The sequence below is a fragment of the Phoenix dactylifera genome, chromosome 3, assembly GCF_009389715.1.
Source record: "Phoenix dactylifera cultivar Barhee BC4 chromosome 3, palm_55x_up_171113_PBpolish2nd_filt_p, whole genome shotgun sequence".
Taxonomy (NCBI): Eukaryota; Viridiplantae; Streptophyta; class Magnoliopsida; order Arecales; family Arecaceae; genus Phoenix; species Phoenix dactylifera.
Window position 1 is genome coordinate 14,838,758 of NC_052394.1, and position 110,994 is coordinate 14,949,751.

At 39.2% G+C, this 110,994-nt stretch overlaps 7 protein-coding genes across 20 annotated transcripts; 3 read left to right on the forward strand and 4 right to left on the reverse strand.

Annotated features, from left to right (window-relative positions):
* Positions 1-5,156: 5,156 nt before the first annotated feature.
* LOC103719227 (protein transport protein SEC31 homolog B-like) lies at positions 5,157-29,995 on the reverse strand. 8 transcript variants are annotated; one of them, XM_039124708.1, is made up of 22 exons: positions 29,472-29,995; positions 28,928-28,982; positions 28,710-28,832; positions 26,579-26,675; positions 26,406-26,442; positions 26,176-26,281; positions 26,009-26,066; positions 25,051-25,148; positions 24,769-24,888; positions 22,462-22,507; positions 19,608-19,729; positions 19,405-19,532; positions 18,767-19,301; positions 18,523-18,615; positions 13,916-14,101; positions 13,622-13,832; positions 11,104-11,219; positions 10,484-10,687; positions 8,280-8,405; positions 7,915-8,185; positions 6,758-6,996; positions 5,157-5,779 (listed from the first exon to the last, which is right to left on the reverse strand). In XM_039124708.1, the coding sequence occupies exons 1-22, from the start codon at positions 29,786-29,788 to the stop codon at positions 5,684-5,686; spliced, it is 3,384 nt and encodes a 1,127-aa protein (XP_038980636.1). In that variant the 5' UTR covers positions 29,789-29,995; the 3' UTR covers positions 5,157-5,683. The 8 variants fall into 8 exon arrangements, with proteins under 8 accessions (XP_038980636.1, XP_038980630.1, XP_038980635.1 ...); XM_039124702.1 differs by having other exon boundaries at positions 13,586-13,832; XM_039124707.1 differs by having other exon boundaries at positions 11,104-11,216; positions 29,454-29,995.
* A 1,971-nt stretch (positions 29,996-31,966) lies between these two features.
* LOC103719214 (beta-1,2-xylosyltransferase XYXT1-like) lies at positions 31,967-34,112 on the reverse strand. Its single transcript, XM_008808340.4, has 2 exons — positions 33,581-34,112; positions 31,967-33,484 (listed from the first exon to the last, which is right to left on the reverse strand). Exons 1-2 carry the CDS (start codon positions 33,798-33,800, stop codon positions 32,148-32,150), a joined length of 1,557 nt encoding a protein of 518 aa, XP_008806562.1. The 5' UTR covers positions 33,801-34,112; the 3' UTR covers positions 31,967-32,147.
* An 11,921-nt stretch (positions 34,113-46,033) lies between these two features.
* Positions 46,034-56,664, forward strand: LOC103719215 (structure-specific endonuclease subunit SLX1 homolog). 2 transcript variants are annotated; one of them, XM_039124711.1, is made up of 6 exons: positions 46,034-46,387; positions 48,745-48,851; positions 51,119-51,897; positions 52,456-52,638; positions 52,742-52,863; positions 56,152-56,664. In XM_039124711.1, exons 1-3 carry the CDS (start codon positions 46,149-46,151, stop codon positions 51,289-51,291), a joined length of 519 nt encoding a protein of 172 aa, XP_038980639.1. In that variant the 5' UTR covers positions 46,034-46,148; the 3' UTR covers positions 51,292-51,897; positions 52,456-52,638; positions 52,742-52,863; positions 56,152-56,664. The 2 variants fall into 2 exon arrangements, with proteins under 2 accessions (XP_038980639.1, XP_038980638.1); XM_039124710.1 differs by having other exon boundaries at positions 51,119-52,638.
* LOC103719229 (RNA polymerase sigma factor sigD, chloroplastic) lies at positions 53,134-57,482 on the reverse strand. The gene is made up of 5 exons (XM_008808369.4): positions 56,842-57,482; positions 56,309-56,533; positions 55,478-55,618; positions 53,651-53,848; positions 53,134-53,554 (listed from the first exon to the last, which is right to left on the reverse strand). Exons 1-5 carry the CDS (start codon positions 57,343-57,345, stop codon positions 53,273-53,275), a joined length of 1,350 nt encoding a protein of 449 aa, XP_008806591.1. The 5' UTR covers positions 57,346-57,482; the 3' UTR covers positions 53,134-53,272.
* Positions 57,483-58,119: 637 nt separating this feature from the next.
* LOC103719216 (protein TRAUCO-like) lies at positions 58,120-64,247 on the reverse strand. Its single transcript, XM_008808344.4, has 2 exons — positions 63,061-64,247; positions 58,120-58,550 (listed from the first exon to the last, which is right to left on the reverse strand). Exons 1-2 carry the CDS (start codon positions 64,073-64,075, stop codon positions 58,276-58,278), a joined length of 1,290 nt encoding a protein of 429 aa, XP_008806566.1. The 5' UTR covers positions 64,076-64,247; the 3' UTR covers positions 58,120-58,275.
* A 2,081-nt stretch (positions 64,248-66,328) lies between these two features.
* Positions 66,329-77,570, forward strand: LOC103719217. 6 transcript variants are annotated; one of them, XR_003387904.2, is made up of 8 exons: positions 66,329-66,492; positions 67,534-67,909; positions 69,212-69,662; positions 69,797-69,802; positions 70,056-70,354; positions 75,604-75,945; positions 76,227-76,273; positions 76,349-76,612. XR_003387904.2 is itself a non-coding variant. In XM_026809298.2 (7 exons), exons 2-6 carry the CDS (start codon positions 67,595-67,597, stop codon positions 75,925-75,927), a joined length of 1,395 nt encoding a protein of 464 aa, XP_026665099.1. In that variant the 5' UTR covers positions 66,345-66,492; positions 67,568-67,594; the 3' UTR covers positions 75,928-75,945; positions 76,227-76,612. The 6 variants fall into 6 exon arrangements, 1 of the variants encoding a protein (XP_026665099.1); XR_003387906.1 differs by lacking the exon at positions 76,349-76,612 and adding an exon at positions 76,669-77,570 and having other exon boundaries at positions 66,345-66,492; positions 67,568-67,909; XR_003387905.1 differs by lacking the exon at positions 76,349-76,612 and adding an exon at positions 76,792-77,570 and having other exon boundaries at positions 66,345-66,492; positions 67,568-67,909.
* A 3,286-nt stretch (positions 77,571-80,856) lies between these two features.
* Positions 80,857-110,225, forward strand: LOC103719218 (magnesium-chelatase subunit ChlD, chloroplastic). Its single transcript, XM_008808350.3, has 15 exons — positions 80,857-81,144; positions 82,212-82,390; positions 84,204-84,288; positions 84,377-84,693; positions 84,914-85,037; positions 88,818-88,910; positions 89,661-89,756; positions 93,029-93,166; positions 93,346-93,546; positions 93,862-94,017; positions 94,309-94,416; positions 106,823-106,957; positions 107,047-107,208; positions 109,479-109,599; positions 109,669-110,225. Exons 1-15 carry the CDS (start codon positions 80,884-80,886, stop codon positions 109,752-109,754), a joined length of 2,262 nt encoding a protein of 753 aa, XP_008806572.1. The 5' UTR covers positions 80,857-80,883; the 3' UTR covers positions 109,755-110,225.
* Positions 110,226-110,994: the final 769 nt, after the last annotated feature.

The following is a 110,994-nucleotide window of genomic DNA, read 5'->3' on the forward strand; positions in this document are numbered from 1 at the left end:
ACAAGTTCCCTTTAAATAGGGCCCAAATACACAACTTGCATAAACCCCCCTTACACAGAAATAAATCCTAATGAACCCACAAATAACACAAATAAGCCCTAAAATGCAACTAAGCCCAGAAATAAAATAAACCACAAATAAACCCTAGAATGCAAATAAGCCCAAAAATAAAATAATAAAATAAATATGCAAATAAACGAGTCTGGCTCAATCCGGGGGCTCAGGATCATCTGGATGAAGGGCTTTGATGTCCCCATCAACTCCTCCCGGGTGGGAAAAACTCGACCCCGTCGAGTACAGGTCTGGCCGGCTGTCGTACTGCTCCAGAAGATCGGGGTCAATGCGCTGCAACTGTGCTTTGGAAATCCACGTCACATCAGACTTTGGTCGACCTTTCCACCGAACAAGGTAACGTTGGTAACCACCGTTCCTGCTTGAAATAACCTGCTCATCCAATATATGTTCTATTTGTTCTCTGCGTGCATGAAATTTGGGAGGTGGTGGCTCAACAGCAGGTAATAGGGCAGGGTATCCAACATAGGCAGGTATATCAATAAAGGGGTCAGAAGGCAGGAATATTATCTTGTTGTATGGGACTAAATCTTCAATATTAAATGTTGCACTAATCCCATAGTCATCAGGAAGATCCACAACATATGCATTCGAACTGATTTTCTTTAAGATGTTGAACGGTTCTGCACTACAAGTTTGCAATTTCTTAAACGTATCTGAAGAAAATCGTTCAAGCCTAATTCTTATCATGACGTAATCTTTTTCACTTAACTCTTTATAACGTCCGTGTAAATCAGCAAGGAATTTATATTTTAAATTATTAAAGTGACTACAGTTGCTGATTTCTCGATGCAATGAATGTGGATGTGATACAATTGATTGTGCAGACTCAAAGACTCTATACTGATGAGACATGAAAAATAGGTCTATGGGTTGCCTAAGTTTGTAATCATGCACTACTTCGAATGGACTCAAACCTATGGACTTGTTAACCGAACTATTACATGCAAACTCAACTGTCGGTAACATTAAATTCCAGGTCCTAGCATATGCATTCGGTCTGAGCCTATGATGTAGAAGGTTGGGCAGAGATGCTCCGGAAACTAGATCGATTGCGCGTTGGATATCATGCATTGGAGAAAGTGCATCCGGAAGATCATCAGGGAGTGCATCAGGAAACTCCTCTAGAAGGGAAACTACTACCGGGGAATGTTCAAGGTTGGACTCCGCATGGGTAACTTTAGCTACAAGTGCCAATTCAGATGATTGGCTCTCAATATCTGTCACTACCTCTTCCACAGTCGTGATGTGAAGTGGCTTGGTTGTACTTAGATCACTAGTCTCCCCTTGGGAATCATTTTGGACAAAGTCTAACTCTGTAGGTTCGTCTTCAAAGTCTTCTTCATAGTCTTCTATATTTGGTTCATAGACTTCTTCGACATATTCGGCCTCTTGGTTCCTAACTTCTGGTTCAGTAATCGGGTAGGTCTTAGTGGAACATTGGGGCGCTATATAGCCGAATTGTTGACACCTAGAGTATTGGGTTTGGTGCCTAGGAGAGTGGGGAAGGATTACAGGTGGTGCGACCAAACCGATTTTAGGTTGGGCTGTAACAGAGGTTGGCGATTTAGGGGTCCTAGAATGTTGCACGAGCTCACGGATCTCTTGTCTGAATTCTTTGTATCCAGCCCGTATGGCAACGATCTGTTCTAAGACAGACCTCAAAATGTCGGAATCCATGGTAGCTACAGGGGTTTTAGGTTGATTGAAATAGTAATCCATATCACTACAGGTTGGCATGCAATGATGACACTGGGTGAAGATGTGACATGCAGTGTCACTAATGAAACCCTAATAAATATGAAGCAAGATCAAATTTGATGCAGGACAACCTACTAATGCAATCTATTATGATTTCAGAAATCAGCAAGTCTTCACAATAATAACTTAAAATTTAAATGTTGCTGATTTTTTACTTCGGTTATTCAGAATTAAGGATTAAGATTATTCAATTTAAGAAATTAGATTGCAATCAAGTAGTACAGTTGTTCTGATCCTAAAGTAATCTGATCGAAGAATGCCGAGAAATGTCCAGATGCTAGGGTGTGCTAATTTAATATCTAGATTTTCAAAGGCGAATAGGATGGGTTTGAAAGTAGGGGCTAAATTTTGACAACAAAAGTAAGTTTTCAGAACGTGGCTATCATGCAAGAGAACTAGAACATAATTAAATGAACAAGCTCAAGAAAAAGTGGAAACCTATCACCTGTGGCGGATGCAGTCAACCGGAAGCGTCCGTTGTGGAGTCTCGAACACGAAGTTGGCGCCGGGCAGAGCTAGCTGGAACTGTGGATCCGGATCTGCAGCCAAAAGGGTTCTTGGGCTCCTGGAATGGACTGACGAAGGTGCTGGATCAGGCCTGAGATAGGGCCTGTGGCCGCTTGGGCCTGGGCCGCGCTCAAGGAGTAAAATGGGCTTTGGCCCGCAGCGGAGAGAAGTGTTGGCGGCCTATGGAGTGTGATCGGGCCTGAAGAACCTGCAGAAAACAATGGGCTGGGCGCGTGGGCGTGGGTCGGATGAAGCCCACAGTGGAATGGGAGACTTCAGAGGAGGGTTTGGTTTTTTTTTTTTTTTTTTTTTCCTTTGGTGGGTGGGTGAACGAAGATGATGAAGGGAGGGTGGTACACGGCGGAGGGAAGGGCGGGCTGCCGGCGAAGAAACGTCGGAGCACAGCGGAGACAGGGGAGGAGAGGTGGTGGGGCGCTCGGGTGGCGCGGGGTGCGGCGGAAGGGAGATGGGGGGCGGACTACCGGCGAAGAGACGTCGGAGCTCGGGTGGCGGGACGATGGCGGCCACAGAAGGAGGTGAAGCGGCACCGCGGGGAGACGAAGGGGCACCGCGGACTCGGCGACGGCGTAGCAGCGCAGGCGGCACGGCGGACACTATCAATTCGGAAACGGGGAAGAAGATGGTGGCGGCTTGGCTGCGACGGCTTCGACAAGGGCAGCGACGGCTAGGCGACGACGACGGCAGCGGCGGCGGGCGCCAGCAGCAGCGGCGGCGCAGCGACAGATCGTGGTGACGGCGGCGAAGACGGTGACGATGGCGGCGGCGGAAACCCTTTGGATTTCCTCTTGGCAGGACAGAGGTAAGTTTTTTTTTTTTTTTTTTTTTACTTTTTTTTTAACTCGGATCCGTTAGGATCCGGGTTATCGGGTTTGACCCGACCCTATACCCGTTATGGGTTTGTCACGTGAAATCACGTGTTTTTTTTTTTTTTCCTCCGGAACGGATCCGGGCTAGTGGGGCGGGCTAACGGGTCTGAGACTTACCCGTGGCCCTAACCTTCTTCAACCTCCCGATGGATTCGGGAGGGCGTCGATCTTCACGGCGGCGGCTGCGGGCCAAGGCAGGGATCACGACGGCGGCTCCGCGACCTGCGGCGGCGGCGAGATCACAGCCACAACTTCGTGGCCTGCGGCGAAGGTCTGCGGCAGTCCCCTCTATGGACCCGACGCCGTCGGTTGGTGGCAGACGCGAAGCACTCGGGGCGTCGGCGCTCTCGTGGGGACGCGACGATCTCCGGTGGCGAGTCGGTGGCGCTGCGAGGTGGAACGGCAGTTGGCGCAGACACGGTGATGGACAGAAGGGGAAATCTCTGGCGGGGCCCTTCCTTTGTTCTTTGTGACAACCCAGAGGGAGGATGGGGACCTGACCTCACTTCGAGGTGGTGACCGCAGGTGGCCTGCGGCGGCGAGCGGGAGTGATGGTGGTCGCGGGTGTGTCGGGCGGTGGAGGATCTCGCTGCAGGGGTTTCTTTTTTTTTTTTTTTTCTCTGGTGAAAACCGACAGAGGGGAGGGGGGGAGGGGTAGGGGCTGGTGAACACCGAGAGAGAAAGGAAGAGAGGAAACACTGGACCGTGGCTTTGGCAGCAGGGGCAAAATCAGCCTTGCTCTGATACCAAGTTGATGCCGGACCAATTTTAAAATGAAAGCAGGAGAAGAGGAGAGGAGAAGGAGGAAGAAGAAGAGGAGAAGGAGAAGGAAGGAGAAGAGAAGAAGAGGGAAACGTGGGGAAAGAAATTCTTTAATTCTGCATTAAAACCCTAATCAGCTTACAAGTTCCCTTTAAATAGGGCCCAAATACACAACTTGCATAAACCCCCCTTACACAGAAATAAATCCTAATGAACCCACAAATAACACAAATAAGCCCTAAAATGCAACTAAGCCCAGAAATAAAATAAACCACAAATAAACCCTAGAATGCAAATAAGTCCAAAAATAAAATAATAAAATAAATATGCAAATAAACGAGTCTGGCTCAATCCGGGGGCTCAGGATCATCTGGATGAAGGGCTTTGATGTCCCCATCATTATCTTATCTATATTCTAATATTATATTTGTAATCATGTTTTTATATAGCATTCATAAACTTTTAAAAAAATAAATGACCATCTTAATATACTATTGATTTAATTTATTTTCTATTCAATGATATACTCGATTTTATAGTCACGAAGTTTAACTAACTTATATTCAAATTTTCAATATCGTATTTGTCTTAAATAAATATGTATATGAATTTTGCATCCGATGCATCCACATCCATATTCCACCTGATGGATGGATGTGGATAACTAATATCTCTATATTCAATCCATTCCTCTCAGGCCCAGTGGCATAGCCATAAAAAACAAATCACTGAAACCTTTCATCCAAATCCGTTTATTTCATGTGGACTGGTGGCTGTCGATTAGAATTAGCACCCTTAATCTATATGACACTGAGAATGTGATTACTCTGAATTTATTAAGAAAGCACCTGTTAAATAATAATAAAACAATGGAACTAGAACCTGTCAACGTGTCAGCTTTCTTTGAAAAACAGAGATGGGGTCACAAATGTGTTTAGAAGTTTGAACAACGTCCATATCATAATCTTTAACCAAGACCAACCGAGATGACGACCAAATAGGATCAGGCCGAGTCACCAATTACAATCCATATGCAGCTGCATGAGATATGGTGATTAATGCATTTGCAAGATCCTTGAGGAGTCTTTTTTGAAGACGCTCTCTCTCTCTCTCTCTCTCTGCTACAAGGCCACCCAACGCAAACAAGACATCAGACATTGGAAGCTAGCCCATTGAATGTCTCATAGTAAAATTGTCTGAAAAGAAAGGAATAGAAAAACAAAGCCATCAGCATGCAATCTCAACCTTAGTGTTTTGGTGGATGACAGAAATAGCTGATTTGCAACAGGGTGCAAATGCAATTACAACCCCAACATTAGATGCTTACAATAAGCTCATAAGAATAAAACAGGATCAACTTGTTCTGTCAAGAATGCCAAACAAACCCAAGATCCGTAAATGACCTATATAATTTGCAGTAACTGCAGCTATAATGTTAAAATAGCGACTGTAGAACTCCTTAAGCTGGAGGAAATCTGGTGAAAGAGAACAAACATAAGTGAGAACCCAAGCCTATGACAATGGAATACGCCTATGTTCAATCAAATATGCCTGTTGTATCCAGAGTTGTTTGAGAAGCATGTGCGACAGATTATCAGGGATCTAAACACAAGATCCTCTTAGGAATATGTGCAGAATATGATGCATACACGAAAATGGATCAGCCCCAATGATGGTGTTGCAATCGGGTTTCTTTATTTCAATCTCACAGCCTGCCGAGTCTTGATCATTCTCTTTACCGATCCAAGCCAGAAGTTGCACTCTTCCCAATCACTTGTTGTTAATTGCACCTGCCACCATCAAAATTAGCATACAAGACTGAAAATTATACTTGCATCTAAGTGTGCAGACATGATCCATGGAGTTAAGCAGGAACCGTTGTTACCAAGCAGCAATAGACTTCAGGCTGCCGGTACCAGTAATACTGGACTTGGTCTACAATATAAACATTTTTTTCAAGAGAACTGAACCCATAAAAGAGCAATCTTGCTCTTAAATTTAACAAAATACTGGAAAAAAGACTTTCTAAAGTATTCTCAAGTACACATTAAGGCAAAAATCGTAATTAGATTCAGACATCAAAACAGAGTTCTCTTCAATATTTGAAACCACTGGCTTTTATTCATACCGAAAATTCTCGATAATAAAGACAGCTTTCTAGAGGCAAATTAAGTTGGAAAAGTTTAAAATCTAGAATCCAATATGCTAATAAGCTAATACCTGGCAGTAGGCAACTAATAGGAAGTTAATATCTTATATTTTATTTACAAATAAAGTGATTCTTCATTTTTCATCTTTACTAATATTATGAGGCAAACTCCAGATTGGACATCCTACCACTACACACCTTTTCAAGGGCATTTTTGTAAAATATCATTTTTTTTTCTTATACGCATCCGTATCAGGCTAGCACTCTCACGTCTTTGTTGAAGAGGAAAATAAGTTTAGCAACCAAAAAATGCAAGCCCATATATCAAGGTAAAAAGTTCTTGAATCCTGAGTTCACAGCCATCCATCCTATTACTCACATGCGTTGCATGTGCCACAGGAAGGCTGGTAGCATTTGGCAACATATTGAAGCTTGCATTTTTCAATAAGACACTGGAACTCCCATTTCTCTATGAAAAACATCAGTAAACCAACCAAACATATGTGAAGAAGAACACCACTTTGCAGCAAATAATTAATCTGAACACCTGATAAATCATATATTTTGCTTTCCTACTCCAATAAGTTTTGAAATAGTAATTCAGCAATTTAAAGCTCACCTGGATTTGCAAGGCCCCAACAAAGTCCCCAGAATCCAAAGCCTGGCAGAGCTGACGAAGCTTTGATGCAACATTAGGAGATAAATCTCCAGAATTAAGTTTCGCAAACAGAGACCCAATTTTCCTTGAATTATCCTCAATCTCCCGTTTTTTAGATGGATTTGCACGTGAACCTCCAAGAGCTTCTGATGTTTCATTGAATAGTCTTGTCAATGTTGTGACAACAGGTCTCAGCTCAGCTGCAGGTAAACAACCATGATGTGATAAAATGTAAGTTAACTTTACACTTATACAATCTATTTTTGTTATAAAAAGATGCCTTCATAAACAAGGTTCTCAGAAAGGCACCATGGATGGATAGTCAACCATCAAAACATCTGCATGAATTTTGTACAAATAGTGATGTTTGTATAAATATACATAATTGCATTGCCAATTAAAGATATAATGGAATTATCAGACATCATGGATAGTAATTTGAGGCTCTTGATTTCAATGAACTAACTATTGGTGACAAGAAATTGCCACAAATAACCCAACAAATGATTAGATTTTGGATACCAGGAATCATTTAGTAATTCTTCAACTACCTGATTGTTTAATATTTTCCATAGCAGAATTTTCAAAAAGATTTCTACATTCCATGCTACCTTCCTCCTACATCATTTACTTCTTCAACATGGTTTGTGGAATCACTAAGAGTATAGAGGATTATCATGAGCATTTAAGACACTAAATTCTACATAGATCATGTGGGCCATCTCCAGCCAGGCATTTTAGACTACTGAAGTAAGCAAATTTTAGGAGTTTTACATCTGAAACAACAAGCTAATATCAAGCTTGCCATGCTCTTCTGGGCCACACTTCCCAAGTAGGACAAGTCTCAAAAAGTAGTTTGGTTGATCATTTTTAATATTGGGGCTAACATGAGTTTGTACTTTGTACAAAAGGTCATGTCCCACGTTTGCAGCACCTTTTGAAAGAACTAAGCTGCTAGATAATTTTCCATTGCAGGCTGGGACTTGGACAGACCAGGTCTTCTGCAAGCCCTTCTGATGATCAGGCAGAATCTAATGTTTCTTCAGATAGTCATCATAATTGGTCACTCTAGTGCGACACTGATTAAAAATAAAACATAAAATGAAAAGGAAATTTACCGGTTACATTTGAAGTATCAACAGTTTGCACTGTAGGTGGAGGAGCTGGAGGCGCAGCAGCTGGTTGTACTTGTGATGGTTGGGCTGGACTTGAAGGTTGGACAGGACTCGCACTAGGCCTTGGAACAAAACCTGGAGTAGTAACTGGCATAAAACTCCCGGGCGCTGGGTTAGGTGCCATAACTTGAGCAAACTTGTTGCCAGGAAAATTGGCTGCTTGAGATGAACCAGGTTCTGGTGGTACAGATTGATATGCAAGGGAAGCAACTCCCTATAACAAACATGAAAAAAGAAAAAAAAAATCCAGTTAATGCAATATACCATAATTAATAGAAAGTGGAATTTGACATCAGAGTTATACAGACCGAGTATAGCTGAGCACCTAAGGTGGGTTGCTGATATTGTTCCACGTTTCTCATAGGTAGGGGGGCTGCAGGAACAAAGGGCTTCACTGCAGGCTGTGTACTGACAGGGGGAGGGGCCAAACTTGGCTGAAAATCATAACAAAGTCATTGGATAATTTAACGCAATATGCATAAAGCAAAAGTGTAGCACAACTTTAAAATAAAATAATCCCTGCTATTCTTAAAAATGATAATCCTGTGCCAACAATTTGTCAGATCCCATTTAGTTCTAATAAATATCAAAATTGTACTCTTTAGAATCAAACTAGTGAAGAAAGATAATCCTTGAAGATGTATAACCATGTGTTACATAAAAACAGGGCTGTTCACAGGCCACATCCATGTTAACTAGTTACTTAAGCTAAACTAGAAGTTGGATAGCAGAACCTACCAACAGCAACAAGCAAGAGGGGAGAAATATGCATAAATTATTAGAAGACCACTTTTTTCACGCTTTATATATGTTGTAGTACGAAATGCGACCAAGTCCAATCTCAAAGAACTTGTTCTGAGAGGGTTTAATCAACTGAGACCTTCACCTGACATGTCTAAGAAGATTGGTGTTGCTCCCAACAGGTCAGTATCCCTTTTGAGTCTCATTGTCATGAATTTCATCAAAAGTTCTTCAAAGAAATCCATGAAATGGAAGATCTCTCAATTGAAACCTCCCAATTGAGGATATACTCAATATAGAAAAGACCACCAAATTCCAATAGATCAACCATCACATCCAAGTTTTGATCTTACTTCTCCCTGTACAAGCAAAGCTTCACATCATGCAGTGAAGAAGGTACTCTCCTTATTCCCCATTGGTATCCTTGGTTGATAATTGACATTAAGGAATTAAACTCAGAGATGTTCACAAGCCAATAACTCTCATCTATTACAATCTTACAGATACAAGTTTAACAAGAGGCCCTGAACAGAATCACAAAATACTCTAAAACTCAAGCGGCAAAAAGAACCACGAAAAAATTACAAAAAACAATAATGAACTAGATACCATAAAATAAGCCTCAATGGTATCAGGGCTTCTACCTAATTTACAATAACAACTCTTAAAAAATTCTTTCCCCCTTTAACTCTCATTAGTTTCTATTAGATATGAAACTTGATCTAACTTCAAACATTTTTAATAAATTTAACTCTAAACAAACTTTTATCATGAATTGGACAAACAAGAAGAGCACTCTCATCACAAGTGTACCTTAAGTCAGACTGGGGAACACTTCTTTGCATAAAAGTCCTCCATATTAAAGTCTAGTGCAAAATTTGCTTAGTTTGAAGAAAAGCATAGGAAATATAAAACGTGATCACCTCATTCAATTTGAGGTATGGCTCTAAATGGTCCATATTTGGGTCTGATCCACATAATATCCAGGTCCCATATAGACAGGCTAATTTGGTTTCAGCTCGAAAGTTTATCAAGTTTGAATTCAAATTACCTGCACGTTGCATTATGGATAACTCATCCAGAGATCTTCCAAAATTATGGTTTTAAAATGATTCTCTCCATTTTGATGAAAAAAAGAAAATCCAAACTCATTACTAGAAGGTCGGCATCAGTAATTCCCCCTCTACTTACGGTTAATAACAGTACTAATTAAATAATTGGTTTAGATTATTTGGGTTTTGAAGTTGTCAACATGTTATAAGCTAACGGTGTATAAAAGACATATGGCATAGTATGATAATATGCTATGCATATGCCGATGCATAAAAATATTTGATACTTGTCCTAGCCTATATATATATATATATATATATATATATGCAAATATGCATGTAAAGGATGTCTTAAGATATTACCAGAATATTATAGAATTAATTCACATCAGACCAGATCCGAGTCTAACCCAGAAGACTTTACAAATCTAATTTGAGCATCCCAATAATTTAAATGACCCACACCACAAACATTGTCGTGACAAGAAACAAATTTAAAAAACTCAGAGAAAAAGGACATGCACTGAAATGAGAGGATAAATTAGTTAGCAAAACATTAAACTGAAAGACCATAAATTACACATTACTTGGCTTTAGTTGACAGTCTGCCATCTAAACCCAATATCAAAAAACCAATTATCACTATTATGTAATAATGAAAAAGATTTAATAGTAACTAATAAGCTTTCTTATTTGCTGGAGCACGACAGATAAAATACCTTCGGAACCTGTGGTGCCTGTGATGGTAGAAACATCTGTGGAGATTGTGCTGGTTGAAATGGCACAGGATTGATGTACTCTTGGAACTGCTGCGTTTGTTGCGTCGGCTGATACACCATATAAGAAGAACCAAAAGACTGCTGGTAACCTTGACCATATGGACTACCAGGAATGCTCTGCTGTTGTTGGGACTGCAACTTGTCCTGGTACAAAACATGAATGGTCCCATATTATGTCAAACAAGACATTGCCATTTTACTAAAAGAAGTCATGACCTGTTTCCCATGTCCCGCATGCCTCCCTGGGAAAGTTTTAATATTAATTGAATATAGTTTCCTTCAAACTGAGACTAGAAATTATGGCAACATGACATGGTAATAGAAGTAAAAATATTAGACCAGACATGTGGGAAACACTTGGGACAAAGTTTGTTCATGCCTTCCATAGACATCCCATGCATCCATGCTCCAATAATTTCCAGTGGCTTTCCTAAAGACACTCGATTTATAAAAATGGGAGAAATTATCCATTACCCATCTTCTATTTCCCTCTATTGTATTGCTTAACAGATTTGTATCATAACATGACAATTTCTATAATCAATGTTACAGAAAAAAACCTGATAGTAGTGTTGAGAACTGTCGACACTTCTGAAACTGGACTGTTCTGCACCATACATAGAATTCACTTGCTGTACACTGCTCTCATAAGGATAACATTTGGTTTCTCTCTCTGCTAAAGATCATCAGCATCAAAAAAGGACAGAGCATATAATTGCAAGTCAAAAACATGATAATATTATACAAAAAAATGCATGACAAATCTAGGTAAATAAACAAATATATTTCCATGGCACAATCAATGTAATCATACCAAAATGCAACATGTAAAATGCATGGAAGGACATCCAGGTTCTTATATACACGGTTCGCCATGCTCAACATATCTAAAAACAGGTATGTCAAAGCTCAAAGGTTTTTTGACTTTCTATTATTAGATCATAACAAATGATGGCTTACTCTTTCAAAAAAGCCGTTTATTTTGCAACCACTTGATGCATAACTTTTTTTGAATAAATTTTGAATGAGACTTATGGACAATGTGGATCATGATTCATCAATTTGGATGTTTTTCCATGCAATTTTGGCATCAAGCTATTGCTTCACAGCATTATGTATGCCATAGGAACGTTACAGAAACCCTCATAAATGGAGTGGACCAATTTAATTTCTGGTCCGGAAGAATCCAATTCTAGTAAATTTTACTCCGGAGTTTTCAGCCCCCGTATTGGCCCCCTAAACTCATGATTTCATAGTTGAAAGATGCACATCTAAGTGATCCTTAGCTTGGAGTTTAGTCTCGATCTAGATCTTAGTACTCCGAGTGCTGTAATTTAGTAGCATACTTGTCCTCCGGGTGCTGTAATTTAGTAGCGTACTTGTCCAGGCTTGACCCACCCACCGCCCTCCTTCCCATCTCTCCGGGGTGACCAGCTCTTGTGACTATGGCCAGATCCTTCCAAGGCCCCAAGCTAAGGCGGCTAAGTTAAGTCCTCTTCCCGCCCTAGTGTTGCCGCCCGGCTTGGAAATTTAAAAAAAACAATCATATAAAAAAAAAGTAAAGACAGTTGTCCCTTTCAAGGCATTATTACTTATTAACTTAACAAATCTTGGCTTAATTTGCGTTGGCTTATATGTATTCGACTTATCCCTCGTGGCTAGGAAGGAAATGCCACTCCTTCTACCTTCTAATAAATTTGGATTGTGAGACATTAAGATTCAATCTGAGTTACGAAAAAAAATTATATTGTTATTAATCGGATATAATGATAAGATTAAGATTATCTTAATTGAAATCTCACTGTACTTTACTATAGTATCTGACAACAATTATTAAGAGGGTTATATCATAATTAAAGGCGGCGAGGAAAAGAAAAAAACCTCTATAAAGCTCGCTTTTGATCTTTGGGCATTCAATTTTATACAACATGGTTAATAACGTGAATTCCCAATTTTGATGGTACAGAATGTATCCGGAACTGATGGTTATAACATTGTAGCTTGACTTTGTAACATGTATATATATATATAAACACATGAAAGACGAAAATTATTTCGTTTGATTTAAGGTCTGCAGATCCACTGTGTTTTGGTCCATAATGTATTAAAATGTTTACACATAATAAAAGATGTTAATAATTGATAACCATGGTTAACTATGCATTTTGGTTGTCCTAAATCTATTGATATTGTCCATCTGATTTGCATTCAATGAAAAGGAAAGGAACCTTGAAAACATTTTACATTGGTTTTCTACATCATTCCAAATATCATATTTCATGACTGTTAGTATGGACATTCAACACAAATAAGCCACCATATTCTTTTCATCAGAAGAATTCTGGCCATCTCCTATGGCAGAGTTGCAGCTCAAAATATATAAGTAGATAAATAGAGAGAAAATATTAGTTCCTTTGCTCTCTCTCTCTCTCTCGCTCTCTCTCTCTCTCTCTCTCATTCCTCTCTCTCTCACACATACCGGCAGATACAGACATTTAAACAAAGGAGAATCAAATATTAATAATACATTAGCTAAGCGAATCAAGTTTGTGAACCACTGTAAAGGTACCTCCTATCTCTCTCAAAAATGATTATTATGTTAGAGATAAGGAGAAGGCAAAATCAAAAAAATAGGAATCTTTTAATTTTCAAATGCACATAAGCATTTGGCACATTTATTTTATTAGTCTCTAGGTTAGAGTCTCTTATTCAATTTCAACCCTGATAGTCTCTCTCACCAGTAAGCATGCTCAAATATAAACAAACTGGTTGGATCCAATTTATTATGAAAAGAAAATCAATTAGATTTCTACATTTATGTCACTTAATGAAATAAAAGGCAGAATTTCTCAAAAACATCAAAAAAAATGAGATAAATATGACTTGTCAGACTCAGCAACTATTAGGTTAGGGGTGTGAGTTGCTGGGCATGGTTCGGAGGGCTATACCTTAAGAAGCATATAAAGATGATACAAGCATTAATCCTTATGTATCAATATCGGTCAAATTATGAATGAAAGATCTGCTTAAAGAAATCCTAACATTTTGTCAAAAGAATAATAATGTTGAACTGACCACCTTCATCAGAGAGTGCAATGCGATCCCGCAAGATGGCAAGCTCGTGTGAAGATTCATCTGACCCCAACAGTTTTAGGTATTCCATTGCAGTTGCAAGAAGCCCTTGACTGGCTAGCAGTTCAGCATAACTTTCAACAAGCTTAGATAAAGAAGCACTAACCCGTTTGTGTCCTGTTGCAAATACAAGGACTATGGTCTTCTCCATCAAATCCTAGATTAATTCATCAGACCTGTCAATATCCCAGTAAACATCGCATAAATTTCTTAGACATACGTTTCAAAGTAGGAACTCACCTGAAGAAGATCAACATAAGTTTTTCCTTCTTGTTCGGCTTTCAAGTTGCATGACCAAATTTCTACAGTTCTGTCAACATTTCCAGCACATATATAGCAGAGGGTTGCAGCAAGTGTGTTACCACCAGTCAATAGTCTTGTAGCAAGTTTATCACACAGGGCAGTCCATTCATCTCTCTGTGCAAACTGTAATGCAATTATAATTCCCATATTATCAGCATGGTGGATATGCGAACCATTTTCACAGACACCAAGCCTATCGCAATATTATAAAAACAAGAATGAAGTTTTTAATCGAAGTACTACACATTAGTTACAGCAAGTGTTTCAGTCAACTAGTCATATTAAGATGGATCCCTCTAATTCCAAAATCGATCACAAACTACATAACCCAGAAAAAAATTAAATAAGAAAAAGTTATGAATATCATAAAGAATTATGAATTTGAAAATAATAGCAACCAAAAGTAGTTTAGTCATATTCTAAACTTACTCATATTAAAGAATTGAGAGATACCAATTTCACAACCAAAATCAAACAAACATTCTTTTGATGGATCGCTACAATGACAGGATCTTTTCAGAGTCATGTACGGTCATGGCATGATTATGACAAGAAAGTGAAAAACTGCATGATTTTCAGAACTCTACCAAGAAAAAAACCTCCAGCTCAATTGAAATTGATTCTGCATAAATTGTGAAATTCCACTCAGCCTCATATACAAGAATTTAGTTTAAGCTTAATTCTACTTGAGATGGGGTTGTTCCACTATATGAAAGGAAGAATTTTAATGAACCGAAAGAGGATAAAACGCATGGACTTCCACCTGGTTCAAAGCCTTGACTGAAAGTAATTGTGAAAAAGGATCTGCACATTGATGCAAAGCCTATGCATGTTTCATCCATAACTAATGACTTTTGAACTGAAGCTGTCAACCAAGGTCTGGCGAACCATGCCGAACCAGCCAATTCGGGGGATAGCAAACCAGACCAGTGGTTACTGACACAGTTCGGTGGCTCGAATAAAGACGATAACCCTCCCTCTCCCTTCTGGCTCTCCTGACACTTTAAGGTTCGAACCCTCACCTCCCCTCTCTCTCCTCCTCCCGCCTCCTCCGACCTCTCTCTCTCTCTGTTAGGGTTGGCTCAAAACTCTCGTCGCTAGATCCAGCCTCTCTCCTATGTCGAAAAGCCCGTCGAAGCCCTCCAACGATCAATCTGGCATCTCACCCTCGAAGCCCGACAACATCCCGTCCAGGTGAGTCTCCTCTCTCTCTATCTCCCCCCTCCCTCTCTCTCCCTCTCCCCCCTCCCTCTCTCTCTCCCTCTCTCTCCCTCTCTTCATTCCTCTCATTCTCCCTCTCTCCCTCCCTCTTCTCGTTTTGGTATGGATGCTTCAACACAGTACGGTGGAGACCCGTACGTACTGAACAGGTCGCTAGCCGATACAAGCTTCAATACCGGTCCAGCAGGCCTTGTTGTCAACCACTCACATACTTTGCATTACTGATATACATATATGTTTCACCTAGAGTAAATAATAGGCCAAAAACTATACAAATGGTTCGAATTTTGGATTGATATAATCAAGGTTTAAAGACTTGACTTTGGTTGAATCCCCACATAAAAATTTGGTGGTTCAATTTCCAATATAAGTAATTAAGGATGAAGCTAATCAAATAATACAAAGATATGTTAACGCAAAAATGCGAAAAGAGAAAACGATAAGAGAAAAAATACAGAAACAGAATCATTGAAGAGCATAATATGTTACTTCGTGTGCATCATTTTACTATTTTCAAAACTTTGTCAATTAAATTTTTTTAAATATGAGAATTGAGAAAAGATATTAACAGAAAAAGAAAAATCGGAAGCAACACAAGTATGGAATATAGACGTCGTTTTTAAAGTATAGTAAAATGTTTGGTGGCAATATAAAGATAATTAGAGCCAAGCTGCCTTGCATTGAGTCTACCATCTACAGTAAATAATGAAACTGATAGATGACAAACAATAATGACTATGTAAGTACAACCGTTATTAACCATTAAGTATCACAAACCAATTCTGATTATAGAATTACTAATTGAAGTACAAAAAAAAGAAGCTATAAAAGATATTTCGTCACTAATAATTTGACTTGCTTATTTAGGTACTTATGTGGAAATATGTCCCCAATTACAGATTTTTTTTCCAAAGTAAGAAAAGATAATAAATTTTAAAAATCATTTTCCTAACACTATTTTTTCTGTGAATTTAGAGACTTAGAAAAAGTAACAAGATTTTGTGACCATAAATGTTAAAATGTAATAAATCTGCACTTTTACTAAAAAAAAGTAATGTTTTTATTTACCCTTACTCTTTTAGGCTGCATTTGGTTTAAGAATATGAAAAAGTGGAACAAAAATAGCTATTCCTTTGGAATAGTTGTGCCACAAGTTATTCCTATTTTTCTTTGGCTACAATTTCTGGAATGACTTAGCTAGGGTGTTGTTATCCAAAAAAAGGTAGGCATAAATAATGGCTTTCTGCTAGGATTAGACTTGAGCAAATTAGCCCCAACCCAATTTCGGTTAGGCCTACGCAGGGAATTTTGGCCTTGGGTCAGACTAGGCCTGATATTGCAGCCTAATTAATTTTCCTACTGGGTTGATAAAGAAATACACCTGGCCCAGCCTGACCTGAAGCTAAATATATCCAAATACTTATTATATTTATTAATATTAAATATAAGCATTTCTTTTACCTACTTCCAGTTCTCAAACTCTGCTTTTGCATTGCTGACATAGAACAACTTCCCCATTTCCATGTAAGATCCACCTCCTTCGCACTAAAACCCCCCAAACCCCCTCTTTCTCTCCAAGTCAGAAGAGAATGAACCGCCACATGTCCAACTTCTTTTACCACAAAATACTTACAACTTTTGCCCCTTCTCTAAAAAACAAAAAAGAATGTTTTAGGCAGACATAAAGCTCATTCCGAGTCTAATGCCTGCTTCACTCCCAAACCAAACACTGCCTTACAAAAGTCCATTCCTTAATCTTGCAGATTTAGTAACATGTAGGGCAATTTAACCATTAATACTCTACTCAAATAATAATAATAATAATAATAATAATAATACACAGAAATGTTTGGAAAGAAATTATCTTTAGCAAGTACCTAAATTCTTCTAAACCTATTTGGAAATCACAGATCCAAGTTTTACTTATAGAAAATGCATCAAGGAGACCCAATCTATCATCCTTATTCAAGACCTCCAACTACCCAAACCGAGGCCTACATGCCTTGTGCACGTTGGTTTTATCCAAAACCAACTAATATTTGACTGCAATCTATCGAATTTAGCAAGAAAAACCACCATAAAATTATTAACCATAAAACTGGAGCAAGATTCCAATTAGTTCTGGCCAACCAAAGCTCAGACCATGAAAATAAAATTGGTGAGACAACCACTATTATCATTCTCAGGGTCTTCCCAATATTTTGCTTGCCCCATAGTACACTAAATATAACTGATGAGCCACAAGACTCTGGTCTTTTGTCAATTCTTCAAGATCAAAATGAGAATTTGAAATATTCAAACATCTACATCTAAAGGAAGACAAAGAACTACCATCAATTATCTAGGGAATAAATATACAGTATCCTAAAGTGCTTTGTCTCTGGAGGATATGCTGCAAATTTCAACAGCATGGAAACACAGAGGACGCTTGTCTTGCTACCTCACATTCTCCACATATTACTATGAAGAGGTGCTTGTAGAAGTTATGGCCACATGCCAGTAGGTTGATTTCAAAGAAGCACTCATTAAATAATAAATCAACATGTATAGCATCTTTGCTCGAAGTGCCATTAAATTAATACTACCATTCCGTACAAACAATTTACTGTTTTACTAGCACTTTTTTCAATTTTATTAATGAACACCTTGGTTAAATGTATGATCGTGCTATTAAATTAATACTACCGCTCTATATAAACAATTTTCTATTTCACTAGCATATACTTTTCAAAATTATTAATGAACACCATGGTTAAACAATTATCAGTTTTCCTTTTCTATTTTCTTGAAAAGAAAAAAGATGTTGGCTTTTAAGATGAACAGATGATGTAGAATTTGTCAAGAATTAGCATCCAATAACCTAAAACCCAAGGAAACAACCGGGCATATAACAGGGAAACCATGAATTGTGTTAGTACAATATTAAATGCATTAATTAGTACCACTATAGAAACAATATACATCAGTTTCACTTTTCCTATCAAGGTTTTAAATATCATGGGATGGAGCCATCTCGGTTTCTCCATAGAACAGGAAGCCCCGCATCCCAACACTCAAGATGGTAGATATCCTATCGCATTACATTCCATTCCATTTCCCAACTCGTTCCATCCTGACACTCAGGACAATGCCCTATCGCAACATTCGGGATGGTGGGATGCCCACATACTACCAGTATTTCTACTTGATTCCTATCAACAACTTTGCCAATATAATAATACTAAAAGCATCTATTTACACTTTAATGGGCATGTCAGCAACTTGGAAGAATCCAAATGTGCAGTCATGTCAGGAATTATCTTATGGTGTATCAAACAGCTTACCGTGCACAGAAGAGCAAGTGTTTCTTTCCACAAACTCAGCGGCCTGGTGTTCACGAGGCTCATTAGATCATTACTCGCCATTGCAGAAACAATCTGCAAGTAACTGAAACCAGTGAGACAGATCACTGAGAGTAACATATCAATTTCTAGACAGAAAAATAAAATTTGCAATTGTTACCCTGGTGTGAGCACATCTATAATAATAAAGAAAAATAATAGAAAAAAAAAAGATAACCATGCAAACCTTTAAATATGGTAGATGACTCTTCTTAAGATACTGATCAAAAGTACTTTCCCATAGTGAAGGACTGCCCACATGAGCAATAACCAATGCATCAGCCATTCTATTTGCAGATATGCACTGTAGAACTGCTCCCTTGTAGTCTCCAACAACCAAAGCACGTTGAATATTTTCATCAAATGAAGAGTCAGAACTTTCCTGATGTTCTTCTGGTCCTGCTAGTACTTGTTTACCATTAGAAGAGTTGACTTCTTCAGTAACTAAACTATCCCCAGAAGGTTGGGGATTGCTGAAAAACTCCTCCCCATGATCCATAGTGAATGCACTTCCTTCTCCACCTTCCATCAGTCCACCTTTATTTGTTGTCTGCTCATCAAGACTGAGAGTGCATGTTAGTTTGCCAAGATCATCAAGTGCATTTAGACTGACTTCATTAGGTACACTGAAACCAAGATGAGCAAGCAATTTGGTCCTAGCTGTTCCTTCTTCCTCAAACATGACTTTTAAAAAACCCCAGATTTCTCTGTCATCCTCAGATCTGTTCAAGGAATTGAGAAGAATAGTAATATGCAATCTCTAAGTTTATCCACATATGAAATGCTCAAAGCACATCTTGAGTTCAATCTTTTAAAGTAACCTACTCAGAATCCTGAGACTTTTTATTGCATAAAGCTTGCAAAGAAGTTTTCTCTCCATTCTGCATTGCAGCTTGAAAATCAGTGGAGCGGCTAACCAGACTATGCTCAGTAACCAAATTATGCACATAAACCTGAAATTTTAGAAAGAATAAATTAAAGCTGCTAGTGGCATAATAAATACACAGAGCTAACTATTTTAGGCTTACCTGAGAAGTACAGGAGGATGCACCTAGTGTTGATGGACTAGGATGAAAAGAAACAAGCTTGCCTCCAAAACCAAAAGATGCACCAGCTGGACGCTTCAACCACTTTGGAGCTCTCAATTTTGCTGCAGAAATTTAAAAAAATAACATTAAGACAGACAAGAAATTCAGATAATAAAATAGTTCTATTCACCTTCCACATGAACGAAAAGATACAGAAAAGCTGAACTACAGACACACAAAAAAAATGATGAACCTATTTGGCTTTCTATCGGTCCATCAAGAGTCAAAGCTTATATTATTTGCCAAATCATGTCAGGCACTCCTCTTAGTGCCTCCAGATGACATAACACAGTATAGAAGTATATAGTTTACAGAAGAATCAGTGTGTAATAAGCTTTGCACAAAAAAGAGGAGGAACTCAAGATAGTGCAAGTAGGGGACATGGCCACCTTGTACTGACCTACGCTACAAGCCTACAAGTTTTCGTGAAAAATATAATGCCTGAATAACTGCTTGATGAAAAGAAATCCTTGAGCCGAGCAAGAGCGACATAAGTGAGGATTTCATTTATGAAAACTTAAAGAGGCTTCAGGATAAATAAGCTTTTCCATAAGGTTAGCCTTGTTCTGCTATTTGGTGGGGCTTATCCAGTAGGAATTTTAGAATTTCAATTACCATGCACCAAATGTCTACTACAGTAGTTTTAAATTTCTCTGCATTCTATGTGTCTGCAGCCCAATAAAATTTAAAAACATCAAGAATGAATGCTTGCAGAAGGAACAATAAAGCACCATGACAGCACAACTGACAATTATTGAAACAACCTAGTGTTAACTCTCCACCTGCATCCTCGCTTAGGTCCTTCACTAACAATGTTGGAATAACACATTGACTACAGCAATACTCGTGAATTATTGTGACAAGCATCATTTATAATCTAAATAGGATGTTAAATTAGTGATTTTTTTGATAGATAGTTTACCATGGAGACATGACAGGCAAACCAAGTATACCGTTGCATAAGATATGGATAATACTTTGAAAGTACCATTGTTTCAAATGCCAGCCATGCTAGCAGATATATAGTTATATACCAGATCAGCCACACTGGTACATCAGGCTCGCCCTGCCCTGGTTGTGGTAAAATGGGTGCCTGAACCACATATCATCCCATATCAGGGCGAACCGAGCCAGAATTATTCAGTACCAAGTGGGACTCCCTTTGGGCAGAGGCATTGGGGAGGTTGCCATGACAAAGACTTGTGCTTCCATAGCTTAAATTGCCGGAATAATCATTCATTAGAAGCTATTATGTTGTTTCCAAATAGGCAATGCCATCCCTACTTTACTTCTTTTATTTTTACAAAAAAAATGACCAAAAGCTAAGGGAAATTCGAATTTATTAGTAATGGATCATGTTTTATGTTCATTATATGGTGTATAATTCGAGATCATGAATCCCTTCATTTGTTAGATCAGTGTAGAAGTATACTATTTCATCTTGACAATCTTTAATATTATTCATTAGTTCACTGATTTAGTGTAAACTAATTATATCTCAACTGTTAATGCACAAATATATTTTTTTAGTGAACCATAAACATAGTTGTTCAATCTTTTTTTTATAATAAGTTATGTAATATTATTTATTAGACAATACGACATCAAATAAGAACAAAAAAGCATCAATGCACACAAAATAAGATGTACAACCATTTTTGTGCACAAAAATGGGCATTAAAACAATAAAACATAAAAAGGCAAATAAACATGGATTTGCCAAATTAGGCAGTACTAGGGGCATGCTAGCCAGCTCAAGTCATGATGACTGGTACATTGTGTTGGTGTGTACTTTACTGACTTCAAGATGGTACGCCCTCATACTTTAATATTTAGAACCTTGACTATGCATACATAAATACATATAGACATATAATATGAATGTATGAATGCAAGTATATGTGTGTATATATACACATATAAATACATACATATACATAGAGTTAGATTACATACTTCATCTTTCTAAATTCAAGATCCAAACTGTTGAATATGATCTATACTAAAAAAGAAAAAGCCAAGAAACCAAAATTCATGTATTTTTGGGATCTCTGACCTATCAAGTAGGTACAAAAATGGAAGCTTTTAATGACATGATACTATGTTTTACCATGACATAATGATCAAAACCTATTGAAATTAAATCTTCTCAAATTTTAAGATTTGTAAATCACGATTTATAAAGTGACTTCAATGCTCTATCATGTATTTTACTACACCAGTGCAATTGATACTCTTCATTTTTTTGTATGCATTTGATACATAGGTTAGAGACTGCCAAAATATATTAATTTTAACTTTTAGGCATTTTTTTCTAGTGTAGATCATGCTTGACATTTGGATCTTCAATTTGGATAGTCTATCGTTGATTTTAAAATCATCAACTCGTTGAAGGAGTTAACATAAATTATGTAGTCTAACTCACATGCATGTATAAATATATAATACATACATAAATATATAGGTAAATATATTTACATGTGAAAAGATGTGCATGGAAAAAAATGCGATTTGACTTCTTTTTTTATTGTCCACTATAATGTTCAATGTGGGAAGAACACATGCATCATATTCATACAAAGAAACACTACTTTCGAAATCAAATGAGAGATGTTTCAAGGATTAAATATTTAATCCAAAAAAGTTTTGCTAGATATAAAATGAATATAAATATGCAAGGAGCTTGCATACAGAAAACAACCCTTTGGAATATATTACAAGCAAAAATTACCATATATGGAGCAACAATATGATGAATTTGAAGTCTTGTATCAATTAGGCAAAAAATACTTGCCTGGCGCACCAAACTCGCCCTCCCCAACAACCAACCTGCTACAAGCCTGCATTAAAGAGATTTATGACTTGCAAATCATCATATGTATGATATTACATAGAACATGCCATGAAAGAAGGGGAGTCAATGAATGTGCTTAAAGCCAAATAATCAATTGCATGTATCCTATAACCAGACCCCAAGACTCTTTTTGCATGAAATACATGAATCATGATGCATAATCATATTTAGGACATAGAAAACAAGAAAGAGAAAATAGATATTGGTAAAATTAATGATTTTCTAGCAAATGCAATTGCCAATCAACTAACATTAGTTTTTGTTTATTTTATACGTAAACAAGGTTGAGCATCAGATGAACACAAGGTCTCAAATTCAGAAAAATTGTTCTACTTTATTAGGTTATGGAAGCATGTCCTTGATGGGAACTAGTATTTTGGTTAGGATTGTTATAATGAATCCTGATGAGCAAAGCGTTTGCTTTCCCTATTTTAGTTAGAAATCAAAATGAATACTTTGGAGAACCAGAATACAACTTGTTCCCTGCCTGCGCTTGTAATGCTAACTGGCCTAGATGGTTGCATAAATTGATGAAATAAAATTTCTAGCCCAAGCAAGATTTATTAGCCTTTGTTACATCTCATATGAAGAAGGACCTTCAAACTCCAATACCAGGCAGAAGATAAGAATATCCAAAGGGATTGTAGAAGCCTAGAAGGAAAACAATGACAAAGATAAGAGATTATGAGGGAAGAGGAAGGGACGATGCAGAAGTTCTTGACCATCATTGATGAACAGTGAAAAACTCCACCCAAATGCTACAAATGTTTTACTAATCCAGTAGTAAAAACCAACTACTTGCTTGTAGTCATCACATGCTCCTCATATGCTCCTCATTAGAGCTTATGACGAGAAGAAAATGATAAACCGTCATATCTATATCCTTGGAAGTTGGAACAAATTCCAGCTACGCTTGGCTCAGAAGCAATCTAATAAAACTTCAAGCTTAATATCAAATTCATAGTGGTGTGATTATGAAGAATAAGCGGCAAATCTGACCTGAGTCAAGAAAAGAAGGCATATTTAGCCACATAAATGACCTAAAATCATCTACTACAGCTAACACTACTACTCCCACTGTGTGCCATGGTGACGTTTCAAACCTGTGCAGTCCTCTAAGCATTAGGCAAATTCACCTTATTCAGACTTTGATTTTGATGATTATGAATTGTTGGAAAGCTTATCCAGTACACAGTGACAAACAAAGTCATCTTCAGATCTAAAATGTGCTTTTTCTTGGTGAAACTTCTTTCTCAGCCATTGTTATTTTTAGAGTAATGGATCCCACTTCATGGGCCAAAAAACAACCACTTCTATTTCATCACATCCTCACTGCTTGAAACAGTTCCCCATATGCTGGTGTAGCTGACATGGGTCATTGATACAGAGATATTGTGAAAAATGAAACCTAGCTGATGCTATCTTTTCTTGAATTTGCAGCTCTCTAGAACCATAGAAGAAGAGTGCCATACCTCCAGCCTAAGAATAGGTGTTTTCCAGTGCTAGGTGGGCTGAAAAACAATCATATACAATCATACAACCATGACATATCAAAGACATGCACAACATCTAAAAGAGTTATGCCAGACTACAGATTGTCCTTATGATGATCCATGGAGAATAAGGGAAAAAAAGTGGCTCCTGCCTTGTCCTTTTATGCAACAAAATTAACAGTAATTGGGACGCTATCAAGTTAAGTCAGACCAAGTGCCTACAATTCTGAACCTAAATCGTTTAGGGGTTTGGGTCTAGATTTTGACCCAAAAAAATACTGATCCAAGAATCGGGATTCTGGACAGGTCAAGGCCCAACTTGCAGAGATTTCACCAGATTCATCAGGCCTATGGGTTAGACTGTGGCATGTTAAGACCCATACCCTACCAACATTGTTCGTATTTGGTTCAAGTACAGATTGCCTGTGCCCCAAGTATTGATAAGATTTGGGATATAAATGATCATCATACACATAACAAACTCGAAATGATCAGCCCTAAAGCTTGCATAAATAAGGAGCTATACGTGGCATGCCACCTTGGAGGGAAGAAAGGGAGATATTCTTTGGCACAAGCTATGTGAGGAATGACTGCAATAAGGAGGAGGCAATATGCTACACTTTAGTTTGTTTATCATACGCTCTCTACATAGAATTCTCATTTATCATGTGGAATGAAAGTTAGAGGAATAACTGACTAGAGCTAGGGTGATACTATAGTAACCTGGAATAAGGAAGGCAGGAGATGGCATTACCTCAATGTTGTATATGCCAATTTTTACATCAAAAGATGATGCTGATATGACACCGGGGATTTTTGGATACCAGTGAATATCAAAGTTCCAGTTGTTGCTGGCAGGCAATTCACATACAGCCTATCAAAAAAAAAAAAAAGAAAAAAAGAAAAGGGTTAATATTTATCAAAAGAATGCAACATCAATAGATGTCTGTCTTCAGAACAACAATAAAGATGAAAAAAGACAACCATTGCAAGAGTTCATTTGAAGTGTGTTTGACAAAATAAAATTTCTCCCTACCTCCCCAGTAACCGTATCCCAACAAATAGTCCTATTGTCCTTGGCACATGTGAGCAAAAATCCACTGTCATTAGGACACCATGACATAGCAATGACACCTGGTTTATTCAAGATAACAAGAGATGGTATCAAAACCTGCATCGTCCAGTCCACTTGTGTATGTGTTCTGCATATATTTGTGAATGCATGCATATGTACGTATATATGCATATGTTCTAAAATTGGCATTTAATATGAAAGATAAAGAATAAGCATGAGGGAAGAAAGTCTTAAGCACAAATTAACATAATTGTATAAGCCATATAGACAAGCTTACACAACAAACCATTATTTTGAATGAAGTGAGAAAATGCAGCCCAGAACAGAAAAGATTCAGAAAATGTAGCCAGATGGTTCATTATCATGCATTCTCTTATTCTCATCTAGTACCCCATTCAAAGACTACTAAATTATGGGTCTTCCAGAAAACATTTTTATTCAGAGAAATGACATTGATGCTGTAAAAATTTCTAGCCTTTCTTCAATTATGCTTCTATTAGTGAGTCATTTTCTGAGATGAATTAAGCATGTTGAACTTTTTTCAAAATCAAAATTATTGAGATTTTCTCAAAGTATAAAAATTGTCATACATGTTCGACAGACAATCTAGGGAGACTTGCTGTGTTTTTGTTTTTGAGGACGATGGCAGGGGAAATATTAGAATAAATTAAACAAATTCAAGAAAGCTGGAAAAGAATCATATCATCATAAAGAATATATAGCAGAATAGTTTTTGCAGAACCAATGGTGAGGTAAAATATACAAAGGATATCGTTTCAAAACAAAGAAGAAAAGAGACAATGCAACTGCATCCATTTTTATCATTTTATTTAGCACCAGATCCTAGTTGAAATAATTGTAAATAGATCAAATTACAAAAAGAGGGTTTTACAAAATGACAAGGATGGGATCGTCTGACCTTTTGTATGTCCCACAAACTCTCTTAATGGTGATATTGTTTTTCTCACATCCCAAACCTGTAAAGAATGGTTGGATCAACCAATTAAATGCAACATAATGCAGAAACCAAATCAATACTTAAAATAATAACTGGTAGTAATGGTATCTATTGAAAAGAAATAATACTCTCAAAGATGGTGAACTGTCATCATCAGATGACAGAATTAGTTGGGTGGAAATGTCAGGATTCCATTGTAAAACAGAGCATCTCCTTCTACTTGAATCTGAAAAACTGTTATGAAAGCATAGAAGACATTAGCTGATGATGATCAACTACAGAAAATTAGGGCCTTGGTGCAAATTAGAATGATATAGATCTGTCAAATGACCATCCACTTTATGACCATAAAACTTGCCTTGTAACTGGTTTCTGCTGCCTCAAGTCCCAGACAACTGAAAATGCAGAAGATAGGGTGATGCTTAATTCAAAAAATTTAATTGAAGATATGCACGTGATTTTCAGTATATCGCAACAGTATACAATACGAGGGTCAAAAGAAGAAATAAATAAAAATATCTTCTTCATTACCTGATATCCCATTGTAAGAAGTGGATGCTAATATATGTTGAAACTTGGGATTCCATGACACAAAAGAAACTTCAGTTTGAGCACCAGAGCCAACACTCTGCAAGAAAATAAGAATTGGAATTAACTTTTTTAGAAAAAGAACTACAGTTGCCTTCCCCACTAACTTTTTTAGAAAATGAACTACAGTGCCTTCCAAACTACTTGTACTTTTAACTCACATAGGCATGATAGCAGAATCATGCAGATAACAGAACAGCCACAATTTCCATGTAAAGATTCATTTTTGGATGATCATTGAATAATGGACTTCATCTTAATACCACACTTCTAACAAGGCATGCTTATCTGTAATTCCCCTAGAATGCATTTTTACCCCTTTACATGCAAAATAAGGCCTTCTATCGACAGAAGTGACTGCCACAATTTAGGAAAATACGCTGCTCAGTTGTCTATAGTACTGATTGGATACACCACGATGGTTCATATGCCATAATTCTCCAAAACAGACTTTAGGCTTACTTCATACCTTATGCAAGATGTCAGCTTGGTTCAACCCTCCATAGATCAAGAGTTTTAAATACGCATTACTATTAAAATCAAATTGACTATTACTGATTCATATCAGACTGATGACTTCCAGCATGCAACATCATATAAATGCATTATCTGCCTCAATGTTTTTCTAAAATGCTGAACCTAATTCATATCGTTTATTTTGTTTAAGGTCAAGAACAAATACATTTCTGCATTTCAATGTACGTGTTGCTTTTTGCTTCTAAAGAAAATGGAAACAAAGAAGAGCATAGAAAGGTAAAAGTTAAAATTTTTAAATACGCTTAAGAAAGCAGAGAAGAAAAGAGAATTGTTGGTGTTGGGTGGTGTTCTGTTTTAGTGGTAATTTGGGGGTGGGTCAGCAATCTAGGTGATGTGAGTTGGCAGTTGAACCAGTGATAGCAAAGACCAATCAACCTAGTTTTTGACCATGTTGTTTTGGCCTTTGTTAGGAAGTGACAAACTTGGTAGTCATTATGGCACCAAAGCTAAGAATGTCCATGGTGACAAGAAAGGTGGTGGTAACAGTGCCGACATTCATGGCAGTGCTGGCAGTGACAATATTGGAAGTAATGCCATTGATGTGACTATGGCGATGCCAACAATTATAATGGTACAGTGGCATTAGTGATGGTGTTGGTGGAGAAAGCATTGGCATTGTCAGTGATAGCATTGGTGGTCAGGGTCGGTATATGTGCTAGGAGATGTATGTTCTTATGCTATCCAGCTTAATTTAGTAAAATTTCCCCTCAAAATCTCATCCTGTTCTGAAAAGAAAATCAATGCCTAAGAATTACCTAATGTACAATTTTTGTTCTATTTTTTTTGTCTTCTATATACAATTTTGGAAACTTGTTTTGACTTATTTTCTTTTCTTTGCTAAAAGACATAGTGAGAAGGACTTTCAAGTAGAAATGTAAAAATCTTCTTTCAAATATTCTTATATTAATATCTTGTACATGTGAAAATTCTCCAGGTTTGAATCTTATCTACTCAAATCTCCAGAGATGACCTAAGAACATAAAGAACATCATACGTCATCTCCTTTAAAAGTCATTTAGCATCTTATACAAAAAGCTCATAGTTAGCATATTACTATTTAACTTTATAACATTGTTGAGAAATGAAGATCCTCAAGAGATTCCCACACGTGTAAGTGGAGGGGCTGAATAAAACTCTGTTTGCACTGATTTGTCGAAATGGCATTCAGTTGGTAACACTATAAATTTATCATTCGTTAGACAAAATATAACATTTCTTTTCTCTCAGCATATCAACTGATACTTAAAAAGGAAAGAACAGTCACATATAATAATTAATATTGTATAGAGGGCAAAATTAATGTTTAATTGTTATAATTCTATTAGGAAGATCTAAAGTATTGTGCAATTTAAAAATAAAAAGGGTAAAATTATACATTTTATGAAAGAATAAAGATTAAGAATGCAAAATTATTATTCTGCAGAAGCTTGATATCATCATAGGTCACAAAACTAGCAGAGTATTGTGGCTGAAGGATGAAGCATATGCTAATACACTAACAGCCTCGCTAAATAAAAAAGTTGACGTGAAAACTTGCCTTCAGAGGTGGGAAGAGATTAGGCTCTGTAGGATTCACCAGATCCCATATGCAAAGTTGCCCTTCATCAGCCCCAGAAGCAAGCATATTTGGTGCATGCACACTGAATTCAAGGCCCCGGACCTGCTCTTAAAAGCCCAGGTCCAAAAGAATACAAAATCAGAGTTCAAAGACAAATAACAATAATAGGAGCATGGTAGAGAAACTATTTTACTTACTGGTCCTGTGTGCTTCTCAAGCCTTGCAACGAAAGCATTATCTGGACTGTCTGAACTGCAATGCAAGTTTAACTTCTTATATTATCAAAATATGTGTGATTGTCAAAGCTCATTGGTTGGATCCTTTTTTTCCTTTGAAACCAAGAAAAAAAATGAAACTAAAAAAAAAATGAAATTTATGAATTCAAAGTTGAAGCAAAACAAGAAAAATTCTCAAAGTAGACGACTAACCGACATTATACATAAACCCTACCAGAGAATTAGTCACCATAATAACATCAAACTCCGCCGCAACAAGAATTAATAAGCAAAGTGTGTTTTTTATCAAAAAGAAGTAAAAGATCGGCATAATTTACAAGCAAACACCCTCTGAGTCTATCACCCAATTTGCCAAACATGACAATACGCAACAAAAAAGAAAGATGAACTAATCATAATAGTCTGATCTTAGTCGATTTTTGTCCATCCAACGGGCTAGGAACTGTAAAGAAGATCGATCTTGAAGCAAATCTGAACGAGAACTTACAGTGACTTGTTCAAATACCTAATCAATTTGAGGGGATTCCAAACACCGATGCTGCCATCACAAAGGCCGCCGGCCACGAGACCCAAGGAGTACTCCTCGGAGGCGAATCCCGGCCTGCCCCAGGAGAGGCGGTTGAAGCGCTCGCTGCTGGGGCAGGCGCCGACGACGGGGAGCTCCTGGGCTTCGGACTGGAAGTCCAGCTTGAAGATCTCGAGGTTGGCGGAGGAGCTGAAAGAGAGATCGACGGCGCCGGCCATGGTGCCCGCCGCCAGGTACGGCGCGTCGGGGGCGAAGGCCGCCAGGGCGGATCGCGGGGCGCTCTTGATGCACGCCATGGCGAGCGGGGAGAAACCCTAGCTCGGCTCGGATCTTTCGTTTCTTCTTCTTCCTCCCGATCGGTCCGGCGGTGAGGGAAAAGAGGAGAAGCGAGATAGAGAAAAAGGAAGGATGGACGACAGGCGAACAAAAAGGCTTGACGGTTTTTGGACGGTGACGGGACTCTGTTCCGAGTTCGGGCGTTGGCGCTCGTCTTCCAGTCTTTCTCTCCCATGCGCATGCAGTTTATACGTTCATATTTGGGCAAGGAAGAATTGGGAATTGCACGGCCACAAATGGAACCCAGGCCTTGGCCCAAATTGATAAGGCTTAGCTTTTCAAGTACTGGGCCAGGCCGAGCTTGAACTAGATAATAATAAGGATGAGTAGGTGATTTTCCAGAGTGTTTAAACCTAAATAAGCATTACTATAAAGAGCATTGTTTTCGATATAAAAAATAGAGAAAATCAACCACAAAAGAGAAATAGATTTATTTTCTCAGATTGCTGTTTAAGGAAACAAAAAAATTATATTAACTCTTGATCGAATAAAAATATTATCTTTAGTCAAATATTTTTATTTTATTTAGGTGATAGTGGAGAAACTAAGTAACAGTCGTAATAAAATTAATAGTTAAACAGATTAAAAATGATTGTTGTTAAAAAAATGTTATTAGTGCGTATAACATAATGGACCTACCGCAAGACTGCTATCATCATTGTTATTTAAACGATGCTTCTAATCAATATCTTAAAACCCAATTAGGGCTGACCCATTTTGGCATTCAAATTATGGATTTGTGGCTCCACTACAAATTGATTGACTGAGCCATGATATCATAAATAAATATGATAAAACTTAAATTCATAAAAGTTTAAAATCTAATGCTAACTTTATGAATCAAGTATGAGGTCCTTAATTAATAATGAGTGACATGTATTTTTTGTAATTCATAATCTTGAGTATTATATATTTTAAAATTTAGCAATCTTTTTTTTTATTTGCACAAGTATATAATTTAATAGTAATACAAACCGATACAAGATTTTTAGTGATTATACAAAGTCTAAGCATCCTATTCAAGGTTAGCTCATATATTATAAATTTTCTTAAATTGTAGTTTGATATTTTACTGTTAAACTATTTTTCATCGTACCTGAGTAATAGTACATATTTAGATGTTTTTCTTTGCTTGTATCAAAACTATATTATTAGTACAATTAATGATATTACATTCCTACTATTTTTTTGGTAAAAATATTACACTCCTGTTATTCATATATGTTATAAATTTCTATAGGTTGTATTACAATATTTTATAGTTACACTAGGATTTTTTTAAATTATACGAGACTAATAATATGAACTTAGATATATTTTTACTTGTACAAAAATTGTAATTGGTAGAATAATGATACTGTGCGTCATATAACAGAACTCAAGTTTCTTGGAGATTGTCAGCTCGAATCCCTTTCATATTTAATTATCATATTATTATCTTGACTAGTTTTTGTTTTTGTATCTCTACCATGCTAATTATTTATTTAAGATTATTTTCTTGATTCATGTAAGTTATTGTTATCCCTCCATGTATGTCGTTTGAGCTACATGCGAGACTGATATATTAAGTTTGATATACATTACTGGCTCTTGTTTGACCCTTATAGATATTTTATTGGACGGATAATGATGAATTAATCGGCATGCTTTGGATTTTATTGCTTAAATCACTTTGACTGATTACTATAATAAGATGATGCATCTCATAACAATACAATCCCGAAGAATTATACTATTTTCAAAATCAAAATGAAAAATTGACCTATTAAATTTTATTAGTTTTATTTTGCTCTTCAAAGGAGTAGATTAAATGACGAAGTCCATCCCAACTTGCAGGAGTCAGCTATTTTGTCTCAATCATCCATAACAAAAAGAAAGTTTATCATGTTTTTGAACATCAACAAAGTCTTTCTTACGTGTTAATTAAAGTCAACTAATACCAAATAACAATATTCGTATTGTTTCTAACTCAATGAAGTACAATCAGTACTTGGACTCTGGCCATTGACAAGCTTGCATGTCACAGATGGCTTTCTGTTGATCTCGTAGTACTCACACTAAAAAATTTTCCAAACAAGATTAAACTGAATTTTCCGTATCCTATCTACCTAGATCAAATCATCCCATGGAATAAGATCTTCGAATGAACAATTGGATTCATCTGAGAAGAAAGTTTGCAGGACTGTATATGACACAACCACCATCCTCAATCCAAAATCAGAACAGTTTCGATTAAGTACACTGGTTTTTCTCTTTATATATAAGATTTAAAAGGTGAAAAAATACGTGTGTGATTACAAAAAAAATAAATAAATTGAATCATGTTATAGATTGTCTCTTCCGCTTCAAGTTGATGGATGTCTTCCTCGAGAGTACGTACCGATGAGCTCGAAATAAACGCTTTCGAAATCGAGCCAACTCCACCATCACATTCTGCCCATCCAAATATACCTCCTTGGTCACCTGCCACCCCTTGGCATTCATACTCTCTGGGTCTTGCAGCACTGGATCGCCCTTTCCATACTCCCTATACAATGAGCTCTCCCTCGGCAGGATCTTATACGGAAGATATCGCAGCCCCATCTTCTTCGCCGGCTCGCCGTAGTATGTCTCCGCCGCCCAGTCGGTCCCCAGCGGCACTATTTGGATGAACACCGATCCTGGCCTCATGAACAAGAAGTGCGTCATCGCCGCCCCATGGACTCCCACCATGGCGTCGCACGAATTCAGCGTTTGATAAATCTTAGCAAGCTCGGTGGTGCGTTCAGGTCTCAATACCTTCACCTCGAAACCGACCCCTTCGGCCAGTTTCACCAATTCCCTCTCGTTCTCGATCGCTCTCGATCCATTTCGCGACACAACTACCAGCTTTGGCTTCTCTTTTGCCGAAGGAACATTCCGTTCTGTCGCTGGTTTGAGCGACGGCGCGCTCGTCTGCTCTTCCGCCCTCACAATTGTTCTGATTCGAGGTGTGTAGGCCTCGTCGAGCAGCTGGCGGAAATCGATTATGGTCTTGTTGTTTTCCATTCTATCGGAATCCACCGTGAGCTCATCATGGATGCGGAGTCCGACGATGACTTCCGGGAAGCAGTGGGTTCTCCGATCGTTGGAGTAGTCGATGGGAGGATGGTCGGAGAGCCGAGAGACTACATCGCCGTGCTTGGTCATCCACCAGTCGTGGTACTCGAGCATGACGAAGACCACCTGCCGGTTGAAGTGCTGGGAGGTGATGTAGAGAGGGATGATGCCATCATTGAACTCATGGTAGACGTTGCCGGTGTACCCACCGGTGGAGAAGACAACGGCGGGAACGTCATGGCGGACATCGCAGCGGTGGTTCTCCAAGTCGTCGGCGCAGGCGGTTCGTAGGCGGAGCTCATCGATGGTGTCCATGATGCTGGTCTCCCACTTCCTCGTATAAGGCCTGATCTTTTCCTCCATGGAAGGGGCGGCGGCGGAGCTATTGCCGAAGAGGAGGATGGAGTTGGAGGGCGAATGAGTCCGAACGTCGCCTCGCATGAAGCAAACGTCGGTCCGAAAGGCGGTGCGATCGCAGCAGATGGTGTTGTTGGCAATCGAAGAACAGGGGACCGGTCCCCTGTTCTCTTCTTCCCTTCTCGCTTGGAGTACCGGCTCATATTCCGTCCCTAAAGAATCTGTGCGACAAGAGAGAAAGACATGGAGGTTAAAGACGAGCTGACAAAGGGAATAAAGTCAAGGGAGAGGGACAGGGAGAGGGAGGGGGAGCTTACAGAAGAGGAGTCGAGGCCCGAAGAAGCAGCTGCAGGAAAGGAGGGAGAAGAGGAAGAGGACACGGAGGGCGGCAAGCTTCGACTTCCTGAGATTAAAGTAGTCGTGGTACATGAACGAAGGGAAGTGGTGAGACTCCATGAAATCTGGCTGCTGCTGCTGCTGCTGCGCTTCGCCTTTTCTTAGCTGCTGGAAATAGCTGCGGTGGTGGTGCACCATCATGTATTTGTTCGACCTTCGAAGAAGAGAAGATGGCGAAGGGAGTAATGGTGGAAGAAGAAGGGAGGAGAGTATGCTTGGAGCGTTGGTGGTTTGGTTTTAGACTTCTTGTTTGGGTGATGAGGGGGTTTCAATGGAGTAGAAGAGGAGGAAGGGAAAGAGAGATGGAAACAAACCCGCGTCTGGGTTGGTATCAGGAAGAAAGTAGGGGGTGGCGTGGGCGACTGGAAACGGTCAGGGATAGATGGGATTATGTATGGGGTGCAAGGCTAGAATAAGAAAGCCGCGGATAAGGTAGGCGGTGACGCCGAAGGTGTGTATTGGGCGGGCGTCGTCCTTGTTTGGCTGAGTCATTGACAGCAGCTGGTGGGGAGAACGGTTGATTTGTCAAGGGGAAAAGAAAGGCATCCAGAAACCCAGAACGCAGAGAGAAAAGGGCTCTCCGCGTGGAGAAGTATTTCTGTGGACCACGGAGATGGGAACCGCCGAGCTAACTCAGCGAAGCACGTGGATTGTGACGTGACCCAAAGCCCTGGCCAGAGTTGGCGGCTAGTGCCAGCCGTCGGGAACCTCAACTAGCCGTTGAATCGTATGGATGAAGGCAGTGGAAAGTTCCTATTTTTATATCCAGGTTCTATTTCTTACGGGCTGAAGCGGTTTGGTAAAGTAGGAATAAATACCCAGATAAGTTCAAGAAAAGTGGAGTTGAGTAGAAAATGATTATGAGTTTAGATCCGGCTCGATCCAGGCTAGAACTAGAGAGGTTTCGTTCTAAAACTATTCCGCATTCATGTATTATGGAACAACAAGTGAAAGTTATATTCTTTTTATTATTATTATTTAAGAAAATTTATTGGAGATGATTGAGTGGATTCTACAGGAGGGGGTCAAGGTTGTTCAACCATCCGCTTTTAGAGGATGTTCGGGGATGGGACGACTACTATAGAAGTGTGATGTCTTATAGGTTATGCATATGTTCCGAAAGACGAAAAGAACTGCTGATTGGATCGCCTCCTTTGCCGCTAATTATTCTGAAAAGATTTTCTGAACCCGCTTTGTATCTGATTCTCCACCTCCGTTGAGTATTTTGTCCCTTGACTCTAAAGGTAGTGCTATATAGTAATGTGATGTCTTACATGTTGTGCATGTGTTCCAAAAGACGAACAAAACTGCTGACTGGATTGCCTTCTTTGCCGCTCATCATTCTGAAAAGATTTTCTGAACCCGCTTTGTATCTGTTTCTCCACCTCCGTTGAATATTTTGTCCCTTGACTTTGAAGGTAGTGCTATATAGTAGTGTGATGTCTTATAGGTTGTGCATGTGTTCCGAAAGACGAACAGAACTGCTGACTGGATCGCCTTCTTTGCCGCTCATCATTCTGAAAAGATTTTCTGAACCCGCTTTGTATCTGTTTCTCCACCTCCGTTGAGTATTTTGTCCCTTGACTATGAAAGTAGTGCTATAAAGTAGTGTGATGTCTTACAAGTTGTGCATGTGTTCCGAAAGACGAACAGAACTGCTGACTGGATCGCCTTCTTTGCCGCTCATCATTCTGAAAAGATTTTCTGAACCCGCTTTGTATCTGTTTCTCCACCTCTGTTGAGTATTTTGTCCCTTGACTCTGAAGGTAGTGCTATATAGTAGTGTGATGTCTTATAGGTTGTGCATGTATTCCGAAAGACGAACAGAACTGCTGACTGATCGCCTTATTTGCCGCTCATCATTCTGAAAAGATTTTTTGAACCTGCTTTGTATCTGTTTCTCCACTTCTGTTGAGTATTTTGTCCCTTGACTCTGAAGGTAGTGCTATATAGTAGTGTGATGTGTTACAGGTTGTGCATGTGTTCCGAAAGACGAACAGAACTGCTGACTGGATCGCTTTCTTTGTCGCTAATAATTCTGAAAAGATTTTTTGAACCCGCTTTGTATCTGTCTCTCCACCTCCATTGAGTATTTTGTCCTTTGACTCTGAAGGTAGTGCTATATAGTAGTGTGATGTGTTACAGGTTGTGCATGTGTTCCGAAAGACGAACAGAACTGCTGACTGGATCGCCTTCTTTGCCGCTCATCATTCTGAAAAGATTTTCTGAACCCGCTTTGTATCTATTTCTCCACCTCCGTTGAGTATTTTGTTCCTTGACTCTGAAGGTAGTGCTATATAGTAGTGTGATGTCTTACAGGTTGTGCATGTGTTCCAAAAGACGAACAGAACTGTTGATTGGATCGCCTTATTTGCCGCTCATCATTTTGAAAAGATTTTTCGAACCTGCTTTGTATATGTTTCTCCACCTCCGTTGAGTATTTTGTCCCTTGACTATGAAAGTAGTGCTATAAAGTAGTGTGATGTCTTACAAGTTGTGCATGTGTTCCAAAAGACGAACAGAACTGCTGATTGGATCGCCTTATTTGCCGCTCATCATTTTGAAAAGATTTTTCGAACCTGCTTTGTATATGTTTCTCCACCTCCGTTGAGTATTTTGTTCCTTGACTCTGAAGGTAGTGCTATATAGTAGTGTGATGTCTTACAGGTTGTACATGTGTTCCGAAAGACGAACAGAACTGCTGACTGGATCGTCTTCTTTGCCGCTCATAATTCTGAAAAAATTTTCTGAACCCGCTTTGTATCTGTTTCTCCACCTCCGTTGAGTGTTTTGTCCGTTGACTCTGAAGGTAGTGCTATATAGTAGTGTGATGTCTTACAGGTTGTGCATGTGTTCTGAAAGACGAACAAAATTGCTGACTGGATCGCCTTCTCTGCCGCTCATAATTCTGAAAAGATTTTCTGAACCCACTTTGTATCTGTCTCTCCACCTCCGTTGAGTATTTTGTCCCTTAACTCTGAAGGTAGTGCTATATAGTAGTGTGATGTGTTACAGGCTGTGCATGTGTTCCGAAAGACGAACAGAACTGCTGACTGGATCGTCTTCTTTGCCGCTCATCATTCTGAAAAGATTTTCTGAACCCGCTTTGTATCTGTTTCTCCACCTCCGTTGAGTATTTTGTCCCTTGACTCTGAAGGTAGTGCTATATAGTAGTGTGATGTGTTACAGGTTGTGCATGTGTTCTGAAAGACGAACAGAACTGCTGACTGGATCGCTTTCTTTGTCGCTCATAATTCTGAAAAGATTTTCTGAACCCGCTTTGTATCTGTCTCTCCACCTCCATTGAGTATTTTGTCCCTTGACTCTGAAGATAGTGCTATATAGTAGTGTGATGTGTTACAGGTTGTGCATGTGTTCCGAAAGACGAACAGAACTGCTGACTGGATCGCCTTCTTTGCCGCTCATCATTCTGAAAAGATTTTCTGAACCCGCTTTGTATCTATTTCTCCACCTCCGTTGAGTATTTTGTTCCTTGACTCTGAAGGTAGTGCTATATAGTAGTGTGATGTCTTACAGGTTGTGCATGTGTTCCGAAAGACGAACAGAACTGCTGACTGGATCACCTTCTTTGCCGCTCATCATTCTGAAAAGATTTTCTGAACCCGCTTTGTATCTGTTTTTTCACCTCCGTTAAGTGTTTTGTCTCGACTCTGAAAGTAGTGCTCATGCAAAACTAGTGTGAACTGTCAGTGTAAAAAAAAATTATATTTGCTTAAAAAAAATAAGGACTTTTTGTCGTGGAATCATGTTCTCTTTCTTTCTTTCTTTATGAAGTATGGGCAAATTAAAGAAGTTAGTCGTAGGGATGTTTCCGTCAGGAACAAGCAAAAGATACAAAGGAAAGAGTGAGATGAAGAGGCGTGACTATTACAAATTCAACTTTTTAATATTTTGGAACCAAATGCAGTAATGGGATATGAAAAGATTTTGAAGGCCAATTCACGGCACTTTTTTGGTTTATCAATGGATGCCTCGGATTCCTTGGGGTGCACCCCTTGATCAGGTGCTCCACATGGTGAGATCCCTTGGGGAGCACCCTACTACATTAGGAGATGAGAATTAGGACCTTTTCTCCTCGGTCAAGAAAACACCTTCGAAGGAACGGCCTTTTAGGAATTTCAGTTATTTTAGACTCTCAAAACAAGCTTTTTTAAATAATACACGATACGGCGAATTGGCCTCTACATCGGACGTATCAACATAATAGCAGAATCACACCGAATATAGAATCCAGTACTAAAATAGTGTACCTCAATTCTTATAACCTTATCTATTCCATTTATAGCACATATCTTAAATAATATGCATTAATATGGAATTTTAGACCATCCAGAATAAACTTAGTGGAATCTTCGTCCTGAGCCCTCTTCATAATTCCATGAGCAAAATACTATTCTATGCATTGACATTAGAACATCTAGAGACGCGGGAACTATGAAATTTTTCATGCGAAGACCTTCTACAGTATATACTTTGCCATTAAGTCTTCAATGAGCTCTTTTTTGAACTTTGAACTCAAAAAAAAAAGGGAGAATTTTAAGCATTTTTTAAGGAGATGTCTGACGAAACGTGTCATTAAAACCAAAAAAGCTTTTTAAGCTTTTCAGTATCAGATGATCGTGGCAGGTGTTTCATATTATTGTTCTTCTTTCCATAGAGGATCCTCCACAACCCAAGTTGTAGGGATCTCCTACAACCGGGGTTGTGCAGCATTTGCACTTCCGTCCTCCCTTCTCATATTACAGGTCATTCAACCTCCTTTTCACGATGCGCAACTTGGCATCTATTGCTCCTAATGTTTACAAGCCAACAGCATTTTTGCCTCAATTTTTGATATCTCGATTTTTGAAGTAGAATTGGGTGCGGTCTGGGCAAGCATCATCTATGCTAGGCGGGTTCTGAGGGCTAACAGTATTGCAGCTGAGGGTGACTCAGTCGCAGTTGTTGGTTGGATCAAGTGTCAGGTTAGGACGGTAGATTCTCACCGTCTCTTGTATAACATTTGAAAGAGCTCAAGAAAGTTCACTTTATTTGCAGCCAGACACACCTACCAAGAGACAAATAGAGTAGCGGATTAAATTTTTTGCTATGTAGTGAAGCACTCGAAAGACTTTTTGTAAACTACTATGTCAGCCATCTCGATCGCACTCCTTACTGTTTTATTTTTTAATTTTTTTTAGATGTATTTATATTAAGCATAAATGATCCATCCGTCTTATTAATGTGTGTAGTTTTGATCTTTCCATGCTTTTACCACTGTGATTGTCACCTTCAAGCGTCACATCTGGAGAAGATTTTGATCGTCGACGTGCTGTAGAGAACGACGAAAACCGAATAAAAAAAAAAAGATAAGAGAGAAGCTTTGCGTCAAGGGCATGTCTACAGTGATTCTTTGGAATATCTTCTCTAAAGAAGAGGTGGAATAGATGATTCCAGACATAGTAGCTAGCATCAATGTCACAATCTGAAAGGCATTTCATGCACAAATGATAAACAAGCACTAAAAAGTAGCATTTATCTTTGTGACACCAGGCAGCTGCAGCATCTTTCTGGCTTCTAAGTGAAATCAGATGAAGGACTTGAAAAAGGATTTCTACTTTTAATATTGCTCCAGAAAGCAACAGGTTCAGACCATCTAGTTGATAAAAATTCAATCAAACTAGGTGTTTTGTCAGCTCAATCTTGATCGACACAAGAATGCAAGCATTATTGGATGAACTAGAAGGGGCATGTCGGTATCATAATGCAAGAGTGAATTTTTCAAGCGTAATAGTTTTCACTTCGAGGCGTTTAATCCGTTTTTTTTAATATTGATTTATCTAAATTGAGTTCAACAAATCGAATTCAAGGAACAGACTCCCCTTTTGCAATAGATGTATATATATTATACCTTTGTCCATTGTTTAGATAGATAAATACAAGGCGTGGTATCTAGTGTAAATGTAATAATTAAAAATAGTTTTGAGGTGATGCTTCTAGTTTCCTTGGAAAGTATAGTCAATAACAATTATGATCAGAAATATATTATGATATTTGTTTTTAAGAGAATTGAGCAAAGAATGCATGATGCTATCTGAAGTGTAAAGTTGTATGTTAAACAAAATATTCTGAAACTGATTAAAAGATCATCAGCATGTTTGCTTTATGTAGTAAGTAGTAACCCTAATTATATTTTAATCTTAGAGTTGAAATACATGATATTCTATATAATTAATATTAAAAAAATTACAAGGACAACCCAAGCCTATCCTAGAGACACTGCTTCGACTTTAAAAAGTTTCAAACAGATTCTTCAAGTTTCCAAACTATTCTAAATTGAACCTCCAGCTCTCCGACCAGTACACAACGTTAGCTTGCTGTTACATATGACCAAAATATCCCCGCTCGCTTTAGAACGCGGATAAATAAAGTGGTTTGGAGTGCTTTGAGATTTATGTGACAAGTGATCTTTAACTATGAGCCATATACCCAAGGTGCTTTGAGATTTATGCAGTGCATGAATGAAGAGGTCAGAGTACTTTGAGATTTGCACAATAGGTGATCCAAAAAATTTATTGATCCTACGAGTGTTTGACCAAACCAAGCAAGTTGGTTGATATTAGAAAACAGCAAGATCAATCAGAAAAAGCCTTTTTGTTTTCATCTGCTTGAAACTATACCAAAGAATAACTATCTCAAGTGTTCTACAATACATTCTTTTCTTTTTGTTTTTTTCAGAAAAGGAAGAGCTTGAGCTCCGCATGACTTCATTAAGCTTATGAACTTATAAAAGTGACAGTATTCTAAAATAGAGTGGCTCGCAAAGATTGCATTATAGTTTTAGCAAAAAAAAAAGGATTGCATTATAGTAGGTAGCATGTTAAATTCAGCAAAATACTTCTCGGGTGCTACTCTTCTCTCGGTCTGGTGAAAGAATAGTCCTTTCTTGATGCATTCTTGTCGAGGATGATCCAATTGTTCCTCTCCACCAATATATTCTATGGAACAACAATGACTACTAAAGCTTTGACCTATAAGTATAGCAAATTATATCCTACACCGTATGTACCAATGTGGCTATGTATGGTGCCAATCAGACCGTTTCATTCCCATAGGCCAATCACCAAGATGAATATATGATGAATGGAGACTACAAAAATGAGATGACCTTGTTGGCGTGGTGCATGACCGCATGGTGTGTGCGGTTTGGAATATAATTTCTTCGGAAGTATCCTCCGAAACCATATGGAAAAGGTAGAAGCCTCCACCTTTGAAACCATCTAGAAAAGGGCTCCACTTGGTCATTGGGACCCTAGGTTGGGGACCGTTGAGAAGGAAAACCCCGCGACAAGCATACAAAGGTTGCACAGCATGCGGATTGAGACATTAAAAGCTGCGTCGAGAGTTCGCATGAATTTGGAGACATCGGCAAGAGCATGGGCTAGCCGTTGAATCGTTTTCATGAAGGGAAGGGAGAGTTTTAATGTTATTTTTAAAGGATGTGGAACGTCTTTTTAGAGTTATGCCATGGCTTCCGGTTTACAGGTTCAAGTCTCGGATTCATTCTGTATACCGTAATTAAACAACAGTTGTGGTGATCCACATTAATGAGGTGCACCTAATAAGACCGACATTGAGGAACGTGGCAATCATCAAGGATTTTTTTTTTTATGCTAAAGCAGGTATTTCATTCATTTTGTATGCGAATACACCCAATAAAGTCAGAAAACAAAAGATCGCGAAGTGCTCGAGGCAACTCTCTCTCTCCGGCCCACATAGTACTTTCGGAATGACTGGCCACGTAGGCAGCCACCCAATTCATATTTCCGTTAGCCTCTCTAAATACATGCTTGGCCTCGAAGGCTCTTCCATCCCATACCATTACCCAGATGTCTCGAAACAAGGGGTGATCCAAGCCAGCACCCCTCGGACCTCCCTAGATCCAGCTGATCATAGTGGCCAAATCCTCCTTTAGGATGATTGAGCTAGCATGTAACACTTGTTGTGCATGTTGAAGGCCCATCTAGACAGCCCTCAACTCCGTATTAGAGACCGAAATGTTGAATAACGAACAGCCGCCTACTGCCACCACCCAACCATCAAGTTTCTGAATAGCAAAATAAATTAAGAAGTCAGTCTTTTTAGTTAATATAAAAGATGGTAACATATTTTTGTCATCAGCAAAAAGGATAACTCCTTATTAGTTGATATTCGTCGCTATGAAGCAACATGCGCTTCTTTCATTTCTAACATCGTAGGAGTTTAAGAGGTTGGTGTGATCAAACGATGGTTGGGTGAATCATTAAGTACCAGACAAGTGCAATGATACCAAGTCAATGAAATAGCGAACAGCCTTTACTCATTTTTTTTGAAAAAAATGTAGTGAATAGAAAGGAAATGAATAGAAGGGTTGCTTTTCTCACCTACTCAAGTTTTCCTCGAGGTCAGAATCCAGCTTTCTACGCTATTTAGAAAAGTAAAAGACTTTGAATGATTCATTATTTTGGACAAATATTTGAATGAAACTTTTTCCTTTTTAATCTTTTAAATGTGGGTGTGGTAGGTCTTTGAGTTATAAACATGGCCACCCTCACATCACAGGCCAAATCTTTCTGCTTTGGCTGCGTCACCCTTTTTTTTTTTTTTTTTTCTTCTGTAATTTAAACGTTTTAACTTGGCATCACGGTTAGGACCCTTTTGGTTGTAATTTATGGAAGCATTCTGGGCGTGCTCGTCCTTTCCTATGTCCAAATTAATAAATTCTAACCACTTGATCAGCACCTTTAAGTGCATCCAGAGGAGTTATTGATTGTTTGTGTCATGTTGAAGACATATTCTTTAGAGAAATATATAAACATTACCTGAAAAAAAATGATAATGGAGTGAAGTCTTATGTCAAACGAACAACAGCTTCCTCAAGTGATGACCTTAAAATGCCGCAGGCACAGAAGAACAAAGAGGGGCATCCATTACATCATTTATTAAAATAAGACATATACATAGATCATGGTTGCTATCAGCATCAGCATCACAACCTAGAAATTTTGTTTATTTATATATTGAACAAAGCATTCAAGCAGTAATGTTTATAATGGTGACACCTAAACCATCTTTTGACTTTGCTTCATCAATTTTGATGAAAGGCTAATAGAAATTCGACTTCTATATCAATCTAGATAATGCCGTCACAATAAGTTCTCAATCATATTAGGTGCGTTGTCAATTTAGCTTACAATGACCAAAGAATATCAGCAATATTTTTTGAACCTGAAGGGTTTGAAACGTATTCACCATCTCCATTGGTCTTTAAGCAACTAATTTTTAATTTAAAGAGATTTTCAACCAAATTTTATAATTGACAAAATTTCTCAAACACTTTTGACTTTTCTCTAACAAAATAAATCTAGGTATATCTAAAAAAATCATCAATAAAGATAACTGTATACTTCAAATGCATGAGTGTGGAAGCATAATTGTTTTCTTGACCTATGCATTTAGTCCATATGTTTTCAGTAGTTGCAAAGTATTTTATTACATCGGTCCATTTTTTCAATTTCAAGAAATTGAAAAAATGAATCCATTTCACTCTCATAATGCATGCATTTCCATTATGTCTCTCAATTATTTAGAGAGACTATTCTTGAAAAGAAAAGAATTCTAAGACAAGCACAAAGGAGCTTTTCCAAAAGAATAAAAAAGCCTATATACAAATTAGTTGTAAATTGTGGACTAGTCCACTTCTCATATGGAAGCACCCATTCTCTCTGAAAAAGAGTGGATTAAGAGTTATCATCCTTTGGTAGATATTTAAGCTTACAGTGCAATATTTTAAAAGAGCATTAAACACCTTATCTATCATAACTCTCAAGATTGTCAAGCTGGGGCTCTTATGATTCCTCAAATTAGAAAATGGTAAAACAATACAAAAATCTCACACAAGAAAGTTACACAACTGACATGTAGCGAATTTGAGAACAAAGTTTGTTGTATGATGACTAAGCTTACAAGAATGAACACATATAGAGATCTAGATTTGGAAAAGACTGAGCTTGCAAAAAAAAAAAAATTACAATTGGCTTTTGATTGTAGAATGGTCAGGCTTGATATGGGACACCTGTAGATTGGTACGGGAGTTGACCTCCTGCCAGATAGCATAAGTATATCGAAAGGCGAATAGTGCAACAGATTGGGTTGCCTCTTATGTTGCCTGATATTTCGAAAAAGTTATTTGGACAAGCTTAGCTTGCATCCCATGCCCATTGTATTGTTTACTTTCACTTAATCTGGTAGATTGTACTCACGTTAGAGTTATATAAAATGAAATGCCGATTTAACCAAAAAAAAAAACAGTATTCTATTTGCTCTCTCAATGATTATCTGTATTGTGTTATATAATAGTTGTCAGTTGGAACTCTCATTGAAAGAGTATATCACAGCATGACATTTCCATCATGGTAGCACTACTCTTCTCTAGTATATAGAAGCCTTTCTTTATTTCTTTTCCTTCATTCATGGTTTTCAAGCTTGGCCAAGCTGTTACTTTGTATCAGAATTAGCTGATCAGCAATATGGCATAGATAAAAAGAACTTAAACTCCTATTCTCTCTATTGATATAAAGTGATATATCCATGATATACTAGCCAAAATGATATCAAGGGTTGGAAGTTTTGCAAAATATAAAAATAAAACTATTTTTGTTATTTGCAACTTTAATATAATTTTTTAGCACACTCAACTATGCTCTTGCTCCAGTGATCAAAATAAAAACTGTACAATTGATATTAAAATCATCCAAATGATGTTTAAAACTCTCTCTCACACACACATATATACACACACACACATATAATATATATATATATATATATATATATATATATATATATATATATATATATATATATATATATATATATATATATATATATATATATATATATATATATATATAAAATTTATAAAACTAATAATCAGAGCTTCTAGAGGAGCTTTTTACCAATTTGTGCAAACTTTTTTTATGGAATTTTGCAAGTTTGTGGGATGGTCAAGCTAGCATTGTAGAGGCTTGACATTTCTGTCATAGTGAAACAGAGATACACATTTTCATAACAAAGTTTATACTAATTCTAAAAATTAAGTTAACTATATAGTTCAATATAAAAACTGCATGAGTTTTAAACTTGTTTTTGAAAGTTCTAAAAATAAGTTGCAATGCTTTTGATCCATGGATCTAGAGCAAAAGCTCATGCTACTTATAGGGTCAAGGGCATTTTCATCTATCAAACAAGTCCCATCTTGCAAAAGGAAAATAGGGTGTATCAAAATTGCAAATAGCAAAACCTTTTTTCCGCATTAAATTCCTTAATGGCTTTTACATTACTATAACTTCATATTAATGCTAAAATCCATAATCAATGTTACCTGCACTTTGTCTTGGTCTATGAATATTAATTATCATGACATCTGGATGCTTTTAAGCTTTCTTCAGCCTTCGGCATCGTCATAGAACAATTTATGATTCATCTTGCTATGGAATGCTGATTGAGGTGGCCAAAATTTTAGCTTTTAAAACTTTGCATTTTGTGGACCACCACATCCATTAAGTACTCCCATATTGTATTTGCGCATTCTAAGTACCAAGTTCTAGTTAAAATTACATTGCCAAGATGATATTGAATGCTCAAATACAAAAGAATGGATGTCTATTTGGATTTTGAGCTTTTGGCTCTTGATGCAAATCAAAAGAATAGGCTCCCAAGATACTTGAAGGTTGCTAGGGATATATTGCGCGCTTAAGAAGAAACAAATTCAAACACTAATGATTTGGCAACATTGATTGATGCTTAGATATTCCGATGTATATGATGTATTCTTGAAGGATTCGACATCTTTGACATAATATCTTGCCACAATGGGACAATGCTAGTGAGCTATTTGATATTTCAGTGAAAATGCCCATTAGCCTTACTTCTTCCAAAAGAAAAGAGGAAAAAAAGCTTGAGGTTGGATGCTAAAGACTCATGGATTAGTTATCTTCGGATCATGAAATGACCATGTAACATTATTTAGATTCAATGGCAAAAATTTATACATTGAAGATGGAATCCATGGCTGCAAATCGAACACCAAAATCTACTACTATAGATGTTAGGCTATTGGCCAACTGAACAACTGGTTTTGATCATTGAGAGGCTGAAGAAATGAAAGCTATACTAAAAGAAAAAAGAAAAAAAAGAGGACATTTTCTCTATCACACTTGTTGTAGATTTGAACAATGACAAACAAATGGATAAAGGACAAATTTTAAAATAATCGATATAAATCGTGCTGAAGAGATCTCTCTCTCTTTTCTTTTCTTTTTTTTTTTTTTTTTTTTTGTGCAGACGTCTACCGTCACCCGCTTTCTTAATTTTTTTTGATGATATATCAAAGGTAGAGCTGGTGCTGGGCCTGGGAGTCGAGCGGGGACTTCTTTACGACGAAGGAGAATGGAGAGGATGTCGACAAGATTCCGATCCATCAAAAATCCCCACCCACCTTCTTCCCCGGCCGATAAAAGGAAGGAAGAGACCGCTTCCTCTTCCTCCTCCCCTGCTCTTCCTCAAAAGCAGAACGGAGGAACAAAAGATCCCGAGACGAAACGAGCATCCGCGTGGTCCGTCTATTTGATCGTTTCTTCTCGACTGCCCAAGACCTATGTGGGGGTCACCACCAATATCATTCGCCGGTAATCCAATTCCCCTCATTCCCTCGTCTTTTCTTTCTTTCTCCGTGCTGATTTGTGATCTTGACGCAGATTATTTGACAATTGACCGTTATACTTTAGTTCTTCTGATTCAGAGAAATCGATTTCTTAGAAATAACACCATGAGTTGTAGAATTATATGTATCGTTTTGATGATTTGATTCGGAGATTTTTTTTTTTTTTTTTGAATTAGCATCATGATTGTAGCTTAAATGTGACTCAACTTTTACCGCCACGGTTGTAGAAAAAAGGATTTTACAGTGCATAGATTACAAATAATGAAGGATCGAAATTCCTTGAAGCGAAAAAACATAGTTTGTATACCCATGGGAAGGTGAATGGCCTTATGGAAGCTTATCTTAGGAAGAGACAGTCTTTGTGAAAGTTATCCTAATCCCATCTTGCAATTCAATGCTCTGTAATGTTTGATTCCTAGAGGCTTGGATATTCTCTGTTAAGATCTGTATGAACATGTTTTTAAGGATATTCTACAGCTACCTCAGTCCTATGTTTCGTGTTTTTTTTTGTTCTTTTCTTTCTGAGAATATTGATGAGAGTGCTGCAAATCATTTGATAAAAATGATTTTCAAAATGATGTAATAAGTATCCATGCCAAACATTTGGGGGAACACCTACTGAGGTTTGAGTAGAGGACCTCCTCCTAATGGATGCAACAATCGGGTTACAGTGTTACATGGACATGGACACATGACCAGATCTGAAAATATGTCCAATTGTTTGACTCGGCATGAGGGGACAAGAGTAAAACATTATCTAAGGATGAACTTGCATTTATAATTTACAAACTCAATTAAGATCTCCAACTAACCAAATGGCAGTTAACGAGTTGTAGAAAGCCACATGTTTGGAAGAGGAATGTTACCTAGATAATGAAACAAACCACCCATGACATGATTTAGTTGATCGTGTATGATCTTAAAATTGGAAAAAAAAGTTTATCACTACAATGAGCATCAGGGAAAAATAGTTAAGATTTGCTTTTACTAGGGAATCTAATAAAATAAGCAGAGATGAAAATTAGATATAGAAGTGGATATCTCTTCTTGAGTTGTAGCCTAATAAGTTGCCATGTGATGAATTATAGATGTCTTTAAATGCTATTTTGGTTGGGATGATCTCATACGCCTTTTATAGGTTTTATTAGTTCAGGCTTTTACTTGTTGGTCTTGGCAGTTGGCTCACTATATAACTTCTTAGCTTTTACTAGATGGGCCTGCCTAATTGGGTATTTGATTTGGCTTTGCTACTTGCACTTGCTTGTTTGATCCAAACACCAAAGTTAATTGAATTTGATTGTTTAATTTATCTGCTTTAATTTGGATGCGATTATGATTATGGGAATGAGAAATTAAAAAAGACCTGCAATAATTCAAGTATTGAGTAATGGTACCAATGGACAGCCAGTATGGCAGCAAATAACAAAGGGAATGAACTGTATGCTTTTATACAGTCAATACAATTTTGGAATTGAAATTTTCTACAAATAAGAAGATAGAAGCATGCCCAGTAGACCTAGAAGGCTAAACTTGATCTTGTTCCATGAAATCATAAAAAGCCTTGTGAAAATGGCCTAGAAGGCACTTAGATGATCAACTAGGGACTCTTTCATTTCTTGAAAGAATGTCATATATAATTTCTGAAGGACAAGATTCTAAATGTTGGCTATTCTTAATTAATTAGTAAATTCTTGTATATTGATTGAGAATTGACATTGAACTTGCTCTAAAGGACTGGTTGCGCTAGAAACAGGAACACGAGTAATGAGAATCTAGAAGATATGGATGTTAACCAGCTGCTATGAAGGCCTAAATGGACTGGTTGTGGGCTGATTGATGAGTCGGCACTTAATTAGCTATAGGGTCGGCTGGATAATGGTTAGCAGGCTGCATCTGGCAACTTAGTTAGTAGCTGTATTAATCTGCAATCATGTAAAAAAAAGAAGAAGAAGAAAAGAAAATCTTAAAGGAAGTTGAACGTAAGAATTGAGACTACTCAAACCTTTAATAAGAACTACAAGAAATACTTAATAGTTTAAGTTAAAACTCATTTTCTCAGATGTAAGGTATTAGTCAAATATCTGACCCACACATTTATTAGATGTATTGCTTGTTGAAGTTCAAGTCTCTGTCTGCACCGCAGTCATCAGATTCTCAATGCCATAAGATATAATTTGCATACACATTTTCTTTTAACATTGTTCTTAGATGAGAATTTGACGTCATTAGTTCAGTTATTGAATATAGATGTTCATATACAACACAGTGCTTTTTCTTGAACTTTCATTCTTCAATCTAAATGAAAATTTGATGTTCCTGTAGTTTGAAACAACATAATGGTGAATTAAGGGGTGGGGCAAAAGCATCTTCTTCAGGAAGGCCTTGGGTTCTTGCATGTATCATCCAAGGATTTAAGGACCAAAGTGAAGGTAACTGATTGTGCTTTCCCTGCTTTTCTTTTGTCTTCTATGAATGATCTATCATTTCTTTCTTAAAGATAGGAAGTATTGGAAAATCATTACTCCAGATTTTAGTTAGGTAGATATTATGGTCTTATCAAGGAAAGATGTTGTTTATTTGTTGAGATGGATGTATGGTGATACAAGAAAAAATAGAATAAGAAATGCAGCCATCCATAAAAAGGTAGGTGTAGCACCAATTGAGGACAACTTGAGCGATGGACGATTTAGATTGTTTTTATATGTACAATATAGGTCGACGGATGCACAATACGAAGAAGTGATTTGATGCATGTAAAAGAAATGAAGAGGGGCAAAGGTAGACTGAAAATCATATAGGATGAAGTAGTAAGCAGGGACTTGATATCTCAACATCTTACAAAAAAATCCCTAAAGTGAGCAGAATGGAGGAAAATGATTCATGTAGCTAAAGGCACTAGTTTGGGATTAATGCTTAGTAGAGTAAATTTTATGGATTTTTTGATGCATGGCAAGGCAGAAATTCCTATTCTTTTCTATAATCTGCATTGCAATTGCATTGGTGCTAGAGAATGTATCATAGAAAGCATGTCACCATTTGTAATTCACTATGACTGTTTTTTTCACTGCTATTTGCCATAGAAGCAGATCCCTGTGGTTGATATGAACATATATGATTCTTAGACTTGTCTACCATTGGGTTTTGGGCCAAATATTAACCAAATATGCATGGCAACATTGAACCGGTGGTTTCCAAAGTCATAACATGGCCGTTTAAAGTAGTTATGGATGCTCTGCTGCATGTGATAAACTAACAAATTATTCAGTAAGTTGAATATAATAACCAGTGAATGGACCAAATATAATAGAAGAAGCAGGTGTATTTAGGAGATCCTAGAGGAATAATGAAATAATGGGCACAAGTTCAAACTGCATCCATGCAAGATCCTAGGGTGACAAGTTGATTGTTTCTTCTGGAATAATATAAAAACTAGTCTTTTAAGAGTCAAAAATCAGATGCCACAATTGATAAAGCCTTTGAGAATGCTGAATGCCTCAACATGCCAGCAAGTGTTTCAACTTTCAACTGTTTTATTAACAACTGGAAAGGGATGGTGGCTCTTATAAGGTAAGGTGTTCCTAATTGGTTGTCGAATTTGACCGTAACCATTGAATAATTACCCGCAAGTTGATGTCATTCAGTCATTCTAATGAGGTACCTATCATTTCTAGCTGCTTTATATGTTTGAGTTTCAATATGAGTTGCTTAAATTTTCTTGTTTTGCTTCTGCTGTTATATTTGGATGGTAGAAATTGCTAGCATGATTATTTTAAATTATATTTTTTTTTAAAGTTACACCAATAAACTAGTAAAAACTAGTTATGTGTGATCCAGCTAAAAATCTAAGTGTAAGGTGCTTTGGGGCATCTTCACTGTATTTTTTTGAGTCTGATGTGAGTGGTTCAGTTCCCAAGATGAGCTAAAGTAGATGTCGAGCATGTTATCCATATACTTGAACCTACAATCAAACACCAACCTCAATTTGGATGCATAACCTACACATAAAAAACAATAAGACTCCAAATCGTAACAGTGTTATCAAATAGCAACAACCTCATGATGTAAGAATATTAAGCAACGGCTTTATGCTCAATATTATTATAATATGAAATCTCCCAAGACCCAACCAAGAAAGGCTAGCCTAAAGGTTATAAATTATGGTCCTTTGCCCTGCTTAAGTACCCAAGACTTCCCCAGCATACAACCGATGTGGGACCAAATATACGCCTACATGGGTCCTCACATATTAGATGCATTCAGCATGAATAAACTTGAAAAAGGAAAAGGGATGTCAAAACTTTATATGTTCATTGAGGATAAGGTGCTCATAACTGAAGCATATATAGTTCTTTCAGTCCCATTTAAACGAAAATAGGGGGCTCAAGAACAAACCATTTGATCCTGCAATTAAGTACTGTTAGTTGAAGGAAAAAATGAGGATGCGTATTCTTTGTTTCTGTTAACTTTTCCAGGTAATGAATTATCTGTATATCTGCTCTCTTTTAGGAAGAAAGCTGATTCTGTGACAGAATAATTGATAGGTTTCCTCTTCACTTCCCCTTGCTTTTCTTAATTTCTACGCCTTACTTTTGTTGCTGCTTAACCTTATGCTATTTATTAGCATTTGTTTTGTGCTTTATCATTTTCCCATCAAAGATTGCTCACTGGTTCTGTCTTCGTTTTCATCTATATTTAGCTTGTGTATTTGAATCAAAATGGAAGGGCATTTCACGAAAAATGCCACGGAAAAAGAAGGAAGGCTGTGCCTTAAATTCATTGTTGGAACACCGTGAAGCAGCTTTGAACAGACTACGAGCATCATTTGATTGCAGCTTCTTACAAGTCGAATGGCAATCTATCTCATCTTGATTTACTGCTGCACTGAGCAATACATGGAATTTTTCTGGAAAGAATTTGTTAATATTTATTTAATAGAGTACCTGGGAGAGTCTCAATTTGCTCCATTTGCATTGGGAACGGAAATGGCACTAAGATGCAAAAAGGAGTCCAAAAAAGAAATGTGCAACTCTTAAATTATTTTTTGCGAGAGAGAATATGTAATTGTATCAACAAAGATTTCTTCAACTGAGCTAAAATTTTATGCGCTACAATTGTGTCATTGTGGAGGATCCTTGTTGATTTCTGTTAATTGTGCTTGCCTAATTGTTTTATATGAGGGGCCTTCTTGATTTCCCAGTCTTTGCTAGAACTGAGAGAATGCATTAGCTAATAGCTTGGTGGAACAATTTAAAGGATTGCTGTCCATTATGTATTTGAGAACTTGAATTTCTTCTTATATGCGTCCCTTCATCTAATAAAGCAAGTTGCTTTGGAACATCTTTACTGAAAACAAAGCTGCAACATGGAGGTCATGTCAAGATTGTTGCCAACAACAGCAAACAAGGTCATCAGGAATAAAATTTACGTGGGCATTACCCGGAAATATTTTTTCATTTCTTCTTCCATAACCAAAAGGTAAATACTTCAGCTTTCATTTTTAAATGCAAAAAGGTTTTCTGACTTTAGTCATTTGATATATATCTTGATTAAAATCTGCGACAACCTTATGAAACGAAACTACTGCAGAAACCTAGTGCATGGCCTGACTTAGTCCACAAATAAATTGTTGATGCACGCCATATTAAGTTCCACAGAAACCTTATGAAACCAAACTAAGCCTTGCAGAAACCTAGTGCATGGCCTGACTTAGTCCACAAATAAATTGTTAGGTGCATGGCATATTAAGTTCTACCCCAAAAAAAATGCATTATCTAGTTATCCTTTGTTTAACTATGCAGTATTCTATGATCTCGGTGCTTATGGTGTTCCTTGTATGATGTTTTAAGCTTGATGCATCTGCATGACTCTTTGATTATAAATGCATCTTTTATGGATCATCCAAACTTAAGGGTCTTATAAATTCTACAGTGTCTTCATTAGTTACATGATCAACGTAAATTTTCTGGAATGAAGATTGCTCTTCCACTCCTGTAAGTTACATGAGATATTTGATATTTCATGCATTGATTGCAGTTAGAAGAATGATCTTCTTATGCTGGACATGGGAAAGGCTAGTTGTACCAGTTAGTTGGAACACCATAAGGGAAAGATTTTGTATACAGCAGGACCAGTAATGGAGTCACAGTTTTGGGACAGACATCCTTAGTCAAAATTAATTTTAGATTGAGGTCCATATTTAAGCTCAAAGCAAGGATGGTATGTTATTTGGCATGAAATCTCGAGAATGTATACAAATGAACGTAAATATTTTGCAGAACATGTTTTCATTTTTTTTCCTTTTCTTTTATTTTTTTCCCAGAGTGCAGAAAAGTTGGAGTTCAAGTAGACTGAGCAATGTCAGAATGTTAGTACTCTATATTGTGGGAGGCTAATCATTGATGTTTTAAGAGTGAGGCTTTGCTAGTTCATCTTGCCCAAGAGGTACTTTGCTTTCTCTTTATATCATTTTCACATGGCTACCCATATTTGTTGGGTGTCAAATTCTTTAAATTATTCTTGTTCATTAATTTGACCTTCTATTGCTTATAAAGTGTCAAAATCATCGAGGAAGATTTACCATGGTGGCCTGGTCACAATTTTTTTCCTTTTGACCACAAGAAACCTGGATTATGTCAAATGGTAGAAGGATAGCATTCTATAAGAAGCTCAATAATATGAGTTTGCAAGAGCCTTTTGTTCTCTGGCAGATACTGGCATGAGAAAGATAAAGAAAAAAATTGTCATTGCCATCAAACTATTGCACTGGATTTTCAAATATTTAGTATTTCCAGAATTTACTTACAACAAAGATATCCTCAAAAATTATGATTGGGGAACCAGGTATAAACTTCTATTCAACACTTTGTCTAAGGCATTCTATTAAACTCCTCTCTTCCCTGAGTCTTCTTAGTGCACTGCAATGAATTTGTCGAATTCTCTCCCTAGAAAGGTTTAATAATCTCCCAATCTCATCACATGATCGAGCTGTCTCACCATTTAATCCATAGTGCAACCTTATGATGTATTGTTCCCTTCCATTCAGTATCTTGAGAAGCTTCCCCATGTTTTGTAACATCTCTTGTCGATTGACTATAACTTCTGGTCTTATTTCATCTGGCCCTGGGATGATATCCTGCTTTCAGCCCAATTAAGAAAGTTAGAATCCAATTTGTAAAAATTTCTTGCTTTTACAATGCATGAATGCAACAAAATGTTAAGCAAATATGACCTTTAGAGTCAATCCTTGTTTGTTCACAGGTTGATCAACAGAGATCGGATGTCTGCTTCTCTCACTTATAATTCGTACACTAGAGACACCTATGCCGGCGAAGTCTGCAATTTCATCATAAGTGGGGTTTCTCCCTAACTGCCTTCTTAACAAAGACTTAGATTCCATAATCTTGTTCATTGCCTCACACAAATTCCCCTGCACAAATGCTAATACTGCATTAAGCAATATTTTACTTGCGTGAATCACAAAGATAGCAGCACAGAGGCATGGAACACAGTACTATAAGGTAATTTATGAAAAAGGTGATAATTACACCAAACGAAGCCCATCAAAAACTCAATTAGCCATTTCAGTTCTGTAGAAAACTTACTTACAAGTTGAACCCACTAGTGACCCAACTACAAAACCCGACTAGTAAAAGATAACAACTTAAAGAACCTACATATAGGCTGTAAGTCATGCTAAGTAAAATATATCAAATGGGGCTGCTTTATAGATCATTGCGTGGTCACCTTATTAGCCTACAACAAGAAAAGAGCTCCATTTCTATACCTAAAAATCATGCACCTTCATTTTATTAGTTTCAATCATAAAATCAAAGGTCTCTTATTCCCTGATGCTTATTATAGGAGTAGAACTTCCCAAATTTGAAGTCCAAATGTCCTTTTTTTCTTTTCTTGTTTTTGAGAGAGAGAGGGAGAGAGAGACTTGGTTAAATCATACCATGATTGTCTTGTCTCCTCTTTCAAACATGTTGAGTGCGTTACTAAATCACTACTTGGTTTCTTGAAGAGTTGGAGTACTTGATTGTACTAGTAAACTATCAAAGTAAGATCATCCTCTCATAAGATTCTAAATTTGAGGCACGAATAAATGCAAGTCTGATCCCAACCATAAACCACATAGGTTCAGTCAAATTGATTAGCAGATTTTCTTTAAGAGTGGAAGTTCATCCCCTAATTGATATTGGAGGATGCCTCCAAGGCTCCAAAGTTTATACTTTTCATATTGCAGTTCCTTTTAATCCAATCTGAAAGATTCAGCGCCATCTAATGTTCTAGAATATACCCGTGGTTGAATAGATCCAGCAGCTAGAGCAATAGAGAGTACATCTCACCTAATTTTGCTGGTTGTACTTTGTGTTAGTTTCAACATATTTCACTATTGTTTTCATTATTATGCCATTTACTTGTAAGTTGTTATTAGAAGTATGCCAGTTTTCTCATTTTAAATAGGCCATTGGGTGGTATCATATGAGCAATCATGGTCATATTCAATAACAATAACAAAAGGCATTGGTAAGGCCCACCAGCCACCACCCTTGTGCCAGGTTGGTTATAAAACTGACTTAAGAATTGCCAAGAGTCTGAGGTCGGCACTTGATATGGCAGCTTGTAAACAGGGATTAAAAGAGGTATTCTTAAGTAGCTCCTTTTTTGAATGATACAGATAAATTTTTAAGTCGGTAACTATTGAATTACCAGAATCATTAAAATTATTTTTCTGTTAAATATTTTCTTCCATCAAATATATATTAGAATTCAATAGCTTGGAGTTGGGCCAGGAGGACCAACTCCAAAGCCATCCAGATACAATTCATCACCTCCGCATACAATTTATCACCTGAGACTTCGAGCAACCCCCACCCACTTTTCCCAAAAAATTAAAAAAAGAGAGAGAAAATCAGGCTTATCTTGCATTGGCAATTTGGAGATAGACCAACCTTGGTAACAAAACCATAACTTTGTTTCCTTCAGTTCTTACGTTTCTTATTTTTGCAAATTGTTAAGGTACCAAAAGAAAAATATTGTTATAATTACATACCGGCATTCTCACCATCCTTGATTTGTTCGCTATAGCTTTGAGAATTGCTTGCCTGATCCACCAGTAAGCATATGTTGAAAGTTTATATCCTTTCTTGGAGTCAAATCTCCGTGCACCTCGAAGAAGTCCTATGCATCCTTCCTGAAATAGCTCTCCATAATCATATGAATAAAATAACAGTATAAGGTATGTCCAGACTTTTCTTTTATCTACGGTGAAATGCCCTAACCGTCATGAGTCTTGTCATTTAAGCAAGGAAAAGACTTTCAAAGATTTCTTTGAAAATGCTTTCCCCCCAGACGTTAGTTCTCTAACCTTTCCAAGATTTGACATTAGTTAGACAAGGACTTTGAATGGTTTATGTAAGACGAGGTTTTAGATTAGGTTATCAGGTTTCTTCTATTCTTGCTTTTCTCATGACGGCTATTTCGCATTGGAGTGTTATATGTTACTCTTTAGTGAAAGGGATACTAGCTCCGTGATCTAGGATTTGTTCCAACCTTTTCACAATGTAAATATTACATTGATAATTCATTTCAGAACTGTTTGCTTGTCTAAGTTGTGGTATAATTCTGGCTATGATTATGGTTATGATTATGATGGGTTCCAAATTCTCATTTGTTAGACATACCGACATCAATACTAATTAATCTCCATGATCTGACAATTTTCAGGACAGGGAATACTCTTTAGCAATCAGATATGCCACCTCTCTGTCCAGCAACTGTCAGACAAAGTTTGAGGTCTTGGTCAGCTTTGTAGACGCTGGGACCATCAGACCCAGAACGTGTTCCCCTACCTGAGATTTTTAAGAGAAGCATGGGGTTCAACCTGGATGAGGTCCTGGAGGCCCAGTCCTTTGCCTTGATACGGAGTTGCAATGGAGACAACTAGCCGCTTATAGCTGAGGGTGATCCTCTCTCTACACTCCCTGGCCTTCAGCAATGTCCTTTCACTGTTTCTCCTCTTCATGCTAGCAGAAATGGCAGCACATCCTGAGTCCAGAGGACTGCAGTCTCTGATCTGCTTGCCTGCAGTCTCTAGCATGGCCTCTTGCTGTACATTTTAAAGAAAATATGTTAATCAGTTAATTCACATTAAGTACACATTTTGATAAATAGGGCGGTATCTCATTTTTTTGATGGTCTGGTAACAAATGATGTGTTTATTTCAGAATTTAGTGGTTATATCTTGGGTCCTCAAATTTTTCGATAAATTAGCAATTGTCTCTCTACACTTGTGACTGGTTGACTTTCTCTGTCCATGTTAAAAGGCTGCTAGATTAAACATTGACAATGCTAAGGCCTAAGAAACTCTAACTAGGGACTCCTGATTAAAGTTTTAAGTACTCCAGAAAATGATACCTTGAGATAGTGAGAGAACTCAGCCTCTTCCCTTGGTGTAAGATATCTCGATCGCTCTGACCTGGATGAGCATCCTTCCATCAAGTACCTGCTGGAATACTCATCAGCTTCATCATCGTCATTGATTGATAACTTTCGGTTCTTTCTTCTCTTCCTTCTCCGCCTCCTCCATGCAGCCATGGCATTTTTCTTGAAAGCCCCTTCATACTGTTCTAGTTCCATTTGCTGCTTCTCGTGGTTAGCCTGCATCGATGACGTGATCTCACCGAGTGCTAGAGCCAAAGACATGGCATCCCTGGCAGCCTGGAGCGCAGAATTTGCAAGCTTCACTGCTTCAGTTATGGCAGCAATTGTTGGAGGCTCCTCAGACACTGAATGGGAACCATTTCCGATGGTGGAAGAATAAAGTGAGGGTGAGGAGACTGGGATTTGAGCTGAGGGCTTTGGAAGCACAGCATGGGGTGGAGGGAGCGCAGTGTTCAAGGAGCATGCACGTACAACCATCGGGTGCGAAGGTGGTATGGACTGGGTAGAATGTGAGGCTCGTCCAGAACACTATCCTTCCTCCCCTCTCCATAGCTAAGATATTTTGTGACTTGCGATGGAGGACCGTTTGTTTCTTTGTGGAATAAGATAAGGCAATTGAGCTGAGAATTTAAAGCCCACCTTTTTTTGCCTTTTCTTTTCCCTATTTTGTAGGACGAAGCTGTCATCAATCCTGCCACATCAACTGAAACCTCCAAAATTCTCTACGAGTCCAAGAGATACAGGTTATGGTAAAAATTATTCTTATTAAAAGGCACAAAAAAAAAACTCAAGACTATGAAAACTAATAACCATTAAGTTCCTATGATGTTGGATTCCCAGTCTTGTAACTGTTGCTCGTAATACACAGCAAGAGATCTATAGTTTGAGCAAGTACCCTGATCAAGGCTTGTTACATGGCCAGTACGACAGATCCGAAACCAATCCTATTAGATTGTAAACCATCTGTCTTCAGCTTTAAATAAACAATAAAAAGAATAAAAACTGAGAACCCACTTACGGGATACCCCCGCCCCTTTTTTTTTTGATATGTCAGAGCTACAACCAGCGAGGAACAAAGCTGAGCGCTAGGCACAGATCCCAGTATGCAATGACATGCTCATTCGTACTTGTTAAGGTCACGCTTTGGATGCAGTCACATCTGAAGTGGACTCACTGTGGAAAACATGCATATGGTTTCCTGCACCCTTGGTATATAGATGTAGTTCATGGAACACAAATAAGTTACATTCATGAACAAGCTTAAATAATTTTCCTTTGAAAAAATATATATAGTAGCATCAACTTAATGTTCAGCCGCCAGTTAACAAGTTCAAAACTAAAGACTACATATTTCAGTTCATAGTCTCTCCCACGAGTGAAAAAAAAAAAAACTGAAAGAAGAGATGGTTAATTTGTTTTTTCTGCAACACCATTCTCCATAGGACCTTCAATCTTACCATCATATCCGTGATAAGGAACCTCAATCATAGGGTGTGGTATCGGTCGTTCACCAAAATCTTGAGGAAAGAACTCAAAATCAGGCCCAAAATTAAATCTTACTTCACAGTTAGGTTGGTTAGGGAGTGTGTACATAGAAGCGGCAGGGTAGTATCTTCCACCAAACAGGTCCGCAAAGGCAACCCCTTGACATACTCCATTCTTGAAGAAGGATATCTCACTGCCTGCATAGATACATATAACAATTAGACAGCAATTATGATGGCATCACATTACAAGCAGCAGCGCACTGATTTCCAATTGCTTGAATGCATGTTCCGGACATTATTGCAGTGACCACAATTAGATGATTTTATAATCCAAAAATATACATATCAAAATTTTGTTCTCTTTTGGAAAAAACAGGAGTTACTTGGGAAAATGGAAAAGCACAACAATAAAAGTGTTAGTTACTGTTGTTATGACCGTGCTGTGACACAAGAAATCAAAATAGGAAGATATCCTTAAATGCTTATACCCTACCCAGCAAACATATATCAAATCCTAACGTATTTCTCTGACAAAGGCAAATTTTTGACACTTAACAAGAATAATGAAACAACTACATGAGAAACTTGAAACGGAGGAAGCTAGAAAACAAAGCTCAGCAGAAGGTTAAACAGCAAGACAAGGTTTTTGAGCAAGGCTAAAGAGAAGAAAACAAAGCATCTCCGAAGCAATTAAAGGAAACAATTAAAAGAGCAAGCCTAAAGAACTTTTTGAGTAACTACTACCAAGGTTTGTCATATTGACCTGGACCAACCATACCATAATGTACCGGTATGGTATTGACGTTCAATTTAGTATATGAGCTGAATTAATTCATCCCAGTCTAAACTAAGCGGAACCATCCGGCACCGATTTGCAGTGCCCGGTTGGGGCTAGACCATAGCTGGGAATTAAAAAAAAGTGTTCAAAACCTGTGTTGATACGGAATGCTTATCATGTTGTACTGAACTAATAATGTACCGGTATGGTTAGTACCGGTTTTGCGGATCTTGGATGCTACACACTAGGCAAAAGATTTCAACTATTATGAAGGTCCATCAAGACAAGCAAGAAATTAATCAGGATATGTGCATGTATATGTGTGTGTGTCTCTGAGAAAACAATATATACAAGCAAGCCACGGTTTGTTGAGAAGCATACATGATGCCAATTAAGAAATATACTAATTAATCTATGACTCAAATTTCAACAAGCTTAGGCCTTACAGTTTGCTGACAATGCTACATCAGATCTTGACAGGGTTGATTAGAACTTTAGAAGACAACTGGAACTTTTGGCTCTGCTGAAGATTGTGTAAAACTGGGTCATAATGTTCTCAATCATCCCCACTAGGGACACTAGATTGATTGTTGTTAGATGCTTAGAGCACCTAATCTTACTCTTAATTCATTGAATAATCATCCCCATAAAGGATGAGAAAAAGTGGCCGATAAGTTAATAAGCCATCTGGAAAAGGAGTGGTGCTTGAGATTGTCTTTAAAGAAATTTCTAGGAATTCTGAGCATGGCATGATAGGGAAATTGAGTCGAATTGGGCAGATTGATTGGTCCTATTGAAGGTCTTTTTCCATGCATCAAGATGAGTACTTCATACTCACGATATGAACAAAGTGGCAAATGCAACGACTAATCAAATTATGAGCAAAATAACAGTCAAATGAACCTAGCTGGTATAGACAATCATACTTGTGCAAGCTAAAGAAACTATATAGGATGAACTACTTGAGAAACTGCATCTGGTGTAATCTGAGAAAAAAAAAAGACACAAAAAATGTTAAGAAACCTTGTTGATGTGGAACTAATCCAGGACAGAGACCTCTAGAAGTAGTTTCTTTAGAGTTTTACCACAACGTGCTCCTGCAGATTTGATAATAGTCCCTTGTATAACATCTACTGCATCGGAAACACCTATCAAATCTCAGACTTGATAATTATTCTCTTGCATAACCGGCAACATTTCTCCATCATTTGTTCAGTATTTTTTCTTGTAGATATATATATATATATATATATATATATATATATATGTATGTATGTATGTATATATATGTATATGTATGTATGTATGTATATTGCATGAGTGAAACTTGTCCATGACTCATATTACATGCAAAATAATTTATCACATACTTAAGCCATGCTTTGGTACATAAAACAACCACAGAGTTACCAACCCACAATGCATTACCAAAGCAACATTAACTTTATTATTTTTGAAATAAACTAACTAACAATCTATCTAAAATCTTCTAACAGGCAGTTCCTATGGAAGTATGAGCAGTCAACTTTCAAAAACAGTGCTGCTCAAGAATGCTTGATGTTCCCATAGAATGAAAAAAAAATGAAAACATCGAAATATATACAAGCATGTAATTAGATGTCATTTCTACCCCTATGTGATAATTATCAAAAGAAAGGAAGCCCCCTAAAACAACTTAGCAAGTTAATATGCTCTTATGTTGCATTATCCCTTTAACTAAACAATTATTAGATTATCAAACTACTTAAGTTTATCACTATTACAGATCAAATTATCCTCCAAGAATTTGTCCAACCCCACGGTGCACCAACATATAGACCTAAAGCAATAAAAGGATGCAAGTTAAGCAGTGAAAAGTCGAACCTGTTTTCTCATTGTTGATTATTCAAAGACCATCCATTAGTCATCATTAACAGGCTCTTTCCCAGGTTGAGACAATTCAAACTAACATGCACTCGAGATACACAACACCTTGGCAGCAACATGGACACAATTACATGAAAAACATAAAAGCACTATCCATTTAAATAGTTAATAATCTCCATTTTCTATTGTTGCTTATTAGCATGTGAAAATAAAGAAGGTTGTGATTCCCATGAATCTTTTAGAAGGATAAGTTAATTAAAAGCAATGACTTTTATAATAACTGGTTAATCTTCTTTTAGAAAAATTCATCCCATGAATATTAAGCAGGTTGTGCTAACAGCATGAAGTGATCCTCACAGGCCTATCCATATTTTAAAAAATCACTTTTTATAGAAACTAAAATTGCCGAGAATAAGTATCAAAAAGTATCCAAATGAACAAGATGGACTGCAAGAATTCCTCATTTTATTGTAATATCATCATGAAAACCATGACCTTAACTAGAAACCTTATTTTATGTAATTGGAGTTGGCTTTAGGCTCATTCCACCAACAACCACTAGCATCATCTTATCTGCATCAGCAGACCCTTCCTAAGTCTCTTTTTCCTCCAAAGATCCTTTCACGGCTCACCTGGCTACCTCTAGACTCGATGGCAAGCGACACCATTTTCATTCACATTCTATCATCTTATAATAATGCTACTTTTATGTACTATCAAAAGTATACACATTCGTCTCCTATTACTGTTGGTGCATGTCTGCCTTATCATTATATACCTTAATGCTTTTTATCTCAAGCATGAAAAATATATAAGCATCATATATGATATACCATAATACAAACCACAAATAAGCATTACCAAAGCATAACCATGAACGGATAATGTTAAGCACTAACACTTACCATACAACACATGTCAGAAGTCTCTTCTAAAGTAAATGTTTACACAGACTATATAACTAGTAAAAGGTATTGCTATTAACATCATCTTTTTTAACAAATGTAACAAAGTCTGGTGCTTTCTGACCTTACAATAACTGCAAATCCTTATCTTTGAAACTTGATACCAAAAAAAGCAAGAGAGTTTTTCAATCAACTGAATTGGCATTGCAAGCAAAAGACAAAAGTCATTATTTGAACGTTAAAGCAGTTATGAGAAGATATAAAAATAAGAAAAGGCTAAAAAAGATCCTTATCTTTGAAACTTGGTGCTAAAAAAAAGCAAGAAAGTTTTTCAATCAACTGAATTGGCATCGCAAGCAAAAGGTAAAAGTCATTATTTGAACGTTAAAGCAATTATGAGAAGATATATAAATAAAAAAAGCCGAAAAAAAGGCCCACTTATACTACCAAGAGTTCCTCCTACTTTCCTAAAGCTATCAAAACAGATATAATTAAAAACCCTTATCCCATCTCTTTGGGATTGGCTTCATGAATTTTGCTTCGCACTGACCCCTTTTTAAGTCATTTGTTTCTCATAATACCTAATCAGAACTTTTCCTGAGACTCACCTTCCCCCCTATCTGCCTACAAGTTACAGCCAAAGTACCATACACCTCTTCCTTGCTGAGAAACTGTCTGCTTCATTGCAAGTAACATATAAGATCCATATCCTAAATTACCAACAGCATCTGCTAATGAAAAACTAACAAAAATAGGCAGTATAGGAGAACATCTGATTTCAAACGAGGTCAAAAATAATCTAATAATTGGAGACGAGGACTTCAGCAATAGCCACTTATATTCTGTAGATAATAATAAGAATATATTTCATTCTCATATATCATTAATAGAAAATACAACTAAACACAAAAACCTCCACAGATATACTTCAACAAAGTTTAATCTACAAAAGAACAGATACTAAATAGCGAAAAAGAGAACTCTATAGCAAACAAAGACAACAATGAGACCAGGATGATTATTCAGAGACAACATAATTCAGTTCAGGGAATAATCGCCAAAGCAAAACCTTTCCAACCAATCCAATTCTGCACAATGAGAAAAGAAAAGAAAAGAAAAGAAAATAAGAATCTCATTTCAGAGAGGAAGGACTCACCAGGAATAACTTTGGGAGGTTCATCCTTCCCATCCGCCGAGTAGACATATCTCTGTCCCTTGTACCAAATCAAATGCGGCGGCTTTGGAGCATACGAAGCTCCATCGGGAAGGTTAATGTAGAACCCAATCACATCCCCCTCACCGTACCCTTCCTCTCCATACTTCTCCCTCAGGGCCTTGTGAATCTTAGTCCCATCCATATCCCTGTAACCGAAGCTATTCCCGTCGTACCCCACGGGGGCCTGGAGGTCCCCCTTCTCCATGGTCCAACCGAGCCTGGTGTGCCCCGTCTCCCCGAGCCTCACCACCTTGATCTCGAAGTACCAGGCACCCTCCATGACTCCTCGGGTGGCACGGACCATGCGGTAGCCCTTGGTGCTGCCGGCGGAGAGGCGGTCATCGCTGAGCTCGACCTTCTCGGCCTTGTAGACGCGGGAGAGGCAGATCTTAGCCTCGGAGGAATCGTCGGACTTGTCGGGGAAGCGGGGCATGGGGGTCATGAGGACGGTGTCCTCGGGGCCGGCGTGGGTGATGGCCTTGCTCTTCTTCTTGCCCTTCCGGGAGGTGGATTTGGTCCAGACGTTGTTGTTCTTCTTCTTGGGCTTCTTGGCGGCGACGGCGGAGGCGGTGGGGGGAGCGGCGGCAGGGGAGGGGGAGGTGAAGGAGGAGAGGGGCTTCTGCTTCTTTCGGGCCGAGGCGGCGCCGTCGACGTCGTCGTCGTCGTCGGTGTCATCGGAGGGCAGGGGTTCGGCGGCGGAAAGGTGGGGGTTTTCGGTATCGAGGAGTACGCCGTTCTCTTTGGCTTCGCGATCTTCTTCTTCTACCAGGGGTAGATGCGGTGGGGGCAGTGGAGATGGCAGCGGAGGGAAGGAGGAGGCGGGGAAGTCGGCGGCCAGCGGCGGCGGCGGAGAACAGGGAGGAGATGGCATTGGAGGATGATGGGAGGGGATGTGGTCGAGGGCGTCGCTCCACTCCTCCTCCTCTTCCTTATCAGAGGCTCGAAGGTTGTCCATCGGAGACAGAGAAAGAATTGGAGTATATGAGGGAGAGAGAACAGGAGAATTTGTAATGGGATTAGGAGAGACGGAAGAACGGCACTCTCACAGGGACCAGTCGCCGACGGCAATGTCTATTGCCGGACGATCTCAAATGGCGATTGAGAAACCCTGCCGGTTTGGCTCACGCGAGAGAGGCTTGCTCGTTCTATGTTTGCGAAAAATCCATCCGATCTAAATTGGATGGTTGAGATTCCATATCGGTGATCTAGATCTTGATTTAGATTAGACTATCGATTATTTAAGCTATTAGATATTATCTATTATTTTTTAAACTATATATATATATATGTGCCAAAAATTATATCATTTAGAGATAGCAAATTACATATTATTTAAAACCATCCAATTCTTTCATTGTTTGCTGCGTAAGCAAAAAGTCAAAAAATTATATAACTTTTGGTGTGTGTGTGTATAATTTAGAGATAGTAAATCGTATCAAATGGCTCAGATTATTGATGTGGGATATTTGATCTAAGCCTTACCAAATCGAAGTGAAGATCCACCGCAACCAACTCAGTTTTTCTATCTACTTTTCTCAAGTTCAAAATCAATAATGGAGCACTCAAATTAATCTGATATATTCCATCAAAATATTTGGAAACCAAAATTCATAAATTTTGATATTGTCTGATCTATGCATCAAGTAGACACAAAAATAGATAGTTTTTATTGTACTACTATGATAAAGTGGTTATACCGAGAATATATTTGGTTGATCAAGATCTATATATAGATTGAAAATTAATAAAATTTGATACTTAGATTATAAGAAAATATAGCCTCATATCATTTAATAGTATATTTTTGCGTCCACTCGATGTGTAGGTTAAGGACCGCAAAATACATGACGCTTGTTTTCTAGGTATCTCTAGCGCATCTCATTGTCTGATTATTAATTTTTTATCTGAGATAAGTAGATACTTATCCTCTTGATAAGGCCATAATTGATCCCATAAATATATTATATATAATTTATTTTAAAAAATAATTTTAAGTATCAGAGAAGGAACGCTAATCTTTATATTTTTATAGTTTATGATTAACATAAACATACTTTAATCAACTAAGATTGTGTACATAGTTTTGAAAAAATGGATACAGTTTTATCCAAATATATATATTTATAAGACAAGAAATGTAAATATAGAAAAGGGGGCACGGCGTGCCTCATAAAGGAGCATATCCTAAGAGAACATGAGAAGAAAATATAAATACAAAGAAATTGACTTTATATACCTTTAGTTCTCTTCTACTATTATAATGTCTATTCTTTTTTACTATTATTATTTCAACTCTATCTATGCTTCAGAATTTATAGAGGATATGGGTTACATGACATTTCAAAAGAAAAATAGGTTATTGTAGAGGTATTACAGGAGGGGTGCATATTAATCACCATAAAGGTATTACAGGAGGGATGTATGTTGGAAATAGGAAAGTTTTCATATTAAATATTGGCACACTTATATATCTTCTAAGATTTATTTCCTGTATCCTTTTGTAAAATTAGTTCCATTTATACACACAACCATATATATTTTGTGCAGCTACTAGAGATTAAGAACAAAATGGCTATCCAAAATCAAAGATTAGGTATTCCAGTAACAAGACCGGATATAAATACCTGCAATTCTCGGTATTGGACTTTAATTTTTCTTAAAATATATTTGGGACTGTGAAATAGAGAGTGTTTGAAGTTGGATTGTTTGAGAAAATAATTAGTGTACTAAAAATCATGGCATATATTACTGTAATGGAAAGTGTGGCTATTCAGATAAACCCTCACAATGGTATTTACATAACATGTTACATTTTGTTCTAGAGAAAGATGGGCAAGGGCCATTTTTTTCATTTCATATGAATATTAAATAAAAACAAATAATATGTTACAAAGACATTTGCAACAATAGAAATAATGATAGGTCACTTAAGATCCGACCCATTTGCACTCTTAATAGGTGAATGATATGAAATAAACGATAAAGGCCTCCAAAGCTAAACGGAACCCTGGGATCGCAGATCATCAATGGGCCAAGCCCGAATCAAAAAGAAATCTGAGCCTCAGGATTCGGCCCCTGTTTGAATCCCCGCAACGGGACGGCAGAAGCCCATGGAGAGGGACTGTGTCCAGGAATTTATCCTCGGGGGATCTGTGTTCGTAGAAATATATGTGGACGGTCCAGATTGGTGAACCCTCGACTCCGATGGGGTGAAGAAGAGCTCCGCTTTAACGCTTTTATATCTCACCTGCACATTGGCGGAGAAAACCGGAACTCCAAGGTAGGGCTCCATTTAGGTCAATTCATCTTCGCGAGCGAGAGAAGGGGCGACGCTGCCGAGCTCGGCACCAGGATTTGGGACCCCATAAGAAGGTCAGCTCTCCCCATCTCCTTCTCCTTCGCTCTCAAAGTATATGGGCTGTGTGGATTTGAGTTGTTCTTAGGTTTTCTAATTCTGCTTCTATGAGCATCGATTCCATGTTCGCGGGTTGTGATATGATCTTTTGCTTTTTGCTTGGATTTTAGATGAATTATTGAAGAAAACTTAGATCTTGGATGCTCCATTGGGTGAATGATTGGATTGTGATAGCTGCCCTATTAAAACTTGTAGTTTTTAATTCGAAGCATTAGCGAATCACCTGTAGTCAATTTTTGTTCATCCAAACGCATTTCTTGTGATTCGATCGTAATCGGTTCCCTATTTGTTTGATGCATTGGTGAATCACATGAAATCAATTTTTTTGTTATCCAAACACGCCTGTGGTGACCTTGACACCCAGCATTGCCTTCTTAATCAATAATCGCATAGTGCCCTTCGAAGCAATTCGTAGTTACCCTACTTTGCTGTCAGAATAAGTTGAAAATATGTTTGGACGCGCACTTCTGAAGTTTAAACTCGCCTCGTCTTTGGCCGTTCATAGTCAGGACTTATTTTTATGAGACCCATTTTCTTAATTAGTATCGGTACGAAAACCCCCTTGTGTCTTGTAGTTTTCCTTGACATGCTCAACACTTGATAAGTTTCATAGAGCATTCTGCTTACATGCCATTTGTTGATTTCTGATGCTCTAATGGCCATATGCAGTATTTACTCTCTCTGTCTCTCCCACAGATGGGCTTAAGCTTAGCTCTTCCAGCCAACTCAATGTAGGGGTTACTAAAGTACTTATCTTCTTCTTCTTCTTAAATTTAATGATTTCTTTCAGTTTTAATATTACTAAACTTGATAGTTCTCTTGATGATTTCAACCCTCTAATTGTCAAATTATTGCTTGATGAATTTAGAACTCTTGTCGCCAATATTTTTTATTCTTTCTTTATTAGGAATATTATGGGAATTCAAAGATATGCAATGATTGTAAAAAGATGTTAATTTTGTTTGATCTCTCTTCCATGACTTATTACTGGCTTTTAGGAATGATCCGGGATATTGGACAAAAATGATGCAGGTGCGAGTTGTTTGGTGTTCTCTCTAGATGGCAAGGAAATCAAGCCCTGAGATAGATGATGAACTTTTTAATGAAGTTTATGGCAAAGAGTATACTGGGCCACCAGGATCAGCTGCCAAGAATGTGTCAACAAAGGGAAATACAAACAAGAGGCCTTCTGCTGGTACTCAGTCTGACGAGGAAGATGAGCCTCGAGATCCTAATGCTGTTCCAACTGATTTTACTAGCAGAGAGGCTAAGGTATGGGAGGCTAAAGCTAAGGCGACCGAAAGGAACTGGAAGAAAAGAAAAGAAGAAGAAATGATCTGCAAAATTTGTGGAGAATCAGGTCATTTTACTCAGGTATGGCGATACTGTTGCTGTTGAAAGCCTTTTGTGAGAAATATAAGATTGTCATGGAACTATAGTAGCGATCAAACTGCATTGCCTTCTTACATGTGCTATCACTTTGTCCATACATATGAGTCATTATGTATGTTCTTTGCTTTACCCAACTTTATCATGTGTAGTATTAGAAGTTTTTGACAGTTTGTTAATCATCTTGATCGTGTTATTATGAGTGACAGGGCCATTGAAATGTTTGCCCAGATGCTCAAACAGCTTAATGATGTTGAATTGTTTGAGTGCCCATTTAAACTGTCTAGCCTTTTCATCTGCTTAACTTCCTTTTTAAATGATTAAACAGCTTCTTAATTTGCTGAAGAGTTTAACAAATGAAAGAGTGAGCAAATGCAGTGTCTGATAGAGCTGATGTTAATTCTTCTGCTGCATATGTAATTTTAGTGTACTACCTAGTGCGGTGTTTTGATGTTGTTTTGTTGCATGTATGTATGTTTAAGAATATTTCATTACTTAAGTATGAATTACTTGATATATGAAGGCTGCTAACCACATTAATGACTCATTACTGCTTGAGGTTTAATTACTTGTTTTCTCTCCATTTCCTTCAAAGATGATGATAAAGCAATGATCTTGTCAATAAAAAAAGAAATTCCAATTGATTTGCCATTTACATGCTTAGTAATGCATGCATAAAGTTTTTTTTTTTGTAATTTAATTTAGTCTTTGTATCTACTCAACCTTTTAGCTATTTATGTAAATGCTGAAGAAATATATAGAAAAATCTGGTATGCTGAAGAAATATATAGAAAAATCTGGTATGCTGAAAATTATAGGGATTGTCATCATAAGAGAGTGCAGGCGCATAAGATGAGTGTAGAAGAGATAGTAATGCTTTGGTGAATCTGTTGCCGAACTAGGAAGGATGAAGTTAAAAAAAAGCACACATATTGGAACATAATCTAGTTTAAGGATGCAATTTGAGAAGAAGATCTATGGTCTTTGAAACAAGGAACGCAGGAAAATGTCTGGAAGGATTGATACCGAAGCTGGAAGTGCAAATCAAGATGGACCAATGTAATGATGAAATGTTTGAAAAAGCTTGTACTTTATCATAAAAAAATGTTGGAAGGAATGCAATGATGGAATGTAATGATTGGAATGTCTTCTCATATAGGTTCACTGTGGAATTTATGTATATAATTTCATTGTGCAACAGCTTGTTCTCAGCAGTTTTTGTACATCATCATTATACATTTATTGTTTTTGCTTTTGATTTCACCTATTCCTTGCCTTCTGTTACAGGGATGTCCATCTACTCTTGGAGCTAACCGTAAGTCAGCAGATTTTTTTGAAAGAGTGCCAGCAAGAGACAAGAATGTAAGAGCCCTTTTCTCTGAAAAGGTGATAAGTCAAATTGAAAGGGATGTTGGTTGTAAGATAAAAATGGATGAAAAGTTTCTGATTGTCAGTGGGAAAGATAGACTAATACTGGCTAAAGGTGTAGATGCTGTGCACAAAGTGATTCAAGAAGATAAGGGTAAAAGTAGAAGCCCTACTAGTTCAAATAGGATGCGATCTAGATCTCCTGATGAAAGTCTCAGGGGTGCTGAAATAAGACGTTCTGAATCTCAAAGGTCTCATTCTAGTCCGAGAAATACATCACGCTTTCAAAGCAGGGGTTTCAATCAGGACAGGCATGTTCAAGATCATGTACGTGAAGGTTCACAGAAATTTTTGAGGGGTTCTTCTCAAGGTAGGGTCTCCATGCATAATGACAGTTGCGCAAGTTTTTAAGATGTGAAAATATGTAATGATGCTTTTTCCTAGTTTCTCTTTTTATGTGATATATCTTTGATAAATTACATGTTGAGATGTCCTTTTTTGCAGCAAGAGGTAAGTCCAAGCTTTATGTGTTCGAATATGAAGTGATTTTCTCCATGGTTCTGGGTCAGACAGATTTTGATTATGAAATTTTTTACTGAAAGCATATCCCGACTTTTATGGGTTGGATGAGCTCACAATTTCTGTATACTATCTGGCATCATCCCTCCTTGAATATAAGATAGACTCTAGTTAAAGCATCAATCTATCTTAGACATCTGGAATTAAAGTGCGATATCGCTTACATATTCTTCGTTTCGCGAAGCTTATGCTAATGATGGAGGAAAAGGCCGTCCAGCCCGTTCAAAATCTCCACTACGCTCCTCTTTTGGTGGTGATGTGTATAGACCTTACGGTGGGCACAGTCATAACACTGGGTTGCACAAGAGTAGTAACTGGGATATTGAGAGGCATGGAATAGATTCTCATTCTGAACACAAATTTGACTTCCCTAATTACCCGCAGACCTTAGAAGAACTAGAAATGGAGTTTAAGAGGGAGGTGATGGAATTGGGAAGGGTCCATGACCAAGAAGAGGATGAAGAAAACTACAAACATCGTGAGGTATGATTCTAAACAGTTTCTGAACTGTAACTTGATGGATGCTTTTGGATTGATTCTTTTCAGCTTGATTTTTTTATAAAAGAAGGTATTCAGTGGTATGCAGCTGGATGCTAACTTTTGCTATCTCGTACATGTATTCCATATAATTACATACATAAACATCTGCGTTAATATATAAATGTACAAATATTTGTGTGCATATGTTTGTTCATACATATACACGAACACTAATATGAAATGATTGAATCGTGTGAGATGATTTGCATCAGACATGGATGCGTGTATTCAGCCTTCATATACACAATTTATTTACACAAATGTCACCATATACATATTGCTGTTTATGTATGCAATCTTCCTCCGTACATCAACACACATTGAATACAAGCTTAGATATGCTAAGGTCATAATAAAGATGCATAACTTAGAGTTCTGCACATGCCATACAATCCTTAACATCCTCAATGCATCAAATGTTCACTGATGTCCCATTTGTTGGGCTTGGATTATTTTTTTAATGGATGAAATGAATGTTGTACTTCTCCCTTTTGTTTATAGGTCACTCATAGGGGGCTGCTTGCTCCATGAGGTGTGTGCAAACTCTAACTCTGGAAAAACATATATTATCCTAGCATGTATGTGCTCGTGAGGAGACGTAATTTGTTTGGAGGAGTGCACACAAACACTTGCTTTCTGACAGATGGGCGAATATTGACGCACTAATGCCACTCATATTGATAGCGACCATAAAAGTGACAGGGGAGACTAACGATCAAAACTAAAAAATTGCATTTTGATGAATAATTTTATGGGGAAATTTATGCATTCAAAAATATCTCTAATTGATGTTATAACTGACATGAAAAAATTCAAGTTCTAGAAAAGGGTATTAAAAGAACTTTTCAAAGTAACTAGAGAGCACCCTTCACTCCCATAGGGAAGAATACAAAAATGAATCCCAAATCATATGATTTTACAATAACATTAGTAATTATTATGATTTTCCATTATAATTTTTTTAGATAGTTTTGCTTGACAGATTTATGTGCTTTGTTAAAAGTTTATTTGAAGACAGTTATGTGCTCTAAATTTTAACTCTTCACTGCTGACCGCTATTGTAGAGTTGCTAATGTCATCAGGTGTACTGTGACTTTTAATTGGTAATATGGGGAAGAGGTTCATAATCAGTCTGCAGTCCAGATAAACTCATTGAGTTTCTCATATAGCTACATTATATTTTGGAGATGTCCAAAGATTTTAGTGAGGAATACTTTTTTTGAGTACAAAGCTTAGAAAGGTCATGTTCTGTTGAAGTTAATCAGTTACGGTGTGTAAGAGGTGCTATTTGGAACTCTGTTATTCCTTCAAATTGTTACACCCTATGTTCAGAGTTCTGCTCCATAGCTGATCCCATTTTGATGAGAATATGCTTGGATGCAGATGACTTGTGCTTGCATTGTTCTTTTGTGTCAGGAATATCTTTTATTGGTTTGTAGATGGGCATACCCTAAGTGCTAACTGGCTCTAGTTTGGAATTTGGTGAAGTGGCAGTGAATTTCAATGTCAGGCTCAGAAGTCAGAACCAGTTGCAATTATATTTTTCAATAATTAAATGAAATTTCAATGCCAGGCTCAGAAGTCGGAACCAGTTGCAATTATATTTTTCAATAATTAAATGAATTTTAACTAGCAGACCTCTATATAGGTTAGTTAAGTCTTCTTACTGTTATGTTATTAGAACTTTTTTTGTTTTCTTGCTAACTAAAATTTGAAGCAAAAAAGGCTCGCCTACCTCAGGACATTCATTGAGTAATAGAATATTTCTACTTTGGTTTCTTAGGCAGGTCAAACACTGTTAATATTCTATTGTATTGTCATTTGATGCTTAACCTGGACTCTGAAACTTCTGGAAATTCTCCAAAACAACACTAAACTCTTGTTGAGCCTTGTATAAATACATTAACCTCATATTTAGTTAAGTAATCCTCCCTCCTAAACTGCGAGGCCCATGAAAAACTGTGATATTTTTGGTTGTGAGCCATTATGTCCTGCTGCACAAAGCTCATTAAAAAAATGTTGTTATAGCCATCATATGCTTGTTCATTTATGCACTGTCCATCTAAGTATTGTAGGAAGGCTATTACTGCAGTTTTCGGACAAGGTGGCATTATAAGGTGCTATTATTTAAGATAAGAAGTAATTGACATGGAGGAGGAAGAAGAAATAAAATGGTTAATATGTTTTAAGTTCACAAAGCAAGACTAATTAATACTTAACCACTTATAAATTAATATAAAAAGTCATGTTCACTTGAACCCTAAGTGATGCAGGAAAAATAGATCAACCATGTTGGGTCACCTCATTTTTGTTCAACCTATCTTGGAACGCCATAATTAGTCAAAGTCAAATGTCAAATAACATATATTAGTTAATAAGTTGTTATACTTTAATTATGCATTCATAAATGTAGAGTGTGTCTCCTAGGTTTGTTAATTGTGGTTCATGCATGTGTCTTTTAGAGTTAATGGAAGTATTTATTTATTGGTCTTTTGGGAAGTTGAGTGGTATTAATTAAGGGATATGAAGGGTTGTGTGTTGTTTATATAATTGATATCTATTAAAGATAGTGAATAATGAAAAATTAGATTTTGCATGTCATTGTTTATTAAATTTAGTGGTGGATTCCACTTGTTATCGCCTTTCCTTCTACTTCCTTCTCCTTTATCTTGATCTCTTTCCCCTCGTTTGCTTAATTTTCTACCGTTTCCGGTGTCATTAAATGGGGACAATTACAATAAGTTAGCCTATTAGTATTGTAACTAAATTTAAAAAAGCAACTATTATAAATCAGGGAAAATTAGAGGGGCACCCCCTCAACTAAAGGTTTGTTCCAAAGACACTCCCTCAACTTTAAAAAGTTCCAAATGGGTCCTTCAAATTTTCAAATTGCTCCACACCGGTGCTTTAGCTTTCTGACTAGCGGACAATGTTAGCCTGCCGTTACATATGATCAAAATATCCTCGCCCTCTTCAGAGCATGGATGAGTGAAGGGTTTGGAGTGCTTTGAGATTTGTGTAGCGGTTGATCTTTAACTATAAGCCATATACTAAGAATGCTTTGAGATCTGTGCAAATGGATGAATGAAGTAGTTCAGAGTGCTTTGAGATATATGCGATGAGTGATCCTTAACTATGGGCCATATACTAAGGATGCTTTGAGATCTATGCAGGTCGATGAATGAAGAGGTTTAGCGTGCTTTGATTTTTGCACGCTTTGATATGTGCACGGCGGGTGATTAGTAACTATGGATATACTAAGTATGCTTTGAAATCTGTGCAGGCATATGAATGAAGAGATTCAGAGTGCTTTAAAATCTGTGCAGTTGGTGATCCTTCACTATAGGCCATGTACTAAGGATGCTCTAAGATGATGAATGAAGGAGGTTCAGAGTGCTTTGCGATCTGTGCGGTGGGTGATCCTTAACTATGGATCATATACTAAGAGTTCTTTGAGATCTATACCAGGACTTTACCCCACAAACAACTAATATGTAGGAATTTTGGTCATAATACAATTTTATGCTACTAGATGATGGTCATATGGTACTATTTTGTTAATGGAGATGAACGGCAGGATCAGTTTGGAAACTTGAAGGATCCGTTTGGAACTTTTTAAAGCCGAGGTAGTCTCTAGGATGGGCCCTAAGTTGAGGGGGTCTCCTTATAATTTTTCCTATAAATTAACCTACTGGCACTGTAACTAAATTGTGACAAAGGGTTCTCTTCACTAGGCTCTGGCAAATTATATCTAACTAAACATAGAACAATGCTTCTCACAAGCATTTGTAGTCCTAACTCAATATTATGTACTTATAAAAATTGTCAGTACTGATCATAATCTCTTCTTATTTCAACTTTAGGGCAACTCTACTTCTAAATGGAGAAAAGTAACTGATTCAAAAAATCTCACTTCATGTCGCAGCTGATTAGGTTGACTATGTTACACAATTCCAGTTGCACTTTATTAAAACTGATGTTAATCTGTTTGCATAGCCTACACATCAGCCACTCTAATTGTTTAATGGTTTTCTTCTTATCAATATGATGATATGATATCAAACTGACAAGTTTTAGATATTCTTATTCTGTAAACCTGTTACCTGTATAACCATTTATTCTCTTTTATTTAAAATCACCATGGTATATAATTTTAATTGTCTTGATAGGCCTAATAGACAAGATCCTTACTTCTCAGCATGTTGAAACAGGATAAGGATGTGAAGGTTACTGGTAATAACCTTAAAATTCACTTTTTTGTTCTTGTTCTACTGAGGAAACTTATTATAAACATAGAGAGGCATATCATTATGAAGTGTTAGGGAGGTGTGGAAAGGTGTTTAATTTTCCATGCAGATGATGCTCTTGGTGGCTGAAGTTTGATGAATGAACCTGAACCCATTATACAGCTGGGAGCCATTAACAACAAAATAACATTCAGAAGGCACAAATTAATGGCCTGATAAATTTGAAACCAGATTTTAGTTTCATTACCTGATTCCTGACAGTAAAGAGATATTTTATTTGAAGAGCATAGATGACCAACCTTGTGGAGAGTGCCTGGATCGAATATAGGAGACTCATGACAATTGTGAAAAAATATTTGTTACATATTTCCTTGCTTGCATGCTTTTTGCAATGTAGACAATTTCATGCAAGTTTCTAAAACCTGAAGCTAAGCGCAACCATAACCATTAAGCCTTCACCTACCATATAACCTGATTTGTAGCTGGTGGATCAAAACACAACTCTGTTCCATTTTGTATTATTTTCTGTTCCATGGATGAAGATGATCTGGTTAAACTAACGTCCTTGTTTAAAGGAGACACATCATAGTTCCATCTCTTCTGTGATTGCACAACCTTGCAAATTAACACAGTTTCGTTTGCTTTCCTAAAATGATGCATAATGTCAACAGTTTTTCAGTTTTTTCTCCCTCCCTACTTCTTTATAGACCATAACTTTTACCTTTCTAATTCACGAATAACCTTATCAATTTAGAGAATCTGAAGATAAGGCTTTTGATCGTGAGTGGTTGCATAGTCCTTGTCATCAACTACTGCCATATCTTTCCTGGACTGGTTGTGCAGTAACTGCATCATTCCTGATGATGACAATTACTGATATTATTTTGTTTTTGGCCTACCAGATTCTTACGTCCATTTCCATTTCTTATTTTTTGGTAAATGCAGTGCATAAGAGAACTGAGTGAGAATTACATGAAGAAGCTGGTAATCATGAGGGGCATGCACAAAAGACAGTGGGAAGAATTTCTTCAGCTTGATATCCAAATGCGGCAGCAAGCACAGCAGACAGCTTATAACCAGCAAACTTACCCAGGTTATGATCAGGCCTCACGGAATGTGCAATACATGGGATCTGCTTTACCTATGGATTCAAGAAGCAGATACCCATACCCTGGTGAGAACTATTCAGCTCCCAGGCCTCATGATGCTTATAGTGAGTTCCAGCATCAGAGGCACGAAAGTTTTGGGAAGGCATATGGACGATATTAAGTAGTATCGGATCTGGTGGTGAGTTAATCTATGTCATTTTAGCTCTTCCTTAGTAGGAGTCCTACATTTGTCATTGCTTCCCCCTATTCTCAATGGATTAGACACAACGTATCTTGAGAAGTTAAGAGGTCATTGGTGGCTTTTGGAAATCACTGACCTAATCTATTCCTGGAAACTTGAATTCCTTAGAGGCCAGTAGTATGAATTTTGTCTGCAAGTTTGTTAGAGAATGAACTTTGATGGGTATTGTCCGTTTCCTTTCTCTGCTTTGTACCTAAAACACTTCCCCAAATTTTCAGGGTGCATCTATGGGGATTCAACATCAATGCAGGATGCTGGTTTCATGGTAAGTACTTGTCCTCTACGTTTGAGTTTTTAAGGAGAAATTAGTCATAAGTCTTGCTACTTTTCTCTCGAACAGAAGTGCATTTCAGAGGACTTTTGGAGTAGGGGAAAAATGGTTTGCATTGGATGTTATTCGATAACTTCTCCTTCCATTGGCATGAGATATGGGTCTGTCTTGTTCCTAGGGATATCACATGTAGTTGGAAAAATGTTGGGTACAGTGATATGTTCTTTTCCTTCTTAGATTGTAAACAGTAGCAGATTGATCTTGAATTCTATATGATCCATGTGCCATATGTGGACTTTCATAAGGTTTCTTGCTTACGCTCTCGAAGCAAAATATGCGAAATCTGTAGGTATGTTGGTTTTCTGACTGATAAAGGGTAATCTTGGTAGGGAAACGGTGTGAACTGTGAAGTCTCGAACTCATTCAGAGTGTTAGTCATGCATGCTGAATTCCCATCTCTCGACTTCCCTGGTATTGCTCACTTAATGACCCTGTGCATCATATCAAAACAGGCACATCTCACTACCGAGCAAAATATATCATTCAAATGTTGACACGAGCAGAGCTTGTGGGATTTTTTCTGGGATTAACTGGTCGAGCCTTCCTCTGTAGCCAATGGTTGCGATAAAAGTTCGCGCGCGTGTGTGTATATATATATATATTATGGATTCATGGTAATGAATTGCCAAATCCTGATGCCTTTGAAGTAGCAATGTTAGGCATGTTGGAGGTGGGAGGTTGTGAACCCTGAGTCCTTGGATATTGTGAAATGTTAGTGGCCCAAAGTGGGTATTGGTAATTGCTTTTCTACCTTTTATTAGTGGTGTATCCTTGAGATGATATCCAATCAAAATTCACAAGCTACTTCTGGATGTTATGCGTAGAAAGAAGACAAGCTGTTTCTGCTGAGGCAGGTATTGCATGTTTCTGCTTGTGATATCTTATATTGGCTTCCCCTGTATTCGTGCTATTGCCTAAAAGCTGTGGGGCATGCATGGTCCTGGAAGGCATCAAGGACTTGAGCACATCTCTCCTTAGGGAGGCGTTAGATCACATTGATGCTTGATAGCAGGTGACGCTTGGCTCTGAGGAGGGATATTCATCTGAAGTTTCAGCTGTGGCGACGAGCAACCGCTCTCGGTATTTACTTTGATCATGACATGGTTGAATAACTATTTAGATTTGTTTTGGGTGTATTCTATGAGCTTTCATGAGAAATGTGTTGCCGTCTCATTCTCTCGTATGATGTTATCAAAATCTTATTATCGATGGCTTCTATGTTTGGTGAACTTGTATCCTCTGTTTCCTCCATTTTCTCTCTTGGTGAATTTGATTCCACACTCTCACTCGGCCACTGTATCCAGACAACTGAAAGCCCCATGTAGAATAACTCAGCCTCAATTATATGCTAGTTGTTCTTACATACCCACTAGAACGACTGATATCTCACATTTTTCAGCCGAAGTTACTTGTTTAGGTTCCTTTGTAATCTAGAATTGGGCTCAGACGGGCTGCATAGATCATAGCACAATTCTTAATTCCATTCTTAATTCAATTCTTGAACATAATTGATTGTTTAGGTTCCTTTGTAATCCAAATTATCCCTCTCAGCCAGCCAATCTGCTGGTTGAATTCATTCCCAGTGAGTACGAGTTGCACAAAATTTCTATGGTGAACCCATCAAGTGCAAAGTCTTTCAGAAGGAAAGGGTTATGATGCAGAGTGAACATATGATCCAATAAATGACAAGGATTGCATGTCGTTTTGGCCAAACATATGGTGTTGAACGATCACGATGGCATGCACAACTCAGCTAAGGGTATGGATTTGTGCAAGAGAAGTCTAGCACCGGCATTTAATCCTTGTTAACGGACATATAAAAGTTCACTTTGATCACACGAAGGAGGGTAAGCAGACCCTGAAATAGGAATGAAGTGGCGTGTATGAAGCCTTGAAGACTAAAACTAATTTAGGGTGTGTTTGGTTCACGATGGAAATCGAAATTAGAATCGGAGTGGATTGGAATGAAAATTGGAATGACCAATTTTAAATAAAATTTTCAAAAATTAATTAAATAGAAGGGTATTTTTAAAAATTATTTTTTTGAAAAAAAGAAATGGAATCGAGTTTTGAAGGATTGGGATATTTTTATTTCCTACGAAACAGGAATGAGATGGGACTCCCTCCAACCAAAGAATTGAAGTGGGAGTAACTCATTCTCATTTCCATACCGAAGCTCAACTCTTCCCAACCAAAAGCTCCCTTAATTCTTTCAAAGCACAATTTCAATCCCTTCAAGGCCTGTTTGGGTACTTCTTGCCCCGTCCAAACCCCAACCTACAGTTTAACTAGAAATACTTGATTGAGTCGAGACCATATCAAGCTTGAAAGATTGATGCCCATATTCTTTGTCAATAAAAAGTAAAAAATGGACCCATAGAGGTCCTCTTTTCCTTTTGCAAGATCCAGGCTGGACCATAGATTGAGTCGAGCTCTTTCGAAGATACTGCATCTTTTCGGAAACCAACATTCTCTTTCGTAGAGCTGCAACTCTTCTGAAAAAGATGTATGATGGCAACAAGATAATTTAAAGCATTTAAACCAACTAAAATTAGGAGATAAGAAAAATTCAAATACTTTTAGAATTAAAATTTTAACAAAAGGAAATAGTTTTAAAATTTTTGAAATACTTAACACATGCGGGAGGGATAAGATTGGTTTTTAATTTTCAAGATTCAAATCTTTTTATAAGTTAAAACTCCAACCCACAATCCGCAAACATCTTGCAGTGAAAATATTTCTTTTGGTGCCAACATTGGTGTAAACACACGAAATCGTATCAAACTAGGATTAGTACGAGCGGAGTTAGACTCTAACTAGGTTTCGCTCATCGCTATATATATTTGGTGTTCCTCTCCGCTCCTTTGGTGCAGTGCTCATATCTCGGAGGCTAAAGCTAGCTTCTATCATCTTCTTGTTATTTGGTAGAGCTGTGTAGTTATATAATGTTGAATGATGCATATGTTTGTGTGTGTGTAACAGTCTTGCAAATAATCCGGTATAGTTATTCTCTTGAAAATAATAAGTTATTTATTTTCTATTATAATATAAAAATTATCATATTATTTTTATGATTTAATAAAAAGTATATTGTAATCAGACTTCAATAGCCATACTTGGGGAAGTAAGCTGCCTATTCCTTCATACCATTAAATATCAGACTTAGATTGTCTTACATACATCATCATGTTGTTAGTAAAACACTAACAAGGACATAATCAAAATCAAATTGTTCGGAAGCTAATGTTAAATCTAGATAGTGGTTGCTAGAGACAATCCAACTAATAAATATGCACCGGAGCTAAAAGTTGAAGCTAGTAATTTTTTACCATGTTACCTAGGATCCTTTTGTTCTCTTGGGATTTAAACATAGTCTTTGCATGCTCGGGAAAACTTCGTCAAATTCCCTTTGCATGGTCCAGCATTCGCTTGATATCCAGAGAACAAGGCTACAATCATGGTGAAGGCGAGGAGCAGGGAACCAAACTTGAACCTTGCCATCTCTCTTGATCTATAACAAAAGCCGATGGTCATTCTTTTCTCTCTACTACTATTTGTAGTTTGGTTCTCTAAATAAGGAGAGTTGAGTTGTATATATAGAGGGCAGCCTTTGGAGGATAGAGGCCATGCATCATGCAAGTTGGTATTAATGACACTTGTATTAAAGTTTATTTGGTCACGAATTTTTTAATCATTCGGATGCCCCATTATTAAAGTTCATCACTCATTACACAACAAATATTAATAGTGTTGGTATTAACATACTCCAGATTCATTGCTTGACGTATAACAAAAATTTAGCTATCGAAACATTCTATTAATTATAATTTATTATCTTATTATGTTACATTTAGGAATATCGGAAAAAAAAGGCTTATGGAGGAGGAGAAAAGCTTTGCAGATGAATGGAGAGGGAAGGACGGCTTGACAAGAAAGAAGAGAGGGATACGGGTGGACGATGCTTCATGTATTTTTTATTTTTATTTTTATCAATTACATGACGGATGAACTTCGTTAGTACAAGGAGATCCCATCCTATACTGGAGGATTTTTGTTCTACTGGAGGTGAAAGATGTGGCATAAATATTTTTGTTCGGATTTGTTTGCACAGAAATCTTATGAGAGCATCTGCATGTAAGCCATTTATCTTTGCATACCGCCTTGTACTGACTCCATTCATTCGCTTAAGTATTTTACCAGGGCAAGTTCTTCTTTGAAAATTATATGAGGATGTCCGCACGTAAAAATCTATGCACAATCTCAGACGCAGCTGTCCCCATATTTACTCACGCAGAAAATCCGTATAGAAATTTTATGAGCATGTCTGTACGTTTTAATCGATGGATCCAGAGATTGAAATCCAAATGCTTATGTACACAGAAATTTATATGCGCACACCTAAAATATTTGCTGTGGGCCCGTAAACGTGTCTTCGTGGCATGCTTTAATTGGTCCGTGTAGCTGACAGCACACCTTGGTTGTGAGTCAAGGGAAGATAAGAGAGCCGAGAGCGGCTCCACTCTTCATCGGCTGAGGGCTCTCTCATGGCCGCTTCCTCTCTCGCTCCCCTCCAAGCTACCGTCTTCTTCCCGGCTCTCAAACCGCGCTCTCTTCTCCCGTCCTCGAAGAAACCATCACGCCCTCGTGTTCGAGCGGCCCGACAACCCCTTTTCTCTCGCCCGATACTCGCGTCGGCCGCAACCATCCAGTCCACCAATGGCGCTGTCTCCGCGCCAGTGGGGAAGCCTTCGGAGGCCACGCCGTACGGAAGGCAGTATTTCCCCTTGGCCGCTGTTGTTGGGCAGGTGAAATGCGACTCTTTTCATTTTGTTCCTATCTTTCGTGAATTTTATTGAATAACTCTCTCGGTTATGTTTCTGATCTTGGGAAGTTTGAGTTTTGGTTTAATGATGATAGTTTCAATGTGGGTTTAGGTGTTATTGGAGTTTCTTCGGAATGAGTTGTTGGAATTTCTAGTTTTCTTGATTTTTTTTTTTCGTTCGTTACAATGTTGAGGGTGTGTTTCTGTTTGACATTTCGGGAATGCCCAAAGATGCTTCCCTTCTGAATACTGTTCTTTTCTTTTTTCCTATGCTTGTTTAACATTATCTTGTGCCCCTTTAATTTAGGGGTTCTGGTCTCGAGAAATTTGGATTTAGTGATAATAGTTTTAATTTGAGTTATGGTCTTCTTCTGCTTCTTCTGGGAATGAACTGTTGAAATTTCTGGTTTTCGTGGTCCATTTCTTTCATTACAACGTTTAGGGTGTGTTTCTGTTTGGTCTTTCAGGAATGCCCAAAAATGCCTCCTTTGTAAATGCCACTCCTTTTCCCCTTATCTTTCTTGAATATGGTTCTGTGCCCTTTTATTTTTTTTAAAAGGTGTTTGGAAGTCTGATTTGGATATAATGAGGTTAGTTTTGATGTGGATTGTGTTGGAGCGAATTGTAGGAATTTCTTGTTTTCTTGGTTTGATTTCTTTCTTCTTTCTTTTGTTGCAATGTTCATTGTGTGTTTGTGTTTGGTCTTACAATGTTTCTATTCGCTAATGGAGCCCTCTCGTAACACTACCATGGCTGGTCCCAAGCTCAGATGGGAAAGGTGGAGGGTTGATATCTGGCTGATCTCCAGTCATACAAACATGCCAAGCTATGATGAAATGGATCTAAATTTTATATGCATGAAAGTCAGGATGTCTCCTGTTGTGATAGGTTCCTGTAGTTGGTTTATGGTTGTTCCATTATGGTGGTGTTCTTGATGGTACTCCCATATTAGAGTTCCTATACACATTCCTGTTTCCGTTTTTAGGATGTTTGCTGCATTATTGGAGCTAAGGTTGTTATTTGTGCTTGTGCTTGTTCTTCGTGGCATAGGATGCAATAAAAACAGCTTTGTTGCTTGGGGCTATTGATTGTAAGATTGGAGGAATTGCCATCTCGGGTAAGCGTGGAACAGCAAAGACAGTGATGGCGCGTGGTTTGCATGCCATGCTTCCACCTATTGAAGCAGTGGCAGGTTCAATAGCAAATGCGGATCCCAACTGCCCAGAAGAGTAAGGTCACCAAATGCTTTGTTCTATTTTGTGCTGTAAATGTTAGTTCACTATAAGGCCCCATCTAAATTCATTTAGAGCCTCTGTACTGAATTCTATACTGCATGGATGTGAGATTGTCCTACCAGTACTGTTCTAAAATCAAAATGGTTAACTTTATTGCCTGTTAAAATGATAAAGCTATGTGTATGACTCTGAAACTTAGAAGGATGCTTGCTCCATTGAATATAATCTTACTGTTGATTTTGTTAAGGTGCTTGTCAACTTGTAATAAGGACTGCTTATTTAATATTCAGAAACACCATCATTTCTTATAAGTTTGAACATAGTGCATGTAGTAGATAAATTCAAATTACTTTGTAACATCATCATTTTGATCAAAGTGTTGTATTTTGCACCAATGGAACAACAATCCTTGATTAAATCTTACATCTATTAGGGTTCAAAGGGTTCTTTTTATTACAATGTTTTTGTAGGTATAAGCCTTATATAAAAAAATAAATAGGACATGCAAACTATTTTTCCGCATATTTTGATGAATTTTCTTTGTTATAACTTATGATAGAACTTTTCTTAATTTCAGTTGAATGTCCTTTAATCTGTTTAATGAATATAAAACTCTATTGAAATAGTTGCTTCTAGTCATTGGTAGATATGTTCTGAATATGTCTAGGATAGCCATTATGATATCATGTGGACCTACATGGTGGTGTATGCTTAGTCCAATGTTGGTGTGCATTGGGGATGTCTTGGGTACATAAGCAGGGCTAAGAACCCTAGTTAATAACCTTCTGGGTAGTCCTTTTTGGTTGAGATTTTCGGTTGTTACAAATGGTATCAGATCTAACCATCCATAGCCTATATAGCTAGGGGACATTGCAATATGGGCCCTTTTGGAGCTAAACACAAGCTGGTCATGGTGATTGGACCCTTCTTGGCAAGGACACTATGGCTTAAATAGGGAGGGGCAATGTGTGAGGATTTGCGTGGGGCATGTGTTTAGTCCCAAATATGGTGTGTGTTGGGAGTCTGAGGTACTTAAGTAGGCTAACCTTTTGGCTTCTGAGTGAGGTCTTGGGTCGTTACATATTGTTTCAAATTTTGTAGTGTGGTTAATTCCTGTGTATGCCTGTTTTTAGTCCTTCAATATGTTGTAGAAAAGTATATTGATATTGATAAAATTTCATCTATTACTCTATCCCAAGGCCTGTCGAATCGGGTCGAACCATCCGGTTTAGGCAGTACCGAACTGATTCGGTGTGAATCCAGGTCAATTTGCCATTTCAATTCGGTTTCAGCCCGTAGAGCTGACCTGGTGCGAAACCGACTCGATTCACCATTTCAATAGGGGTCGGAACCGCAAAGGGACGAATCGGCCGGTTCGATGCCGATTCTGTGCGAATTGGTCGGTTCGCACCGAGTCAACTCAGTTTCGAACCTGATTGACTGTGGGCACTGTGGCATTATTGCCCTAGCCGTATCGGTTCCGATTCAGTACTGAATCAGTACCGAACCGTATAGACCGCCGACTGGTATGGGTCCTGGTACCGGTTCGGCAGTCCTTGCTCTGCCCTTTAATCCATCAAATTCTTGCAACTAATGTTTCTTTCAAATGCTGTGAAACTGTCAGAATTGAATAATGGTAAGTTTTAAGAAGAATGTTGTTTACATTGTTATTGTATTTTACTCTGCCAAAAGATCCTAATAATTGTAGGGAGTTTAGTCAACTAATTCAAGCTTTGTTGCACATAGCTTGCTAAACATTTTTCTACTTTTATTTTTAATTGCCAACTGATTTGTAGACATATTTTAGGTGGGAAGACGGTCTAGCTGATCGAGTTGAATATGATGCTGCTGGTAATGTCAAGATAGAGATTGTCAAGACACCTTTTGTGCAGGTCTTGTCTGTTACACAAAATTTAACATCATCAATAGTATTTCCTTTACCTCAAGTTTATAGTGATGCCAATTATAAAATTGTCACAGATTCCACTTGGTGTCACAGAAGATAGGCTAATAGGATCTGTTGATGTTGAGGAATCTGTGAAATCAGGAACAACTGTTTTTCAGCCAGGCCTCCTTGCGGAAGCCCATAGAGGTGTTCTATATGTTGATGAGATAAACCTTTTGGATGAGAGTATTAGCAATCTGCTGCTAAATGTTCTGACTGATGGAGTTAACGCTGTGGAAAGAGAAGGAATAAGCTTTCGCCATCCATGCAAGCCTCTTCTCATTGCTACCTATAACCCAGAGGAAGGATCTGTACGCGAACACTTACTCGATCGTATTGCAATAAATCTAAGGTACTAAAAACCTCCTTGGAATATTTGCATGCTAAACTTATAGCTGAGTGTTATCAGTCAGTGGCCTTGATATCTTCAAATTTAGAAGTGGTCATATAACTAGTAACTATCTCCCTCACATGATAGGAGAAATACAGTGTCCTCGTTCTATCTCACATTCTCAAGATAGTTCTTAGTCTTGACCTTATTAGTCTTACTTCTAAGAGCTCTGTTTCTGCAGTGCAGATCTTCCAATGAGTTGTGATGACCGGGTTGCAGCTGTTGGCATTGCGACACGGTTTCAGGAGTCAAGCAAGGAGATTTTCAAAATGGTAGAAGAAGAAACTGAATTTGCAAAGACTCAGGTACTATTTGAAATATGCTAGCCGAGGTTGGCTCTTAGATATAATAGACAAGCGAGGATGTGGTCATATGAAATAACTTTATGAATCATATAATATGACTTGCATAAGAATATGATTTTTTTAATCCAAGTTTACCATTAAAGCATTCCATATGTTATCATCATATCCATCATCATGACATCACCATCCAAGCGTTTTCCCTTCAAATATGGGGTTTGGCTATGGATCAGCATTCTTAGTTGGGAAGGCTCCATGATCCGATTAAGAGGATTCTATAATCGGTGAGCCTGAGATCAACCCTCTAAAAACGGGTGCTGAATGCCTAGGCAAGACAAATTCAGGGAAGAGAGGGGCCTACCATGAAACCTATATGGCCAGTTCTTAAGTAGGGATATCTACCATATGGTCACAGTTAAACTCCTGCAATCAAGGAGCAACCCTCTGAACATTCGTCAGACTACAAATAGACTAGAAAAAACAGTAAGATTATAACTTTCTGTACTGCTATTTTTCTAAAGTTGAATTTATGCAGTAAACTTTATCCTCTCAGAATCATAAGAGTCATTGCATTCGAACTCTTTGGTATCATTAATATGATTTCAGCACCTTAAATGCTCTTCCCTATTGTTAGAACATCTCCAGTGACTTGAGACTAGTGCATAGAATTTTCTTTTTTTATTCTTGGAAGTTGGAACAATATTGAACTATCACGGGCATCAAATTCTCTGTTAGCAGCAAATCACTGCAACCACATACAACTAGTTTCAATTGAGTTTGGTTATAGAGATTTATTTGATTAGATTGAAATTATTGTCCTTTTCAACATTATGAGAAATGCATCAAGATTTTGTGGTAATTTGAATAAAGATTATGGAAGTGCAAAGCATAATCACATCAATAGATAGTCCATATATGTATATGTATATGTATATATATCTGAGCTTATTGAGTGTGAGCACCAAAACAGTAAGAATGTTATAAATTGATGAATGTTAAGTAAAATGAGATCAAAATACATAAAAGGGACAGTGAAAAAAACATGTAAATGCCTGCAGCACTATCAAGCAAATTCATGGTATGTTGCATACGGAGAGTTTGCTTATTTAAAGAAACACAGGATAATGCTGGAATTTATGACCAAGTCCACCATCTAGAGCCCATAAAGTAGATAAGAAAAGAAGAACCAGTGGATAGAGTAGTCCATCATTTAGTCAATTCATGAGTGCAGGGATAATTTGAAAAATTTAAGGAGCGGTTTCACTATTGATGTTGACCAGTCATTGTGATTTTTAACTCTTCTAGTCACAACCTGGTAACGAGTCATGGACACCCTGAACAAAACCAGTTGGTGCATGCATAAGCAGTGATATCTTTCCTTAATATGGTTTTTAATTAGATTCAATTATTGGAAAAAATATGCTTGGTTGCCGGGTTATTCAACTAGATTACTTTCTGTTTTTAAGACTTCTAAAACAAATCAAAGATGCTTGCAAATAACTGACATAAAGGCTATAGGAAGCCCTACGACTAGCCAATAGTTTTTCCTTAAGTCAGAAATGTTCAACCTCTTCCCCTCTTTCTAATCTGATTTTCCTCCTCTCTTTTTATCTCTCTTCTTAAAAGTTCTTTTGTTGTTCTCCTATCTGCTCCCATATCCTGGACCCTAATATAATTATCTGCTGCTCATTATTTTCTGATCCTATTGTAAGTCTCTGATGCTTACGACTTACAAGATACAGGGAATCTATCTTGTAATGGAAATGCTGCCTCTAAACGGTTAATCTGCCTGCCATGGGAAGGGGTGGTAACTAGTGTAGTTGCTTAAGTCTTTATAGGTTGCTACCAAGGACCGGGGCTCGAGCCCTGCCCTCATCTCGATTTCATCTGGGATTTCCCTGTTATAACATGGCTGGATTTCTCTGTCTGCCATGAGATCAAGAAGCAAAGTAAAAGTTGATGCTGCTTATCTGTAGAACAGTTAAAACTTAAAAGAAAATAGACTATCACATGTTGAAGTCATAGTATCAAAATTTTTGACATATTACTGAAGGCCAAGGGTTCAATAATAAGTGTCATTCCAAGCTTGGATGCCAATCCATGTATAAAATAAGAAGTTCTAAACTTCATGTTCCTTATTGAGATTCTTGCCAATTTGCCTCTATGAGAAACGTACAGGTCCTATTGGTTATGTAGTTATATATCTGAACCTTATTTCTAACAGTATACTTGTCATATCTTACTAGAGAGCATGTATTAGTGACTGACTGCCCTAAGGATTTTGATAATGTAATTACCACCATAATAGTCCTGCTAATCAAATAAAAGCTGCAAAAATATGCCATCAGTAACCTAGTTCTCATTTTGATTCCTATATTCTCTTTATTTTCCTTTCTATCTCCATTGATCTTCTTTTTGTATAATTAAAATCTTATAGAAATTCTGCTAGATATGGATAGAGGGCCATTTGTAATAGATTATTTCTCTTCTAAAAACTGGCGTTCATTCTAAAATATCTTTGCTGGATCTTGAATAACAACAATTATCATTGATTTTCAAAAATGAGAATTGTCCTGCCATCTTCCTTCTTCAATCAAACCTTTTATTGGTATGCTTGATTTTTTCTAATGGTTTATCCTTGGTTTTGTGTATCTAATTGACAACCACCTAGCTCGATTTCTCTACTCACAAACTGGTCTTCTAGGCTATGTTGGATGGACTTGTTTATGAGCATCAGGTGCATGTATGAGTATAATGTCCGATCCAAGGGTTAAAGTATGTTAACGATAGCTATAATAGTACCTTACCAATATGGTACAGTATGCCTTTTGGTGCTAGCACCACAAAAATGAGGTTCCAGTCAAGGTTCGCCGTACCGGTACCGAACCCCGTACCGGTGCCGCACTAGTATAGGCGTACCGAGTGTCGGTATGGTACCGTACGCTCGGTACCGACCGTACCGACATTGGTGTACCGATACCGGTACCCATCGGTACGGGTACGGTACGCTCGGTACCGACCGGTACCGACCGGTACAGCGAACCTTGGTTCCAGTACTAGAATCTTACCAGCATGGCTGACAAAGACCAGTTCGTACTGGTGCTTAGATCCTTGGTTGAAACCATCTATTAAGGAACTTTTCTTGCTGACCAACATTTAAGGGTCAAATGCATACCGTACCCATTTCTAAGTATCAAATGCTGGGATTTGGGGTGAGCCAAAGGGTCAAAGGGTCCAATGGACCTCTCTTTTGGGTCCCTTTCTTTCCAAAGTTCCGTTTCTCAGTAACTTGGCACTAAGTCTTCAAGGGTTAATGTCTCTTTGATAGCTAGTCAGAGAAAATCTGCTCAATCCTCTTGTAGAGCTTTTGTGATTTAGGGTTGTGTTTCGTAGCTGCCCCATAAACTGGAAAAAGATGCGTGATGATTTGAATATCTTAACAATTCTAATTAGACCTAAGTCCTGCATTGCATGTTGTCTGTGATGAATCCACCTGACATGTTGTCCGTAGGAAACTAATTTACTTGCTATTTCACTCATGCGATGCTTGATGCTTTTTTGCCAAAAGCTGCATTGATCAATTACTGAAGCTTAAAAAATGAGCCAAGTCATTGATTTATTGCTTTTGTAATAAGTTTTTGTAGTTGTTGTAGTACAATGCTTGTGTTAAAATGTAAATTAAGTAAAAAACTATGCTCTCATATTCCACTTGGCCTATTTCAATTGAGTAAATAATATACTTGGGTATTGAAGGGCTGAACTTCACAATCTTTGGCAATGCAGATCGTTTTGGCTAGAGAGTATCTCAAAGATGTAACCATCAGCAGAGAGCAACTGAAATACCTAGTCATGGAATCACTGCGAGGTGGTTGTCAGGTTCATACATGGAACTCTAAATTTAGCACTGAATTTTATTTTCAGTACCACCTATTACCTTTTGTTGGCCTTTCTATTCTTATGCATTAAATCCTTATATCTCAGTGACTCATGTTGTTCTCTATTCTAGTTTTTATACATATGTATGTACATGCATATGTATCCTTAAGTGAAGCTAAAAAAATCTCTCTTCTTGGATACATATCTGTATTTAAACAGCTTTGCTGTTCTTCACCAAGATTTTCTTTGCATGGTGATATCTTCTTTAATGATACCTACCAGACTACTAAAACCATGATGTATGTCTCTTTAAGCATTACAAGGAGCCATAGGTGCAGGTGGGTGACAAATCCCAGTAATGAAAGTTGTTTTTTTCCTTCAATATGGTGTATACACAATAATATTTTGCACTCAAACCAAGATAGATTTCTTTGTCGTTACTTTTATTTACAAACTTCTTATACTCTTCAGTGGACATATTTTGCATTAGCTACAGATTACAACATTTCGTCATTCTAGTCAAGTTTGGCTGTGAATATGCATATGGCTTGACTCTTCCTACTATGGAGTATTTTTTCATCTGAATAAGCACACATGCTTGAATCTTGAATTTTGCATATGTTTCATTTCCTAAAGTAGAACAGCATAAACTTGTAAATTTATGTGCTTATTGCATAAGATGCAAAATGTATGCTACTGTAAAATGTATGTGGTTAGTTCTTCCTTCTGAAAAATGATGACTATCTGCAGGGACATAGAGCTGAGTTATATGCTGCTCGAGTGGCAAAATGCCTAGCTGCTTTGGAGGGACGTGAAGAAGTCAATGTGGATGACCTTAAGAAAGCTGTTGAGTATCTTTCTAGTGTCCATTATGTCAAAACTAATGTCGGAACTTGAAAGAAATATCCATTTGACCTATAATTGTTTTTCATAGTATCCACATTTATAGAAGTGATAGAGAGCTTCAAGTAAAAATGGTTCACCTACATCCAAGTCTTGTTGTTATGATGACTTATGTCTGATTTTGATTTGTTTTCCTTTGCATCAAGGGATTATGGACAAGCATACCCTCTCACATTCTTGATTCCTTTATTATCAAAATTGGTAAACAATACCAATCATTTTATATCTTGCGTGCAAAAGCTATTATGATTAAATTCTACCGGTAGCCATGTCAGGCCATTGATAAGTGCATCACCTTCCATTGATACTTTCTAGCATTTTTCTCATGATTATCTGCATAATTTTGATCCTATAATGATGCATTGCTTTAGAGTAAAGCCCATATATACAAATTTTGATATATTGCAAGATAAATTATGTTCTGTTCATACAGTAAACAAAGTCGATAACATTTCTAACAATGTTACTTATTTATGTGAACGAGCTTAAGCTTTAATGGTGCAATGCTTCAGAGTAGGACACTATGGCTATTCTATAACTGTGGATGATTTCAGTCCTTTTTGTTATTTCTAATTATAGGAAGGGAATATTTTACTGGTGCAGCGGCAAATTTGATGCCGATGCACATTTTCATGAGCTTTGTCACATTCATTTCCTCTTTTGAAAGGGAGCTAATCATGAAAATTATATAATTGTCTTCAGAAACACCTTATTAAAGTATTATGGAAAGCTTAAAGCAAGGTTTGCCAAACTAAGCCGAACCGCCCGGTTCAGGCAGTACCGAGCCGACCCGGTGCGAAATTGGGTCAGTTCGCCACTTCAATTCGGTTCTGGCCCGGTTCGCCATTTCAATTTGGTTCTGGCCTGTAGGGGCCGGAACCGTAAAAGGACCGGCCGGAACTAGTCCTTTTCAGGCCGGAACCGGCCGGTTCGATGCCGACTCGGTGCGAACCGGTTGGTTCGCACCGAGTCAACCCGGTTTCGAACCGGGTTGATTGGGGCATTGTGGCATTATTGCCTAGCCGTACTGGTTCCGATTCGGTACCGAACCGTACCGACTGTCGACCGATACCAGTTCGGCGGTCCTTGGCTTAAAACAATGAAAAGGTGGGATAATGGACAGCAGAACTCATAAAGTGCTCGCTTCAGGAACTTGCTATGAAGCATAGTATAGATGCTCTATCCTGGCTAAAAGGTCTTTCAAGAATTTTGACTGCATTTCTTTAGGTAGAAGAAAGATGGGTATTATTCTTAACAACTTACAGATGTGAATTCTGTTGAACATTTTTGATGACCGAAAATTTTCTGTTTTGCTGTGATTTCTCCATGGGATTCTGTCCCAAAGTGTCTCTGAATATACTTTGTGTCTTATAGATGAATGTAGTTTACTATATCAAACAATGATATCTTTCCGTTTTATCTTGACTATTTTCATGTCTAGTGGTATTAGGCTCCTATTTATTAGGAGATCACCAAATATAGAAACATGAAGTACTTGTTAAGGTTGCAGCAGCCCAGAGTATGTATATATGCATGGAATGCGATCACCTCTTGATGAGTACTGGCAGGAAAGAACAAGTGATTGAATTAAGCATATAGTACATACACTCTAGCTACTGGAACCATGGAGAATGCTCCATGGCTGCAATGAAGATCTCCTTATTTGCCAACTGCCTTGTACTGTTCCTTGGAAGGCCTCTTTCCGGGAATCTGGCAGCAATCCTAAGGGTTAACAAAAGATGGAAAATAGCTTGAAGCATTAATTACCTTTGATGGACCATCTCTTGGTCCTTTAAGCTGACCCCCATATATATGGAATAAGCATGGTTAGGTGTCAGCTTCTTCTTGACACAATTTTAAGTTGGGTTAGAGGTTGTTCACAAATGTTTAGATTTGGATGGATTCATAAAATTGTAGAGGGGGACAGATGGCTCATTTCTTGGATCAGATTTTTGATTGTAAGATTCCTTCAATTTCTTAAAAAAAATAAAAGATAATAAAATGAATATTGAAGCATGGCTTGGTTGTAAATTAGATGACAAAATATAAAAATATTATCTGGCATAAACATAAGAAAGTTTAGTCTCGACTACCATATGCCCATTTATAGCTTGTCCAATAGAACATGAAGTTATGTCTAGTTGTTCAACATTTTATATACTGGCATACAAGTCTTTATGATATCTTAACATGGCAGAAATGGTATGATTACACAAACTCATTAAGAAATAAAGGTTAACTATATTTCCATAGGATTCAATATTTAGAACCTCCTCCTTTTTCCTCTGATTAAAAGAAAATAAATTTTCTTCTTCATATTATAGTCAAACTTTACAAGGTATCATAAGTATGAGTTTTATGCTCGTTTAAATTTGCATGAAAAGATGTCTTTAACTTTTAGGTTGTTGGATTCCTGACTTTCTTCTTTCTTTATTCTTAGAATTTAAATCCCAAACAGGGTTGGTACTCTTATAACATTCTAAATGTCAAATGAATTATAAAATATTGGATATTTCCAACATGATCTAGTATGTGAACAAACTACTTGGATTGCACAATCTAATGAATCATAAAATCAATTATACGGATGTTGATCTGAGTAACTATTTGGTCCTTTTTCAGGGATATGGTCCAGATTGTTTAGGTTTCTTTCAATCAGTTATTGATTATGGGCCATGAGGTCCTGAAAATAAAGTTGTTTAGATACAGAATATTTTTTTATTTTTCAATTACAGATAATGATTGCACCAGATATTATAAGTGAAGGCCTTATTTCCCGAGATATTGTACAAAAATGTCAATTGGCAGCATGCTGTAATCATATTTGAGTGTTCTGGGGAAAAATTGGTTGATAAGGATATGAAATCTGCTTTAGATTAGATGATCTGGTGTTGGTGCATTGTCAACTTTCTTATTGTAATTCTGAGCAGTCCCCAGTATCCATCACTTCATTTTGTTTCAAGAAGTGTGATTCATAGGGTTTTGAGTCCTGAGATTGCTTTATAATAATTGTCTCATTTGCATCTAAGAAGATCATTTTAGTACTCAAACAATTGGTTCTTTGGTTTATTTCCTATACTGTTTCAGTTTTACCTATAATTGAAGTTGCTACGCTTTGGACCACCGATTTAAATGTATTTTTGATAAGCACTTTACTCCTGGTAAGGTAGCATTATAAATTTTCAATGAAAAGATCACATGCTTACCTTTTGCAGGTAGAGCTAGTTGTTTTACCCCGGTCAACTGTCAATGAAAACTCACAAGAACAGAAAAATCAGCCACCTCCACCACCGCCACCGCCACCACAAAGTCAAGACTCTGCAGAGGATCAAAATGAGGAAGAAGATCAAGAGGTGTACAAAACACTTTAAACATCTATGTTTTAAAATCTGTCTTTTCTGGTTTACTGGGTAGTAATATTATGTAAGAACAAGAGGGTTCTTGCCATCTGGTCAATTTTATTACCATGCATATGCCTTTCCAAGATATTAGAAATTTGTAGAAAATTTAAAAGCTTTTCCTTTGTGAACAGGAGGACAATGACCAAGAAAATGAAGAACAGGAGCAGCAAATACCTGATGAGTTTATCTTTGATGCTGAAGGTGGGATAGTAGATGAGAAGCTCCTATTCTTTGCACAGCAAGCACAGAGACGGCGGGGGAAAGCTGGGCGAGCCAAGAATGTTATATTCTCAGAAGATAGAGGAAGATATATAAAGCCCATGCTTCCGAAGGTTTCTCTATTTCTGCTGTAGAGCTTACCTAATGGTTATCAATTTCACTTATCTGCATCTTGGGTAGTTGATTTTATTTCTGTTGGCTGGCCCTATGGAAGTTGTTACTGTTAGGTCTAACGTGTCATGAAGATTCTATCATGTACAGTATAATCTTTTTTTCCATCTTTTGTTTAATAAAAGAAGCTTTAATTAGCTAATATGTTTGCTTGCTTTTGTCTAGATATTCAAATATTTGCTTTGCTTACTTCTCCATAGCATGGTGCCTTGGTTTTCAAATAGGTTCTGACACAGTAAAATGGTAAACTTATGCAGGGTCCTGTAAAGAGACTGGCTGTTGATGCAACACTAAGAGCAGCTGCTCCATATCAAAAACTGCGAAGGGAGAAAGACGTTAACAAGACAAGAAAAGTTTTTGTAGAGAAAACTGATATGAGAGCAAAAAGAATGGCCCGGAAAGCAGGTGCCCTGGTATGTTAGTATGCATTAAATTAACTTCTACCATTTTCTTCCTGTTCCTGATTCACTTTATAATTGATGAATTATCTTGAAAATCATATTATGAACTATTAGCCTCCTTTGATTATGGACAGATTAATTTGGGCAGAACATTTGCTGCTCAGTCTTATTTACAGTTTTCTGATGAACATTTTTTCTAAATGAAAAAAAATTTGAGCAGCACTGTGATGCGAAACCATCAGGCTTTATTTTGCAGTCTTCTATAACGATCAAGCTTTGTTCAACAATGTTTATTTCTGACAGGTAATTTTTGTAGTTGATGCTAGTGGAAGCATGGCATTGAACCGTATGCAGAATGCCAAAGGTGCAGCATTGCAACTACTAGCAGAAAGCTATACAAGTAGAGATCAGGTTGGAACTTTGTTTTTATTTAGATCTTGCTTGGCTAAATCATTTTCTGACAATAGATACTGATGCATGATATATTGAAAACTCCACAAATCATGAAACAATTTAGAATACTTAACAAAAATTATTGCATTCTCTGAACATCAACTTATCAGAGAATGAGAAGAAAAGCCACACATGGTCTTTCTTCTGTCCTAATGCAAAACAAATGAAAAAAAAGTTCCCAAATTCCCACACCTTTTCATTTGAAAAACATGGACTACAAAGGAAAGTGCAAAACTGATGTAAAACCAATGAAAATTTATTTACCTTACATGTACCAAAACCACTATTTCGTCATTATATAATCAATCTTATATTTGAAGTTTAGCTGACAAATTCCATCATATAACTGAGAAGTTGCTAACAAAATCCTTTTTCTTTTCTGGATAAACAAACAAAATTTTTGCAAATATATCATATATGAAGCATGGGCACATATAAGGGATATGGATAGATATGCCAATATTGCAAATATAAAATAGGTATGACACAAACAATAATGAATTATAATTTAGACAAACATGTTAAAAATCCATAAGATATAATACGAAGTTGATCTGGGCTCGAGCAAGTGGTTTGTGAGCCTGAAGCCGAGTGCAGCATAGTCTGATATTTGTATAACATTTATATGATACTAGGTATACACATCAAATATATGGTGTAGATACAACACTAAAAGCTTGCCTTTTTTAAGCAATAATGAGTCATTGTTCCTTGAAGCGCTCATCAGTCTCATCAAATCATGAATGAAGAAGGGATGACATAATTTATCTATCGTTTGTCAAGCGCAATTATAACTCTTTGGGCTGAGCTTGGGCTGGGTGTCTACCACTTCAGGCTAAATCCAAGCAAGAATACCTATGCACAATGTTTATCCCTTGTGGTCACGAGCTAATGAATACTGTCTTAGTCCATTCTTCTTGCTTATTGTTTGTCTTCAAAGAACCATACCACAATCAGTAGGACATTTTGATTTTTGACCCTTGCATCTACTACAATCTATCAAATCCTTATCCTCTGAATTGACCAGAATGATTTGGCTTGTCTTTTCAGGTTATGGCCCAATACTCTAGGACATTTCTTCTCATATTCTAATATTTATAGAAAATATATCTGTTGCTGGAAATTGGACCCGGGGGCCGCCACGAAACCAGGGGAGGAGGAGCTCCGCTGCCGGGAGGGCGGACGGCGGTGCGCCGGCCGACTGTGTCCTCCGTGGGGATGAGAGAGCGGAGAAGAGTGCGTCCTGTCCTGTCCTGCAAAAAAGCCGGTGGCCGGGCTCTCCGGCGCCGGCCCTCCGATGCTTAAGTCAGAGGGGGCCAATATGTGGAGAGAGCAAGGAAGAGATATGTGGAGAAAATAAAGAGAATATTGTGTTCAATTGTGTCTGTGCTGTTTCTTTTTCTCCTCCGGTCTCCCTCTTTTTTCCCCCCAGGTTCCCTTTTATAGAGGGATATTGTGTTACCTGGGAGGTGACAGGGAAATTTGTCCTTTTTTGTGATAATTGGGCACGATTTGGCCCATTAATGGCGTAGTGGAGAATAAGGCCGAATCAGGCCGGAGTCAGGGAGTTGTCGCGGTTGATCAGACCCGTTGGAGTGGTTGAACCGTCGGCCGTAGTGGGCCTGGGGTTCGTAGACGGTAAGTGCATTTATTACCGAGTGAACCGGTGGTCAGGGTGAGCCATACGCTCTGATGGTTCAGTGATCCGGAGATCGTCTTGGGCCGTATTCATTAAATGACTGAATGCATCGGAGACCTGAGGGGGTCTCGTGCATTAATGACAGGTTGTGCCAGAATACCTGCGGAGATCTTGTGCCTTGATGGCTCAAAGATGGTGGCAGGTGGCAAGTTGTAGTGGAGTCGCGTATATAGCCGCCAGATCTTTCAAAAAGTTTAGGCGGGGATGAGTATTGGTTAAGGCATCGGCTCGGCAGGGGTGCCGAGCCGAGCTGGCCGCCCAGCGGGGCGCCCTGTGGCGGGGTTGCTTCTAGTGCTTTTGGTCGGCGCCCTTCGGGCGAGCGCCTTCTAGCCGAGCGCCTCTATTTGGCGCTCTCGTCTTTCTGGTCGGCGCTCTCTGGTCGAGCGCCTCTTCTTGGCGCTCTCTGGTCGAGCGCCTCTTCTTGGCGCTCTCTGGTCGGCGCTCTTTAGTCGGGCGCCTTCCTGGTCGGCGCTCTTTGGCCGAGCGCCTCCGTGGTGGTATGACTTGGGTTTTTCCCCCAACACTACCCCCCGACTTCCGAGTTCCAGCTGGCTACCAGCTGGAGCGCGGGAAGTAGCTTTAGTAGGCTCTGCCGAGGCCGCTGCCGAGGCCACTGCTGAGGTCCCGACTGCAGAGCCTACCGCTCCCGACGCTACCGAAGCCGAAGCGGTCGAGCTCGAGACTTGAGTGTAGTTCTGCTGTTTTTGTTAAGTCGGGGTGGTCCCCATACTTGTAGGGGCCGAGCCCGAATTTTTGTACTTAGCCTACGGGCTTTTTGAAATGAATATACTTTTTTGGAAACTTGTCTGTTGTAGACTAAAGTCTCTCTGCTCGGATCCATTTTAGGTTCCAAGGATTTGGGCTCCATGGCCTCAACTTCATCCGCCACAGGGTTTGGGTTTAGGTTCGGCTTGCCGAGCTCCATTGCTCGGTCTTTCGACTATCAGTACAGCGATTTTTATGCTTAGGGGATTTGGGCTCGGAGGGTCTTTCCGAGCCTAGACTAGAATTCGACCGAGCCCTAAGGCGGTCACTAGGACTTAAAACTCTGGCGAAGTTAGTGAACTTCGGGTCCGAGCCTCGAGTTACCGGGGCGGGGCGGATTCTTTTTCAACGAATGGGTTGAATGCTCGTCAGCTCGTGACGAGGATTCACCGGATTTAGTATAAACTAAGCTTGCTGGTACCGTGAGCATTTTCACGTCGAGGCGACCGAAAACGTTCCGCTCGGACTCCGTTCTTTGAGGAAGTCGGCGGAGGGAAATCCAAAAATAGAATAATGTAAGGATATTGAATAAATGGGTACCTGGTACCGTGAGCGTTCTCGCGCCGAGGCGACTGAAGACGCTCCTCTGCTCGGACTCCGTTCTTTGAGGACGTCGGCGGAGAGAAATCCAAGAATAGGTAAAATAATGTAAAGACATTAAATAAATGGGTACCTTGTACCGAGGTTGCCTTTCGCCGAGGCGACTGAAGACGCTCTGCTCGGAGTCCGTTCTTCGAGGACGTCGGCAGAGAAATCCAAGAATAGGTAAAATAATGTAAAGACATTATATAAATGGGTACCTTGTACCGAGGTTGCCTTTCGCCGAGGCGACTGAAGACGCTCTGCTCGAGGTCCGTTCTTCGAGGACGTCGGCAGAGATTCAGTGATGGAGAACGAGCCGAGCTCGTTGGCTGAAGCCGATGGAGAACGAGCCGAGCTCGTCTGGTCACTAAAGACCGCAACTCGATGTCTCGAGGCTACCCGACGAATCGGGGCATCCCGACGTCTCGGGGCATCCCGGACGAGGTCGGGGTAGGAGAACGAGCCGAGCTCGATGGCCGATAGAGCACGAGCCGAGCTCGTCGGTGGAAGTCGATGGAGAACGAGCCGAGCTCGTCTGGTCACTAAAGACCGCAACTCGACGTCTCGAGGCTTTCCGACGAATCGGGGCATCCCGACGTCTCGGGGCATCCCGGACGAGGTCGGGGTAGGAGAACGAGCCGAGCTCGTTGGCCGATGGAGCACGAGCCGAGCTCGTCGGTGGAAGTCGATGGAGAACGAGCCGAGCTCGTCTGGTCACTAAAGACCGCAACTCGACGTCTCGAGGCTTCCCGACGAATCGGGGCATCCCGACGTCTCGGGGCATCCCGGCCGAGGTCGGGGTAGGAGAACGAGCCGAGCTCGTTGGCCGATGGAGCACGAGCCGAGCTCGTCGGTGGAAGTCGATGGAGAACGAGCCGAGCTCGTCTGGTCACTAAAGACCGCAACTCGACGTCTCGAGGCTTCCCGACGAATCGGGGCATCCCGACGTCTCGGGGCATCCCGACGTCTCGGGGCATCCCGGCCGAGGTCGGGGTAGGAGAACGAGCCGAGCTCGTTGGCCGATGGAGCACGAGCCGAGCTCGTCGGTGGAAGTCGATGGAGAACGAGCCGAGCTCGTCCGGTCACTAAAGACCGCAACTCGACGTCTCGAGGCTTCCCGACGAATCGGGGCATCCCGACGTCTCGGGGCATCCCGGTCGAGGTCCGGGTAGGAGAACGAGCCGAGCTCGTTGGCCGATGGAGCACGAGCCGAGCTCGTTGGTGGAAGTCGATGGAGAACGAGCCGAGCTCGTCTGGTCACTAAAGACCGCAACTCGACGTCTCGAGGCTTCCCGACGAATCGGGGCATCCCGACGTCTCGGGGCATCCCGGCCGAGGTCGGGGTAGGAGAACGAGCCGAGCTCGTTGGTCGATGGAGAACGAGCCGAGCTCGTTTGGCCGATGGAGAGCGCATCACGAACTCACGAACATCTTCAGGGAGTCCACGTAGATACTCCATCATCCCGAGACATCGGGGCATCCCAACCGTGGTCAAGGGAGGAGAAATAAACCTGACACCATGGGGTAATCAGGAGAATTGGTGAGCTTGAAGTAAGCACGCAGACCATCATAAAACGAAATTCACAAAATGAAATTTATAGTTGAATATTGAGGGACCCCTTGGGGTTCTATTGGTGGTACGCCCGGACATTTTCAGAGCTCCAGCTTCGTGGAATGGGAGTCCCGTCTAGAGACTCTAGTTTATAAGTTCCGGGTCGGCGGATGCGCGTGACTCGGTAAGGTCCTTCCCAATTCGGGGCTAGCTTCCCTTGCTCAGTTGGTCGGGAGGCTTCAGCTCTTCTGAGGACAAGGTCCCCTGGTCTGAAGGATTTGACCTTGACCCTGGCGTTGTAGTACTGAGCTGTCTTTTGCTGGTACCTCGCCATACGAACTCGGGCGGCCTCCCTTGTTTCCTCGATTAGGTCGAGGTTGCTTCTGAGTTGCGAAGAGTTGGAGCTGGCATCGTGATACTCAACTCTTGGAGAAGGAAGTCCAATCTCTAGTGGAATGACAGCCTCCGTCCCATATGTTAGGTTGAAGGGAGTCTCGCCGGTGGGGACGCGGAACGTGGTCCGGTAAGCCCACAGGACATTGTATAGGTCTTCGACCCATTGTCCTTTAGATTTGTCGAGCCTGGCTTTGAGCCCCTGCAAAATAGTACGGTTTGTTATCTCTGTTTCTCCGTTCGTCTGAGGGTGCGCGACCGAGGTGAAGCGGTGGTCAATGCCAAGCTCGGAGCAGAATTCTCTGAAGTGAATGTTGTCAAACTGGCGACCGTTGTCAGAGATAAGGATGCGGGGGAGCCCGAATCTACAGATTATGGACTTCCAGACAAAATCCCGCATCTTCTGCTCGGTGATTCGGGCAAGGGGCTCGGCTTCCACCCACTTTGTGAAATAGTCGATGGAAACTACCAGGAACTTCCTCTGTCCGGTGGCCAGTGGAAATGGCCCTAGGATGTCGATTTTCCACTGGGCAAAAGGCCAAGGGGAGCTGATTGAAGTCAAGGGAGCAGAGGGCCGGCGTTGAACGTTGGCGTTCCTCTGGCACCGGTCACATCTTTGGACGAAGTCCAGAGCATCCTTCTGGAGTGTCGGCCAATAGTATCCTTAGCGTAGAATTTTATGGGCCAATGCTCGTCCTCCCAGATGATTTCCACAAATTCCTTCATGGACCTCGCGCATGGCGTAATCAGCCTCCGTTGGGCGAAGGCATCTGAGGAGGGGAGATGTGAAAGATCTCCGATAAAGCTTTTCCTCATGCAGTGTGTACCGGGTGGCGGAGCGCTTTATTCGGCGAGCTTCTCGTTCATCAGTGGGGAGGACTTCGTCTTGCAGGTAGCTGATGAGTTCATCCATCCAGCTCGGCTCGAACTCAGCGCAGAGGGTCTGCTCGGGCTCGTCTGTACTGGGCTTTCGGAGATACTCCAGTACGGCCGCTTTGGGGAGCTCGCTCATGCGAGAGGACGCCAGCTTTGATAGCTGGTCGGCCCTGAGATTCTCCGACCTGGTAACATGTTGAATGTGAAAAGTGTCCAGGGTCGAGGCGAGATCCCGTACCTTCTGAAGATACCTCTGCATGGTCGGGTCTCTGGCTTCAAAGTCGCCCATGATTTGGTTGACGACGAGCTGAGAATCACTGAAGGCCTTCAAGTCCTTCACTCCTAGCTCTTTGGCTAGCTTGAGCCCGGCGACAAGCGCTTCGTACTCCGCCATGTTATTGGAAGCAGGAAATTCGAGGCGCAAGGCTTGCTCGGCGACCACCCCCTCCGGGCTGGTGAGGATAAGTCCCGCTCCGCTACCCCCCGAGTTTGAAGAGCCATCGACATGCAGGGTCCATGTCAAACTCGGGGTCGGCTCCGTTGGTGGCTCAGGTTTGGGCTCCGCCTCGTCCGGTATGGTGCACTCGACTATAAAGTCTGCGAGCGCTTGTGCTTTGATCGCTGGTCTGGGTCGGTACTCGAGGTCGAATTCCCCGAGCTCGATGGCCCATTTCGTGATCCGGCCCGCACGGTCTGATCTTTGCAGGATTTGCTTGACCGGCTGGTCGGTCAGTACGGCCACTGTGTGGGCTTGGAAGTAGGGTCGGAGCCTCCGAGCTGAGATGACCAGAGCATAGACAGTCTTCTCCAGTTTGGAGTATCGGGTCTCGGCATTCCTCAAGACCCGGCTGGTGTAATATACTAGCTTTTGGAGCTTACCCTCCTCTCGGACCAGGACCGAGCTTACTGTTACAGGGGAGACAGCTAGATACAGGTAGAGGAGTTCACCCTGTTGAGGCTTTGTGAGCAGGGGAGGGGAAGCCAGAAGGCGCTTGAGCTCTTCAAAAGATTGCTGGCACTTGTCCGACCATAAAAAGTTCTTCGGCTTCTTGAGGGCAGTAAAGAATGGAAGGCAGCGCTCGGCCGAGCGGGAGATGAATCTTCCGAGGGCTGCTACTCGGCCCGTAAGCCGTTGTACCTCCTTGACCGTCCTAGGAGGTGTCATCTCCTGGAGGGCTCGGATCTTTTCAGGATTGGCCTCAATTCCTCGTTACGTAATGATGAAGCCGAGGAATTTGCCGGAGGTGACTCCGAATGCACATTTGGCTGGATTGAGCTTCATCTGGTACTTTCGGAGTGTGGAGAATGCTTCATCAAGGTCGGCCACATGATCTTGTGCAACCCTACTTTTCACCAGCATGTCATCTACATAGACCTCCATGTTTCGGCCTATTTGGTTTTTAAAGATCCGGCTGACCAGCCTTTGATAAGTTGCCCCGGCGTTTTTTAAGCCGAACGGCATCACCTTGTAGCAGTAGGTTCCCCCGTCGGTGATGAAGGCTGTCTTTTCCTCATCTTCTGGCGCCATGCGGATCTGGTTGTATCCGAAAAAGGCGTCCATGAATGCCAGCAGTTCGTGACCCGAGGTGGAGTCCACGAGCTGGTCGATGCTGGGAAGTGGGAAGCTGTCCTTTGGGCAGGCTTTATTCAGGTCGGTGTAGTCCACGCACATACGCCACTTCCCGCTGGCTTTCTTGACGAGGACCACGTTGGCGAGCCACTCCGGGTAGGATATCTCCCGGATGAAGCCAGCTTCAAGGAGATTGCTGACCTCCTTGGCTGCTGCTCGCTGTCGTTCAGGGGCGGCGCCTCGCTTCTTTTGTCGCACGGGCTTGCTGGTTGGCTTCACTTGGAGCCGGTGGACCATGACCTCCGGATCTATCCCTGGCATGTCCGCAGGCGACCATGCGAAGACGTCCATGTTGTCTCGTAGAAAATTAACGAGGCGACCCCTCTCATGCTCGTTGAGGCTAGAGCCGACCTGCACGGTTAGCCCGGGAGAGTTCTCTCGTAAAGGAACTTGAATTAATAACTCACCAGGCTCTACCCGCTCTTTCTGAGGGTTGACCCGTGCCTCCATAACCTTAGTTGAGGGTTGGTCAGTTGCTAGGGCAGGCACCTCGGCTGGCCGTTTTGCCTCGTGGGTTGCCAGGTAGCATCGCCTTGCCACCATTTGGTCCCCTCGAACTTCGCCGACTCCCTGGCTGGTGAGGAATCGCATGAGCAGGTGGCGGGTCGAGACCACTGCTCGGAGGGCGTTGAAACCCGGCCTTCCGAGGATGGCATTGTAGACTGAGGGCAGGCGTATTACAAGGAAGCTCATCCCCACGGTAATTTCACGGGGGGCGAGCCCGGCTGTGACCAGGAGGTCGATTTCGCCTTCTACTGGGACTGAATCCCCAGTAAATCCAATTAACGGAGCATTCATTCTCCGTAGCTGCTCATTTGTCATCCCCATTTTACAATATGCACCAAAATACAAAACATTCGCCGAGCTTCCATTATCGACCAAGATGTGCTTTACATCAAATTTATTTATGATCATGGAGATGACCACGGCATCATCATGGGGAGTTTCGACTCCCTCTAGATCATCATCTGAAAAGGAGATGGCTTCAGAGGCGCGCAGACGCTTTGAGGAGGTTTCTTCCCTCGAAGCTTCTCCAGCCGAGGCCCCGCCTCGGATGGTGTTGATGATGCCGGCGATGGGCCTGTTGGCATTTGAACCTTCAGGCTGTGCAGCTCCTTCGACTGGCTTCTTCTCTTCACGCCGGCCTTGCACGAACCGATCGAGCACCCCTCGGCGGATGAGTGCTTCGATCTCATTTCGGAGCTGATAGCAATCCTCGGTATCATGGCCGTGATCCCGGTGGAAACGGCAATACTTCCGGGGATCACGCCGGGTTCTGGTATCTTGTTTTGGAGGTGGGAGCCGGATACGATCCCGACCCTCACTCTCCATGAGGATTTCAGCCCGAGGAGCGTTGAGGGGAGTGTAGTTTTCATACCTCCCTTCGGGTGCATGGGCCCGCAGTGGGAACCTCGGGCGGAATGGTGACCTTTGCTGTGGCGGTCCCCTCAACTGGGGTGGACTCTTCGGGCGGGGCGGATTCTTGGCTCGTCGCGGAGACGGGCTTCTGGGCTGGCCGCGCTCCTCGCGGCGTCTCTTCTTGGGGTTCTGCTCGGTCCCACCCCGCCTAACAGCCACGGCTTCCTCAGCCTTGGCGTACTTCCGCGCCCGAGCGAACATTTCGGTGAGGTCCGCGGGGAAATTCTTCTCGATTGAGAAGAGGAACCTGTAAGACCGGGCTCCAGTCTTTAGCGCCGACATGGCGATGGACTGGTCAAGCTCCCGGACCTCCCATGTTGCGGCGGTAAACCGGTCCAAATACTCCTTGAAGGGTTCTCCCTCCTTCTGTTTGATATCAAGGAGGGAGTCCGATGTCCGCCGCTGGGGCTGGCTGGCGGCAAAATTGCCAGCAAATTGTCTGCCGAGCTGCTCAAAAGAAGAGACAGTACTCGGCTTCAGCCCGGTAAACCAAAGCCGGGCTGGCCCTCGGAGTGTTGCCGGAAAAGCCTTGCATATCATGGCCTCCGAGGCTCCTTGTAGGGCCTTTAAGACCCGGTAACTTTTCAGGTGGTCAAGGGGATCAGCCTTGCCGTTGTAAGGCTCCACCTGAGGCATCTTGAACCGTAGTGGAACCGGTTCATCTTCAATCTCCGGAGAGAAGGGCGACTTCGTAGTGAACTCGAAGTCGCCATCACGTCCTGATTTTCTTCCGTGGAGCGCCTGGATTTGGCGCTCCAGCTTCTCGACCTTCTTGTCGAGTTCGTCATTCTGGAGGACCGCTGCAGCGGTTCGTTCAGGTGCAAGTTGCCCCGGAACCGACTCAGCTTCTGAAGGTTGTGGCCAGCCTCCGTGGCCTCTGACTGGGTGCTCTCTCCAGAAGGAGGCCTGGACTTGAGAGTCCTGACCTCGAAGGGGAAGTCCGTTTGTAGGGGGCTCCGGTTGGACTGGAGCCGGAGGAAGCAGTGCCGTTGGGATGCCCCTGGGTTGCAAGCTTTGGACAGCGGTAGCCAAGGCTTGCACCTGTTGCACCAGGACATCAATTGCTCCGGCCGAACTTGAGGGGTTGACTCGGCCGGAGGCGGCGAGTTTTGGACAGAATGTTCAGGATTGGGTGGAGGACGTCGAGAGGCATTGGAGGCCCCTTTGCTTCTTAGTTTCATGGCAGCAACTCGGTCCCTTCCTCTAGCGCCAACTGTTGCTGGAAATTGGACCCGGGGGCCGCCGCGAAACCAGGGGAGGAGGAGCTCCGCTGCCGGGAGGGCGGACGGCGGTGCGCCGGCCGACTGTGTCCTCCGTGGGGATGAGAGAGCGGAGAAGAGTGCGTCCTGTCCTGTCCTGCAAAAAAGCCGGTGGCCGGGCTCTCCGGCGTCGGCCCTCCGATGCTTAAGTCAGAGGGGGCCAATATGTGGAGAGAGCAAGGAAGAGATATGTAGAGAAAATAAAGAAAATATTGTGTTCAATTGTGTCTGTGCTGTTTCTTTTTCTCCTCCGGTCCCCCTCTTTTTTCCCCCCAGGTTCCCTTTTATAGAGGGATATTGTGTTACCTGGGAGGTGACAGGGGAATTTGTCCTTTTTTGTGATAATTGGGCACGATTTGGCCCATTAATGGCGTAGTGGAGAATAAGGCCGAATCAGGCCGGAGTCAGGGAGTTGTCGCGGTTGATCAGACCCGTTGGAGTGGTTGAACCGTCGGCCGTAGTGGGTCTGGGGTTCGTAGACGGTAAGTGCATTTATTACCGAGTGAACCGGTGGTCAGGGTGAGCCATACGCTCTGATGGTTCAGTGATCCGGAGATCGTCTTGGGCCGTGTTCATTAAATGACTGAATGCATCGGAGACCTGAGGGGGTCTCGTGCATTAATGACAGGTTGTGCCAGAATACCTGCGGAGATCTTGTGCCTTGATGGCTCAAAGATGGTGGCAGGTGGCAAGTTGTAGTGGAGTCGCGTATATAGCCGCCAGATCTTTCAAAAAGTTTAGGCGGGGATAAGTATTGGTTAAGGCATCGGCTCGGCAGGGGTGCCAAGCCGAGCTGGCCGCCCAGCGGGGCGCCCTGTGGCGGGGTTGCTTCTAGTGCTTCTGGTCGGCGCCCTTCGGGCGAGCGCCTTCTAGCCGAGCGCCTCTATGGCGCTCTCGTCTTTCTGGTCGGCGCTCTCTGGTCGAGCGCCTCTTCTTGGCGCTCTCTGGTCGGCGCTCTTTAGTCGGGCGCCTTCCTGGTCGGCGCTCTTTGGCCGAGCGCCTCCGTGGTGGTATGACTTGGGTTTTTCCCCCAACAATATCTTTGTGAAATTTCAATATTATAGACCCCCTTCATGTACTTGTTTGTGATTCTCTGACTACGTTGTCATCTAATACAATAATCTTTTTCCCAAGCCCAGTGCTCTTCCTTTAAGTGATTATTGTTTCTGTTTGTGCTTTCAGCCCTTTAAGTGAATTCCTGTTGCCAGTTTTCCATCTGCAGCTTGCCTGATGTTCGTTACTTTGCCTGTTTAGGTTATATTAGTATTTGTTTTCGTTAAAACCACTTTTGGGATTTGAGCCACTACGAAAGCTAATACCTCACCCATTTTGAAATCCAGAATACCACACATTTACGGCCTTGCTTCACGCAACCTTCTTATTTTAGCTTTTACAATTACAATGGAGTAGACAGGCAGTGCTCAGGATCCTCATCATCCAACTACTCTCTGCTTTGCACTCATATTCTTTGGATCTACCTTAACATAGGTGTGGATTATATATAATGTCGTATGGAAATTCCTGCTCTATAAGATAAGTATTGATATGAGTAACAGCCAACTTGATTATGCAGAATTATCTTAGATAAATTTAGTTAAAGCCAACTACTGGTAACTGTTTGTTACCTTTTAGCACATAACTTCCCTGCCCTAGATGCTTCAATACTCTAGAAACTGATCTCAATTATGATATAGGCATTCAATTTATAATACTGGGATAGCAAGAAATTCTAAAACTAAAGCAATAAGTGTTATACTATATTGTTAGTCGGGATTCTGTTTGCTTATTACTATTTAAATTTACTCATATTGTAACTTGATATATCGGGGGAAAAAGGTTTGATGTTTACACAGTTTTTAGAATAGCTTTAGGACCTTGTCACTTTGAATTGTAGATCCGATGCCCCTATTCCATTTTGTTGTTTCTATTTCATAAGTCTAACCTTGCTTAATGATCCTAGTTGTCGGATATAATCACTTCATGTTTTGTTCTACTTTTCTAATTGTACAAAAGAACAGCATTCATTAGATAATCGGGCCATCTCAGCAGGGAACATCAAATCAGCAGTGTGTTCTTGCAGCATGATCTATTGATCAAGCTAGGCTAATTGCCACGTGGCCCCCATAAACATGCTTGAAATTTGGCTCTATCCTAATTCTTTTATATAACTTACGATTGCTTTCTGTCAGGTATCAATCATTCCTTTCCGTGGAGATTATGCAGAAGTTCTATTACCTCCATCAAGATCAATAGCAATGGCTAGGAAACGCCTTGAGAGGCTCCCATGTGGTGGTGGTTCTCCCTTAGCTCATGGCCTCAGCACGGTATAGCAATAAATGATTCTTTAATATCTTCTATAACCGCTTTTATGTTACTCAAGTTACGTTGGTCGATTTTGCATTCCCTCTGTAAGGCTGTTAGAGTTGGACTAAATGCTGAAAAGAGTGGGGATGTTGGACGTGTTATGATTGTTGCCATTACTGATGGAAGGGCTAATGTATCACTGAAAATATCCACTGACCCTGAAGCTGCAGCTTCTGCCGATGCTCCTAAACTTTCTGCTCAAGAATTAAAGGTAGTATCATAACTCAGATGGTAATACAGAGATTAAATAATAGATGATTGATCTTTTTTTTTTATAATGCTAAATGTTTTAACTTTATGACTAGCTATCTGCTTCAGGTAAGAGCACAAAAAAAAATTTGATTTTCACGATTCATCAAGCCATATTTTTAAAATGATTAAGAAGCATCTGGAACTGTGTCATGCTATGTCCAGAGTTTCACAAGTTTCACTTATTTCTTTAGCATGCAAAATTTCAGTGTTATTTGTTGCAAGAAAATAACTGGATTGGTTGTTATGTGATAATAGTTTCCTATTTTTGCGAGTAAAACCTTTTGAAAAATAATTGAGCATTAGTTGGACATATTTCTAATATATATGTTCCAAATCCTTGCATTCGTCAGGTAGCAAATGGGTTCAAGATTTGAAATAAGTCTTGAAAAATAAAGATAAAAAAATGGGTTCAAGAAGCAAATGTAAGTCAACTTAGATTCAGGCTCATGTAACTGAGTTAGAACAAACTTTTGTGCAAATTGGTCTGGAACCCGTCATTTCTATCCCTCCTCGATATGGGACAAGATTCTGTTTTCAATCTTGGGAGGTGTTTCCCAAGTACTTTATATGGGATCTCTAACTAGTGGTCCCCCACAATTTGTCTCAGAGCTAAAAAGAAATAATTTTCGATACCATTCTGAAAATCATTTCCTATATAAAGAGTATATCCGATTTTGAACTCTGACATGGTATCCATGTTATAGTTGTCTTCTTTAGGGCCTGTTTGCATTGGTTTTAATTTTTAAAGAATCAAATCATAGAAACCAAGGCAAAAAACATGTTTGGTGCTATTGTTTCTATGTTCTATTTTCAAAAATGATTTTCATTATTTTAGAAAAATTTAAGGAAGAAATTCTTACGTTCACTATTTTCAAAAACAAGAATCTAATATCTTTTTCATCAAAACTGACATTACCTCTACCACCGCCGTCATCTCCACCACCACCCTCTCCACCTCCATTGCTGCTGCCATCATATTCACCACTACTATCATTGCTGCCATGGCTGTCGTCATCGTTCTATGACCACCATCGCCCCCATCGTCATCTCCACCACCACCACTGTCGTCGTCGCCACCAGTGCCACAATCGGTATTGCTGCCACCCCACCATCTTTGACCTCACCACCATTGCCGCCGCCACCGCCGCTGTCACCACCACATTGTCGATGCCCTTGCCACCACTACCATCTATGCCACATTTCTAGCACAATCCCCTTGCCACCATCGCCACCATCCACCGCAGACTTCACTGTCTTCACCACCACTATTAATGCCTCAATTAGCATTATCATGTTTATGTTGTCAAAAAGTAATTGACTATATCAAACATATTTATTTTAAAAAATAAGTAATAAAATAAAAATAAAATTTCTATTTTTTCATTTCTAAAAATAAGAAACTGATGCCGGATGACACCTTTTTTTTTGTCGTTCTATCTGATCATTCCTTCTCCTTGTAATTACTACAGGATTCTTCTTAGATTATGCCAATGTAAATAGGTTATCTTTTGTGTTAACTTTACCAATACAAACTCAAAAGAAAGTTACGTCACAAAAGAAATTGAAAAATACTAGCCTTCACCTTGTGTGGATCCTTCTAATAGAGCACCATAATCATTTTTATCCCACCTCTCTTGTATGAAATAGTAAAAGGAAAAAAAAAATAAAAAAACATAAAATTTATCCAAGAAAACCTGAAAGAAAGGCTTTAAGTTCTGAAAAGTCATGTTATGCTGACTAAATATTGCTAGTGTACATGGATCCATGCCATCTTAGACACCCTTCAATATGCAAAAAACAATAGAAGATTCTGACCTTAAAAAAGTACATGAATCTGAACTTGATGCAAGCTCTTCTGCATTTGCATTTTTTTTAAAACTACCACTTTTCTTCACTTCTCGTATTGTAGACACTAGGATGAAAAAAGAGTCATCCATAGAACCATAAAGTTAGCATGTGCATCTACTTCCACGCTTCCATGCATTTTCATACTTGGGTAAACCCCATCAAAGACAGGATACATCAATTATATCATGATCAATACGTGCTTGCACTTAGAAGTTCAGTTTTTGATGTGAATTTGTGGGGTCCATTTAAACTTCGAAGATGTAAGCGATTATACATGTCTTTCCATCAACTCTCTGAATGTGTATGTAGCTGATAAACCTTTTTGAAATATTCATAAATTTGTGTTTCTTTTCCTTCCTCCACATATTTCTATTCCTCCAGGATGAGATTCTAGATGTAGCTGGAAAAATATACAAGACAGGGATGTCGCTTTTAGTTATTGATACTGAAAACAAGTTTGTATCCACTGGATTTGCCAAGGAGATTGCAAGGGTCGCCCAAGGTATGTCGTGCAAAGTATTTATTGGTATTGAGATGGCTTTTCTATTACTAATCTTCTTTTGTGTGGCAGGGAAATATTATTACTTACCAAATGCTTCTGATGCGGTTATCTCTGCAACAACAAAGGAAGCATTGTCAGCCTTGAAAAGTTCATGATTGCCAACATGTCATAATGTTTTCATTTGCTTTGTTATGTTTTATCTGATTATTTTGGTTGTCGTAGAAATTTTTTGTTAGAATGTCAAGAGAGAGCATTTATGAGTATCAGTTCAAATCATCAGTTGGCGGCCATTTAGTGCATGGCCAGGATTATGATGAGGATACAAGATCATGAACCAAGCTATCTTCATCAAAGAATGAATATGAGCTTGCTTATGTGTCAGCTTCAAGTGGGTCAATGTCATGCTAGTTCCACGTTTCAGTATATTCATCTGAGAACGGAATTCCCATTGCCTGAAGTGACAGCTTTTTCAGGCACTTGGAAGGATTGCCTATGTACATGAAGCACTTGGAAAATCTGTATATGTAACTTAAATTCATGTTCATCTGACAGCATGATCGAGTGGTGTGACTAGAAGAGCATTATTTAGGATGGTGAGCTGTGGAATCTGATTTTAAGATGCAGAATGAAATTTCTCCAAGAAACAACCTTGCTTATTTTCTACACTAATGTGTGGACGAAGCCCGAGGACGATACCATCAGAATTAAAATTGTTCGATAGGAGGTAAATACAAAGTTTGGGAGCAAAAAGGTATGATCTAGTATCTAATGGAATCATAAAGTTTGTATCTGATCAACAGCCTTTTTTGCATATCTGCATTTATTTTAGGTTACAACGAGGTTCCAAGCTATATATAAATTTCAGGGGAAGTCATAGGTGAACATCAATGCCCCTTTATGTGCCCACACAAACCACGTTGTCCCACAAAATTTGGGACGAGATTGAAAGGATCCCTTTGGAGAAACCAGCTACCACGATGTAGGCCTCCTAGGTTTCTGCATGATTTTAACGATAATAGAAATACAATCTGCATAAATTTAGGAATTTTTTTTTTTTTTTCCCAGCATGGAGGTACATATTCTTCTTTAACTGGATGGAATCATTTGATCCTTCCCAGATGATTTCTGATCTGGCTGTCAAAAGCAAGCTAGCCAGATTTTTCGCTGGAAATCTCAGTACTATATTTCCTCTATCCATATTTTCTGTCCAGTTTCCAAAAAAGAAGCTTGGCTGAATTACTGGAATTTATTCAGATTTATTCACAAACAGGGTGTAAATAGATTTAGTTCAGGTACCAGGTAAGGTTCTGGACAGCAATTGGATATTTACAAACTATCCTGCTACACTTTTCGGAAGCTTATATTTTTTTGGCGCAAATGGTGAAGGAGAACACC

Excerpts from the sequence above, each read along its gene's own strand:
- LOC103719215 (XM_039124710.1), top strand. The coding sequence starts at position 46,149 with ATGGAGAGGATGTCGACAAGATTCCGATCCATCAAAAATCCCCACCCA. Across the intron at positions 46,388-48,744 it reads ACCACCAATATCATTCGCCG|TTTGAAACAACATAATGGTG; the intron begins GTAATCCAATTC and ends ATGTTCCTGTAG. Across the intron at positions 48,852-51,118 it reads ATTTAAGGACCAAAGTGAAG|CTTGTGTATTTGAATCAAAA; the intron begins GTAACTGATTGT and ends ATCTATATTTAG.
- LOC103719214 (XM_008808340.4), bottom strand. The coding sequence starts at position 33,800 with ATGATGGTGCACCACCACCGCAGCTATTTCCAGCAGCTAAGAAAAGGC. Across the intron at positions 33,485-33,580 it reads CGGGCCTCGACTCCTCTTCT|ATTCTTTAGGGACGGAATAT; the intron begins GTAAGCTCCCCC and ends CTTGTCGCACAG.
- LOC103719217 (XM_026809298.2), top strand. The coding sequence starts at position 67,595 with ATGGCAAGGAAATCAAGCCCTGAGATAGATGATGAACTTTTTAATGAA. Across the intron at positions 67,910-69,211 it reads AATCAGGTCATTTTACTCAG|GGATGTCCATCTACTCTTGG; the intron begins GTATGGCGATAC and ends CTTCTGTTACAG. Across the intron at positions 70,355-75,603 it reads AAAACTACAAACATCGTGAG|TGCATAAGAGAACTGAGTGA; the intron begins GTATGATTCTAA and ends TGGTAAATGCAG.
- LOC103719216 (XM_008808344.4), bottom strand. The coding sequence starts at position 64,075 with ATGGACAACCTTCGAGCCTCTGATAAGGAAGAGGAGGAGGAGTGGAGC. Across the intron at positions 58,551-63,060 it reads ACCTCCCAAAGTTATTCCTG|GCAGTGAGATATCCTTCTTC; the intron begins GTGAGTCCTTCC and ends GTATCTATGCAG.
- LOC103719227 (XM_039124701.1), bottom strand. The coding sequence starts at position 29,788 with ATGGCGTGCATCAAGAGCGCCCCGCGATCCGCCCTGGCGGCCTTCGCC. Across the intron at positions 26,676-28,709 it reads ATCTCTTCCCACCTCTGAAG|AGTGTTGGCTCTGGTGCTCA; the intron begins GCAAGTTTTCAC and ends ATTTTCTTGCAG. Across the intron at positions 8,186-8,279 it reads TAGGTGCTCAGCTATACTCG|GGAGTTGCTTCCCTTGCATA; the intron begins GTCTGTATAACT and ends TGTTTGTTATAG.
- LOC103719229 (XM_008808369.4), bottom strand. The coding sequence starts at position 57,345 with ATGGTTGTACGTGCATGCTCCTTGAACACTGCGCTCCCTCCACCCCAT. Across the intron at positions 56,534-56,841 it reads AGTTCTCTCACTATCTCAAG|CAAGAGGCCATGCTAGAGAC; the intron begins GTATCATTTTCT and ends TAAAATGTACAG. Across the intron at positions 53,555-53,650 it reads AACAAGGATTGACTCTAAAG|GATATCATCCCAGGGCCAGA; the intron begins GTCATATTTGCT and ends GGCTGAAAGCAG.
- LOC103719218 (XM_008808350.3), top strand. The coding sequence starts at position 80,884 with ATGGCCGCTTCCTCTCTCGCTCCCCTCCAAGCTACCGTCTTCTTCCCG. Across the intron at positions 82,391-84,203 it reads GATCCCAACTGCCCAGAAGA|GTGGGAAGACGGTCTAGCTG; the intron begins GTAAGGTCACCA and ends GACATATTTTAG. Across the intron at positions 89,757-93,028 it reads TGGATGACCTTAAGAAAGCT|GTAGAGCTAGTTGTTTTACC; the intron begins GTTGAGTATCTT and ends TACCTTTTGCAG.